Raw genomic sequence first — 138,184 nt, 5'->3', positions numbered from 1 at the left:
AGAATGTAATGAGAACATAGGATTATTTCTGTAACAATCCTGCCAAGATAAATAATGTAATCTATCTGAGGATACATCAGACAAACACCAACAGAGGAATCTTTTACAAAGGAAATGCCTTGTAATCTTCGAATATATCAAAGTCAAAGTGATGTGGGAAACAAAGGCAGAAGAAAAATTATTAAATTTCCTTACTACTTACAGCCCACTGACAAGTCCTTGAAACAGGCAGAGTGATATTCCTCTAGGGACTCAACTGCCTGGATGTTAATACTTTGCTAAGGGCAAAAGGCAATCTTAGCCTGACCCCCGGATCCTGTAAGTCTACTTTAACATATAAAAATTCCTTTGGAACTTCCTTTATCTCTACCCCCCAAGATACATGTTGGCAATCATCTCCCAAGCATATGACCCACCAATATACATCTGAAGGGTCTCATGACTAGGGTTTTATTAGACAGTAATAAATGACATTTTCTTAACAATAGCTAGCCCCCTAAAGGTCCTGGAAACCTTACTTCCAAATACCTTAGAGACTTACACTATCCCTAACTCCCTCCCACCTTGAGAGTATATAACTCCTCATGACCCCAGTGCAGCTCTTTCTGCCCACGGGTCCTGTCCCTGTGCTTTAATAAAACCACCTTTTTGCACCAAAGACGTCTCAAGAATTCTTCCTTGGCCATCGGCTCCGGACCTCACCAACATTCTAAAACTACATCATTTGGTGACCATGAAGGAAACCCTCTCACTCTAGAGTTTCTTTCTGTTCTCACCTTCACTTAATAAACTATCACTTCACCCTTTTGTCTCCGCGAGATTCATTCTTCAACTCTGCGAGACAAGAACCCCATCACCCTGCAACAAAAGGAGTCAAGGGAAGACTGAAGAATAAAGAGACCAAGAAAGATTAAAGAGATGTGACAACTAAAATCAATTTGTGATTCTGAACTGGACTTTTTACTATAAAAGGCATTATTGTGACATTTGGTGAAAACTGAATGGGATGATTTTTAGGTCGTGGTGATATATCAGTATTAATTTCCTGCTTCTGATGGATGTAATATGGTTATTTATGAGAATGTCCTTGTTTACAAGAAAATATTCCAGGCTGATAGGGCTTCAGCTCTGCAATTTATTCTCAAATGGTTAAGAGGGAAGAAAACTCCTTTGTACTGCTTGTGCAACTTTTCTGTAAGTTTGAGATAATTTTTTAAAATCCTAGAATTTATAGGGGAAACCTACATTGATAAGGTCATTTTACCTTTTTAATCATTTAAATAACTTACTGATTTCAGATTTGGCTTTTTTTTATTTTTTATTTTATTTTTTATTTTTTTTAAAGATTTTATTTATTTATTTGACAGAAAGAGACACAGTGAGAGAGGGAACACAAGCAGGGGGAGTGAGAGAAGGAGAAGCAGGCTTCCCACTGGGCAGGGAGCCCGATGTGGGGCTCGATCCCAGGACCCTGGGATCATGACCTGAGCCGAAGGCAGACGCTTAATGACTGAGCCACCCAGGCGCCCCTAGATTTGGCTTTTTTTTAAAGGAATCAGAGTTTACATAGATGATCCTTTCCAGAGTCACAACTGGGTGAAATCAGTCAGTGTTTCAGTATCAGCTCTTTTTTAGGCATAAATAAAAGAATGGGTGTTTACTTGTTAATTGTACTCTCAATCCTATTACCAAGCATGAATATATATTTTTGGTCTTTTGCTTGATGTTCTAAAATTCATTACATTTATTAAATATATACATAAATCTGTATTGGTATAATATAACTTGATATGATGCAAGAGAAAAATATAAACAGTGTCTGAAAGACTATGCTGTCTATTCAGAAACTCTGTTTCTGAAGATGAATGCTAATTTAATGACTATTGATGTGGGAACCAAAAGCAAAAGAAAAAATTAAATTTCCTTACTACTTCCAGTCCATTGACAAGTCCTTGAAACAGGTAGAGTGACCTTCCTCTGGGAGTTCAGCTGCCTCAGTGTGGACACTTTGCTAAGGGCAAAAGGCAGTCTTGGCTTAACATTGTCGTGACACCCCAGGATCCCGTGAGTCTACTTTAAACATATGGAAATTCCTTTGGAAACTTCCTTTATCTCTACCCCCACCCCCACCCCCAGACACATGTTGGCAGTCATCCCCCAATCATTTGGCTCACTGATACACATTTGAAGGGTCTCACGACTGAGGTTTTACTAAACCGTAATACATGACCTTTTCCTAACAATAGCTAGCTCCTTCAAGGTCCTGGAAACCCTGTTTCCTAAATACCTTGGAGGCTTGTGCTGTCCCTAACCCCCTCCCAACTTGAAAATATATGATCAGTCACCCGTCACAACCCCAGTGTAGCTTTTTCTGCCCACAGTTCCTGTCCTGTCCCCATGCTTTAATAAAAGCACCTTTTGCACCAAAGAGGTCTCAAGAATTCTTTCTTGACCATTTGCTCTGAACCCCAACGTTTCCACATCAACTATGTTTGCGGGTTTTTTTAAAAAAGATTTCATTTGTGTATTTGAGATAGAGAAGGACAGCACAAGCAGGGGAGCTCAGAGGGATAGTGAGAAGCCGACTCCCCACTGAGCAGGGAGCCCAGTGTGGGGGGCTCAATCCCAGGACCCTGAGATCAGTTAACTGACTGAGCCACCCAGGCACCCCTGTTTATGGGTTTTAAAGAGCTACCTTTGATATGATTTATGGTTTGAAGGGTGGATTTTATTTTACATTTTTTATTGCTAAAATTGAGTAGAAAATTGAGTGAACTACACTGTATATTATTAAAATATTTTGGTTTTTTTCCGATAAGAAAGGTATTTATACATATCAGACTTACAGACAGACCATTAATTTTCACAAACCAATCTACTGTGAAATTTCCCCAAATTATTTTCTAGCTATATATTTATTTTATTATAAAGAGTTTTGCCTGATCAATAAAATTGTACATATACTACATATGCTATGTGAAATGGAAGCTAGGTTTTCACTGGAGTAATAATGATATTAAGATTAAGAAACTTAGCTGAACTTTGAATGATCAATAGGATCAGTATTGTCACAGTTGTAATTACTTCCACAAAATATCATTTCTCCTTTTAATATGCACTTTGTGTGAATGACATGACTTATGATTATCTTGAAATTATTTTGGTAATCTTAGCAATCATTGCAAAAATTTCCCGTTTAAATGAGAAATCATTTCCATTAACTCATTAAGGGTGTCTTTATCAAATGCTTATTATTTTCCACACATGATACATGGAGGGTATTTAGGTTGAAATAAAGATGCAGTTAAGATATGAGTATGCTCTTTTTTAAAAAATTTTGTTGGTTAACATACAGGGCAATATTGGTTTCTGGAGTAGAATTCAGTAAGGTATGAGTATGTTCTTATGATCCTAAAAAATTCTTTCTCCCTTCAAAAGACCTGAAACAAAGTAATTTTAATTTTGTAACTTAAAATAGTTAAATATCTATTGTCTATCTACAGTTTTTCACTGCATGGGATAGTGTCGCATCAGATTCACAGAGTATAATAAAGTAGGGGAAACGACTTAAAATTAATGCAGTTTACCTGTGATAATTCTCATAAGGGTGAAGCAAAGATAATTGGCTATCATCAGATAAGGGATAGATCATAAAGGAGATATAGGGCCTTGAATAAATTTGTGGGCCAGGGAACTAGGGTAACTTACTTGGGTTTTGTTTCTAAATCTATGGGAGGATTGTTGATGCTAATTTCTTCTCATCCTTTTCCATGACTTTCCTATAGTGTTTTATGTCCAAGTAGTATTTTTAAAAATATTTTAAAAATACCTATTTATGGAAAGTGAATTTTCTCTTGTTTAATAACTGGTTTTTTGGGTTATTGAAATTTAATTTAAAAGGCATATTTTAAGTAACATAATAAAGGTGTTCAACAGATATAACAAAACAAGTAGTACATGGTCATGTCAAATATTAAGATGATGGCTCCAAAATTAATGAAATTTGAGTATGAGGGATTAAGATGATCAAGACTAAGATTTGGTGGAAGAGTACCTGGGCAAAGAAGGAAGAACATTTCATTCTATGTGAGGGTCCATTAAGGGCAAGTACCTCATGTCAGGCACAGACAAGAAAGCAAGCCATTATGGCTGAAATGAAGGTACATAGCAGGGTGAAATATAAGATTAGACACAGAGTAGGGATTGGATTCTGTGCGACTATGTAGACCATGTGAAGAATTTTTGTATTTATAAGAGCAATGGGAAAACCATTAAGCATTTTCAATGGAGAAGTGACAGGTGTAGTTTTGTAATATGACATGATTGCATGCTTTAAAGCAAGCAATTACTAAAAAGATACCAGAAAGAATGTAGTAAAAGGGATAATAATTTAAATGACACAATACTACCACTTCTTTGTATTTTAGAAACGTAAAACAGTTTCTTCTGATTAAATGCTCACTCTGCTTTTCTTTTTTCCTTCCTCTGCTTCTCTCCAGAGGGTTTCTGGGTTCAAGCATTCATATTGCTCTTTGAGTCCCCACTGGTCTCTGTGGCAGAATGGTTTTCCTCATAGGTTCCTGACCTAGTATCTACTGAAGTATAAATGGTTCTATTCTGCTGTAAACTTCTCACCCAAATCTGGCTATACTGCCCCAAACATTGTGGCTCTATTTTAATTCCAACATTCTTTAGATACACAAATATTCTCTGCATTTCTGTTCCATCCCTCAACAATCCCCCCACCATTGCTATCCAGGAAATGAGAATGCATCCAGATGCTCTGTGGAACGTGTGTACCCCATGCGGGATCATTTGTGTCACCTACATTCTTCTCTGTACCCACTGCCATCACTCTTATCTACAATTGTAGAATATAGCACAAGGCCAAATGGACACTTTCATGGATTTCATCCAGGGAATTGAGTCACTAGTTCCAGTGTTCTCATGTTTCCTCTTACCCTTCTGGAAGTTTCTACTGTATCTCCAGAAATACCATCAAATCCATCCACCAGAACCACAAAAATGTACAAATATCCTTGAGTTTCCTCACATAAAGAACATAGTAAGGAAATTGGTATTGGATCCTTTGCCCTTCATCCTCTACTAAGGACAGGATTCTGCCCACACCACCCCGTTTCCATGATATTCTGACTTCTCTTTATCTCTTGCTTATAGTGAAACAAATATTCAAGGGCATTAGTCCTGGCTCAGAATTTGTTAATATGAGGTTAATGAATTTAGAGAAACCTTCCAATTTGACATTATTATATTACTAGGGAATTTTTTAAAGTTTTTTCATTGGTCATAAAAGCTAAGCACTGACTTTTTTTCTTTTTTTTTTTTTTTTGCTCTTTGCATTTCTACAAGTTTTAATTCTCTCTACTTATTCTGTTTCTACCCCATACATACCATGTATATGATATTACTTAACCAAACAGAAGATGAATGTAGGGACACTGAAAAATAAAACAACTTACTATATTTCAAAAGAGAGTTCATCATTACATAAGGAAGACAGGTACCTATTGTAGTGATCTAGAAGGGAGAGGACTGGACTAGGTTGGTGGTGATAGAAATGGTAAAAAGTAAATGGATTTAAGAGACAAATCTGTCCCGTCACCTATTTATGTAAATAAAATTTTATTGTAACACACTTAATGCATTTATGTAGACTGCATGGCTGCTTTGCATTACAACAGCAAAGTTTAGTTATCATGACAGAGACCACATAATCAACAAAACCTAAAATATTTACTGAAAGGTTCTATTCCTTGTCATATAGTTGAAGTGCCCATTGTTTACCTATAACCTTCACGTCTTTTTCAACAGCGGAGCATCAGGTGACTGAAGTTCAATTCTTTAATGGTGATTTGGTAGCTCCAAAATTTTCTAACAGATAAAGTAAGATAAAGACAAGTTCTTTAACTTGTGACTCACCATGGATTTTCGGTCAGAACTAATTTAATGCAGTAATAATAAGTATAATGTCAAATTATGGTTAATTATATCTAATAACAATAAAAAGTAAGAAGAGGAGGAGGGAGAAAGGAGGAGAAGTAAATGTAGTTGTTCCTCTCTCAAACACTTTAGCAGAGTATACAGGAAAAAGAGAATGCATTTATTGTTATTCAGGATTCTGTTAGTCTGTGAAAGGTCAGTGGATCTCCCTTTAGTTTGTAAGTGTTATCAGGACCAAGCTAGTCTGGGCCACTCTTTCTGGGGGAATCAAATAGAAGTTCAATCCACAGTGCTCAGTCTGCGGCCAACAAAGGAAAAAAGATTGCCTTTTTTTTTTTTTTACAAAATTCTTGGTCTTGTTTGTACAACATGAAATTCAGACTAATTGGGTTTTGTAGGAGAAATAAATTTGGAATTTTCAGGAGAAATACACTTGACATTCAAATATAGCAGAATTCTATTTTAAAATGGAATTGCCTATATTGTCATCTATAATTTCAAAAATTCTCTTATGGTTTAAGTTTTACTTATGTTTACTTGGGGTTTTTTCCATTTCTTCTGTTTGTTTAAAAACTACTTTATGTGCTTTGTTTAGGCAATAGTTTGAAATAGCAATTAGGAAACCATGATTTATATGCTTTGAAGTAAGTTTTTAAGGAAAGTTCATAGAACTATAAAAATATTTGTCCTAAGAAGTCTCATTTTACTAAGAATTTAGAAACTAAATAGCCTGAGGAATGTAGGAAAACATGGACATTTCAAAAAGATAATTTAGTTCTTATGAACGACATGAAATAAGGCTAAACCATTTTGTAATCTCAATCCCAGAGTCAATTCCCTTTGAAAATCTCTGTAAGAGTCTTTGATATTTGATAGGAATCTCTAGATTTGGCCAAAGAAAATGCATTTTAGATTATGCAATTTTAAAAAAATATGATTGATTGCTTTGCTTTTTTAATCAAAATAATAAAATTTTAGCTAGTATAGAGGGAAAATGATTTCAAAGGAAATAAACCATTTATGGGTGAATTTTAAGTATGTTTTAAATTAACTGCTCAATGTTGAACATATTTCTCTCATTTTATTCTGTTTAAGAATGTTTGCAATAATTTAAACATCTGTTCTTTGTTCTGAATAAATATACACTAATTTACTCCCAAAATTATTTTTAGATATTCTTACTCTCATATAATCATGATCAACTTAATTGATCATGAATCAATTTAAATTAAATTGATTAATTTAAATGTAATATATTTTGAAGACATGAAATGATTTTAGGATTTTTTCACATGAAGGGACAATGTATACAAGTTTGCATAGTCTTATTTAAATATAAATATAAATTTATGTTGACTAACATAATAAAATAAAATTTAAAAAATAAAATGAAGGAAAAGATAAAAATAAATACATATAAATATAAATTTAGAATAAAGTTAAATTTAGCAGGTTTCAACCAATTTTACAGCACAAAATATGTTCCCTTTTGAAATTATTAATAAACCAAACAATTAGAACTTTGATAAAATTTTGTGAAGTCCCTCTTTTCTTCTCAAGTGGCAATTCAAAGGTACAAACTTTCAGATTGACTTCTTAGATATATCCTAAATTAATTCACCAAAGGAGTTATTTTAGAAATCATCAATACAACTGTCTCTTCCAGTTTTAAGTTTTGTGATCCAAAATTCCAAATTAACATAGTTTTCCAATCAGAAATCTATACATTTTGGTTTCTGATATTAATATAGATGCCTTAGCATAACAAAGGTGATTAATTCTAGGCCCCTTTAAGAAGTTATGTGTTACACAGTAGTGGATTTAAAAGAGCAAAATTTTTTGTTTAGTTTTTTTTTTTTTCTAATTAGGTTTATAAGATACATGATCTTATTCTCCACAGAATGAACCTAGTAAAGTTGTTCCAGTAAAAGTTAAGATCTCAAGGTTAGATGAATCCATAGGTTTAAAAAAGGCAACATAAAGGGATCCCAATGGGTAGGAATTTGGCATGAAAAAAGCACTGTAAGAGATGACAGATGTATGCTTCATGTAGATAGAGCAAAACAGCAAAAGGAAACCATCATCAGACAGTGGAAAGCAGATATGCATAGAATGTCTCAAAACCAGGAAGCCTGTTACATACTCAGCAAGTGCTGGTTCTGTAAGCTAATCCAGCCTCAAGAACAGAGCCTTCCAGGGATCTCGTTATAACCAAACTCAAATTATCAGCCTCACTGTAATCAATAAACAATGCTAACTAGCTAGTACAAACACCCACAGATCTCCTCAGACCCATGGTCACAAAGCAACACCATTAATCAATATGTTTCATATCATGGCCAGAGAGCAGTGTCATAAATGTGTATTTCTTATTTCAGCCGGAGAGCTAAGGGTAATCCCAGACTTCCTTAAATTCTCCCAACACGGTCAACCTGCCAACTGATAGCCAAAGCCTCCTTAGGACAAAAGGTTCAAAATTCTTAATTTGTCAATAGTACTTGCCTTATAACATTATATAGTAAGAAATTATATAGATAATTAAAGCTATATACAGATTCCAAACATTTGTAATACCCAAATGGTTGGGTCTGGTATGGAACTAAATAGACAGCTACACTGTCTAATACCAGCATAAACTTTTTCCTATTTTTGTACTAACTATAATTTTCACCTCCCTACTTATAGAGCTTTCTCTATTTATGTATACATCTACTGAATGGTTAAGGAAACAATCAATCTACCATTAATTAAGTCTAAGACTTCTTCAGGCCAATTGTCCCCCATAAGGATAATATCCTGAGGGGGCTTTAATTCAATCTCCTAGTATATATTGCAAATTCAGATATTAGAAAAGACTCACTGTATTCCACACAGAACACTTATGTTGGCTTTTATTTAAAGACAAATGAAAGAGATGGGGCACCTGACTGGCTCAATTGGTAAGCACGAGACTCTTGATCTCAAAGTCATGAGTTCAAATCCCACACTGAGCATAGGGCTTACTTAAAAAAAAATGACAAATGAAAGAGAGAATACAGGCAAGCATGGGGTTCCAAGAAACATCCCATGAGCAAGCTTCGCAGGACTCTTTATTCACACACCATGACTTTGCTCTGTCTCCAGCTTAAATCACCAAGATCTGTGCAATCTTAGCTTGGGAGACCTCAAATAAAAAGTCCCAAGCATGGCTTTCATGCCTCTCTGGCTACATAATCTGCCAGGCTGAATTAACTTGTTAGGTTGGTTGCAAACCTTCAGTAAAGAAACTAAGCTTAGAGGATTTCTAGGAGAAGTTTAGAAATTTAAATAAATCATCATAAATCCCACTACCCTTACTTTAGCAAAGAATCAAAGACCAAACATTCAGGAATCCCCCAAATTAGTGTTTCCATTTCATCTGTAACTGAAATCTATCTCACATATTTATGATAATCAACACCAGTATTATGTTTACAATACATGTATTATAATAGTACAAATAGGTAGATAATAGGACATCAGAAATAGAGAACTCTTTTTTTTTTTAAATGTTTTTTGTTTTTTAAGTAGGCTCTATTCTCAACATGGGGCTGGAACTCATGACCTTGAGATCAAGAGTTGTACACTCTACCAACTGAGCCAGTCAGGCGCCCCTAGAGAACTTTTATGATAGGTGACAAAAACCCGGCTTACAGAGACAAAGATGCTAAACATTGGGGGAAAAAATATTGCAAGGACTAAGTATAGGGGGAAAAACATTACAAAACCCCCAGGGTATTGGGTATGTGCTCTGGAGCAGGGAATAAGGGCAAACTACTCAATTAGGGGCTAGGGAAGAGAAGAACCAAGTGCAAAATTGACTTGCAATCTTGACATTAAGTTCCTCACCCAAACTTCCTTAAATTATTCCCCATTCAGAGTCCGTTTTCCCAAGAGCCAGGAGTACGAACAGTTTTATAGGTGGGTGTTAACACAAGAGATTTCCTGATACCACAATAAGGTATAAAACATTCAAGTATTTTTGTTGTAGTCAATGATAATTAAGCAGTTTGGAACCATCTGAAATATGGAAGTAGGAGGTCAGATAATCAGAGATAAAAATGCAGAGAGCTGATTGGTGACAGAAGTGTTATTCCCAGGCCAAATGGGCTTGCAAATACTCTTCTTCTCAAATAAACCCTGAAATTGTGTCCCCCACCCTGCAGGAATAGAGTTTGTTCAGGATCATTTTTCACATATATGAGCACAGAACAAGTGCATCTGAAAATAGGGATTTCCTAAAGAAAAAAACCCAGAAGGGTTAATTTCTCAATGCCCAATTTTAAGCCAGGATCACTACTCAAATTAAGACACGACTTATGAAGAGTTAAGTGTGAGGATGTGGAGAAATAGGATGAAGATAGTCATCATACTCTCCAACATTTTCCACTTTGTAGCAGCAAGTTCCCTTTCCCATATGAAAAATGAGGTTTGGGGGATAAGACTCAATTCATCAGAACATAATGACAGTATTGCTAAATATGTCTTTGCAGAGAAAAAAACTTTTTTGAGAAATCTCCTTCAACATTAGATTTTTAAATTATATTTCTTACAATTTATTATTGAATTATCTCCAAGATCATTAAATGTATTTTCTCATCTAGAAAGTACGGCTTATATAATTTTTGCATCAGAGCAAATATTCCATATTTAATGTGTTGTATATATATATATATGAAAAATGAAAATTATAATATAAATTAAAATCAAGAAGAAAGAGGCATATTTTAAATAACTGGATAGACTTGTTTCAATAACCTAACAGATTAGCAGTAAGCAATAGTCAGAATTATACTTTACTTTGTTGTTCTTCACGTTCTGCTTCTTTAGTAAAGATCTATCCTAAAATTCTTCCCAGTTGCATTGGTTTCATCTGATCAAGTGATAGCATGTACACTATACATAATGAGCTAGCTTTCCTTCTCCCATCTTTCAACTCAGATTACTAAAAACAGAATATATCTTAGATATGACTTATCAAGCCTAAGCTATGTAATTTTATATATTTTGGCCCCCCAAATAGAGTGGTTAAATGAATTGCTTAGGGGTGCCTGGGTGGCTCAGTCGGTTGGGCATCTGTCTTCGGGTCAGGTCATGATCCCAGGGTCCTGGGATGGAGTCACATGTCCAGCTCCTTGCTTGGTGGGGAGTCTGCTTCTCCCTCTATCCCTCCCCCTTGCTTGTGCGCTTTCTCTCTCTCAAATAAATAGTCTTTTAAGAAAAAAAAAATGAATTGCTTAGGTTTTTTGTTGTTGTTTTTCTTCCTCTTTTTTTTTGTTTTACCTAGTGAATTAGTCATAAAATCAGCAATAAGACCTTGCATCATGCCTTGCAACATAAATGGTGAATTTCATTAATGAAATATTCTATATAGGATGGAAAAAAAAGTTGTGACATCATAAAAATGGCCAAACACAAATTTTGCTCTATGAATTTTTTAGCTCTAGTATCTACTCTGCTTACCTACAAATCAAAGTTAAACACCATTTAAAATTAAAACATACTTCCATAAATAAGTATACTATTGATTTGTTCTATTTTAGCTCTATATATGTTTTCCATATTGTTTCATGTTACATTATACATTGCTACTTTATATAATCAATTTTTTGCAAAGACAGAAGGCAATTTTTTTTCAAAATCTGGATAATCACATTTTTTAAAAAAAATTTGCATCTTTTATGGTATATTTAGCTCATTTTATCCCTTTAAGTCATCTAACATTTGCCTCAGTGAAGCCATCTATGTTTTGTTTATATCTTATATTTATTAAAGATAAAATTTTTGTTGCTAAAACTCTCTGAAAGATCTCTATGAATTTCTGTATTAAAATATAACTAAACTTTATTCTTGAATATTAATTTTTCTCAGGGTTAGAATTCCTTCTGCGTTCCATCAGGAAGAGATACAAATTACAAGAACATGATTTATATTTAAAATGTATTAATTAGTTTTTTATCATGTGAATTGTTCAAATGATAATACCAGTGACACCTTACAAGACAAACTACTACGTTGTAGGTCTGTAGAATTCCAGTAAGGAATATGTCTTTATGTGTGACCCCTAAGTTAACAATAATGTTTTATCCTAATGCATTTATTTGATACATTTTCATTTACTCTCATCTAAACAAGTTGCTAAAATTTGTTATTTCTGCTTTCAACAAAGCCTCTTTTTGGAAAATATGGATTAAATATATTATACTTGTAATATAAATTTATGTTATAAACATAATAGATATGATTAATTTATGCCAAATTTTGTCTATGAATCATGCCACATGATTCATATATAGCATTTATGTATGAAATAGGGAGATCAAAATGGGCCCAATCAAGAAGCAATTTGCATCTTAATCATGAATAAACTTAATTTTAATAAAATCATTAATAAAATTAATTATGAATCATGATAAACTGAATTCCGACATTAGATGTGAAATTGAGAACAATGACTGGCAAGCATCTTAATCCAGAATGACATGGTTATTAAGATTCTGAAGGACAACTGTATAATTTACAATGTATTAGTAAAGAACTACCTTCAGCAAAGGTAGAAATGAGAAACAAAGCCAGATTATGATGCAGTTAATGCGAGTAATTACATCATTGTTTTTCTCTAATATAAGAAGCATTTACCAAAATTATTTAAGGTATTTTATTAGTTTAAGAATAGATTACTAGTTTAAAATAGGATGTTTGGAAATAATATGCACTGACAAGAAGGGAAAAATTTAAAAATCTTTAAAATGTTATCTCTAAATATTCAAAAGTTCTGTTATCAGGCAAGTAAACAACTGAATCGCTATTTGACACTCTCATTGTTAATTCCGGATAGATTGCTGGAATATTGAATTGATTTAGTTGTGTTCTTTTTTTCCTTTCCTTTTATTTTTTTTCTAAAGTAGGCTCCATGCCCAGTATGGAGCCCAACACAGGGTTCCAGCTCACAACCCTGAAATCATAACCTGACCTGAGGTCAAGAGTCAGATGCTTAACCGACTAAGCCACCCAGATGCCCCTGAATTAATTTAGTTTTTGTTATTAATAGAATAAGAAAGAGGCCAAAACATGTACGTTGAGGAGAGGCAAGGCCAAGTTATATACCTTTTGCCCATACTACTAAAGTTTAGAGACAAAAAATAGATCAAGTTTTCCTTCTAGGAATACAACAGCTCCAGCTTTTCCCTCGAAGCTACTCTTGCTGGATCACTGGAAAAAAAGAGCAGAACCTAAAGCTTAAGACCTAAAATGATTCCCAAGTGTTCAAGTAAATGGTTTATAGTGCCCAGCACAGCTCTACCCACATCTGATAGAATTCTCCTTATCCAAGAATGAGTAAGAAAAAAATATTGAACTAATGGTGAAGTCAAGGAATATGCCAATAGGATATGAGCAAAGGATAAAACAAAAAACAGCATCAAATACAAAAAGCAAATAAGTATCTATGAATTTTGGAAAAATATTACTGCATAAATCAAAGTAAATCTCAATAGAAATTTGTAATTGAAATACAATAGAACCTTTAAAATTGATGGGGGAAATGACCACTAGTGGTGTTTAAAAAGATAGTGTGTATAAAATATTCATTTAGTGTATATATAAACATATCTATTGAAAGATAAAACAAGATGATAATAGGTATTTTCCCAGGATAAAGCATTTGTGGGTTATTTTTTGCATACTTTTCACAGACTTTCTGTATTTTTTTAAAAGATTTAATTTATTTATTTGAGAGAGCACAAGCATGAGCAGGAGGGGCAGAGGCAGAGGAGAGGGAGAATCTTAAGCAGAGCCCATGCTAAGTGCAGAGCCCGATGCAGGGCTCAATCTCAGGACCCGGAGATCATGACCTGAGCTAAAATCAAGAGTTGGAAGCTTAACCGACTGTGCCACCCAAGCGCCCCTGACTTTCTGTATTTTTAAACTTCCTTTACAGTAAATAAATTTTGCAATCAAAAATAAATATTTTTAAAAAATATTTTAATGGAAATAGTGGAGCAAAAAAGCATAAAAAAGTAGCCCATTGTGGGAATAATAATTTACTATTAAAGGATAACAATAGAGAAAGCTCCTTAACTCATTTCTACAAATAGGAAAGAAGAATATGAATATTACATTACTCAGCAAATTGAGAGAACAAGAGTCCTAGGGCACAATCATAAAACAATATAAAACAATCTTTGTTTTTTTTTCTTAAGACTGCTCCTGAAAACTCACTACATGAGACCTTTCATTTCTGTACAGAATTAAATCTGGGCAGCCCCACTGCTATTCACTGTTTGTAACAAAGCCACCCTGATCGTTTTACTGCTGAAACAGTCTCAGTCTATAATTAATGTACACAAACAGGTGTAATAAAACTCTCAATTTCAAAGTTAGAAGTCTTCCATATCCTAGCCAGACCAGTTTCTCCTACCTCATCTGACAACTCCAGGGTTGGAGAGATATGGGGGAGAAGATGTAAATGATAATGGGGTCTTTCTTAAATGAAGTTCTCTAATCTAGTAGTTCCAATGTAAAGGAAATATAAGATCTACTTGGACACTTATGACTTCCCCCATCAGCTTTTGGTCCAAATAAGCTCTCTTAATTGGACCCTTCTCTTTCTCATTTTCTCTCCTTCTCTAATAGTCCATGATAAACCCAGCCCTTTGACCAGTCATTAGTGGGATTCCTTTTCCAAACCACCCCAGACCACTACTTTGCTGTTACAAACTCTTATTTTTCCTAGGAAGGAAATAGGACTTCATTTGTCCCCTAAACTTCTAAACTTCAGCATCTATCAAATTCTCCAAGTAGTCTAATTTAAGTCTTTATCCTTATGTCTGAGGTAAGGGGGAAGCATGATCTCCTTATAGCAAATTTATAACTTTCCCTTGAAAATCCTTTCAACTTTGCTTTTATATCTTCAAGTGGCCAAGAAACCAAGGGCTGCAAACACAATTCTTTTAAAACTCTTGCAAATCGTGATGCGTGAACAAGTACTTCATTTTACTATTTCTGCCTGAACAAGGGAATGGAATGACTGGTCCTTTGACTTTGGTAGAAATTCCCTCCCCCGTCCCTCCCCAAAACACATCTTGTATATAGACCTGGTTTATGCCTACTACAGACTAGCTTGGCACCACCTGCATTTAGGGCTTCTTCTCATTGACTTATTTCCCAGCCAGTAGCCTCACACAGCAGTTCTCATGATTTACACAATCATAAAGCTACAGTCTTATAACACATAACATTGTTTCAGCCTGTGCTGGGGTGAGGAACAGTCTCCCATGGCCTCCATTAAAAGCATCACTGAGGGAGTCTAGAAATTCCAGCATCAAGGAAACAAAACCAATGGAAACTTGTCTTCCTCCAGATGCTGTCAAGAGGAGATAGCACGACTCAAAAGTGTGGAGCACATAACACTACAGGATGGACTTTATCTCATGAGAGACAGGAAATAGTGCTATTCAGTGAACAGTGGTTTTAAAGTGCCTCTCTGGAGGTATTCTTCATGACGGAGCCAACATCTGAGTTTTCTTGGGAGTTGGAAATGCCTGTGCTGTCTTTTCCTCCTTCTCTGTCTCATTTCCTTTTCTCCTAAATTTTCCTAATTTGAATGACATTCACCAATAAAACATTAGCATGAAAGTTTGCCTCAGGCCATGTTTTCTAGGTAGCTTAGGCTAATGCACCCTGAGAGAAAAGTAATTTACTGAAAAGAATTTAAGAGATTTTTGTGAAAGGAACATGATTTGCAGATGGTCAAGAAATTACAAATGCCTATGACATCATGTAACAGCTATTTACATCCTATAGAAGTACTGTTTGAAAAACACTTCACTTAACTTTGGATCAATTTATTTCAAATCTAAAGTCTTATGATTCCTCACTTTTTAAGTAGATCTATTACATTCAGAGATACTGTAAATCCACTCATTCGACCTATGAAAATTCCAAGAGGTCATGATTCTGACTTTGAAAAGGAAGATATTAAGTGGCAATAAAATGAACAGCTTTTTGCATGAAGATATGTGTGCAGCAAGAATCATCCACAATGACTTCCATTTATTATGACCTCATACCATGAGAGCACTGAGCCAGTAACAGCTCAATGTCAGGAAGATGAGCTGACCCAGAAGCAAAGCACCAACACTGGCATCCAAATTGTTTTGTACTGAAACATCATCTCAGCTTGCACCTGGCACATTGCTACTTGCTGACACTGAAACTGGAAACTGCTACTTGGCATGATCTATCAAAGTCTAGAAGGATAAAGGTTCAATATGCAATGCAATACAATCCCAGGGTCAGCCTGTAGTTATGAAGACAATCTTCAGAATTCTCATTGGTGCTCAAATGACAGTCCCTATATTCATGCAATAACCACTCTGAGAACTTTATAGTAAATGCTAAAATAATTTCTCTGCATTAACATCAATTTAGTGAACTTAAAATTTGGGAGTAACATCTAACTGCTAATTATACTTCAATTGGTGTAAAAAGAAAGTCATAATTATAAATATGTCATAAACACAATAATAATACCCTGAATGTAGGGATGCCTGGGTGGCTCAGTTGGTTAAGCCCCTGACTCTTGATTTTGGCTCAGGTCATGATCTCAGGGTCCTGGGATTGAGCCAATCAGGCTCCTGGCTCAGTGGGGAGTCTGCTTGAGATTCTCTCCCCCTCCCTCTGCCCCTCTCCCATACTTGTATGCACGCTGTCTCTCAAATGTATAAATAAATCTTAAAAAAAATAATACCCTAAATGTGATGTGATATTTTGTCACTAAATAATCAAAATAATTGGTACAGTCACATGGGAAAAGGTAATGTTTGTTTGGTGCTTCTGCTGTGTGAGGCCCTATTCTGAGTGCTTTATGTATTAAATTTCCTTTATTCCCCTGTGGTGGCCAGCGTTCAAGATGGTCGTCAATGATGCCCACATCCCTGGTATTCATACCTTTGTTCAGTGCCCTCCCACATTGTACTAGGTTTGTTCTATTTGGCCAGTAGCATGCAGGGTAAATGATGGCATGCCATTTACGTGGCTAGATTATTAAAAGGCAAAGCTTCCATTCTGGGTGCTCTCTCTTTCTCTCTCTTATCACTCACTATGAGGTAAGTAAGCTTCAGTGTTGTGAGTGTCCCTATGGAAAGGCTATATGGAAAAGAACTAAGACCTCCAGTCAACAGCCAGAGAGGCAGGGACTTGCCAACAATCATGTGAGTTCTATTGGAAGTGGTCCTCCTGCCCTGCTTGAGCCATGAGATGATTGTAACCCTGACTGTAACTTATGGAATGACCCTGAGCTAGGGGACCCAGCTAAGCCACTCCTGAATCCCTAACCCTTAGCAGCTGTGCAAGATAATATATTTTTGTATTAAAGTTGCCAGATTTTAGAGTAATTTGTTATGCAATAATAGATAATAACATCCACAACAATTCTGAAAGGTAGGTGCTATTATATCTTCACCTCACTTGTTGAAAGGAGTTTTCTTTTTCCATTAAACTTTCTTAGCACCTTCATTACTTATCCACTGATAATATACATATATGTCTGTTTCTAGAGTCTCTATTCTCTTCCATTCATTTATCGTTGCCAGTACCTCGCAGTCTTGATTACTGTAAGTTTTAGTAAGTCTTAAATGTGTGGTAGAGCAAGTTCTCCAGCTCTGTTATTTTTCAAAGCTGTTTTGGCTATTCTAGGTTCTTAGCTCTTCCATAAAATCTTATAATTAGCCTATAAATTTGTATACACAAGCCTGATGGAATTTTTAGTGGAATTGCATTGAATCTATACATCAATTTGGAAAGAATTAAGATATTAATAATATTGAGACTTCTAATCCATGAGCTCCAAGTATCTCTCCATTTACTTAAGTCTTTTAAATTTCTCTCAGCATTGCTTTCTTGTTTCCCATTGCACATCTTCTATTAGGTTTATTCTTTGTAATTTTTGTTTTTAGAACATATTCCTCACTAAGATATTCAGTCTTCATTACTGCTCTTACATTCTATGTCTTCCACTGCCTCCCTATATATCATATTGTTCACCATTATTTAAAAGTAACACTTTTAAAAAGATTTATTTATTTATTTGAGAGAGAGAGAGAGAAAGAGTGTGTGTGCAAGTGAGCGGGGGAGGGGCAGAGGGAGAGGGAGACAAACTGAGCCGGGAGCCAAGCATGGGGCTGCATCCCAGAATCCCGAGATCATGGCCTGAGCCAATATCCAGAGTCATACGGTCAACAGACTGAGCCACCCAGGAGCGCCTTGAAAGTAACAGTTTTAAGAGAAATCTGTAATGTTCATAGTCACCAAGTATCACTAATGAAATATATAGCTCCTCATATTTTAATAAGTAGAACTAGAGAGCCATAAAACTAAACCACACCACATAATCTCTTAAAAACCGACATCTTGATTTTCTCTAACATTTGTTTAGGCTGTTTCTAAGAATACTTTTGATTATAATACATTTAAAAATATAATATATTCCATAATTCTATTTCTTTAAAAATATTGTGATGTGTTATTTAAGAATCATTTACTTACTCATCATGCATAAATTTAAAAATTGGAATGCTTTGCAGATCCAGATATTCCTGTTGGTCATTAATTAGGAGTTGTATAACTCATTTTTGTGGAAAGATATTTTAAAATACATTCTTCTACTAGATGATGCTAAAGGACAGTCAAGACTAAAATTAGGAAATGGCAAAATGGCCAATAGTTACAAACCAATAACCATCACACTGATAGGCGGTGGCTGATTCAGAGGAGTGCACAGTGATGCCACAGTCAGGATTGCTGAGCCAGCAAGAGCCTACAAGGAAATGAAACAGCTTCAAATATAAAGGTTCAATGATCAAAATCAATGTTTCTCTTTGATATGTGAAAGTCCTAATAACTACCTTCTGGAGGACATGTGAAAAGAGTTTACCTTGTGACCCTCTCTCCTAAATGCTTTTTTCTTTATACTTAGACTCAAAGTCTCCCAGGTTCTTCTTTCCAAGTCCATATGAACAGTCAACCCACAATACAAATAGGTCTTATGGAACCCAGGCATTTGTGTATTTTAACAAAGGTCCCCAAATTCCAGACACTAGCAAAAGGATATTACATTTGTTACTCCATTTTGTTTAACCCACACAGAACCGTGTATTAGGGACCCCACGTTCCAAAAGAGGGAAAATGAGAGTCAGAAAAGTAATTAATAAGGAAACCCATCTAGCTAGTGTGCTTATAACCACCATGCTTGACTGTGTTCTTTAGTCACTAGTGGTTCATGTAAAATCAACTAATGATCTCCATCACTGTCATTTCACAATCAGAAAAACAGAGTGCCATTGGGAAGCCTTGCAACGTGAATGACAGAATTTCCACAGGAAGCAGACTATCAGGGCTGAATGGCAGAAGTCTCACAGGAAGTGGGCCACTATACCTATTCCAACACGTTCATGCTATGCTCATATTTCTTGCTCTTCCAACCCTGCCCTCTTGGCACCATGGGTTTTTAACTCCAATATACCTAAGCGCAGAAGGGCAGGTGCCCACTCTTACCCCTCCCTGCCTTTGAGATTCTGTGGCAACTTTGTGAGAGTCTATTTTGCTTTAAAATGGGGGAACCTATAATTTGCTTTGTATTGTAAAACCTCTGCTCTGGATATTTGCTCCAGGAACAGATGCAAAAATATCACAGTTGTACCATCAGGTTTTAAGGAGAGAGTCTCAAACACATCACCAGCAGTATGCAAAAGTGTGTATTGTTAGCAAAGAGATGGCCTTAATTAGTTTTACTCTGATTTAAAAAGAAGTCCATTTCTGCCCATTTTAGCTCCTCAGCTTAACTTTTAATTTCACACTTTATTGCTTTTATTTTTGCTGTTCTTATCACTTGGACCGTTCTGTTATCTTTGTTATGCTTGGTTAACAGCTATTTACTTTGGCAAGGCAGTCTTTGCTTCAAGCAGCTATCCTTTCTGATTTAGTCAACATAGTCTACTTCATTTAATATTCCAATAAAGAGTAATATGGGGAACTAGAAAGAAAAGAATCCATACATCAAAAATTAGCCCTTATAATTAACGACTATGATCTTGAACACATGAAAAACAGTTTAGGCCTCCTCAAACACTTTTAATGGCAAAGTGTTTTCTTCATTAAATAACAGAATGTATCAATATATGACAGAATATTAGTCATTGATTATACAATAATCAATAAATACCTAAACTTAAAAAAGAAAAACTGTGTAGCCGATTACTTCTTCAACTTGTTAAAAGTTTTGCTTTTATTAAATTTCCATGTGTTGTATTCCCCTGACCACATCATAAATTTTTTAGCACGGGTTCCCAAATCACAAATATTACAATATAGAAATTTTAATTTTGTCTCAGCAAATGTTGTACAATGTGGCATTCCCAGAGGTTGTCACCATAGAAATATATTACTCGATATTATGTGTTTTCAGCTGAACTTCAAAGACAATAATTTCACTGTTCAGACAAAAAGAGACTTGCTCCCTCAAACAATACATTTTTCCTTTTCTTCTGGTGCATACACTTAGAGCTGTGAGGCCATATTTCCAAGTATCCTGAGAACCTGCCCCTGGGTTACAAATTAAGGCTGGCTTTGGTCATTTTGGAGATTCTCTGCTGAGAATAACAACTCACATTCCTCGAGTTTGCCCAGCAGTTCAAGGAAAAAGTAAATTAAATGGGAAACATAAAAATAACTTGTCTTCTTCTCTGGTGTTTCTAAGAGCATTTAAAAGTTCCAGAGGTTGAAGAGGGATAAAATATTACTATAAAAAAGTAACTTGAAATTCTGGAAATTGTTTCTATTTATGGAGAATAATGACAGAAAAACAAACTCAGCGCTCACTGTGTGCCGTAGTGTGTGCTGGGTGACTACATGAAGTGCTGAGGAATCAGTTAGGAGAGAAAACAGCCTCTCAACTCAGTGGCATCACATCCTTGCAAATCCCTGAAGTAGTCTCACCACATGAACTCAGATATAAAAATTCACAGAGCAACCAAATAGTTTGTCAACTTACCTACATAGTTTTAAAGTTCACTTTTTCCCCAAAGTAAAATGTGTTGTTGGCTGTTTCCAAAAAACCTGCTAAAACTGAAAATCAAGAGTTTTTCCATTTTAATTTAAGGGTAATTCCCAAATACACATAGAAGTAATTTTCTAAATTACACTTTTATGTGTTTGGAAAGGAAGAAAAAATGTCCTAAATTAGGAATACCCGACAAAGGAGCAGAAAAATGGAAGTAATAATCATTTGGTATTAACATAAGAGCTACTCTTGACTCTTTCATTCTTAAATATTTCATGGGCTGGTCTTATTACTCTCTTAACAGTCATTATTCTTACTGATATGATACTGCATTTGTTTTTACTACAATTCAAAACCCAGAGATAATTCACCTAATCTGGGAATTTGCATCAAGCAGCTACAGAGTTCTTACTGATAAAAGAGTTCTTACTCTCAGATTAAGTATTGCGGATATTGTATGCAAATAAATACTGCGATATTGTGTGTGGATAAATACTGCTGAAACCTTTCAGCTTCTGACTGCTGTCCCTGCTAACATTCAGATCAGCTCTTACTTTGGTATAACAATTACTCATAAAATACACCTAATCTTTTTTTTTAATCCTATTTTTTGAAATATCGATACCTTGCTAGCTAGCAAGATATAAATATACCAGGTTTCTTTCAGACAATTAAACACTAAAGAATTAAATTGGTTGTCTGCCTGTGTAAATAGCCTTTGCTTTATTTAATCTCTTTTGTAACCCTGGAGTTGTCTATACTATTAAAGAATTAAACCCTGAGTCATATAACTTGCAGGGACTATTTGGCCAGAATTTACTGACTAGATAAAAAAGAAATCTCTAACACAATTTTATGGTTTAGTCCTCTCACCTTCTACCTGTGATTTCCAGAAAACAACTTAATCTCCTCTTTTATAATGTTCCATTCAGGCTATATTTATCCTCTCAGAGGAGTTACAAGATTTTCTTTATTTTTCTTTTCAGACCATTTATGTACTGAGAAGGCTTAACTCTGACACAATATCCATAGAAGGAAGAGTTCTTCAAGGATCTGTGACAAACAGAGGTATAGAGCTCATCCACAAATCTGGGTGCTGTCCTATATGCAGGACACCAGAGCAGGTTGGGATACCAGGAACATAATATAGACAAGAAGATGTGTCTTAATGTCGTACTTATTATGGCTCGCAGATCCTTATCTAAGAAATTACTAAAAACAAAATACTGTTTTCAAATTGCAAACACTGATTTTTTTGTTGTAATATTTTTAGAGAAATATTAATACAATATTGATAGTAATATAGATATTGATATTAATACATCTATTGGTAGAGAAATACATAGTGTTTCTTAAGGGAATTCATATTTCCATATCAGTTATGATCATGTCATGCTCAAAAATATACTAACACGGATAATCTGCAAATTGGATCCATTAATTTATTATACAAATCAAAATTAATTATATGCCTCTTAGGTATATGACTCATATACTCATATATTATAGAGAAAAGGCACAAATAAGGTGAACAAATATACATATAACGAATTACAGCTTATTTTAGACAAATTTTAAAATAAAATTTTTAATGCTCTGTGATTTTGCACTTAATTTCCATCCTGTCTATTGTGTCTCATACCCCAATAACTTCTAAAATGCCATTTACCAGAGAGTAAACTCTAGAGTCCCAGGAAATGTTTAAGGCTACACATGAGATAGATTTTATTCTTCCCCTTAAGAGCCATTGTTAAGAGATTACCACTTGCCCGTTAGATCTATTCCATCAGGAATATTGGCCATTGGTGTGACTACGAAAAGCAGTTTGCTTAGCAGTCACTTCTGAGCATTTCTCAGGTCATTAAAAGCCAGTAGAACATGGTGTAGTGGAGCAATCTGGTGTCGAACATGAACAAAAAAAATAAATTTGCTCTGCTTCACAGACTCTGCAGATAATTATTGCATAAGTTCATATTGTGGAAGGTAAAAAAAAAAAAAAAAGGGTGAAAAGTGCTATCTTTCCAGAAGTCAATACTGTATGCTACCAAATAAAATACCCTTTATTAAAAGAAATTTTGTCTACATTTTATACACAATGTGCTGTAAGCTAACTCATGAGTGGTCATAGATTGCCACCCGGCTGAATGCTCCTTGCAGATCTGCTGGAGCATGCCTTCTTTAATCAAGAACATTTGGATCTCCCTTGAGAAGCCTTGCTGTGATTTAAAGAATTTGCCCACAGCAATTACCAACCTCACACATCACACAGTTTCGTTAAAGATCCTTCCACTGCTCATTAACTTCTCTATGATTGCTCAGAGGAATTTTAATTTTTATCCCAAATGTTTCCAATGGATTATGCAATCTGGCAGAGGATTATATAGTTTGGGGATTGTGTACTATATTAACAATGTGGGGACTTAAAGGAACTTAGGTTTGTAATGAGCTATGTGGCATCATAGAAGACAGCCTTCACTTCAGTATGAGATGGCTTTTCCTTTCTGGTTGGAAATTATTCTAGAGTCTTATTTTTATAATTTTTTTTTTTACTGTAGGGGAAAGCCATGGCAATTTTCATTCATCTAAGACAGATTATACTTTTTTTTGATTATTAACTTTTTTAAGCAATAATATTTTAACAGAAATAGTTGTCATATGAGTCTCACTTTGTACTACCTTTACCACCAAGGATAATTTATGTTTACAGAGTGTCTTTTATAATCATTATTATTCACCCACATTGAAAGCTGTTATATAGAATTGCTTTGTGATTGTCAAATATCCAATCAGTCCTGGGTTTGAAAATATGGCAAAGCTGCCCACTAGACACTAAAGGCCAGGGTTTAGACTCAATCGGATAGTCCTTCCCATGAGAAAGTTCCTTCTGCCTTACTAGGTTCTAACGTGGATCCCAGAGGAGGACAAAACACGATGATTGACATTCCACTAAGACCATCCAAAGTGAGAATGAAGTAACACCTGAAAAGGAAATTAGGGTCGCCAAGGAAGGGGAAATGACTGCTGAACAGCCAAATTGGCAAAAAAATGGATATTTCATAATTAAAGTAAATCAGTGCTTCTGTTTGACATGGTTATACTTTTAGGTTCTCCATAAATATGAAGCGCCATTATACATTAGTATTTTAATAATATAGGCTCTAGAGTCAGACGATGGTGCCTCACATCCTAGCTCTACCATTTCAAGTGGTAAAACTTTGGCACATTTCGTAATTTATTTGTGCCTTATTGCACTCTGTCATTAATTTCATAGAAGTCATCATGAAGATTAAAAAACTACATAATTCCAAATGTAGTCAGCTAATTAGTTAGGTAGTAATTACTATTACTGGTATTATCTACCATTGTTATAGGTTACACTTACAGAGTACTTGGCACCAAGCAAGCACACAGTAAGTGCTAGCTAAATTTAATGACAGTAAAAAGAACCATTATTTGTTTAATTAACAAACAAAATATATACAAATGGATATTTTTGCAAATGAGAAATAACTGGACTAGGAACTTCCTTTAGTTAAATAACAATTTAAATATTATAAATCACACATGCAAAAATTGTACATTCAGGATGAATGAGATCACTTTGCCTTTTTAGAATAACAATAATAATACTGCTAATATTATTATTAAAACTATGTTTACATAAACACCTATTTTGATCCAGACACAATCTGTAATGTCTTCTAATCCTGAAAGATAATGGTAATTGTGAAAAATAATAATATCAAAACTTTCCAAGGAAGTGGGCAGAAGAGGATCCAGATTTTCTGAGGCCTGAAGATTTTAATATGAGAGGTTAAGAGATAATATAAAATTATGAATATATAATTAGTTATAGGATCTTGGAAGGATTCTTTATTAGCCATTTGGTTAGTCTGCCTCTGGAAGGAGGTACTATCATCATCATAATTTTACAGATAAGAAACATGAGCCACAGAGTGTTGAGATAGCATGACTAAAGTCACACAGCTGGTGAATGTTAGAGATAGACATCAAAGCTGGTATTGTGCTTTCATTTTACAGATGAGAAATCTCAATCTCAATGAGTTTATGTAACTTGCCAGAGGTCCCAGAATTACTGAGTGGCAGAGGCAAGATTAAAACCCAGATATGTCAAATTCTAAAGTGCATACTCTCCACACTAAGCTTTTGATGCCAACTCATGAAGAATTCTAGCACAGGATATTGAATATTTTTTTTCAGATTTTCATTGCTTTTGATCAAAGAATCAAAAGAATAAGAGTTAGCCTAGACCCTGAAGGAAAAAAGGCTAATTTCAAAGATGAATGGCTATCTTCTAAGGGCACATAAGCAGTTTACTTTGATATGTTTTACATTAGGTATCAGTATATTTCTTATTTGCAACAGTTTCACAGATCCCAGGCATCTATTGTGTCATAGAGTATTTGAAATTTCTAAACCAAAAAAATTCCATACTTTTATCCTAAAGCTTTCCAAGTTTTAAATTAAAAATCCACCATAATATAAATATTCTATTTTTTGGAGATATAGACAAGCTTTGTTCCAACTTTAGAATCCAAGGAATTGCTTCATTACTATAACTCTCCATACAACCACCTTTCCCGTGGCATAGTATTGCTTATGTAAATTAAGTAAATTGATGGTTCTCCCCTTAAGAACATAAATGAAAAAGTGAATTCATGCCCGATGTATCTTGATATAATGTTGAGACCAGAATAAAGTTAGTGGGAAATATGAATATTTCCACTAAACTTATTTCTCATAGTGTGTACAGACATTTAAAATTTTATGTAACTTGACAGGCTAGAGGAAGGCATGATAGTAGTCTGGTGTTCCTTTATATTCTTATACCACTAGGGTGTACATCAGATAAACAGGAGATTTTAGAATTTATCAATTATCTAACGATTAGATTGATACAAAACAGTAGCCATAACACTTGAGGTTCTTTAACAGGTCTTAGTAACCCTTTAAATAATTCTTTTTCTCTCACATCCCTCAATACAAATATACACTATACTTACAGGTATAATGTTAATTAGTAACATCCTTGAACTGTTAGTTCCCAAGAAGGCACTTTTATGATAGAGAAGTGTAGCAATGCACTCATGCCCATGGAATTCTCTGGTTTTACCTTATGCCATGCTGGAGTTGCAGTGGGATATTAGGACAATATCATGATCTTAAATAACGTTACAGACCAGTGCTTCTAATATTTCAGTCAGGTATTGGTCTGTGATTTTCAAAAATATTCACAGAAAAATAAGAAAACTAATGACACTATTGAAAGTTTTTCCTTATTTCTTTCAAATAATCACCTTTTATTCTGATATTATGTTTTTTCTTCTTTTTAGATGTTAAAATATTTTTTCTTTCATGTGGTTAAGGTAAATGAAAGTGTTATTTTTCAGTTGCCTGAGAAAAATTAAAAATTAGTATTCTCTGTAAAGCACCTATTTTCTGAATAATATGGTACTTGACTATACAAATCTAAAAATACAAGAACCAGTATTACATAGAAATTAGTATGACATATATTTTTTGTTAAAGGGATATATATATCTTAAAACCCTTCTCAATTAAAATAACTAATGCCAGATATCTTCTGTTTTCTCTTTTTGTATCTTCCTGTGGATTGACACCTACGTGGATATGGATTTGCCTTCTTGACCTGCAGTGCTTCTGCAAGCACCACCCATTGGTAGATTTATAGAATCCTTTGTTACAATTATATTATGCTACACAAAATCATCACAGGCTAGGGGCATATTTTTTGACAAAGGAGGTGTAGCAATGAGCTCATGCCCATAAAATTTACTGGGCTTGCCATATGTCACATATCCTAGGAGGAACATGCTTGATAGGGAGTGGTAAGCTGAAGACTCAATTAAAATGATTCCTGAGTGATTAAACCCTGTGCTGCCAGGATCTATCCTACAGATTGCTAAATATGCCATAAACAAGTGGCCAACATATTGTGCCAAATTCTCCATTGGCAGTATGCACAGATCTGTGATTCCAAGGCAATGACCTTCTATTTGATACACTACTAAAATTTATATATCTTCCATCAACAGGACCCCTGGTTCCATAGATTTAAAGGTACCATTTCCCAAAGAAAGACTATTTCCCTGGACTTGGTCATGTTTCCGAAGAACTAGGAATTGAGACCATCCCCGGCCATTTTGATCCTCTATGCCACTGAACCAATAAGAAGAGAAAAGGTCACTATACCGTGCAGGGTGCTTGATGCTGATGACGAGGGGGAAACTGGGTTGCTCCTACTCAGTGAGGCCAATGAGAACTCTGTTTATGAGATGCCCTTGGCTTGGGTGTCTTTTAGTGTTTCCCTGCCCAGTAGTGTTCCTTCTTAGAAAACTCTAAGAACCCAGTAGATACAAGATCAGTTAGGACTCAGTTTCAGCAGAAATGAAGGTTTGGCTTATCCACTGGTAAAGAGTCTCATTGGTTGAGGCAAGGGGTAGGAGAAACATTGAATAGTGGCAGAAAGCAGCTATAATTGTCAACTTTGGCCTCATTGAAGATGACAGAGAAAAGGACTAGATAGTAGCTATATTTTTATATTACTTAATAAGTAATTTTCTACAACATCCTTTTTTTTTTTTTTCTCTACCATCTTATATGGAGAACACAAGAGTACTTAAAGTTTTAGATTTTAGGTAGGAATAAGAACGCATTAATGGCACTCTTTTATGATAAGGTAGCTGATCAAACTTCATGCTTTCTAATGTAGAGACAAACTTTAGAAAGAAAACAAGAGTGAACACTGGAAAGCAAAAAGAGTAGACTGTCCTAGGTATCTTTGCTCCTTCAGATTCAATTCACCTCCTTTCTCCATTCTGCCCTATTTCTTCAGGAGGCTGATGCCTATGGACTACATCAATAAGATCACCATTCACCCTGGTTTGGGGTTAAATTCAGTCTTAAGGGAGTCCTGGCAGGAAGAGAGAAAGAGACAGAAATGGAGAGACAGAGACAGAAATACATAGAGAGACAGGGAGAGAGAGGAGAGGAGAGAAATATCAAAGTATATATCCCCATGGCTCTTTCCATGTGAAATTCCCTTGAATGGTCAATGTCCTTCACATAAAAGTCACATCATCAAGGTGACTCCTCTCAAGGTGGTCTGCTCTATTATGACTTTTTTTTTTTCTTCTGGATTCTAGTTTCCTCCCTCCCTTTGCCACTTTAGGCATAGGGGTACTGATAGTAAGCTGCTGTTAGGTCTAGATCCCACATTATTCTTGTGTTTCCCCCCAAATTTGTAATTAGTACTTTTGGGAATAAACTCTTTTTGAGTTATCTAAATGTATGTGAGCCATCTGTTTCCTGTAGGAACTCTGGTCATCTATTTTCATTTCACCCTAAGAGTAGAACATGCTGAAGACAGAGGAGATTCGGGTCACAAAAAAATCAGCAAGCAGAATGTATATGAAGGAACAGGGAAACCAGGGCAGAGAGACAAACCCACAAAGTGCAGTACTTCACCAGCAGAAACACAACTTGTTGTATATGTATATATATATTATATATATGTTGTATAGCATATGATTTGTAGCAGACACTTTATACAATATATTGAAACAATAGATAAACAAACATTCTTTTAAAAAAAATAGATACCACATAAACTTATGGTAGGAACTTTCTGCTGAAAACAATTCATGTAAAAGAGACATTGCAACCCAAATCAGCATGTGTGAAGAATAAGACATGACAAAAAGGAATCAGCAACACTTGATTAATATCATAAGCAAAGGACATCCCCTCAGGACAGTACAAGACTACTCATGTTTATATCCTTCTAAGTCTCTTAATGTGTACAAAACTGTAAATGAATAAATATTACATTCTTTTGTATGACATGAATTTTCAATTAAACATTACTGACTGTATTGTGATTGACACCTGATTTACAGTATAAATTACACTGTGATTTACAGTGTACACAATACACTGCATTTTGATTTACAAACCTTTTTAAGTTTGTATTCATAAGGTTCTAAATTAAAAAAAAAACAACTTAGAAAAAACTCAGATATTGTGCCAGGTAGAGTAAGTAGATGCAAATAGTGTAAATAGTGTACAGGTTAATAGGTTTATCATCTGAACTGTGTGTTCCTGACCATATTGTGTTTTACTCTTAAGATATTGTGTTCTAGAATTAAGTTGGAGAGGGAAATGATAGCACCATTTTTATATTTTCTTAAGAATTTTTACAAATATCTAGGTATGCTGGAAGTTACTCATAAATTAAAAATATTATTTATGGAAAAACCAAACAATCTACCTTTACTCCATTAAATGATAAGAATTTGCCTCTAATATTGAAAACTTCCATTTCTCTAAGAGTTCCTGATCATATTCATTTCCCATTGCACTTCAATTTTTATCTCTCTGTATATATGAAACAAGATTAAACAAGTTATATAATAATTTTACTTATTAGTGTGGTGCTTTGTAGTTTTTAGACAAATCGTATCTACTTTCCTTTTAATATACCCCCATGAAATAGTGATTGTGAATTTCTTATCTTGAACTGAATGTTTTCTATCACATCTCTGAAATAGTTACAGACTTACTTCTCTTAAAGTAAGAAGTTTTGAATCAGTTATATTATGTGACAGATTTATTTTTAAAAAACTGAACAAACTCTCTAAAAAACGGTTAAGCTGTACAATAGCTTCATCTATTATGCTATATGCTGGGTAGACCTCATAATTCATAATAATAATTATGGCATTAAAAGTGCAAAGTATGGTGTGAACTGAAGTTATTAATGAAACTGGTGATAGAAAAAATATATATGAATATGGAAATAGATATGGATATGATGGAGATAGAGATACAGAAAGAGAATTTAAATTTCAGTCACTCCTTGATGTAAAATAAAAGTCAACTTTATGCTATGTTTATATTCTAAACTTCTAAAAATAAATAATGCTGACTTCTTCAAAAGTCAAACTAAAATAGACTATCAATTTTATCAACAAGTTAAGAAGAAATATCTCACTTTTTAGTCAATAATTTTTTTAAAGATTTATTTATTTATTTTAGAGAGAAAGAGAGAGACAGAGATGGGGTGGAGGAAGGGCACAGGGAGGAGAGAGAAACACTAAGCATACTCCACGCTGAGCGCAGAGCCCCACCCAGGGCTTGATACCATGACCCTGAGATCACGACCTGAGGGAAAACCAAGAGTCCGAGGCTTAACCAGCTGTGCCACCCAGATGCCCCTTAGTCAATAATTTTTACAGATGCATTGATAAATTATTGTTATTAAGTAAAATACACAATTCAAGTTTCCAAGTCAAAATTATATTATAGTTTGATATTTGAATTAAAATTACTTTGAGGGGCGCCTGGGTGGCTCAGTCATTAAGCGTCTGCCTTCGGCTCAGGTCATGATCCCAGGGTCCTGGGATCGAGCCCCGCATCAGGCTCCCTGCTCAGCGGGAAAGCCTGCTTCTCCCTCCCTCACTCCCCCTGCTTGTGTTCTCTCTCTCGCTGTGTCTCTCTCTGTCAAATAAATAAATAAAATCTTAAAAAAAAAAAAAATAAGACAAACCATGAGAGACGATGGACTCTGAAAAACAAACTGAGGGTTCTAGAGGGGAGGTGGGTGGGGGGATGGGTTAGCCTGGTGATGGGTATTAAAGAGGGAACGTTCTGCATGGAGCACTGGGTGTTATGCACATCATGGAACACTACATCTAAAACTAATGATGTAATGTATGGGGATTAACATAACAATAAAAAATTAAAAAAATAATAAATAAATAAAAATAAAAAATAAAATTACTTTGAGAGACTACTAGAGGGAGAAACAACTGAGTTAGAGGCCCAAACTTCAGAGGGCTCTCTCAGGAAGAGTCCGAGAGGGAGGTAAGGCAGTTATCTTGGGGGGTTTTGACTAATAGGAAGCAGTGAGGTGGCCAATACCTAAAATTATTTTCTAAAATCTCATCATCAATATTTTTAAATCTAAGTAACATATACATAACTGCTGTGATTTATTGCAGCATTTTAAGAACCTGGGACGTTACAGATGTTGCCTAGTTTAGACAGTAGGAGGTTATATTATCAGCTTCATATTAGTTAATCATCTACATATGAAGAACAGAATTGTTTGTAATTTTTGTTGTCTTATAATTTCTCCCTTCTTCTTAGAAAACTGGTGGTTTGTGTTGAAGTTTTCTCCCATTGAAAATAATTCTTTGTGACAATTACTATAATTAGAACCTATGTTTAAATTGCAAAGCATTAATTAAATGTGTAGCCTTGACAACTGACTTAACTAGTCCATGTCTGATTTCTGTATCAGGTTACTCAGCATACAGTCCAATTTGTTTAATGTCCTGTCTATCTAGGCAGGAAACTAAAAAGTTACATTTCCCAGATTCCTTGCAACTATGGCTCTGGTTGTGATTTAGATTTTTCTAAAGAGATGCATTCATTTGAGACTTAGACTCAAGAAGAAAATCACTAGAGAAGAGAGGTTAAGCCTAAGGTTTCTCTTTTCCTTAAATGGATCAAGGAGAAGCCAACCATTGGACAGCAGTTTTCGGATTCCTCATCTCTAGCCAAGGCAGTGGGTTCCTAGAGTCATTAATTCTGCTGGTTGTTACCTTGCTCCAAGACTGACAAGAGTAGTGTGATTCTAGAATCAGTGACCGGATTCCTCAGATTGTGTTTGTCATAGATGGAACCTTCAGTGGGCTGGTTCTGTGGTGTTCTGCTGGAAGTGATTCTTAGGAGTCCAGCTTATTGACTGATCCTCCAGCTTTTTCCATGATTGTGTAAGTACCGTTCCCTGTATTTAATCTCTCTTTGCTTAAATTAGATAGGAGGATCACCATTAACCTCACTTGAACCCATACTAAACATTAATGCATGGGGCTATTAAGCAGATAAAATGTGGGTGATGAATATAAAGCAATTCAGAATTCAGTTCTTGGCTACCAGTAAATGTTAGAAAAATTAGTAGACACATCTCTTAGTGAATATATTTTATTTGTATAACCATATCTCTTCTATTACGGAAGCAAAATCGAAGATTCTCTGTATGTTTTGCCAGAATTTTGAGTTACTTTTCCAATGTCAATAAGTTATATTTACTTTTGGCTTGTGTGATTTTGCTTCTCTTTATTATGTATTTTGTTTCCACAAAAGCCTAATGCAAACATGGTCAAGCCGATTGAAATTTGAAGAATCAGTCTAGATGGGTCATTGCTGGTGGGGTCAGTAATTGATTTAGATTGTCAAAAGATAAATTGTTTCCAGGACACATGTGGATCCAAAATGGACTTTAGCAATCTCTGAGCGATTGATGACGATTCTAAATATTCATCAAGTGGGCCTAGTTATGTCTGCACAGCTTTGAAGGTGACACTGAGGACAGCTGCTCAGAGCGGAGTTCCCTCTGTCAGTCTCCCGAGTACCCAGGAGCCCACCTGCGGCCTCACTCCTTAAAAGCGTGCCACGAAATAAACCCGTAAGTACTGGGCAGAAACTTTTGTTTCCAGGACACATGTTGTCAAAAGATAAATTGAAAAGTGGTTTATTCTTGTAACTGATCAATGTTGTTACACTGTAATTCATTGATTTCACTGTATTATGTATATACTAATATTTATCTTTAAAATCTGGAGTTGTTTCAAACACATATTTAAAGTAATTTTGTTTGGCTCTTCCTTGTATCCAATGAAGAATTATAGACTATGAAACTACTTCCAATAATTGAAGGAAAATAAATAAATAGATGGCTGTTTATGTAGTCTTATTTCTCAGACATAAAGGCTCAAGAAAACAAAAAATAAAAGCCATTTGCTAAGTTACACAGGAAGTAAATAAATGCATAACAAATTATTTTATATAGTGTAACATTGACAGTATAAACATACACATACACATATATGAATGCCACCTGCATATACATATATGCACTACGTGTACATGAGTTATGATCATGTAAGGGGCAGAATTGAGTTAATTGTATCCTCATCCAATGCAACAAAATTATCAGCTACATAAAGACTCTTCCTCAATTTTTAAAAAAGATTTTATTTATTTATTTATTTATTTATTTATTTATTTATTTATTTAGAGAGCAGGGGGAGTGGTAGAAGGAGAGGGGAGAAAATCCCAAGCAGACTCTGCCTAACGCCAGGCTCGATCTCACGACCCCAAGATCAATACCTGAGCCAAAATCAAGGGTCAGACTCTTACCTGACTGAGCCACCCAGGTGCTCCTCTTCTGCAATTTACATTTCATGCTTTTTCCTTCACCATTGATTTTTGCCCCCATTGCCTCTTCCCATTGCTGTCCACTCTAATGTCCTTGCCATAAGTCTTTCATATGTATGTACCCTTATTTTTTTAATGATGTTATTTGATGTATGTGTTTTTAATTTGGACTAATGATATTTACCTACAATATAATTTCTCCAATTTTTTTTCTTTCAACATTATAGTTGAAGATCTTTGCTTTATGTTCATCTAGTTCCAAGTCCTCAATTCCACACAGTATTCCATTTCAAAGCATTTTTAATTTTTCTGTTCATGGACACATAAGAGTCCCCAATTTCCTGCTACCACAGTCACGCAATAATGGATAATGCCAGCAACATTTGGGCAAACCCTTAGTAGTGGGATTGCAGCGTCAGAGGAAACACACAGTCACAATTCCAATAAGGCTTGGCAGTTAGCCTTCCATAGCGGGTCTTCCAGTTTACACGCTCATCAGCAAGATAAACCTGCTCTCAATTTTCTGTATTCATTTCAACACTTGGTATTCTCTGACTTGTTATTTACTTCATTCCCAATGCTTATAACCTGATAGCTAGTAAGAAAATATATAATTGCATCTATCCAAACCAGAGCATTTTTAATAGTTAACTGCAAAGATAAAAATTATGTTACTATTATAGTTACTATGTAACTATTATAAGAAATAGTTAAGATAACTGCAAAGTTAACTGCAGAGATATAAATCATAAACAGGTTATGCTAGGCAAGCCAGGACACTCACCCCGTCACACTGATGTTTTAAATATTTGTATTTAGTTATTTGTAAAGTTGACCATATTCTCATAAACACATTAGCCAGCAGATTAATTCTTCTAATAAATACTTGTCTCCTCTGTTTTTCTCCTAGTTTCCTGTCTCTTTTTCTTATTAGTGGGCAGAGTTTACTCTGTATTTGAGGTTCTGATCCCTGGGTATTAGTTATCTTCTCCCACTCTGTAATTTACCTGCTTACATTCTCTATTGTTTCCTTCACTAAAGAGAAATGTGAGTAGATATATTTCTGTTCTTTGGGGACTTAAACAGTACTTTATCACATCATAGTAATAAAAAGTCTCTCTTAATTTTAGTATGAGCACTATATTTTACTTTTCACATTGAGGTTTTTGATCCACCTAATACACACTTTTACAATGATTTGATTTCCAGATAAGCTTTATTTTTCTACAGATATAATAAACCAGTTTCTCAGTCCCATCTCCTATACAATCTGTCCTTGCCCTGCAAATTCATTAAGCCACAACAACCATACACCAAGTTCCCTTGTATTCATGGAACATTGGTTTCTGGACTGTTTTGTTACATTGTTCTAGTGTTTTATTTGTTTGTTTTTTGTCACATGCACATATATGAGGTTTTGGTTGTTATATCTTTACATGGTGTCTTAATATCTGTTAAAGGAGATGTCCTTTGTTTAGAACTCTCTTCGCTATCTGTGGGCAGTAACTCTTACATGAAAAATTTTAAATCAAGTAATCAAATTTGACAAACGTTCCTCTGGAATGTTCATTTTAATTGTATTGAATTTATACATTAGTTTGAATGCCAGAAGCTTTACAGGGTGTGTAACCCCACCACCATGGTGTTCAGAAGATAAGGTAATATCCTCACACATTTTTTTCCTTCTAAATCTGATGGTGGAACAACTGCAAGGTAGAACCCAGGTCATATCTAGCTTAGGAGAGTCCGAGAAATTCTGTTTATGTTTTATAGAAGATAAGCTAGGGAAGCTGGTATCTATGTAAGAGTCCCAGTTCAGAGCGTCTGTCCCAACGAGAGTAAGAATTAAAAAAATTTACTCCTACCTATGTCTCATGTTTCCCCACCCCAAAGACACTCCAATTTCCTCCTTATGAAGCAAATTTTAGGAAAAAATTCTCCCTCCCATGTTGATTGCTTATAGAGAAAAAATATATGTATATTTTTGGCTGGCACAAGCATTCTGGATTTCTTGGCAGTCAAAGCCCATTACAAATTAATAAATTGGTATTCTTTGTTAGTTTGTTATATGACTTATTTCCAGAAAAACAAACGTTTATCATTAGACATTATAAAAACATCAAGTTTCTAGATCTTAAAATAATGAGATATAGTCTTTGTAAAGCTAGCTGCTATAATTACTTCTGTTAATGTATGCATGTAACTTTAATATGGTTTTACATTCTCCCATCGCCAACTGATGTTTATTTCCCATTCCTTTGAATCAGGGCTGGCCTTCTAACTTGCAGTTTCCAGTATGATCTTAGAAATCTCAGGTACATATTTGAAGAAGGGGGGCCAGACTCCTGAAGAATAAGAGAGATGACAACATGGCCTACAATCAGCACCAAACTCAGATGTGTAAATTAGGCTGTCTTAGGCCATTCAGCTCCAGCTGAGCTCTTGGTTGACCAAAGCCATGATCCTGGTGAGACCAGAAAAAGACCACGTAGCAAAACCCACCCAATTTCTGATCCACAGAATTAGAGTAAATAAAATGGTTGTTGTTAAGCCAGGTTTGGAAAACCACAACCTGCAGGCCAAATCCAGCTTTCAAGTTATTTGTGTATGGGACTTCACCCTAAGAATAATTTTGATATTTTTAACAGACAGCAATAATAACATGCAAAAGCAACTGCATGTGGTCCACACAGTGTAAAATATTTACTATCTCTCCTTTTATACCTGTTTTAGGCCACTATGTTTAGGTTGTTTATATGCAGAAATATATAAAATCCATGTCAAAGCTTGAAACTTGCTTGTCAAATGAAGCAAAGTGGTTCTTTGATAGAACTAAATTTAAAAGAAAATCTGCGTACATTGAAGGGAATTTTATTCCTTCTCACTCAAACTGCATCCATAAATACTCATATATGTCATTTATAATGAAACTATCAAGATCATGTATGTCTATAAAAACATTTTATAAATTATAAGATACTATAAAATATAAGGTGTGATGATTGATTTTGAGAATAGGCAAATGATCACTAGCTTCTGGATCACAGTGGACTGTATAGCAAAGGTAGTTTCCAAAGTAACTTAGCATTAGCCTTATCAAAACATGAGAAAATTGGGGCACCTGGTGGCTCAGTCGTTAAGCATCTGCCTTCAGCTTGGGTCATGATCCCAGGGCCCTGGGATCGAGCCCCGTGTCGGGCTCCCTGCTCAGCGGGAAGCCTGCTTCTTCCTCTCCCTCTGCCTGCCGCTCCCCTACTTGTGTTCTCTCTCTCTCTCTCTCTCTCTCTCTCTGTCAAATAAATAAATAAATAAATAATCTAAAAAAATAAAATAAAACATTAGAAAATAAATCTGCCAAGAAAAACATAAACTTCATTTCAAGACATATTTTAATGCTTTACATTTTTTCCACTGATTTCCTACTTTTTAATGCATGGTCCAGAATTAATTAAAGCAATAATTGCTTATATCAGCTACACAGACATACATGTTAAATCATATTAATTTTGCTTAATTTAGTCTAGCTAATGTTGGGTGTGTATGCAACTTTTCTATTAATAGCATTTAGCCATACGTGTTTTTTTTTAAAGATAGATGATGATGGATAGATAGATAGATAAATTTAGTTGTTCTTTGGTTACCATCATTTTCAAAAAACTAATATACTCCTTAAGTTATTATTAACTGCTTGGATTCCCAGGCATAAGCTTTTTAATTATGTTGCTCCGAGTTGTGACCTAAAGACCTTAATCATCATTTATCTGAAGAAATTCATATTATATAAATATTTCCAATATTATGAAATGCACATTTTTACTATGCATTCTTTGCTATACAAATTCTGTTATGCACATTAATATGTTCTAGCGTCTTTGTTCCACAAAAATCAGGATAGTAGGTATGAGATCATGTCATGATATGAGGTTCCTTCCAACTCCCGCCATGCTTAGCTGATGCCCTTATTTACATGCTGTATGGTGATTCACCATCACTGGCATTCCCAAAAGTAGCTTCAAGGGATCTTAGAACAAATGACCTTTATTTTAGAGGCCATAAGTTTAGTTTAAAAAATGTTATTATTATAAGAGAAATAGAGAATAGATCTTCAGTAGACTGAACACGTATCCCAGTTTGCTGTGTAAGTTCAGGTAAAAATATACCCATTCTTCTGGAATCCCTTCAGATTTAAGCCCCTTCACTATCAGAACACTTCCATGTTGGAAAATAAATTATACGGTTACTCTAATAAAGTAACAATCTCCCCTACAGACAGTATTATATTTAAAAATGCTCTCTTTAGTACCAGTATCAATAAATCTTAGATTTATACCTACTTACCATGGTAAGTAGTTTCAATTGCCAATTGTCTTTCTTCATTACCTATATTTATATATCCCTTGTTTCTCAGATATAAAGTCAACTTCTTTTCTTTATCTACTATTCTAATTCAAATTTGATCCTGTTTGTTCCACATGACTATCAGATAATTTATACTGATGGAAATATTCTTTCCATTGATAATAAACTAATTATAGATAGTTGCAGGACAAAAACACTCATTACCATTTCCCTTATTAACATAACTGAAATGTATTCATTCCCATTTCACCATGGCAAATGAGGTTCTGGTATGCAACGCTTTAGAAATCAACAGAATATCATGGTGGATGGTTGCATGAGTCACTCTCTATCTATATTAAACACAACCTATCCTTTAAAAAAGCCATAGATTTTATTAGTGTGTAAAAAAGATTTTTATGTGTAGGTTTTATGACAAAAAGAAATTTCATAACTGTTTTTGAATATATATTACTTAAGTGACCAACACTGTAATTCACATGATTTTTATTTTCTTTTTTGTTCCTTCCAAAATATTTATTCTTTGAAGTGAACCCCAATTTTTCATACAACTCTATCACATAAAGTTGACCACATACTGTGAGTTTCAAGTATTTGCTAGCAAACAACTGTCTCACCAAAACATCATGGTCATAAGATTTCTGATTCATTGTGCATAAGTATACTACTTCATATATGTTTTCCTATCTGTGACTTAAGAGTATCATTTTTGGCAGTCTATATTTTTGAAGACTTTTGTTCAAAATCATCTTCCAAGGACAAACAATGAATGCTACTGATGGATATTGCTTTGTACAGATAGGACAATGTCTCTTCTATCTACCCTCTGTAGAACACTCAACAAATCAGGTTCATAGCTAGATAATTGATTGTTATATAAAGCATCTTTTAAATTAGAAGGGATCATACATAGGAAAGCATTTGTGGTATATTAAGAGAATGTACTGAATCTTGGTTGTTTTATTTTGTCTGTCTGCTTTATTTGATTCTGTGTTCATTATGTTAAATTAGGTGTTCAGAAACCCTATATCCTAATTCTGAGCTGGAAATCCCAGAGTATTTTTGTCTTGTTGCATTTCCATTCAATACAGAGTTCTAAAGTTGTGTTCCAATTCCAAAACGAAAATGTGAATACCTAGAACAATTTTGTTTCCTTTGGAAAGTTCCGTGCAATCCCAGAATTAATTGTATTCTGAGAGTCTTGTAGTCTCCCCTGCAAACTGTTTCTTCTTTTGAGCCTACAAAACCTATGAAGCTGAGAAAAACTAGCATGGAGAAAATGGGGGGTTCATTGTTATGTAAATATAATCAGGTGCCTAGCAAAATAACTTGCATAAACAATTAACAAGACTCAGAAATATTATGTTATGTGACTAATATAACACACTGGAAGTGCCATCCATTTCAGACTTAGGGATAGATATTTAACAGAGTAATTAGTTATGTCCTTCAGTCCAGGGAATAAGTAAGTAAATTGTTTATCAATTATAATTTATTTTAGATTTAAAGCTTTATCCCTGTCTCAAAATGAATTCTTAATAATATTCCTTATGATTATAATGACTTTTAATATTAAACATTTTACAGTGTTAGTCATTGCCTAACCAAAATTTCGTAATTAAACACATTTTTATGAATAATTTTATATGTGCTATTGGACATTAGCGATCAATAAAGGAGATACTGTGCTGCCTTCAGAAAGTTTATAGCCCCGTAGGGCAGATCTAAGATAATGTAAAATAAGAGGTTCTAACTGAGTATAGGAATCCTTGAGGAAAGGATGCTTGGTGTGGAATAGTTTAGCCTGACAATGGGGTGGTGGGTGGGACATGTTCAAAGCATGGAAGGACAGGTGTAGAAACTGTTTCAGCATAAGGCACTTTTTTTTTATTGTTATGTTAATCCCCATACATTACATCATTAGTTTTAGATATAGTGTTCCATGATTCATTGTTTGTGCATAACACCCAGTGCTCCATGCAGAACGTGCCCTCCTCAATACCCATCACCAGGCTAACCCATCCTCCCACCCCCCTCCCCTCAGCATAAGGCACTTTTGCAAGAGAAACTGATCTGTATAGGCAGTTTTAGCTGGTGGTTATGGTATCTGGTTATATGGAGGTTGTGATAAAGTGCTTTCCTTCAAACATTTTTTTCCTAAGGGAAAAAATTTTAAAAGTAAAAGTTTCAGTATATATATCAGATGGCAATGGAAAAGTGTCTATAGGATGAATTTATTCCATATTAAGCATATAGATTTTTAGTACTTAAGTGTATATGTATACATTTATATGCGTATATGATTTAAAATGTTTTGTAAGTAATAAAATACTTGCAAATTTTTAAATGTGCTACCTATTAGCCATGTACCATACATAGACTGAATCCTCTATCTTGAAAAAAAAATTATTGTTCAAAAAACTTTTTTAGTTCTGTATAGTCTTCTTAATGAATTATTTGTACTATTTGAAATATGTCTGTAAGTTTAGGAAGAAACTTACATCTTATAAATTAAACAAATGTTTTCCTAATTATTGATATCCTATATAGCTTGGACCTAAACCTAATTGACAGTTACTTAACATTGTGGATTTTCTTCTTTTAATAAAGTGCTTATTTAGAAAATGTTCTAAATTATTGTCTTTATGAACAAAACAGTCATATTTGGTAAAGCAACAGTGACATCCAGTGACAACTGAGATTTATTCAAGGAATATTGTTTTTTTTTTTTTTTTTATAGAATACTTTTTTTTTTTTTAAGATTTTATTTATTTATGTGAGAGAGAGAGAATGAGAGAGAGCACATGAGAGGGGGCAGGGTCAGAGGGAGAAGCAGACTCCCTGCCGAGCAGGGAGCCCGATGCGGCACTCGATCCAGGGACTCCAGGATCATGACCTGAGCCGAAGGCAGCTGCCCAACCAACTGAGCCACCCAGGCACCCCCAAGGAATATTATTTAGATTTGCCATACGAACAAAAGAAAAAGTGTCAGTAAATATTATACTGCACACTTTTTGTTTTAAATGTTTAAGAATGTATCCATATGCAGCATATGTTAATAAATAATCAATCAATCAATCATTGGGTGAAGATAAAAATCAGTTGACCATTTAGAGAATGAAAAAATAAACCATGTACTGGGAGAAAATATTTGCAAAGCATGGCTGATAAAGGACTTGCACCCAAAATGTACAAAGAACTCTTAAAATGCAACGTCCTATGTCACAAGGAAATTGCAAATTAAAACAACAATATATCACTACACACCTATTACAATGGCTAAAATGCAAAATAGATTATACCAGATGCTGGTAAGTGTATATAGCGCCACAGGAATTCTCATTCTTTGCTGGTGGGAATACAAAACGTTACAGCCACCTGCTGCCAAAGTTTGGCAGTTTCTTACAAAGCTAAAAACAGTCTTACCATTCGATCCAGCAATTGTTCTCCTTGGTATTTACTGATATACACTGAAAACTTATGTCCACACAAAAACCTACACACAAATATTTATAGCAGCTCTATTCATAACCACCCCAAACTGGAAGCAACCAAAATATCTTTCAGTAGGTGAGTGAATAAACAATTGTGGTACATCCACACAACAGAGTGTTATCTAGCCATAAAAGGAAGTGAGCTATCGAGCCACAAGAAGGCATGGAGCAAAGTTAAATGCGTATTTCCAAGAAAAGGAAGCTAGTCTAAGAAGACTATGTACTGTATGATTCTAATTATATGACATTTTGAAAAAGAAAGCTATAGAGAGATTAAGATGTTTAGTGGTCATTGGAAGAGAGGGATGAATAGATGAAGAACAGATGATTTTTAGGGCAGTGAAACTATTCTGTATGACACTATAAAGGTTGAATACATGACATTATGCAATTGTTAAAACCCATAGAGCTGTACAATACAATTGTCAGCCTCGACGTAAACTACAGACTTTAGTTAATAATAGGGTATCAATATTAATTCATCAATTGTAACAAATGTACCTCACTAATGCATGAAGTTAATAATGATGGAAACTGTTTGTGTGGGGTAATACGGAACTCTGTACTATCTTTTCATTTTTAATGTAAATCTAAGCTCTCCTCAAAAGTAGTCTATTGGGACGCCTGGGTGGCTCAGCTCAGGTCACGATCTCAGGGTCCTCAGTGGGGAGCCTGCTTTTCCCTCTTTCCCCCCCTGCTTGTGCTCACTAGCTCTCTCTCTCTGTCAAATAAATAAATAAAATATTTTTTAAAAATTAAAAAGAAAAAAGTAGTCTATTAATTAAAAAACAGTCAATCAAACAACAATCACAATATTAATCTCTTACACCGAATTAATGTCTTTCACTGAGTGGTCGATCATCACCAAGATGTTTCGTGGCATTATTCATAATTCTTTTTTTTTTAAAGATTTTATTTATTTATTTGACAGAGAAAAGACAGCGAGAGAGGGAACACAAGCAGGGGGAGTGGGAGAGGGAGAAGTAGGTTTTCCGCTGAGCAGGGAGCCCGATGCGGGGCTCGATCCCAGGGCCCTGGGATCATGACCTGAGCCGAAGGCAGATGCTTAACGCTGAGCCACCCAGGCATCCCACATTATTCATAATTCTGATTGAATATATGGAGCAGAGAATATTGAATGAAATGGTGAATGTGTAGGTATACTACAAAATTGCAAAAATTAAATCAGGTGTTGAATGTATTTGGGATGTGGAGGACTTCACAATCATGCTACTTTGTTCTGTACATGTCCTTGAGTAATTCAATATTTTTATTGTAATTTACAGTTCCTAAAAGCATTGTGGGAAAAGTTAATACAATGGATAAAAAAAAAAATCACAACTTAATGCAATCATGATGGGATGAAAAAAAATGGAATGCTCACCATGAAACTAGCAGGGATACATACAAAATGTTACATCAATTACAAAAATATAAAGGAGATATAATTTGATAATAGTTCACACTGAAAAGTAAATGTTAAGAGATTCTTAGCTGACCACAGGTTTAATATAGCCTATTCATAACAAGGGTTTTTATTTAATCTGCCTTAATTTTTTTAATTTCTATTTTTCTTCTGTTTTTATTATTTATTTATTTATTTATTTATTCAAAAACAAAGGGAGGAAATAAGTCAACTGTGAACTCCAGCTGGTTAGACTGCATCTGGAGTACCGTGTTCAGTTCTTGCTGCCTCATTTTAAGAGAGCCATTGACAAGTTAAAGCATCTTGAGAAGAGGTAAGGTGTGGATTACAAATAGTACACTTTAACTTTGAAAAAATTCTCTTGACAAACATATTAACCATTCCTCAGATCAGAAGCCTTATTCAACCTTTCTTCTGTTGATGGATGGTCTCATTGTTCCAGTTTTTTAGTTTTATATTGAAATCATGCTACCTGCAACAAACATCTTTGTATGTGTATTTAATTACTATTGCTTTAATTTTTACATGATATTCTGCAGAAACGTTTTTTTAAATGGAAATGCTGGGTTAAAGATTATTTTTTTGTTTGTTTAATAGATATTACAATTTACTTTTCAAAAAATTGCAGCAAATCATGCAAGAAAATGAGAATCTCATTTTCCCTATTGTGTCATAGCACTGGATATTATCAAGTTTGGTAAATCTGAAGACAAAAGTGTTATTTAATTATTGCTTTAACTTTCATTCTTATGAGGTCGAAAATATTCCTAGAGAATTTGTTATTGTTTTATTTCTTCTGTGACTTGCCTACTATATTAGGGTAATCTAGGCTATGCTCTGGTAATAATATTAACACAGAAACTTTGATGGCTTAATGCAAAAGAATTTTATTTCTCAATCATGTTACATGCCCAAAGTGGATTAGCAGTAAACTTAGACCCACAGTCACTAAGGGACTGAGACTGAAAAAGGCTCTACAGTGTTGTATCTGAACGACCTATAGTATTTGGTCTAAGAGAATTTCCAAAAACTCAAAGAATTATAGAAGAGATATATCAGCTCTTCCCAGCCGTAGCTTTCAAATAGTATCTATGACTTCTTATGCTAACTAGTTCTATGGTACCAATCTGTTAGGAAGTCTAGGAAATACAAATGAGCTATATTTGGTGAATATTTGATGCTATTAACCATGTCTGCAACTGCCATTTTTCTAGCTTGATATTTGTCTTTGCTTAAATCAATTTATCAGAAATATTTGTAGGAGATATTAATTTTGTATAATTTATGTTATAAAGATAAATTTGTTTAGCCTTTATTATTATTTGTCATCAGCTGTTTTGTGGTATCTTTTGCCATACAATAAAAATGTATACTTAAATATATCCCTTTTATACTTTTATCCCTTTTATATTTTCTGAATACCTCCTGTGCCCAGTAAGATCTATAGCACTTCATTTTTCTATTCTTTTTGTAGAATATTTATTCATTTGCTTTACACTTAAATATTTACTTCATTGACATTGATTTTTAAACGATTAAGTAAGAATCTGGCTTTTCTTCTGCCAGATGATTAATCAATGCACGGCAACATTTTTAAATAAGCAATTTCCCACTGAATTAAAATATTTCCTTTATAACACTATATTAGATTCCTTTATAGGCTTTTTATATATTCCACTATTTACTGGGCACCTTAATGAGACAATACACTTCCTTTTGCATATGATGTTTTCATACTCAATTTTAATATCTAGTAAGGCAAGAACAGAACCTGCTCTTTCAGTTCTTCTTCATAATTTTTCTAGATAAATTCTTCTGAATTACAAAATCTAAGGTAAAATCAAATTACTATGGAATTGCTTGAAATTATTTATTAATTTTGCAATCACTTCTATTTAGTTACATGGTTTCTCCATTTTGTGCAAGTCTTGTTTAATGTCCATCAATAATACACTGAAAACAAATTATACAGATTTTCCATTTTTGCCACTAAATTTCTTTATGGTAGTCCGTAGTTTACTATTTATGTGTTTATTATTTACTACCATAACAGTATTTTTATTTTCATTTCTTAATGGTAATTGTTAATAGAGATAAAATGGCTACACTGATTTTTTTGTGTGTATTAACCTAAACAATCAACAAATCTCCTTATTGATGTACTTGCAGTTTCTTCAGTTTTCTAGGTATGCACTCCAGTTACCTATACCTAAGAGTAAGTTTCTCTCTCTATTTTAATGCATATACAAATTGGGGTTTTGTTTTTTTAATTTAAATTAAATTCTCACATATGAAAAATGGCTACTGTGTTGGACAGTGCAGATCTAAAGTACCAAAAAGAATATTGAAAAAGATCATGAAAATGGACATCCCTGTCTTTTTATTATTTTTAATTATCTCAGCATTTTACTATTTTATGTGTTGTTTGCTGGTTTATCTGTGTATATGTGTGTGTATGAATATTCTTCATTGTTTTTAAACAGTTTCTGTACATTCCTCTTTCCTTACTAATGTCTAGAAATTTAATTCAGATTGGATGCAGAATTTAAGCAAATATTTTTTGGCATATGGTTTTTCTTTTTTAATGTGTATGTGTAATTGCTTAAGATTGGTACCTTAATTCTGAACAAAACTAACATTTCTGCCTAAATCCTTTCTGTTTCCGGTGTTATTCTTTTCACACTATGAGAAATTGTATTTCTAATCAATGTATTTAGAAAAATAATAGTGCTAAATGAATTATCCTAGAGCTTCCTAATGTGTTATAATAGTAAGGTTATGATAAATGATAAAATGACTTAAGAAACATCCCATTTTTCTATGCTCTGGAAGATTTCATATTACATAAAGCTTTAAGGATTTTTTTTAATAAAGCTTTAATGTTTTTTTTTTTTTGAAAAGTAATAAAGCTTTAATGTTTAAACAGAGCTCAGTTAGTAAACAATAAGAGGCCTGTTTTTGCATTTGTGGTTAAAAATTAAAACACTGAAATAGAGTATGAACTGGGAAAAATAATATTTTTAGTGAGTGAAAATTTTATTCCATGCATGAAAGTTTTTACTAAATTTAAATAATGGGGCACCTGGGTGGTGCAGTTAAACATCTGACTCTTGGTTTTGGCTCAGGTTGTGATCTCAGGGTCTCTCAGGGTTGTGGGATCCAGCCCGGTGTCAGGCTCTGCGCTGAGCACGGAGTCTGTTTGAGAGTCTCTCTCCCTCTCCCTCTGCCCCTCCTGCTCATGTTCTCTCTCTCTCTCTTTCTCTAAAATAAATAAATCTTAAAAAAAATAAATTTAAATAATATCTTTAAAACTAAAATATATTCCTCTTTTTGACTTCTAATTGATTACTGAGAAATTAAAGAACAGATCAAGAAAATAAAACATTACATCAGAGTTACAGTGTAGTAGTTACTTAAATTCTTTTGCAGAACTTCCAGTTGTATTAAAACTCACTTATTATTGGACACTTATTTACATAAAACTTATTTTATAAGATTTGTAACATTTGTACATTGTGCATTTGTAACAATGTAACAAAGGATGACAGATCAAACTTAAGTAAATATAAAAACTATTGTAAAAAATATTGGTTTGGGGCGCCTGGGTGGCTCAGTTGGTTAAGCGACTGCCTTCGGCTCAGGTCATGATCCTGGAGTCCCTGGATCGAGTCCCGCATCGGGCTCCCTGCTTGGCGGGGAGTCTGCTTCTCCCTCTGACCCTCCCCCCTCTCATGTGCTCTCTCTCATTCTCTCTCTCTCAAATAAATAAATAAAATCTTTAAAAAAAATTGGTTTTTTTCCTTCTATAGAAATCTGGAGAAACTTGTAATCATTTGCAATATTTTTGTATAACCAGCAACTGGTTCATAATTACTCTAAATTTCAGAAAGAAAATTGAATGTGACACTTGTACCAACATGGAACAATTAAAATCGGTTCTTACTTGAAATATTTCGTTTCTAACCATGGTCTTACCAGAGAGAAGCGGGAAAGCTCTTATTGTAGGTAAAATAAACATTAGAAAGTCAGTGAGCTGAAAGTTCCTTTTTTTTTTTGTTCTCCATAGATTAAGTCTTGAGAGTCTTAAGTCCTCCTTTTCCAGTCCTCTCATCCCTGGGAGAGGTTGGGTCCACTGTAGCCTCCTCAAAGTTAATTCTGTCACTCCCCATGGAACCTCTCTCCTCTCAGCAATCCAGTAGAGCTCAACAAGGAAACATTTAAAGCAAAACCAAAAAGCCCACACTGGAAAGCAATTGCGGCAATGTTTGAATCTGTTTTTGAACATCCAATATCCCCAATGTTATGTATAATTTAGCTTCATGGTCATTTAAAAAATAATTTTGTCATATTTTGCTGTGAACCTAAACTGCTTTAGAAAAATTAAGGTTATTAATGAAAAAAAAATTTTGTCATACAGAGAGGGAGATGTTAAATAATCTACTCCGGGTGTCACATACTAGGTAGACCACTGGAATGATTATTTTACATTATGAAATCTAAGATTATGAAATCTTGTACTGCACTTAGAACATAGTAAGTGTTTAATAGACATTTGTAAAGTTACTGCACCAAATATTTACATAGGGAATGACATGATCAGAGTTTTGTTTGTAAAGGATCACATTGATATCAATCTGGAAACTAAATTACTGGAAGCTAACCCTTAGTCAGAGAGACAACTATGGCAAGTTGAATAAGAAATGAAGAACCAAGGTGGTAGCTTTGGGGATGGAAGAGATGGAAAAGATCAAAATACTGTTTAGGAGCTACCATCCACAAGACATTAAGAGAAACGGGAGTTAAGAAACTTCCAGGGTATCAAGAAGGATAGATTTAGGAAATCAATGATACAGTCCAGCTTTATATATGTTCCTCTTTCTCTGATCATCCACTGATTGCTGATCCTTCCCTAGTTTTTACACATTTCTTTCTTCTAATCTAAAGACTGCACCTCAGTTATCACTCTCACATCCTTGCTACCAGATACAACATATATGTATGAATACCAGATATTTTTCTGTTTCTAATACTTCTCTTCTAAACATGAATGTTATATATATAATTACCTACTGGATATATCTGCTTGGATATTCCAGGGACGTTTCTCTAACAATTTGCCAGCAACAGTAGTAAATTATGTTGTCCTAATAAAGTCAATGCATTATGACAATTTTATGAAATAAAATGCCTTTATAAAATAAAAGGGTGACAGAAAGTTTGCAGGTAGGATAATAACTGTCATTTGGAATATGGGGCAAATGCAAATGTACACACTCTAAAAAGATACGTAATCCAAGACAGGATTACCACAAGTAATCTCACTGTGAAGCTGAAAACATTTTCAAAATTATTAGCATCATAAGCAACCCTTAGCATATGTAGCCAAGAGGATGATTAGAGTCCCCCAAACCTCAGAAAATAGAAAAAAATACCAAAGAAATAAAAAGGCCAGAAAATAGGTATGTGTAAAATCATTAAATAAAAAACAAGAAACTAAAAGCATAAAACAAAAAACACCAAATCAGTGTGCCTGGGTGGCTCAGTTGTTAAGCGTCTGCCTTTGACTTGGGTCATGATCCCAGTGTCCTGGGATCAAGACCCATATCGGGCTCCCTGTTTGGTGGGGAGTCTGCTTCTTCCTCTCCCACTTCCCCTGCTTGTGTTTTGCTCTCGCTATCTCTCTCTCTCTGTCAAATAAATAAAAATAAAATCTTAAAAAAAAACAAAACAAAAACAAATCACGAGAAAAGGCAGAGTTGAAAGAAAAATAGAACTTCTAAGATTAAAATACAAGCACTGCCGTTAAAAAATTATTGAATCAGCCAAACAGCAGATGAGGCACAGGAAGAATTAATGAATTGAATATGAGACCTTGAGATATAACCGAGAATGCAGCACAGGGAGATAAATAACCTTTACAACCTATTTCACTGAGAAAATAAAAGCCAATAGAAGAGAACTTCCAAATACACCCACCACCCTATCTGCCCATGTTTTGCCCCTGTACCCATATACTGTCCAGCACCAGCCACATAATTTGGGGGGCGTAGTGCAAAAGGAAAATGTGGACTACTTGATCAAAACTTAGGGTGTTGGTAACAGAGTATTAAACTAAGCACAGGACCCTTCTTAGTGCGGTGCCCTGCATGATTGTAACACTCCCGGGTCCATGAAGCCAACCTTTAACTCAGCCATTACTTCTATTTTTATGGATAAGCTCCTTGTCTCTGAGTTAAGGTCAGTACATCAACAGGTCACCAAATTTCAGCTCCTCTTTGTTATTCAAGCTTATTCTTCCCCAAATAATTTGTTAATCCAATGGACTACCAGTCAGTATTCATTGTTTTCAAGAAATTGGTACACCAATACTAAACTGCATACGGAAGATGTAAAGGGCAAAAATAGAGCCAAAAGTACTTTGAAATATTTGAAACAGAGGGTGGAAATGAAGATTTCGAAGCTAAAGATTTTAAAGTAAAATTTTAGAAGAAAATGTAGAACAATATATTTATCATGTTGTTGTAAGTAGAATTTTTTAAACAAGATTTTAAAAGCATAAATCATTAAGGAAAAAAATGATCTATTAATCCTTATATGGATATTAATCCTTATATGACAAAAAGAAAAAACAAAAACAAAAACAACCCACTCTAAACAAACTCAAAAGACAAGATACCTATTTGGAGAAAGGATGTCTAACTCATATAGCCAATAGAAAAATTTTCCCAAAATATATAAGAAACGTCTATTATTTAAATAGGAACAAGGCAGGACAGAAAACGAAGTATTTTAAAGGGTCAAAGGATATGAACAGGCATTTTTCAGACGAGTAAACCAATAAACACCAACACTTCCTTACAAGAAATCTAAGAAAAATAAAATCAACAATAAGACAACATTTCTTAAATATCAGTACATCAGAAATTTAAAATTCTGACAACACTTTTTGCTAATATGTGGAGAAATAAGTAGTCTTATATAGTGCTGAGACTATTTTGTAGATCAATTTAGCAAGAGGTTGCATAACTGAAAAACTGCTTATCCTACAATGTAGCAAGTCCATTCTTACATATCTATCCAGAACATACACTTAGATTTGTACAAGGTGTCATGTGTAAGAATGTTCATTGAAGCAAAACCAAATGTAAGCAAGCTAATCAAACTGCCCCTAAGTATAAGAATGAAAAGAGTTAATTGCATTTTTTAAATAAGTAGAATACGATACCATTGAAAAAGTGAAAGTGTAGAGCCACACATGTAAATATGTATACATTTCAGAAATGTCATGATGTGTGAAAAAGGAATGTTGCAAAAGAATAAGTAGAGTACAAACTGTATTTTTTCAAAAAACACTTGGCCGCGGGGTGGGCACTTGGCTGGTTCAGTCCGAAGAGCATGCAACTCTTGATCTTGGGGTTGAGTTGGAACCTCATGTTGGATGTAGAGATTACTTAAAAATAAAATCTTTTTAAAAATAAAATAAAATAAAAAGCAACTGGATAAATTATTTGTGTAAAAATCATATATAGCATTGTACAACATCGTAAATGGAGGGGCCCCTGCGTGGCTTAGTCGGTTAAGCATCTGCCTTCCACTCAGGTCATGATCCCAGGGTCCTGAGATGGAGTCCCGCATCAGGCTCCTTGCTTGGCGGGGAGTCTGCTTCTCCCTCTCCCTTTGCCCCTCCCCTGCTTGTACTCTCTCTCTCAAATAAATAAATAAATAAATAAAATCTTTTTAAAATAAATAAATAGGAGGAATTCATCCCAACTTCAGGCTATTGACTACTTCTAAAGAGGAAGAGAGACAGTGGAATGGACCGGAGTTAAGGTTGTTTCAGACAGTAAAATGAATTTGGGTCCTTATTGATTATGAGTGGTAAACGCTGTCCACAAAGCATTAATAAAACAAGTATCATGGGAAATGTTTCAAGATGGAAAACAGCCCCCTAACACAGGTGGCATAAAGGAATGTTAAAACTCACTGAAAATTATTTCCATGCTTAGTGACATGTAGGTAACGAAGCCTGAAATACCACGCAAAGTAAATGCGTATCAGTTGTCATCCATTTTTGTGAAAGGAAAGGTACACTCGCTGACTTTAAGATAAACATGAAAAATCTAGATTGCTCTTATCATTTATGCATTTCATTACTTACTTTTGCGAGAGAAAGAAAACCAAGTATTGTTATGCTTTCATTGTATAGTCTGACGTTGGTTTTAATGAATGTCACCTGGATTCTGAATGACTTCCACATCAAAAGAGACAAAAATGACTGTGGTCAAAAAAGTGGAAATACTCTTCTCAGTCTAGGTGAGTTTTTGGCAGGCACCCCACTTTCTAAGCTCTCTAATGAATCATTACTATAGGGATCTGACACAATCCTAATAGAACTCAGAAAAAAAAAAAATTCATGCCATGAAAATACCCTCTTCTGAATTGGCTTTGTTGTTAAGGGAATTGAACTTGCAAGTATAGTACTTTTATTAGCCTTGCTTTTCTGTGTGTGCAAAATGGACAACACCTGTTTATCACTATGTTTCCATAGGGATATAGAGGATGTGGTTTTGTGATTGCTTATTACATATTGAGATACCAATTAATCAACCTTATTCTGCTTACTTTCTAGAATGTCTGTCTAGCCTGAAACAAAACTCAGTTTGTATTTTCCTTGTTTCTTCTTTTAATTCTACTCATTAAATTTTGGGAATACTGTTGGTTGCATTGACATTTTCCTATTATTCTTCTGCTTCCTTTTGCTCCCTAAACATTTTCCCCAAGGCCAAACCTTTTCTTCAAGTCTTCTGATAAATCTCTCTGCAATTATGACTTCGTCCTACCAAAACCATATGTTAATTCAGCCAAAATTTGTCATGTCAATGAAGAAAATTGAGAGAGTTTGTGTGTGCTATCACATGGGCAAGAGCTATGTCATATGCCTGAATATGTGCCCTGAACCCTTTGGAGAAAAATGTTAAGTTCCAAGAAAGCAGGAATGTTTATCTGGTTTGTTTATTGGTATAGTCCCAGAGGTGGCACGTAGTAGGTGGTCAATAAATACTTGGTAAATGGATTATTCAGAAAACACCTCTGTATAATGGTGAAGTGGAAAGCAGCAAGGCATTAATGATGACCATATGTTGTTAATCAAGTTAGCGCATTATTGCATAAAATATTTTCTATCTGAGACAAATACACTTCATAAAGATGAAATTGTAAAATACGTTGTAAATCTATAATTTTTATATGGCTGAAAGTTGACAAAATACCAAAACATCTCAATTGAATTTTTATTCTGCATATTTGGGTATTTGGTTAATTGGCCAGTGATGTTTTGGATGAATAACAAACTAAATACATACATGATTCATAAGTATTTATATATCTATTCCATGCCATTGATCTTTCTTGCCTTCATTTCAACAAAGTTAATAATTATGTTATAATCAAGATATTGGTATAATTTTGTTCTACTTTAAGTGTATGCAATTTGAAATATTTTGTCAAATTAAAATTAAATTAAATCTGAACATTTAAAAATTTCATGTTTTCAAAAAGTTTTTTCTTCTAGAGCATTGAAAATTATTTATTAAAATATGTTGCAAAGTGAAAAATTTTAACGAATATCAAGATTTAAAAACATTTACATGACTGAAATTTTAATATGATTTTTGAAAATATGACAGTCTTACTAAATGTTTTAAGAAAAAACTGTCAGAAGTTCTGGGTCATCTAGTTGCCAATGAAAATATTATTATTATTTTATTATTTTATGCTTCACGTGTTACCTATAGTCTTACTTGTTAACAAATTTCAGACTTATCTAAATTATTTAATATACCAAACTATTCCTCACAGTCACGTGCAACTGTGCAAATACCCCACTAATCTGTGTGTCCCTCCAGAAATGGGAGGTGGAATCAAATGAGAGGCCAGGAAACCAATACTCAGTCCTACTGTGAAAATAATACTTACATCTGGAGATCTATTCCATTCCTTCTATGTGAGAGAAAGGATTTGACAAAGTAATCATTTTGATTTTATATCTTAGTTGAGCACTTCTGCCACTCAAATCCTCTCTGTGCACAGAGCAGAAATATGGGGTAGCTTACAATGGAGAGGTCTGCAGGCAGTACCTCGATTAAATGATCAAAGTGACTATCCATCATCAGTAATGAGACAAATCAAAATCACATGCCCCCTGCTGGAATGAAATCAGAACAGAACAGCCTCATTTACGTAACAGTCCAAGAGGAAACGCACAACCTTATCAGCAAACCTAATTAAGGACATTCTAAACTTGCCTGTAATTCTCAAAGTGTCAATAAAAGTCTGCAGTATTAAAAAAATACCTTATATCTTTATGTGATAATATGAAATTAGCTCTAAGATATAGGTTTTAAATTTTTTTAAAAAGTTGGAGAACAGTACTTCAATTTTGAAAAAAAAATTATATACACATATAAATAATTTCCAGAATGACAAACAGTTAATAGTGCCCACCTCTGGAAGTGGAATCAGGTGGAGAGTGAGAGAAAGATGTTTATTTTCTACTTCCCACTTTTCTGTACTGTATGATTTTTCACCCGAACAGATATTTTATTTTTTTAATTTTTTAGAAGATTTTATTTATTCATTTGAGACACAGAGATACAGAGAGAGAGAGAGCATGAGCAGGGGGAGAGGCAGAGGGAGAGGGAGAAGCAGGCTCCCTGCTGAGCCAGGAGCCCGATGTGGGGCTCCATCCCAGGACCCTAGAATCATGACCTGAGCCAAAGGCAGCCGCTTAACCATCTGACCCACCCAGGTGCGCCTGGACATTTTATTTTAAAAAAATTTTTAGTAACTGTAAAAATTTCTTTGGCTATTGTAAATTTTGTTTCTGAGTCTCAGAAAATGGAAAATATTGTCAGGGAAAAAATATTGTTTTAAATTTAGTCAACACAAGACTGATCATACTACTGATCATGATACATGAGGTGTCTTTCTGTCCTTAATCATTAGCTAGCTATGGCTGTTAGGCAAGGCTCTTCAATTCTTTTAGATTTAATTACTCATCTTCGTAGATGAGATTTATAGGTGAAATTTCTTGTAATTCTCACCTTAAATACTCTTAAACATAAATTAAGACATTTAACATTGTTGTCAACAGAGGGCAGTAATTACCCACAAATAGCCCCCATGTTCTCCATAAGCCAGAAATAAATCATTTTCATAGAATTTGAAGGAAGATGGTATACAGAGTATCACAGTTCTCTCACTATTTTTGAAAATTTTGATTCTATTCCAATTTCTCCCATTCAAATAAAGACTCCAAGCAAACTGCTTTTTCCCAAGCAACTTCGGTCTGCATTAGGAAGATGAGACATAAAAGAGGGCAGAATATAAAATGAGTTTTGTGATGACAAGACAAAGCCTTGTTGATGGGAATCAAAATGTCATTTGCTCTGCCTTCTAATCACTTGCATGGTGGAAGTCATTACAGTAGTGCCCACGGGAAAGATCACAAATGAGGGATTACTGGAGATTTGGTTTTTAAACTATACTTGGCTACTTATTGCCTGTAAGTGCTAAACTCTGGTCAGTTGAATTAAGCTTTCTGATGTTCATATTCCTTCAAATTTAAAATAGTAACAATGGCTACTCTAAAGGATTGTTTAAGGATTAAAATAATTATTTGTAAAAGGTATAGCAGAATACAAGGCATATATATATTAGGTGCTCAATAATTTTTATTAACACCATCATTATTATTACTGCTGTTATTATCATATTATCACACAGATTTCCTTGTTTTAGTACAATGCAATAGAGAAAATAATGCATTTTATCCTTAAACGTGTATATGTACATATATATAAGTGTGTGTGTGTGTATATATATATACACACACATAATATGTATATATTCCTTTAACAAATAACTAATATTTTGGTTTTTTGAGCCAAATTTTGGCTCATATTTTGTTTTTTTGAGCCAAATTTGGCACATGTTTTAATAATTAAAAATAAACATCCGTTTACCTTTTACCTCAATTGTAAGCTTTTTAAAAGGGAAAATCTGGGACACTAAGTTTGAACTCTTATAAATAAACAAAAAATATGCACACCAAATATGTAAAAAATTAACAAAGAGTATAAATAACACTTCACAAAAGAAAAATGAAAATGTTTAATAAGAAAATGAACAGTTTCATTGTTCCTCAGTGGACTGCAAATTAAAATTTTTGTATGTTTTGCCTGTAAAACTGAGAACAAAACCTTGAAAAGTATCGTTGAGGGAGTTGTTATATGAGTACTATCATAAGCGGTGAAGTTCAGTTGGTTAAACACTGATTTAAAAATTTTAACCATAAAATTCCATTCTAAAAGTTTTAAGAAATTAATCAAGATGTGAAATGAATAAAAATTTGTTTTTACATTTCAGATATTGAAATTAGTGAAAACCTCTACAAGAAAAACCAACACAATTTTGTATAAATTAAGGAAATAGAATTTTACATGAAGCTCTTGGAATAACTTTTTTCTAAGCAGCTTTAAAAGGAGATATTTTATAAGGTGAGACATTCTTTTGTTCTCTGTAATCATCATTACATCATTAGCTACATTCAGTTTATTGCTCTAAAATGAAGGTTTCAAGAAGACAAGGGTTTTACTTGTCTCGTTCTTTAGTGTTTCCTTAGATTCTAGAACAGAGTTTGTTATACGGTTAATACTCAGTAAATATGTCCATGTTGTATATTTACATGTTGTTTTATTTTACACTTTGAAATTTTTCCTAAGAAATTTGTAAGTGAAAATATTTTAATAAACATACATAAACTTATGAGAAATAACTTTTTAAATTTCTAAAACAAAGTTTATCTGTTAGCAATATTTTTATGATTCTTACAAAAAATGTCATCAAATTCTGCCTGCCAACCATTCTTGCTTTTGTAGCTGTGTCTTATATCATTAGACAAAGGGAGATAGATAATCATAAATCCACATTAGTGAGCCATTTTTCTTCAGAATTCCAAATGACACTGAGCAGTATGGTTTTTTTGGTTTCTTTTAGAAAAGATTAGTGAAAACAAAAATATTTACTTAACAAAGAGATAAAAATAAAAAATATTTTTATTTTAAATAAAATACCTATTTTGAATGAAAAATTATTACCCATATAGTTATTTCATATAAGATACTTAGAAATTTAAGTGATCAGGATAAAATAAAAATAACAAAGTATACTCAATTTCTTTTTAACCCATTACCTGGTACCACTTAAAACTTCTTTGAGATAATTGTCATAAACATAACTTTTAGACTCCAATACAATACAGATACACTCTAATGCACTTATGTACACATTACATATAGCAGTTAGACTAACTTTTACTCAGAAGAACTTGAACTCTGGTCTATGTCTTATTTTTAAATAGACTTACCAAACTTTTGTACATTTCCTCCTCTATCTAAAGCTCAACAACCCTATTCTGCCTTTATAACTTTTTCTGATACTGTAATAACGAGAAGAAATATTATCAGATAAGCATCTCCATAGTTTTAAATTCCATCCTGTCACATTCCAAGAGAAGAATCTTAGTTCCTGGGAGATAAACCTTCTACTAGTGTCATAGTACTACTGGAAGATGTAGCCATTTGCCTAATAAGATATGGAGGTCCATGGATCTACGGCAACAACCTGGCTGACTTCATGAAGAAAACAGGCCTAATTCCTTTGCATAAAATACATAATTAGTATGAATATGATGTCAGCGACTATAGGCTTTCTAGAATATATTTCCTGTGGAATTTAGATCTTTTACATTCATTTAAAATTTGAAGCTTTTTTTTTTATAAGCTTTTATTTATTTATTTGACAAAGAGAGACAGCAAGGGAGGGAACACAAGCAGGGGGAGTGGGAGAGGGAGAAGCAGGCTTCCCGCGGAGCAGGGAGCCCGATGCAGGATTGATCCCAGGACCCCGGGATCATGACCTGAGCCGAAGGCAGATGCTGAACGACTGAGCCACCCAGGTGCCCCTAAAAGTTGAAGCTTTCTAACAGGACATTGGTTTACTAAATAATGAAACATTTGTAGTTAAATAGCATGGAACTATTAAAATAATGTATTAGAGGGGCGCCTGGGTGGCTCAGTCGTTAAGCGTCTGCCTTCACTCAGGTCATGATCCCGGGGTCCTGGGATCGAGCCCCGCATTGGGCTCCCTGCTCTGTGGGAAGCCTGCTTCTCCTTCTCCCACTCCCCCTGCTTGTGTTCCCTCTCTTGCTATGTCTCTCTCTGTCAAATAAATAAATAAAATCTTTAAAAAAAAAATAATGTATTAGAAGACAATATACTGTGAAAAAAGATGTTAAATGATTAAAAACAGACTACATACGGATAGACACAATGTAATCTCATTTGGAAAACACAAACATATAATGTACATGCACCTATATAGAGCTATCTACGAGAATATATAGGATAATTTTTGTAATGCCTATAGTTGGACAATATATATGAGTAATGTTTTATTTGAGTTTGGTCTTTTCTATACTTTTCCTACTTTTTATAAATAACAGATACTTTTATTTAATCAGTTATTTTATTTTACCAATATTTCATTTTATTTGAAATGAAAATCATTTGGAAGAATGCCCATTCTCTATATCTAGATGAACTTTGCAGAGAAGCCATCTAACAGGCCTGAAACTCACAGAGTAGAATTTCAGAGGAAGAACGTGGGATATGCCATCAGTCAGTGTAGGACCAGGCAGCTGGATAGAACACCCGAATGAGATTAGGTTTGCCAGAATTGGGCTCATGGGAGAACAATGGTTCTAACTCGAAGTAGATTTTGCCCTCTAGGGGATATTAGATATGTCTGGAGGGGCACCTGGGTGGCTCAGTGGGTTAAGCATCCAATTCTTGATTTCAGCTCAGGTCATGAGATCAAGCCCTGCTTTGGGCTGTACACTGTGCATGGCCCCTGCTTAAGATTCCCTGTCTCCCTCTCCCCCGCCCTCCCCCCTCTCTCACTGTCTTAAAATGTCTGGAGACCTTTTTAGTTATCACCATTAAGGGGGAATTTGCTACTGGCATCTGATATATGAAAGCCAGTGATGTTGCTACAATGCACAGGAAAGCCCACTGCAACAAAGAATTATCTCTCCCAAAATGTCAATAGTGGAAAGGTTGAGGAATCTGGGATAAATACATAATTTAACTGCTGAGAAGGCCAATACATTTGAGAAAGTTGTAATAAGTTAAGTCAGCTATGCTATTACCTGCTTTGCAGAAACCCAACCCTTCTCAAAATGAAATTCTGTTCTTATCTGAAAGAATGAGTGAAGAGTCTAAGGACCTGGGTCTTCCTCAAGTTAGTTGATCTTTGTGTGGAGAGCTGCAGTTACAATCAAAGAAAGAATGAGGATGGTTGGCTGTTCTCTTGTGCTCTGAAGTGCAGGGCAAGATCATATTATCTAGTCAGCCAGGCTCTCTGAGGGCAGGGTCTATCAAGAGATTATGTGCTTCTTCCTGTGCTGCATTATATTTGTTCCAAGATTTATACTTGACGTTGCAAGACTTAAAGTGGTATCAAGATTACATACCGAGAATGCTATTTCAGCTTTCCATTTATTAGTCACACAGTTCACATTCAACTAAGCTGATGCTTCTGTCTATAAAGAGTAAAGTAGCCCTACCCCCAAAAGAACTTTATTTATTCATTTTCCTCACAATAAAAGCAAAATGGAGGAAAAAAGGAAACCCCCTCTGACAGTAAAATTCTAAAGGTATTTGTGCATGGGACAGACAGCCAAAGAGAGTGCTATGTTCAAATTCATACAGTCTGCCAAGGCTTGTCACCTCCTTTGTGAGAAAGGCTCTTAAAAAGAAAAATCAGTACATTTAGAAGAGGAGCGCTTTTATTAATTCTGTGTAGTTATTACATGAGCACTTATCAGTTATCAATTCTATGAAACTGGTAGTAAAGTTAGCCAGGAAACATTTTTGCCTTTCATGAAAATTGACTTTGAAAATTATAAAAGAGAACAGCCTCATACAAAAGTAAAAGACTCCCTATTCTTTTAGTCACATTGTAATAAAAATAGCCAAATAGAATAATGTTTCAAGAACTTATTCTTTTTTTAACGTTGCCTTGATGCCATACTTTTTGCTTTCATTTAGGCAGATTTTAGAATTTCAAAAATTAAACATTTTGGAGACAATGAACAGTGGAAATGTTCTCTTTCTAGTCTTTTGTTGTTATATGTTCTAATTGATTTTTAACTTAAATATTCATAATCAAGGAAAAGTATAAGAAATAAAATATCAAGAATCCAAGTAATGATCATCTACAATTAATAAATGCTAACATTATCATCATATTTTCTATATATTTTCTATAAAAGTATTTACATTTTGCTGCATAGTATTTTATATAAAATATAGTATTATGTAGTATTGTTATATAAAAGATATAAAATGTTACAAATACAGTTGAAGGCTCTACTATATTTTATAGCTTTTCCCAGTTGTATTTTTCTTCTTTCCTTTCCAGAACAACCAACTAACATAAATGCATGTCCTTTCACTACATATATATCTTTACTTAATATACAGTATCACTTTTGTGTGTTTCCAAAGTTAGGTAAATGATGTTCTTGATTTTTGCATTTTTTTTTAAGATTTCAAGGTAATCTTTACACCCACTGTGGAACTCGAACTTACAACACCAAGACCAAGAGTCAAAGGCTCTACTGACTGAGCCAGCTGGGCACCCCACGTTTTTTACTTACTGATTTATTTTTGAGTTCTGAACGTGTTCACAGATACTCATGAATACCTACTTTTCGAAATAATATTCTATCAAATGATTCCCACAATGAATTTATCTATTCCATGTTGATTGGTTTTTTAATTGTTTTTAATTTTACATTTTTATAAAAATATTGCACTTGATATCATTGTAAATATCTACTGATGCACAAAGCAGTGTGTAATTTTTTTGCATAAGAGATGTAGAATTTCTCTATTTCTAGATTATATATAATTTAGAAATTGCTAGATGTGGCTTTAAGAAAATTTTTTTCTATTTTACTAACAAGGGCAGTAAGTATTTATTATTATGGCTATGGAAACATATAAGAAAGGTAACGTAATGTCTAAAAGAGAGAGGTAGTGTGACCTAATAGTTAAATTGTATTCTCAGAATTCAAACTATCTGGATTCAAATCCCACTTTCATTTATTAGCTTTTTGAATTTGCACATGTGAATGAACCATTTATCTTTATCTCCAAATGGGAAAATAACATTACCCATTTCATGATGGTTTCTTAAATATAACACATGGAGAATAATGTCTGGCACCAAGTAAGCCTTAAGTAAACACTAATTATCGTTGTTATGTTTGTTATTTATATTATTGTTTTTATATGTGTAGCTATATTAACCTTACTGTTAATCAAGGAGTAAGAAGGACTCAAGGGTTTTGAATACTGGAGGTGATTCTCCAGGTCTTTTAGTTCAATTCTCTCATCCAATGTCAGGATGTCTTTGGAACAGCTTCCACATATCACTTTCCCTCCTTTATTACTTCAAGGAATGGACACACTCCTTATCATAGAATGGCTCATCCTATCTTTTTAAACTACAATTGGCAGGAAAGTTATCCTAATTTTAAGCTAAAAATATGTGTTCCCAATATCTTCATCCACCTAATTATTTTCTCTCTAGAGCAGTATAGATTAAATTTACTGTCGTTTCTACACAATCATCTCCTGAATACTTTAAGATAATATATACTATGACTCCCCACACTTTGAGTTTCTCTTCTAAAAATTAAATATCCTAGGTTGCATCAATATTTTTTTAGACATGTGTATTTTTAAGATATATCAATGTGTATGCCTTAAAAAACTAGGTTTTATCTCACTACTCTGAACACACTCTGCTTTGGCAATTGCTCTCTAAAATTTGGTCCAGATATGAGAGCAAAATACTGCAAAGTGAAGTGGGCATGTTACTTTCCTTATGCTAGATGATATAGATCAATTATTGTGACCTAAGATGGTATGATGCTTTTTTTAACAGACGTGTCACTTCCATGGGACTTATTTCACAGAAGTAGATGTATAACAAATCCTATACTCATGAGTGAGAAGCAAAAGAATTTACCTTTTTATTCATGCATTAGTGATACAGATATACATTCCAGATTCTCACGGAAGGAGTTAGACAAACTAAATGAGATTAGGAAAAAAACACATTAATGAAAGTGAAGGTTCTAAGTAATCTCACCATGCTATCTAATAGAATATCTGATTCTAGATATCTAGAAAGAAAAAACTAGGAATTCAAGTTGTTTTATTTTTCCTCTGAGACATTACATTTTAAAAATATCAATAAGTAGTAATAATTATGAAATGCAATGCCTAAGCACAGATGACACAAAAATGTAGCTTTCCCTATATTCTTAGTTAATATGTTTGTCTGATAAGGAAAATCATTTGCTCAAGATGTCTGCCTGTTAATAATGCAAGTTATGACTGAGAGTCCTGTGAAGATCTCCTGAGAACACTAAATAACCCTCAGCCATGATGAGACCTTCAAGGTCCCACTGTTACCACTACTTCCCAATAATCATTCTCATAAAAAAGAAAGAATTATACTATTAATAAAAATATGAACTAGATAAAACAAAAGTAACGTAATGACTCCAGTTCTCAAGTTTGTATGTAAGCACTTATTTTGATTTCCATGTGAAGATTCAACCTAATTAGAGAAGAACTTGTTTTTCTATAACTTTAGTCAATTTGTGACCATAAAATTCCTAAAAACCCTTTTGTTACTACTTTATTGCTAAACAAGAGTTTACTTCAAGCTGCAACATATTTCAAATTGATTGGTGTTTAATTTTGTTTATGCTGCTGCTTATCATCAGTAAATTTCCAGAAAACATTCCCCCCAAATTACTTCATATCCTGCAATGAAGTTCATAGAAAAAAAAGAATAGCGTTCAGAGAGACAGAAGGAATGCAGTTCAAGGGTCCAATTTACTTCAGTATCCACGGTTATATAATATAATAATATGGATGCAGTGAAGATAATATATCTTTGAGGGAAGAAGGTATATAAGTAGAGAGTGTATTATTCATTTCTGCTTAAGTTATGCTTGAGAGCAAACTACCCCCAAAATCTACAGGGTTTTTATCAAGAAAGGGTTTATTTTCAGTCACCTTTGTGGGTCATCTGTGTTGGTACTCCATTTCTTCTTTATTATGAATCCACAATAAAGGGTTCAAATGAATAACCCTCATGTGGGACATGAGAGTCACCTGTCAGAGAAAATGAAAAAAAAAAGAAGTATAGAACTAGAAAATTCATAAACTTCCCATAAAGCTTATAAAAATCTGTTTAGCTGTTGCTTATTTTTTTTTTTAAGATTTTATTTATTTATTTGACAGAGACACAGTGAGAGAGGGAACACAAGCAGGGGGAGTGGGAGAGAGAGAAGGAGGCTTCCCACCAAGCAGGGAGCCCGATGCAGGGCTCAATGCGGGGCTCGATCCTAGGACCTTGGGATCATGACCTGAGCCGAAGGCAGACGCTTAACCACTAAGCCACCCAGGCGCCCCATATTTGTTTTTTATCTGCTCATTCTCTTAGCCGAGGCTATCAATATAGCAAAACTTGATGTCAATGTGGAGGGAAAATAGACTCTTTTCCCTGGTTATAAAGGAAGGACCCCAAGGGAGGAGCAGCAAGAATGTTTGAACAAATAATATAATCTATCACAGAGAAAAATAGAAAAAGAAGTTAAATATTCCCTTTCTCCCTGACATATATCTAGTTCCCTGCTTCCCTATGAGAAGAATTGCTTTTGAAATTGCTTTTTTGGAAATCTTTTTGGAATTTAAGAAAATTGAGATACTTAATGGATAAAACAAAACAATTTTTTCACATTAGTAAAAATATGGGCTTCATAGCTAAATTTGTTTTGTTCATAATGAAATAGAGGCAATTTTGTACCCACGTCGGTACGTGTCATACCAATTACACAGTTTCTATGAATAGAATTTGATAAAATTTAGATATCATTCTTTTTTACATTTGAAATCTGAAAACATATAGGGTTTCCATTTGTTGATCAGTTTTCAGAAATCCACTTTCAGGAAAGTGAACTACAAGTAGTACGTGATTTAGATTCTGGAAAAAGGATGAAGGCTGAGATGAAGAAAGAAGCTCAAGCACTCATCCCTCACCTAATCCAATTAAAGATCTGTGTAGTCACACTGTGTGATAAGTAATTGGCTGAAATATAAAGCAATAGAATATCTAATCTTTCACATACTTCAGAGTAGACAGAAATGCATGAAATGAGTGTTCTATGTGATAAAATTTGATTTTAAGATGTTTATAAAAACTTCTGTATAATTTGGTTTCTAATATCCTGTCTAATTTTGTGGTTCTCTATGTTGCAACAATGTGTACTCTTGTGACAATTCCTTTAAGGAGCTAACTTCCTTCCAGATTTGTCTCACTCATATAGAGTTACCTGAACTTGTTGAAACATTCAATTTGTCTTAATGGACAAGATTCTTAATGAATAAAATTAGGAAATGTTTTCTGATACATAGGACAAATAAAGAAAAAAAAAAAAGACTGTTTGATAGCTTGGATAAGAAATAAACTCATAGTAAGAGCCTGGAATGTTATTTGAACTGTGTGAGAGTTGGAAGAAAAAAATTAACAGAGAATGGTAAAGAATGAAAGGAAAGTACCCAGTATTAGGTAGGTACTTGAAACTTCCAGATACTGATAGATACAAAGAGCTTTAAGACAAAATGGCAAATAGTTGAATTGCTGGTGAGAAAAAAAATTTTTATCCAACTAATTTCGACTTAGACTTGTATACAGTGGAATGCAAACTGGTGGTAAAACCATAAGAAGGCGCTCAGGCAAAGCTCAGGGAAGAGAAAAGCTGAGTCCACAGAGCTGTTAGTGACAGACTGTCTTAACAATAATTTTCCATCATGTCCCCAGGCTCTCTTCAGGACAAGAAAATGCCAGTTTGTGTAAGCTATATGGAAACAAAATGGTAAAAAGTTTTCATTGATGCTACGTGCAGCATAAATATGAAATTGATGATCTCTAGGAAATTTATTTCAGCTCAGAAGTCGCTCTTTCAGATAGAGTTCTCTACATAATAAAAAACAGATTTCTTAAATGACTTTAGGGTGTTAAACAACAAAAATTAACCAAGTAGATATGAAGATCTAATGGGCTTTATCAAGCAATTCATGAATTTGGCAGCATCCCATCTAGAAAATAGAGGAGAGCTCCAAGAAATTGTACAAAATGGAAGGTTTTTATAGGAAGGAGGGTGGAACAAGAAAGTTGTTAGCAAATGAAAAGAAAGGATTGTTTCCGGTAAGGTCACTTTTCCTTAGGTTTAAGGGCAGGAGGTCTTATTAGGTGAACTGTGCCACTGGGGAGTGTGGAGGGCCCAGGTGACAGATCACCTCACTGGTGCTTATCAAGAAGTTCCTGACTAACCAGTTAAGATTTACATTTCTGGGGGGAGGTTGAAATTGCAATTAGTTAGGTATTAAGCCCCAGTTTAGTGACTTGGCCTAAGTGATGCCATTTTGGGCCTGTGGTTTTCTTTTTAACAAGGGAAATAGGGATTGATACAAGGATATATGTTTCTGAGTACTTAGGAGAACTTGAACTAGACCTAGAAAGGACTTTGCTGTAGAGCTCAGGCATCCTCTCTCACCTCTCCTGCTCCCAGTCTTGCTCTTACTTTCATTCTTGCCCTGACTCCAGGAGGCCTCACGTTCTGTTCTCTTTCGTTTATTCTTTTCACCATTCTCTCTCACCTGGCTTTCTGCACATAATCATCTTGCACACAACACTACAGCTGCCAGACCATTCTCTCTCTCAGCTTTTTAGTTAAGAGTTTGGCACTTCCTGTATACTTTTTCTATAGCTCTTAGTTCAAGTTCCAAAAAAGAAATCTGACTGTAGATTAGCCAAAAAATTAATCAGTGTTCATTCCAATGCAAAAACAGGCAACTTTCCTCAACAATCAGAATAAGAAGGGAACACTGAATGTGCTTGAGTGGCAGGGTATGAGGTAATAAGGGATAACAATTACACAGCAACGTTTCATTGTTGAAACTGAAATTTCAACACACAGCAAAGCTTTATTTTGGTGTGAAATACAGAATATGTGTGAGATGTTAAGCATCTGCCTTCGGCTCAGGTCATGATCCCAGGGTCCTGGGATCGAGCCCCACATCGGGCTCCCTGCTCAGAGGGAAGCCTGCTTCTCCCTCTCCCACTCCCCCTGCTTGTGTTCCCTCCCTTGCTGTGTCTCTCTCTGTCAAATAAATAAATTTAAAAAAAACCAAAAAACAGAATATGTGTGAGAAAGGAGCACAAAAGAATATTTAAACGTCTGTACTTTGAAGTCAGACCACATGATTTGAATCAGAGCTCCACAAACCATACTCACCCTCCCAAACCTGTGAAATGGCCATTGAAAGGGAGTGGAATTTGTCATCCCCAAAATAAGCTTCTTTGGCATAAGTATTATTTAGGCTGTTTTTTTCAGTTTGTTGGTTTTGTTTTTGGGGTGTTTTGTTTTGTTTTGTTTTGTTTGCCAAGTTAGAAAGATAGAACATATTTTATTTAATATGTCATTGGCTTGATTTATAACTATTTATTTATTTATTTACATTTATTTAATTTTATTTAATTGACATATAGCTGATAATTCTACCTCAGTTTCAGGTACAACACAGTGATTGATCATTATGCTCACCACTGTGTGCTACCTACCATTTGTCACCATACAACACCATTATAACACCATTAACTATATTCCCTATGCTGCACCTTTTATCCCCCTGACTTATTCATTCCATAACTGAAAGTCTGAATCTCCTACTTAGGGTGATTATTTTTTTAAAAAATGACAGACACAGGAAAAGCTCTGAAAGTGAAGTTACCCTTTCTTAAGGGACATTTACTTTATGTCTATCCAGGTTTCTCCCTCTCTGTAGCAGAAAGAGGAGGATAACTAAATCTCTAGAATTTTTTTTTTTTTTTTTTTTATCAACGGAGAAGGCAAGGACTTAAATTTGCATAGCAACCTAATCCTTGTTTACTGTCTTTTCCCAGTAGCTTCCCATAACTGGCTCACCCACCCCCCAACATTATCTTTTGTCTTTAGAGATGTTTAAGGTGGTGGCTTGGGCCACTTCAGTTTATTCAGTTTTTCAGTTTTATTCAGTTTTCCTAGGTATCCCCCAGGTATACAGAAGGTATACATGTGATTAAACTTCTGTTTGTTTTTTTCCTGTTAATCTTTTTATTACAGAGTTGTCTCAGCCAAGAACCTAAAAGGGTAGAGGGAAATTTTTTTTTTTTTTCTCCTACACCATTGTCAGGAAGGAAGAATTTTATTGGTCCTTCAAGGTCCTTCTAGGCGGAATAAAAATTAAATTGACATGAGACAGATTAATGGGAGAAAATCAAATTAATTTTGTACATATGGGTGATCCACAGGCATGGAATTTCCAAAGACAGTCAGGCAAAATGAGGTATATGTGTCATTCCAAACGAGGAGAAGGGAGTGGGGGTCTGGGACTTCAAAAGAAAGGAATGCAATTTACTGGAAGATAAAAAAAGAGCAAATGTTTGGTAAACAAATGTTTGCAGGATTATCAGAAACAATGAGACCCAGTAGACTTTGATTCAACAGGTCTTGCTAGGTTCTTCTCTACCATGCCTATTCATGTTGTAATGTAGTTATTTCTAGCAATAGCTCTATTCCTGGAGCAGGTCTTCTATCTAAATTCTTTTAGGCGATTGTGTTGGAGGTAAATAGCCTTTTCTGAATCTGCTGGGTTTTGATTGCTTTTAACTAAAAAGTAATCTTCATGCCAAAGTAGGCCATCTTGGGTGGCCTGCCCTGGGCACATACATCATAGAGGACCTTCTTCATAAGCTAATTGTGAGAATTAGATGAGGTAATTTATGTACTAGACATCTAATAGCTATTCAATAAATATTAAAAACACAGAAGAAAAGTTACCCCTTACCCACAGATCAAAGAAATGAAGCAAAAAAAGTTGAAGGCACAAAGACAATCATTTTGAAATGGAAAAAACAAGAAACTGATGGATTTTCTGATCAAATGACTTAGGCCTTCATGGCATAGTAGATTATGACATGCTGGGAAAGCTCTAGTGATCTTAGTCTGATATGACCATAATTCCATTATGAAAATACTAAAGGTTAATCTCAATGACAGCAGCCTACAGCAGAGCAAACGGACATATTTAAGTATTTACAAATCAGGTGAAATGTTAATATCATCATCATCAAACAATAAATAGTAACAAATACAATAGTTAACATTTTTTGAAGGTTTGCTATGTGTGGGAGCCTGTCTCAAGCACTTTACATACGTTATATGTATACATATATTTATACGTATTAATCCATTTACTACTTAACTTATATCAAACTTAGGAACTTTGATTATCATTATTTTAGGGAAAAAGAAACAGAGGCACAGAGAGTTTAAATAATTGACCAAAGTTGCAAAACTAGCAACTAGCTGAGATGCAGGGTTCACAGCCCGAAATGCTGCAACAGAAAATGCAGTACATGGCCTCTCTAATCATAGGAAACTTCAGTAGCCCCCAGATTTTTTCATAAGTATACCGATAATGTGGATAAAATAATTTGAAGAAAAAAACTGGAAAAAAAAGTTTATTTTATTAAGTAACATGTAAAAATACTATATATATTGCTTTAGAAATACATAACTATGGGGGAAAACGTGTTTCGTTTTTTTAACTGATTACAAAAGGAATCCTAGAAAGTAAAAGAAAGAGTTCTTCAAGGAGAGTAATTGTGAATTCTTAGTGTAAGCTGTTTCCTTTGTTTAGTCCATAAAAGAAAAGCCTTTCAAAGAGTTTGGCAAAATTAGCCTAAATACTGTTGGAGTGACCTAAACAGGAAGCCAGTGATCTCTGAAAGCAGCTCTGAGGCTCCCCCTTTGCTCCAATAGACAGGAGCGACTTTGGGCTGTATAATCATCAAATTCTTACCTCGCCCTTTCACTGCTGGCAGGATCAGATTACATTTCTTTCACTATTCTCCACTCCCCAGTTCCTTGATCTGTTTAAAAGAAGTAGAAAAGATAAATCCTCTCTTCAACGCCTGGAAGGGAAAACAAAATAACCTCATCTCGGCTTTGAAAAAAATCTTTCCAAGAACTTTCTTCAGAGATTTTACTCGTGAGTATTTGGCAATATACTTTCTAGCCCATGAGAAATAACCTTTATTTCTGTTTTCTTGGGAGAAAAGCAGGGTCCTGAGAGGCAAAGCCTGGTACGGGAGGACCATCGTCGTTTAACCTACAATGAAAATTGACCCTTCTCTGTAAACAAAGTAAACTCATATTGCAATGCAAAATTAAGTTCTCAGCACTTTGTCTTCTTAAGCAAATATATATGCAGTATATCTTTATGCTTTTAAATCCTTGAACATTTTTGTCAGAAGTTGGTGAGATGTAGCCTTTCTTAAAATGTTCAGCTTGTAGTGGCAATTCTTTACTTATTGTATCTCTTTAATTGGAATTTTCTGAAGATTTGGATTACTTTTAAATATTATTTATTAACACGCAAAGAAATATGATCAGGAGACTCTCTAGCATGTTTAAAGAAATTTTTTTTCATTGCTTTTAATTGTTGATAGTTAGAATGAAGTATAAACATTAGAATTCTTGTACTCTAAATTAAATATTTTATGCCTACAGTAACTAATCTAAGGAAATGCTTTACAAGTCTTTGAAGACCAGAGCTCATATCCCAAGATACTTAAATAAGAATATAGAAGAAGAAGAATTGCACTACAGATAGTGCCATTATGTTAGTTAAAGCAATAGATCACGTACCTCCATGATGTACTGTCATGTTCATGTTGGTTAGGAAACGACATTAAAATTTGCTTCTGGTAGTAAATAAAAGCACATAATATAGAAGTACACAACCACAGAACTATAATGAGACAAAGTTATTTTAATTATGGAGAAAGCTCATTTGTGTATTACCAAAAAATGAAGGCCAAGAGCAGTGCCATGTAGGAAAAAAAGAAAAGATAAGCAACAGCCACACTGAGTCACAGTGCTCTGGAAATTAGTCACAAAATGACTTTGTAAATTGTGTGATAAACACAAAGGGCAGAACCCAAGCAGGAAACATACAGCCCAGAGAGTCATATTTTATGTGTAAAAGCATAATATTTACGTCAGAAGGGAAACGTGTCAATTTTGAGATATTGCAAAGTTTTTAGACCTAACAAAATCCTTTCCTAAACATTTTTAGATTTTTTCTAATTCATCATTCTACTGATAATTATTTCAAGACATATTATCTGTATCTCATCTTATCTTTAAACTAAAAAGTGAATAATGTCTTTGAAAATGTGTGGGAGTATGCAGTTTAATTTGGAGACTATGGGTTAATAAAAATGATATAAAATATTCATAGGAATCAACAGAGATTAAAAATATTAATGTACATACAGATAATTAACATTATAGACATAAAACCAAAACTTTAAAATACTTTTAACAATTTGAATAGTTATACTGGGAAACCAAATTTGTCTTTAGGTGACTGACCATAGAATCTTGTTGGAGAATTTTGATGCCATACCCATTACTATTTGGTTCCTCTTTCTATAGGTGTGCTGAATGGCACAAATTTTGTTTTGTTTAGTTTTTTTTAAAGGTATAGTCTGATATATTTAAGAATTTGTTTTACCTCCAATGACTAGATCAACATCCCTCTGGGAAATGTGGCTCCTGTCCAAATGAATTATGCCCTCAGTTAGTGCTTGCTGGTCTGATTGACTGTAACTCTAGGGCTTCACTTGCATGTTGGTCATACAACTATTTTGACTAGAAGCTTCTTTTATAAACATTTTTGCTAAATTAAAAGATAAAATTATGTAGTGGAAAATTGTTTTTGTATTAAATTATAGTTTTCATAACATTAATTTACTCTTTTCTTCAGAATTAATTTCCTGATCTTTGTTATCTGTATTATTCAAATTCAAAAGATAATTGGACAAGATGACTAACTACTGGAAGAAAAGACCAAGTTCCAAAGGCTTTACTTATTCCCAGAATACATAGCAACTAACCAAATAGTAAATGTGCTATATTTATATATTCTTCAGAAATGGTTGGTTTAAGTTCAGTGTCACAAACTTTTAAGACAGATTTCACCTCATATCACTACCTAATTAGCAGAAAAAAAAAATGCAAAGTAAAAAAGTAAAGGGCAGGAAAGACAATATGAAAAAGGAAGGGAAGTACTTAGAACAGAGTTTTCAAAAATATTTATTAGTATACATTGGATAAGTTGAATGATAATATTGGTTAAAATAAATTAATTGTATTACCAATTTATTTTTGCTATGTAGACATGATCGAGGACCTGTACTATGATCTAATTCACCTATTTCAATAAAGGCTGTCTCCAGCTCCCTCCCTTTTCTGTTTTCCATCTAAAATATTTAACTTGGGAAATTAGTTTACAAAAATATTTTTAAATGCATTTTACTTTTCATAGAAATATACCAATACTATAATTCCTTCTGATTGTTTTGTGCTTTGGAGAAATCTGAATTCAAGAAATCGAGTAACTAATGAAGTCCTTGATTCTGAATATTAAATCTCAACAAAATGAAGAAAAGGTACAAGTTATTCCATAAAGTTCGTTCATGCTAGACCATCTCTATTGGGTCTCTGAGATCCTCAATGACCGGTTTCTTGGTGTGATATATCATTTCCAGGAGCCCAGTCTTCCCATTACTCTTCTTTCCTTGTTTTTACTTCCTTCTCCAAGTGGCAAGTATCATGTAGAACCAGAGCTTAAGATTCAACTACCAAGGGGCACCTGGGTGGCTCAGTCTGTTAAGTGGCTGCCTTCAGCTCAGGTCATGATCTCAGGATCCTGGGATTGAGCCCTGCATTGGGCTCTCCGCTCAGTCAACAGTCTGCTTCTCCCTCTCCCTCTGTTATCTCTCTTGCTTTTTCTCTCTCAAATAAATAGATAAAATCTTTGGGGAGAAAAAAAAAAGATTCAACTACCAAAAGGTTGAGGGTGACCTAGTCTTTTCCACAATTTTTCTTTCCAGAACTAATAACAAAAACCACTGGACCCATGTCAAATCTGCTCTATTCATCTCTTTTCAGGCCTTCCTTTGGGATTCGATGTTCTCTCTCAGTTGGAACAAACCCATTTTAAATTTATTTTAAAAACAAAAGAGTAAAAGGACACCATGGTCCATAGTAGAAGTCTCAGTGATGCAATATTTCTATCCCAATTGTTCTGTCTGGTGGGCCAGTTTCCTGAGGTGACATGGACTTATTGCAAGGAATTCCCAAATCAAAATGTAATGGTAGCATTCTCTCTAGACTGAATAAATATTATATGTTGTTGATTAGGCTATTTCAACATCAGAAATGTGAAAGTATCAATCAATATGGCACTAATAAAATGTAGTGTTTTTATTACCAAGCATAATGTGCCACGGATACACTTCAACTGTATCACACCCTCAGCACCACCACCACTCTGCTGTCAGTCTGTTTCTCTCTCTTGTTCATGATTCTTATCAATGTCTAAGCTATCCTTGAACCCCATAATAACCCATCTCTAAGCTTCACCTCATTCCTCATTCCACAAGGCTTAGAAATGGAGTAAATCTTGGTAACAGGTTGAGTCTTCAGAATAATAGTGTTTGTTGCAAAATTTTGATATTTTTAAAGTTCATTTAGGAAAACTGAAAGTATCTTAGAAAATGAATCAAAATGATTATATCAAAATATCATATGCCTACTCTTGCTCTTTTTGTGCCAACTATTTTCAAGTATACATGAAAACAAAATGAATAAATTTCTGATTCATGCTATATGAATGAACCCTGAAAACATTATGCTAAGTGAAATAAGCCAGACAGAGAAGAACATACGGTGTATAATTCCATGTGTGTATCCAGAATAGACGAGTTCACAGAGCCAGAGAGTATATTAGAGGTTACCAGCATCTAGAAGAAGGGATGAATGGTGAGTTATTGCTTAATGCATACCGAATTTCTCTTTGGGGTGATGAGAAATTTCAGAAATAGGTAGTGGTGATGATTGTACAGCATTGTGAATGGAATTAATGCCACAGAGTTGTACACTTAAAAATGGTTAAAATAGCATATTTCATGGTGTATCTACTACAGTAGAAAATAGTAAAAGAAAACTATTAGTAAGAATTCAGTTTGAAGAATTCTAGATTCCTAATAATACTCCCTTTACATTTTCTCAATTAATAGAATAAGAGTACAAATATTATAATGTTGGATACCTGAATTTTTAAAAATCAAAATAGATTCTTCCTGTTTTATTTCCTGATGAAAATAGGAACATATTTTTACCTAATATGGCTGTACTGAAGGCTAATTTTTTTAGTCATATTGTCTTTTTTAGTTTTAGTACCAGGGTAATTTGGGCCTCACAGATTGAGTTGGCAAGTATTCCCTCCCTTCTGTTAAATTTTCTGGAGTAGTTAATGTAAAATTCATATTATTTCTTCTTTAAATGTTTGGTGGAATTCACCAGTGAAACCATCTGGGACTGAAGTTTTCTTTGTAGAAAGGTTTGTAATTATAAAATTCAATTTTTAAAAAATAATTATAGGGCTATTCAGATTATCTATTTCTTCTTGAGTGAGCTTTGGTAGTTTATGTCTTTCAAGAAATTGGTCCTTTTATCTAAGTTTTCAAATTTATAGGCATAAAGTTATTTATAATATTAACTTATACTAGAATCTACAACGATGTGAAACCTCCATTTCTTCACATGAGTAATTTGTACCTTATCTATTCTTTTATCAGTCTATATCAAGGTCTTTGAACTTTTAACTTGTGTGTTTGTATATAAAATGAGCTTTTAGGCAACAGATAGCTTGATCTTGATGTTTTATTCAATCAGGCAATATTTGCCTTTATTATTATTATTTTTTAAGATTTTCTTTATATGAGAGAGTGTGCATGTGCTCCAGCAGGGGAAGGGGCAGAGGGAGAGAGAAAGAGAGAGAGGCAGACTTCCTAAGTGTAGAGCCCAAGACAGAGCTTGATTCCATGACCCTGAGATCACGATCCCAGCCGAAATCAAGAGTGGGATGCTTAACTGACTGAGCCATCCAGGCACCCCAGACAATATTTGCCTTTAAATTAAAACATTTACATTTGATATGATAATTGATATGTTTGAATTTAAGTCTCGCATTAAGCTGTTGTTCTATGGGTCCTATCTATTTTTGTTCTCTTTTTTACTTATTTGGGGTCTTCTTTTGAATTTAGTACTATGTATGATAATATTTTATCCCTGTTGGTTTATTTGCTATCACTCTTTTTACTTTAGTGGTTGTTTGGGGGCTTAGAATATACAGCTTTGATATATCCCAGTCTACTTTTGAGAGATATTAAGCCATTTCTCTTATAGTACAAGGAATTTCAAACAGTATACTTCTACTTTTCCTTCCCTGGCCTTTGTGCTATTGTTGTCATACATTTTGTTTCCATATATGTTATTAGTAACACACTACAATGTCATTATTCTGGTTTCAGTGAGTTATCTTTTTTAAAATAAACTTTTTAATTAAATACATTTAGATTTACAGAAAATTTATGAAGCTAGAAAGACTAGCCATATTTTCCAAACTCCTTTTACTAACGTATTAGTATGATATATTTGTCAAAATTGGTGAGGTAATTATCTTTTAAACAGATTTAAATGTTAAAAAAATCTTTTATATTTGCCCATGTAGTTACATGCTCTGGCATCTTCATTCCTTTGTATAGATCCACATTTCCATCTGATGCACATTTCCTTCTTAGGCACACTCCTCTCTTTCCATGACTCCAATTACATGTATATTAATTAGGATGTTTAAAGTTACCTCACAGCTCAATTATTTATACCAGTTGAAGCAAACATAATCCCAAATGATAAATATTGTAGACTATATTTATTTAGCATTAGAATTTGATTTTATAATCACGTACAAGAGCGCGTACATTATTCGAGTTTCTACACATCTTGTTTGAGTTCTGTGGTTTTAATCTCATTTAGCAAGGTTGTTCAGTCTATGAGAAAAGGAAACTGGTACACAATGAGAAATCATTATATATCCACATCCTGATGTTAACGTGGTTTAACAAGGGGCGCCTGGGTGGCTCAGTCGTTAAGCGTCTGCCTTCGGCTCAGGTCATGATCCCAGGGTCCTGGGATCGAGCCCTGCATCGGGCTTCCTGCTCCGTGGGAAGCCTGCTTCTCCCTCTTCCACTCCCCCCGCTTGTGTTCCCTCTTTTGCTGTGTGTCTCTCTGTCAAATAAATAAATACAATCTTTAAAAAAAAAATAAAAAATGTGGTTTAACAAAAAATTGTGAGAGAGGCAGTTTTTCCTAGAAATGGCTAGGCCCTTCTTTTGGTGCCAATAATTTTATTCTATCTGGTTCCAGACGTCCCAGGATTAACCTCTTTTTGTATGTTTTGTATGTTTTCTCTTAAGGAAATCCTGATGAATGTATCAACTGAGGAAAGATGTTTAATCAAGGAGAATTTAGATTAGCCTCAAATCACATGGCAAGAGTTTTTTTTTTTTTCTTCTATTTGTGGTCAGCTTCTTTAAAGCCATTTTAGGTTTGCATTAATTAATTAAAGCCCTTTAAAAAGTTAAAGGTCCCTGAAATGATCGTTTGCCATTTCATTGTTTTATCAACATAACTCTTCCCATTACCACTTACTGCATTCCATATTATCATCTCCATATTCAGGAAGGAGATACAAGTGACCATCTATCCTTGTAATAGTTACTGGATGCCTCACTTAAAAAGACATGAATGAGTGAACATCCATGGATGGTCTTCATAAATGTGTGTGAAAAAAATATCTGTGCACATGTGTATTTGTATTTTAGAAAGAAGTCTGTAGTTTCCCTCAGGAGCCTACATATCACCATGAAGGATATATCTGAGATGTGATTAAATATCTAAAGAAAACAGTATATAGAGTTAGGATCAAAAGGAGTATCAAGTAGTAATATGTCCTGGAGAAGGCAAAATAAAGAAGTTATCTTTATAAAGTTTTTTTTTTTAAAGATTTTTATTTTTAAGCAACCTCTATATCCAACAGGGCTCAAACTCAGAACCCTGATATCAAGACTGGCATGGACTATCACCTGAGACAGCCAGGTGCCCCTCTTTATAAAGTTTTTGTGTGAGATAAGCCATATAAAGTTATCCCATGAAAAACAAATCTTTGAGAAAAGATCTTTTTGAGGAGCTAAAGAAGAAATTAAATCATTTTAAGATCACTTTCAGTTCTATCATTACACTTGAATAAGCACATTCAATTTTTAATATCTTCAAAGCTGAGCATTAACTATATGCTTTTTATTTATTTATTTATTTATTTATTAGATTTTATTTATTTATTTGTCCGAGAGAGAGAGAGAGCTAGAGTGCACAAGCAGGGGGAGCAGACTGCAGAGAGAGAAGCAGGCTCCCAGCTGAGCAGGGAGCCTGATGCAGGACTCATCCCAGGACCCTGGGATCATGACCTGAGCTGAAGGCAGACGCTTAACCGACTAAACCACCCAGGTGTCCCACTATATGCTTTTTATATATTAGATCCTTTGCATGATACAAAAAGTATGCAATGTCATACATTTTAATAATGTATAAATGAATTTAATTATTAAGATTTAAAGTAGCTTACCAAAAAATCAAAACTCTGTTCTCCATTCTTAGAAAATTACAATCAAAGGAATTAAGTAGGGCATTTACAAGAAGATATTATCTGATTTCTGATTACATGAGTATGTATTAGATTGAATTTGGATAGGAAAAAAGAAATGACAATTTGGACAAACTAACTCGTCTTTATAAAAATGTAAAATAATGAGCATTCATTGTAAGAAGCCAAGAAAAAAAGAACTATTTGTTGGATGCTCTGAGTAAAAAAGGAAGTGGCACCATTGCCTTTCATTCTCTGGCCCATAGTTCTCATTCTTTTATGGGTCTGACATTTTATAGTCTTGAATGGAAGTAGCTGAAGATCAACATGCTAATGATTCCTGGAAGTCCATGACTCAGCTCCCTGGGGGCTCCCTGTTCCTTTACAGCAATGATTCAGGGAAGTTGAACTCAGGATGTCATCTAAACATATGGGTACAGTCACCAACAACTGCAGTTCCAATCTTTTTTTATTTTTTAATTTTTAAAAAATATTTAGTTTATTTATTTGAGAGAGAGAGAAAGAGCATGAATGGTGGGGAGGGGCAGAGGGAGAGGGAGAAGCAGACTCCCCACTGAGCAGGGAGCCCTATGTGGGACTCCATCTCAGGATCCTGGGATCATGACCTGAGCAGAAAGCAGACACTTAACAAACTGAACCACCCACGTGCCCCTGCAGTTCCAATCTTGAACTAAGCTCACACTCCTCCAGATACTTTTCATTAGAGCACAATCATAAATTATAGGATTTTTTCACATTAGGACTTATTTCACCAGCAATTTAACCCACTGAAGAATGAGAAAATTTATCATTATTGGTTCATCGTGTTTATTATACCTAAGGATAAAAACTTTAGATAATTTTTGGAACTATAACACTTTTCCAGTCAGAACAAGAGATACTTGCTTTCTGTCCTCTTCAAAGGCCCTTCTAGCTGGACTTAGAATCAAATTGACATGAGACAGATTAACAGGAGAAATCAAATTTAATATCATACATATGGGGAATCCACACAGACATGGAAATTCCAAAGATGGTCAGGGTAAAATGAGGTTTATATGTCATTCTGAACTAAGAAGAAGGGGGTAGAGGTCTCAGACTTCAGAGGAAAGGAATGCAATTCACAGAACAATAAGAAGAAGAACAGATGTTTGGTAATTAGATATTTGTCCTGCCATACAGATAGATCGCTCAAGATAAAATTTATCTCTGCTAATAACTTTTATTCTGGGAAAGACCCCCAATTTAGATTCTTCTATGTAGTTAAGGGATGGACAAAAGTTTTTCTTGAGCTCTTAGGGTGTTGACTGCCTTCAGCTCAGAATCATGCCAAAGTGGCCCATCTTGGGGCAGTCTGCTCTGGGCCCCTACATCGTAAGTGGGCTAACATTTTGCTCTCCTTTTTTCATATAAATTGAGATCATCAGAAGCAGAAAATTGAGAAGACTCTAATATATTTGTCTAAACAGAGACAAAATCTGCAACAAACTTTGAGGGGAAATAAGAAAATTGACCTGACTTTGATTCTTGAAATAAGAAAAGGTCATATCAACCTGATTTCCATTAGCTATGAATTACAGTTCTAATTTGAATGGTCGCAACTGTCTTTCTATGTCTTTCCAAAGTTCATAAACCCCCTGCCCATAGATGTCATCTTCAATATGAGTTAATAGAATCATTAGATTTAATAAATAATTGGGGCGCCAGGTTGGCTCAGTTGGTTAAGTGTCTGATTCTTGATTTTGGTTCAGGTCGTGATCTCAGTGTTGTGAGGTGAAGCCCCATGTCAGGCTCTGTGCTCAGTGTGGAGTCTGCTTGAGATTCTCTCTCGCTTTCCCTCTGCACCTCCCCACTCACGCTCTCTCTGTCTCTCTAAATAAATAAATAAAATCTTAAAAAAAAAGAATTAATAAATGATTTGTATAACCAAAAGATGATAGATTCATTAGAATTAATAAATTAGTTATATAACCAAAAGATAATAAACAGACATAGAGAAGCAAGGTCTGCAATGCCATTTTCCTATCTTACTCTAAAATGGGTACCTAGAAAAACAAATACAAACAGTAGGAAAAATAGAAGCAACCATAGATTTTTCTATATCGTTCTCTTCTTTAATATGGATACTACGAATAATAGAGAAAGCCACAGTTAATATATTTAGTTCTTTTCTGTCTCCTCACACCTAAGTTTACGGTATTCGTTTGTGTTTTTTCCATTTACTTCTTTTTTTTAAAATTTTTTATTGTTATGTTAATCACCATACATTACATCATTAGTTTTTGATGTAGTGTTCCACGATTCATTGTTTGTGCATAACACCCAGTGCTCCATGCAGAACGTGCCCTCTTTAATACCCATCACCAGGCTAACCCATCCTCCCACCCCCCTCCCCTCTAGAACCCTCAGTTTGTTTGGGAGACGAACCATGAGAGACGATGGACTTTTCCATTTACTTCTATTTGGAGCTATTAGCATTAGTAGTTGAACAGAATTGAATTCTCAGAAACCTCGATTTTGGTTTAGATATAGAACATTAACTTTATTTGTTTTTTTCCCCTTAAAGAAAAGAAATGAAAGCAGTATGCCATGACAAGCTTTGCTTTTAACTAAATTGAGTTAGTATGGGAATCAGAGTCACTGTGATGAGGAAAGATGAACTCAAAGAAATGAATGCCACCTTCTTTTGAAAAAAAATGTCTCACAAATTTAACTGTAAAACCTAGAGAAATTATTCCATGAATATTTTTCTAAAAGACTTTCGGTGATTATGGGTAAATATATCATGAAGAATCTTTGGTAGTTGTCATTATTTCCTTTATTATGTGTTTCTACCTGGTTTCCCTTTGACGGCTGTAGTTTTAGTATAAAGAGATCTCTATCACATTCTCTTCAGACTTTAAGGATTTTTAGAAATATTTTTACGTATTTACATTTTCCATATTCATAACTTTTAATTATCTCTTTATTCTCCTCCTTCCCTCCCATCGCTTCTCAATTTTCCTTCTCTACTTCCGGGTCTCTATTCTCTCTTAACTAGCAATAAGAAGTAATATTTCTTATTATTGTTTAGAGGGATATTGTTTTTCCTTTTTAAAAATATACACACAAAATTAAAAATATTTTTTAAGATTTTATTTATTTGCTGGGGGGGCAGAGAGAGCACAAGCAGGGGGAGCGGCAGGCAGGAGAGGGAGAAGCAGTCTCCCTGCTGAGCAGGGACCCACCCCCCCGATGTGGGGCTTGATCCCAGGACCCTGGGATTAAGACTTGAGCTGAAGGCAGACGCTTAACCGACTGAGCGACCCAGGCGCCCCTAAAATTTTTTTTAATTATTTTAACTGATGAGTTTCTTCTTGACTTATTTTACTTATAGGACTTAGGCCCAAAACAGAGAATAAAAATCCCCTAGTTAAAATTTGATGAATGTTATTTTCTAGAGATTGTAAATAATCTGAAAAACACTTTAGGGGAAAAAAAGAGGAAGCTATTTGCAAGAACAGTGGGTCTTTCTTGTGAGAATAGAAAGTGAAGTTGCCTTTTCCTTGAATGGTCACAATTCCTATGTTTGAATTGAAGTTCTGCCAATTTGCAAATGTAAGACTTTGGGGGAAAAATCTGTTTCTGGGATTCAGTGCTATTAAAAAATGCTTATCCTTATGGTTTCTTTTATCTCTAACTGTATATAGTTGTATCTCCATGTTCTCCACTTCAGTTTTTGTTTATTTTTTTTTAAATAAATTGTTTACACATGTGTGCTATTTGTTTGTAACATGAAGATATTCACTCTTTCTCCCTGGTGTCACCATTTCCTTTCTATGGGATTTTCCTTACTTTTATTTCTTACATTATAAATGACAAGAAGTTAGGCCTACATGGTGAACAGCTTTTAATGTATTATTCTTAGAAGAAACTTTATAAAATCATATCTGACAACTGCTCCTGAATGTAAAAGAAAGAGAGTAGCAAAGCTTTTTATCAATGAGACTGTCACAATCTAAAATACAGATAAATGTTATGATTTGACCTGTTAACTAACATTAGGGAATTTCACATTACACAATTCTCCGGAAATATGACTTCCTGTAATAAGAGCCAGACTTAAGAGATGTTTTCCTAGAGGATTGGCCAATCTTTAGGTAAACATAAGTGGAGTCAATAGCCTGCAATTATTTCAGGAGGTTTTTTGTTGTTTTGATTTTGTTTTATTTTTGAACCACTCTGTTTCTAATATGAATTTACTTACCAAATCAGAATGTTTTGCTTCATTGTTTCCCATATTTTATCTTTACTCTGCATATACTTCTAAAACATGATCTAAAAATTTGACTCTTTTAGGAGTTCCTGGCTGGCTTAGTCAGTAGACTGAGAAGACCACGCAACTCTTGATCTCAGGGTGGTGAGTTTGAGTCCCGCGTTGGGTGGAGAGCTTATTTTAAAACATAAAAAAATAAAAGACACTAAAGCTTTTTTAAAAAACCTTAAAAATTTGACTCTTTTATAGCAAAACATCAGGCATTATTTTAATGTCAAAACAGTTTTAATGATAAGAAAAGGGGATTCTGACCTGGGCTTTGTAGTACTGATATTATTTTCTCATCTCCTAAGCATCCTTCAATCAAAAGCAATTGAAACAAATTGATTAATAACCAGTTTGTGAAACTGGTGAAACAGTAAAAACAGAAAAATAACTGCCAGTTAGGTTACATTTGGCTGGTGGTAGGACAAAACTACAGCACCACTAGCTTAAATAATAAGGCTACTTATCTCATTATATTGTCTTATTACTACAAAGCACAGAGGTAATATGCTTCAAGACTTGTTAGCAAATCTAGGTTCTTCTGTCATTTTATTTCCATCATTTATAGCAGGTAGTTTTTTTTTTTTTTAAAGATTTTATTCATTCATTTGAGAGAGAGAGAATGAGAGAGAGCACATGAGAGGGGGGAGGGTCAGAGGGAGAAACAGACTCCCCGCCGAGCAGGGAGCCCGATGCGGGACTCAATCCAGGGACTCCAGGATCATGACCTGAGCCGAAGGCAGTCGCTCAACCAACTGAGCCACCCAGGCGCCCCTACGGCAGGTAGTTTTTTCTTAAGATTTTATTTTTTTATTTGAGAGAGAAAGAGAGCACAAGCCGGGGGCGGGGCAGAGGGAGAGGGAGTGGGAGAAGCAGACTCCCCGCTGAGCAGGAAGCTTGAGGTGGGGCTCAATCACAGGACTCTGGGATCATGACCTGAGCCGAAGGCAGACGCCTAACCAACAGCCACCCAGGCGACCCTAGCAGGTAGTTTTTATTTCAGGGAATTCTCAATATTACAAGATGGTTGCTTCAGCCATAGGCATCATATAAAGACAAGTGAACAGGGACATCATGTGGCCTTTCCCATGTGGCTCCATTTAGAGCAAGGATCTTTTGCAAAAGTACCCCATCCCGAGCCCTGGAAAATAGCATACTTTCTTTCTCATATCATTGGCCAGAGATTTATCATACTGAAATAATTAAACCAATCACTGTAAGGGAAATGGAATCACCGATTAATGTGGATTAATGAAGAGTTCATTATTTATACATTTATTCCTGGGGCAGACATAGGCTATCTTTCCCTGAGAACTGGATTTATGAACATATTGAGGTCAGTAGTATCAACCAAAAGTGGTAAGGAATGGTTGTTCAGTATGCAAACAAACAAGATAACTGAAACAACAGTTTAAAAAGTTCAAAAATATGGGGCGCCTGGGTGGCTCAGTCAGTTGAGCATCCCACTCTTGGTTTCAACTCAGGTCATGATCTCGGGGTCGTGAGATCAAGCCCCACGTTGAGTCAGGCACCTTGCTCAGCTGGGAGTCTGCTTCTCTCCCTCTCCCACAGACCCTTCCCCTGCTCATGCACATGACTCTTTCTATCTCTCTAAAATAAATAAATAAATCTTTAAAAAAAAGTTCAAAAATAGATCCATAATCTCACTGGCCTAATATATCCTCCCTTATTAAAACATATTTTTCTGCATGAACAATTTTTACTTAGTTTACCTTAAAATAGACATATATTTTTGTATTCAGCTTTTAAAACTCACATTACCATGATTATTCCCCACTTTATCTTCTACTCATTATCATTACTAATTTAACTTTGTGTAATACTATATCTGGTAGATGGATGTGCTGCCATATCTAATAATTGTCATGATGTTGCATATCTACATTAAAAATGTAACATCTTTATGCTAAAATAAGCATGAGTTTGCATTTAGCCATTTTCATATATTTAAATTTCCAAGTGTGTGATATTGCTCACTTAACATATCATCTACATTTTTGAACAAAGAATGTACACATGCAGGAAAAATTATTTGATGATTAAATAATAAACCACTTATATATTTCCTCTTGCCAACACTCCTCAAAGTCTTGCCCTTTTTGTCTTTTATGTCTGTCCAATTGATAAAATCCAACTCTGAATCCTTCAAAAGCTTAATTTTTATATCTGGAGAGAAGGAGCACTGATTTTCGAAGGCACAGATTATTATGAATTTATAATTTTGGATTCCAGAAGCCCATAAATCTTTTAATAAGAAATTTTCAATATCTCCTTTTATTTCATCTAGAGAAAATATCAAACCCTCACATTTTTAAAAGTCCACTGCTTCTTGACATTTTGAACAATCTCAGCCTCTTATTCGCCTAGAATATTGAATCACAGCAAGAAGATCTACTTTCTACTTGCTCTCAACAATTCTCTCACAAAACACACACATGTACATGCACATACCCGAAAATGTATCATATCCCTCTATCCACACCCCTCTGAAAAAAGAAAACCTCTTGTTTTAATGGAATATACTCTTTTCTTCAGGCCAAAGTTAGACCCTCTTCACCTGTTGGCCAGGATCCTCTATTCATTTTATTTTTATTTTTTTTCAAAAAATTATTTATTTATTTTAGAAAGAGAGAGAGCATGTGTGGGAGTGGGGGGAGGGGAGGAGGGAGAGGGAGAGGGAGAGAGAGAATCCCTAGCAGACTCCCCACTGAGCGTGGAGCCTGATGTGGGGCTCAATCCCAGGACTCCGAGATCATGACCCGAGCTGAAATCAAGAGTTGGGCGCATAACCAACTGAGCCACCCAGGTGCCCCTCTATTCATTTTATTTTTGTTTTAGCTTTTGTCTCCCTCTCTCTAATGGCAGAAACATAAAACTATACCCTCCACAAAAGTTTCCCTTCAAATGCTCTCTCTTATTTTTCAGGATACACTTATAAAATGATATCCTAACTTGCTGTTTTCACAGCCTCTGTTCCAGTTCCTTCAATAGTTTAGCTGCTGCTGCCCACACCACTGTACTAAATCTTGTAATTTTGCAAGGGTGGTGACAATGTCATTGTCATTAAACCCCATGCATGTTTTTTTAGCTCTTGCCTTCCTTTGAACCTTTTGTGCTTTAGACGTTGTCAACTTGCAACAATTTCTTGAAGTGTCCACTTCCCTTAACGTTCGTGCCACTATAGCTTGCCAGGTTTCCTCCTGCTTCCCTGGCTATTTCTTAGTCATCTTCTCAGATCTTTTTTCCTCATCCTCATTCTTTGGACTTTAGTTCTAGGTATTCCTTTCCAATCTTCACACTCACCTCACAGAGTCACAGATTACATAAACTAAAGTTTATAAAAACACTTAGAAGAAGAAGAATGCCTGCTCCATAGCAAATGCTATACAAGTACTTGTTAAATCAATTTCATCCACTCCACAGAAGTAATTATCATTTATACTTTGATTCTCACATTTCTATCTCTAGCAGAGATATCTGCCCTGAGCTCCACATCTACATATTGGGTTTCTTATTTCATGGCTCCAATGAATGTCTTACAATTCAAACTCAAACTGCCTCACATGGAATTCATCACCTTCCTAAAGCAACATGCTCCTTTTCTTAGGCTTCTCAACTCATTGCCTGGAACTATCCATTGACCCCTTTGCTAAAGCAGGAACTGTAGCTGTCCTTGATTCTTCTCTCTTCCTCACCTTCCATGTAATTTTAATCATCAAATTATCTTGAATTTACTTTTTATTTTCCTCACAAATCAGGCCACTTCTCCCCACCTCCACTTCCAATAATATTATATATCATACACACCTCTCTCTCTCTCTCTTTTTAAAGATTTTATTTATTTATTTGAGAGAGAGAGAGAGAGGGGAGGGGCAGAGGGATAGAGAAAGAAGGACAAGTGGATTCCTTGCTGAGTGGTAGATCCTGACATGAGGCTTGATCCCAGGACCCTGAGTTCATGACCTGAGCCAAAACCAAGAGTCAGAAGCTCAACTGACTTAACCACCCACGTGCTCCTTCAAATTTGGTCTTTGGTCAAGATTTTTTTTTTTTATGTTTATAGATGTGGCTTCTATTTCCTCTAAAGTTTGGGGAAAAAAGAAAATTTGATACTTTATAGATTTTCAGGCACCTTTTTTAGATGTTCCTTTGTGTAGACTTGTTCTATTCATTCAGTCTTTGACTGCTGGGTGAACTTCTGTGTCCTCTTCTCAAGTGTAAGGGATAGATCTCTCCCCGCCCCAGGTTTTTTAAGGCTTTGACCTATGTCCTTCAAGAATGTGCCTGGGTCAAAAGCTAAGGCTTGGGTCAAAAACCAACTTCCCATATGCCCTTCAAGAATGAGCTTGGGTCAAAAGCTAAGGCTTGGGTCAAAAACAAACTTCCCATATATATGGATAGAATGATGTAGAAATATTTATATAGTAATAAATATAATCACTAATGAAGTATAGAGTTTAAACCAGGAATAGAAAACATTTACGCAACTCACTAAATCAAAAATTATAATAATGACCACAGCAAAAACTTATTTTGGTTAATGAATTGTACTTATAGGATTAGCAAATCAGAGAAACTGATTTTTATCCTGCAGTTCCTTTGGTGATATTGCCTACTCATAGTCTCTGATTCACAATAAAGATAATATTTCAAAGACAAATACAGACAGATATAAGTAATCAATATATTGAATTATATTTTCCTGAATTGGATTTAGTGTCTATCCCATAAGTCTTGCTTATTTTAAGGAAGCTTTGGGAAAGTCCAGGATCAAGCCCTGCCTCTGTCACTTACTAGCCATCTAGGCATATGATGTTGGAAAATAAATCACGTATCTCTAACATAAATCCAGTACATCTGTCCCATTGGCTGTACAGCATTATTGTCAAGATACAGAAACCTAATAGATAAGAAACCACTTCAAAAAATGATAAAACATTACAAAAAATAATGTTTTATAATGATATATCTTTGTACTTCTAATATCATTTCTTAAAATAAATGTGGTATATATTCCATATAGTTAGAACCTCATGACATTTTATCTTTATTTTAATCTTATTTCATAGGTAAATAATCCTAATGCCAACATAATGCTTATAATGATGACTCAGTGTCCCAAGAATGTGGGACCTGGAGGGAAATTAATAAAGAGTTAAAGAAGGCTCTGACTGACTTGTTAGAATTTGGTATGTGACAAATGTGCAGTTACACAGCCTTAGACCTCTCTTGGGAAACTGCCCAAACATTTGAATTCCCACAATGTATTTATTCAAAAAATACTCTTTTCCTGAGAAAAGTCTGGCTCTCAAACTTCTCACTGAGATGATACAAGTTCAGAAACTCTGCATTCAGGAATAAGAGTTGGAAGCCTATTAACAATAATTTTTAACAAAAATCCATTTCCGGACCCTAGTCATTATGAATATTTGGAAATTTTCCGTTGGAAATACTACTTATAAAAAATGAACTTCAAAACATAAAGAGAAAAGAGAAAATTATTAGAATCCCTATAGGGTTTTTATCTTTCCTCTTTCCCACCGTAAGTTTTATCCTAATTTTTTTCTTTCTTCATTCATTATCCTTAGTGTTAGTGTGCAACAAACTCACCTAAAATGAGAAACAGCCAAGGAAGCACATAGGTTAAAGATAAAAACAGGCTTCAAGATTTTAGTGGGCAGAAGGGTAGCTCCCCCAGGGATCAGCCAAATTGAGTGGATGGCAGTAATAAACACTAGGAGGATAACAACATTAGGCACTGCTGAGCAGAAAATTGGAATTATTCTTCAAGCTATTTTTTTCTCTTTTCTGGTTGTCACGTTTTGTCTCTCCTGTCTTTCACTGGTACACCACAAAGAAGCAGCCAAAATGAAATTTCTTTCTTTTAGACATAGCAAAGTATGCATTGATCTCAGAAATTAATAGTAAAACTTCAAAAAAGAAGTTCAACAATATGTGAAAAAGAAAATTTGAACTAGGAAGTTTAATTTCCTAAGCACCATGCTGATGATATATAAGTAAACATAATACGTAATTTTTCCAGATTAATTTAAAGATGATAAAATAAGGGGCATCTGGGTGGCTCAGTCAGTTAAGCATCTGCCTTTGGCTTGGGTCATGATCCTGGGGTCCTGGGATCGAGCCCCGCATCGGGCTGCCCACTTGGGGGAGTCCGCTTCTCCCTCTGCCTCTCCCTTTGTGGGCTCTCTCTCTCTCTCTCAAATAAATAAATCTTTAAAAAAATGACAAAATAACAGGAGTTATTAATGATAGATCAGTGACTGTCCACATGTTGTTTTAGGCCTTTCCCAAAATGAGGTATTAGAAATCTAATGCTGTAATTCCAGCCTACTATTGGTCTCTTCCATTCTTTGTGAGTTTTTTGCTCTTTAAATCTTGCTATAAGTTCCCATCCTTGTCAGTATCCATTGCCATTGCCTTTGAGTTCTCTTTCAGTCACCAAGCCAGATTGCCAACATATTTCTAGCTCCAACTGACTGTGATCCTTAGAAGAATATTCACTTTACCTTAAGATCTATACTGCTTACTTTATAACTTGTAGCCCAGCAATTCTTGGCTTCCATACCTAACCAAATTAGAACAAAAATGTCTCTCAGTTTGTCCCTAAACTCTTCCCAAATCAGTGCTATATTTTCAGTTATTTTTTAGCCCTTCAAAGAGTCTGAGATAATATTCTCAAGAAAGGATAAACTCCATGCATATTGAGCTGCCATTTTTACAGTGTACCCAACACGTTGTCAAGAATTACAGATATAAATTGTAATAGCTACAATTTACTGAACTAGTCACCATTCTAATTCCTTTACAATGTAATCTAATCTAATTCCCTTTAATCCTCACACCCGGGGCGCCTGGGTGGCTCAGTTGGTTAGGCGACTGCCTTCGGCTCAGGTCATGATCCCAGGGTCCTGGGATCGAGCCCCACATCGGGCTCCCTGCTCAGTGGGAAGCCTGCTTCTCCCTCTCCCACTCCCCCTGCTTGTGTTCCCTCTCTCGCTGTCTCTCTCTCTCTCTCTGTGTCAATTAAATGAATAAATAAAATCTTTAAAAAAAAAAAAATCCTCACACCCAATGAGATAGGTTCTGGTAAAATACCCATTTTATAGATGAGTAAACAGAGGCAAAGAGGGGATAAATGTACTATCAAATTCAGATAATTGGTCAGTTACTGAAGTGGTATTTGAAGTTTTACAGTCTGTACCAGATTGCCAGGGCTACCATAACAATGTGCTACTGACTGGGTAGCTTAAACAATAAAAATTTATTTCCTCACAGCTATGAAACCTAGAAGTTGGAGATCAAGGTGTCAACAAAGACTGATTTCCTTCGAGGTTTCTCTTCTGGGCTTATAGGTAGTAAGTCTTTGTATGTATCCGTATCATAATTTCTCCTCTTTTTTTTATGAGGACACCAGTCATATTGGATTAGGGCCCATCTCAACCTAGTTTGTCCTCAACTACCTCTTTAAAGACCTTTTCTGCAAATATGGCACAGTCTGAAGTACTGGGGGTTAAGACTTCAACATATGAATTTGTAGGGGGACACAACTGAGCCTGTAACACAGTTTCACTCCAGACTCCTTCTGTTAACCACTAAACAAACCTAAAAAACAGAAAAGAAGGAAGGGGGTGGCAGCGGAGGGTAGAAGGAACAAGGAAGGAAGGAAGGAAAAACAGAAGAGAAAGAGAAAAAAAGGAGGAAGGGAAGAAGGAAAGATATTACTTGGGATTACAGCATGGGACATTACTTAGATTGATTGGATGGATCTTGGTTTCCATAAGGAATATAGCCATCTCTACTACAGTGATATACTTGCCAAGCAAACCAGAGTAACCTTGTAGGCAGGGTGCTTTGTAGACATCGCTGAAGACTGATTGACCAGTTTTTGGAAAGGCAGCTTGGTATGGTGATATGACCATGAGCTCTGGAGTTACAGAGATATGGGTGCAAACTTAGCTCTGTCTCATTCTATTTGGAAAAGTTATACCCTTTTTCTGAGCCTCAGTTTTCTAAAGATGGGTATAATATTTCATATAGGATAAGATTTTTCAGAGGATTATAGTTGATATGAAGTTCATAGATAAGCTTATATCGTCAATAAGTGAAAATCTCAAGGTTCTTCCCCTTTCCTTTCCATTTCTGGCTCCTCACTTCCTAGATTCATACAGACCACTTCCCTTTCTTTCACATACTCTCTAAAGAATATTAATATAAATAAATAGTGAAATAACAAATAATACATTTCTTTCACCTAATTACCTCTTTTCTAAATATACCTTTTGGCATCTCTCCTACATACTACCATCTATACCATTGATTGGATTTTAGCAATCGCTCTTGTTCCTCTTTTGATTTGGAAAATACCTACCACTTAAGCAAAATTTTATAAACACAAAATCCACTCTATTTACCTTTTCTTTTACAAATTTTTCAATTGGAATATTTCATACTTCCAGAAAACAATATAAAAAATACCATTAGAAAAAGAAATATGGGGGCGCCTGGGTGGCTCAGTGGTTAAGTGTCTGCCTTTGGCTCAGGTCATGATCCCAGGGTCCTGGGATCGAGCCCCGCATCGGGCTCCCTGCTTGGTGGGAAGCCTGCTTCTCTCTCTCCCACTCCCCCTGCTTGTGTTCCTGCTCTTGCTATCTCTCTCTCTGTCAAATAGATAAATTAAAAACAAAAATATGGATGGATGACCACTCCATCACATTTGCTTCTAATCTCTTTATTTTTTGGTGGGATTGGCAGAAATAAATAAAACTACATGGATATATCCAAAGATCCATACTGTAACCTAATTTTAGCTCACAAAATATATCTTAATTAATTCATTTATTCACCAAGTATTACTTAGTCATTATTTCGGGTACTAAACATAGAACTGTGAATGTAATATAAAGTGTCTATGCTAAGAATGGAAAATGCTTTAGTGATGGAGACAGTGAACATGTACAAAAATAAATATGTAAACGGTGCTAAGTGCTATTCAGAAAACAAAGCAAAACATTACTAGTAGGAATGTGAAATGGTACAGCTGCTTTGAAAAACAATCTGGCAGTTCCTTAAAAGATTAAGCAGAATTACTATATGATACAATAATTTCACTCTTAGTTATATACCCAAGAGAAATGAAAACATATGTCTGCACAAAAACTTGTGCACACATGTTCATAACATTATTCATAATACCCAAAAAGTGGGAAAAACACAAATGCTCATTAACTAATAAATGGATAAATTATGGCATCTCTATACAATAGGATATTTTCAGCAATAAAAAGAAATGATGTACTGATACATGCTATAGCATGGATGAACCTTGAAAACACTATGCTAAATGAAAGAAACTAGACACAAAAGGACATATAGTGGATTATTTCATTTATATGAACTGTCTAGAATTAGGTGATATATGGAGACAGAAATTAGATTAATGGTTACCTTGGGATGTGGAATGGGGAGATTGGGAAGCAAGGAGGTGATGGCTAAAGGGTGGGGAGTTTCCTTATAGGATAATGAAAATATTCTAAAAGTGATGGGGGCAATGTTTGTACAACTTGTAGATATACTGATAGCTACTGAACTATTGAATTGCTTTTAAGAATCAAATTTACTAGAAATAAAAACTTGTGCTTATCAAGACACTTATATGAAAAAAAAGAGATAAACAATAAAACAAGATAAAGTATTTATTATGTATATATTTGGCAAGGAATTTATACCCATAATAGATAAAGAACTTCTACAATTCAGTAATGAAAAGGCAAAGAACCTTAAAAAAGAAAAGCCAGGTTATTGGTATAGAAAATGATGAGGAACTGGTGGTGGTTACTTTTTAAATATGGTGCTCCAAGAAAATCTTTCGGAGGAGAGGCTTTCTGGACAGGGTCCTAACTAAAAGAAGGAGTCTGTTATTCCATTATCTTGTAGAAGAGTATTCCCATGACAAGAAATAGTAGTTTCAAAGTACCACACCTAGAATGAGTATGGTTTGTTCAAGAATTAGCAGTTTCATTGAAGCCAGGGGATTAGTAGGCAGTGTCCATAAAGCCAAATGATTACAGGAAAGATGATAGGAAATAAAGTTGAAGGGGGAGATGGAAATGATTTATTGGCATCCTTTCCCTTGGTGAAATGACCCTGCCTCACAATGATGATGATGATATAGCAAAACATTTCCCAGCTCTTGTCTTACATCTTTAACTGCCTTTATACAGGTCCACTTAGAAAACATAACCTCAAATACAATCTGTCCAGACTGAATTCCTCCCTAATATGCACACCAATCAATACTTATATTAATTTACCTAACTATAAATTACCTATTGTGTGACTAACACAGTAATTCACTCAGGCTATACTTGAATTCTCTGTTCTTTATATCCTGTATTTACTCAATTACTCAATTTTATCAATACTTAACTCAAAAAGTCTCTCAAACCTGCCCTTTTCTCTGTAGTTCCACTGATTGTTCCCTGCTCCTAATTTCAGTCTGATCCTCTGCAACATTCTAGCTGCCAATTCCACTTAAATTTTTGCCCTCTTGACATCTTGCCATACATGCTGGATTTTATTAAAGCACAGATCACATTTTTAATATTTTTCTAGTTCAGAATATCTACTGACTTCTCCTTAAATGTAACATTATTTGTCAAGGTATTTTCCAAAAAATATTTTATGGGAAAATAGCCCCTTGTCATATACGTTTGGAAATGCATTTACTCTATTCTCCCATAGAAGGTACAATTGCACATTACCATAATAAGGATCCTATAAACGTCCTACAGTTGAGAAACCTATATAAGGTTTTTTTTTATATATAAGGTTTTTAATTCAGACATAAATATATATTAGCCTATGAACTCTTTTTTTTTAATGTAGCAGCTAATAACATCTTGCTGAACTTATATTCTGAGAACACATCTTGACCTAAAGGATAAAATTAACACTGCAGCTTAGCATTAAAGTGAATGGAAAATGTAAGTTAAACAACATAACTGTAAATTATTCTGTGGAGTATATAAAATGTGTTAAATAAAATGCATAAATTTTTAGAACTAGAATGGAACTTAATGACAATGTAGTCAAAGTCATGTGTTTTATAAATTGGTTTAAAAATATAGGGATGCCTGGGAGGCTCAGTTGGTTAAGTGTCTGCGTTTGGCTCAGGTCATGATCTCAGGGTCCTGGGATCAAGCAGGGAGCCTGCTTCTCCTTCCCCTCTGCTGCTCCCCCTGCTTGTGCTCTCTCACTCTCTGTGAAATAAATAAATAAAATCTTAAAAAAAATAAAAATATAAATTTCCAAAGGTTACTTAACAGGTTGCTGGCAGAGCTAAGTTTAGGATTTTTAGTTTGTTGTCCCAAAATATAAATTCTATTTTTATCCAAGTTAAATAATTTAACATATGTTTATTTTCCACTACTATGTGCCTGGTGTATGCAAATATACCCTGACAATTTATCTAGGCATTTAACATTGCATTTTTATTTAACTCAGTTGGTTACATGTAAATTCCTAAGGGTCAAGGCTTCCTCTAGATTTCTTAATCTCTCTTACTGTCTAACATATTATTACACACAACTAGTCACTGACACAACACATTTATATAATATATTCTTGCTTAAATAAATTCTGATATTGATTAGAAATTAAAAGGGATTAGCAAGAGTGAGGGCCTTCTTCCTGGTTCATAGCTCGTACCTTCTCGCTGAGTCCTCACACAGTGGAATGGATGAGGGATCTTTGTGGGGTCTCTTTTATAAGAACATGAATCTTATACCCTAAGACCTAATCATCTCTGAAAGACCCTACCTCCTAATACCATCACATTTGGGAGTTAGGATTCTATATAAGAATTTGGGGAACACAAATAATTCAGATAGCATAATCCCAACAATGGTGAAGGTTCAAGTCATCAACACTTTATATTGTCAGTTTTTATTAAATTTTGTCATACTATCTCACAATGGTGTTAATTTTAATTTTTATGATGACTAATTATGTTGACTATCTTTTAAATATGCTTATTTGCCATTTGCCTATAATCTTCCGAGAAGTGCCCAGTCAATCTTTAACCCATTTTAGTTGGATATTTATTTGTAATTCCTCATACATTTTTAATGTATAATCTTCAGATACATGAGTTTCAAACACTTTCTCACAACTTGCCTTTTCAGTGTCTTAATGGTGCTTATCTTGATGAGCAGGAGTTGATTTTAATGAAATCAAATTAACAGTATTTTACTTTATAATTGGTGCTGTCTGTATCCTGATTCAGAAACCTTTGCCAACCTCATCATGAACATATTCTCCTATGTTTCTTTTACAAGATTTAATGTTTTATCTTTCACATTCAGATCTTTGAATTTCTTTGAATCAATTTTTCTATATGATACTAGGTAGGGTAGTAGATATTTTTAATGGGGTCAGCTATTCAAGAAATAGAGTGCAGAAAGGCAGAATGAGTTAACCAATGCGTAGCTTCAGTTTGGATTTGCTGTCTTGTTTGCCATTTTGCAATGTAACTCAGTGATGCAGTTGGAAATTTTAAAAAGGAAACTAATTACAATGATCTGTAATTAAGTCAGTTCACTCTAATTTGATCTCTACAGATTACAGTTTTATTAGTATCATAAGAAGTTGTACTGTTTTTTCAGTGATGTGCCGGAATCAATCTTTCACTCTGGGAGGTTATTCTAACTTGAATTCAAGTTCTGGATCAGCCATTAGTTAGCTCTGGGTTGCTCAGTGCATGACTCTTCGTTTTATCTGCCCGACACCCTTCCTTTTTCTGGGAGCAACAATCCACTCCTCCTGGGAGCCACACTTGTCCACTCCATCCTAAAACCGTATACTTACGTAGAGATTTGCAATGTTACCACATTATCCCATTCCCCAACCCTAAGAAAGTCCATTTCAGCTACTCCAAATCTATGCTAGTCTCCTAACAGCTTTTCACCTCAAATGTATTCGTCCAAAAGTGAAGGGGGCATTTCCTACAAATTGAAACCATCAGTGCTATTCTCAAGCTATTTGACACTAGTCATAAAGAGAAGCAGTCATACTGTTTTGATGGAAGGATCTTTTAAGCTTTAAAACCCTGGAAATATCAGTGCTACGCATCCTCCTACGTAGAGAAAGCTGGGCTGCACTGAAGGAGAGTAACACTTGTTAAGCAGTGCAATAGCTATGAGAGACTTCTAACGGCATTCAGCTCCCCGACTCTCAGATCCAACCACAAACCTCCCTTTCTGATCCTAGCTTGTTCCACCTTCTCTAGAATGAATAAGCAAACTGTCTGAGCTGGCTTCTGATCCTTGCAACCAAGGAAAGTCTAAAACTACTAAAATTAGGCAACACTGTAGGCCAATAGTTTTAAAGAAAGTAACTTGGTGGGTTTACAGCCCAAATTCTCATCAAGGTCTTTAGGCACCCAACTTCAGCCTGTTCCCTAAACGATGGGATAGAAAAATAAGCAATATTTTTCACTCAAAATATCACAGGGCCATATATCTCAAAGAAACTAATGGAAATAGAAGAGTCCTTGAAAAATACATTTTTTTTTTAAAGATTTTATTTATTTATTTGACAGACAGAGACACAGTGAGAGAGGGAACACAAGTGGGGGGGAGTGGGAGAGGAAGCAGGCTTCCCGCGGAGCAGGGGACCTGATGTGGGGCTGGATTCCAGGACCCTGGGATCATGACCTGAGCCGAAGGCAGACTCTTAATGACTGAGCCACCCAGGAGCCCCGAAAAATACATTTTCTTTTTTTTTTTTTTTAAAGATTTCATTTATTTATTTGAAAGAGAGAAAGAGCAGGAGCAGAGAGAGGGGCAGAGGGAGAGGGAGAAGCAGACTCCCCGCTGAGCAGGGAGCCCAACGCTCGGCTCGATCCCAGGACCCTGGGATCAGGGCCCTAGCCAAAGGCAGACACTTAACTGACTGAACCACCCAGGCACCCCAAAAACTACATTTTCAAAAATAAGATAAAGACTAGAAGTTTAGGTGATCAACTCTTCCAAATTATATACATATATATATACATGTATATGCATTCATATATATACAAATATACTTGTGGATTCAAATAGTTAATGATATGACACAGAGGTATATAACACGGCTCCTGACAGAAAAATCAAATACATGTTAACATTTACAAAGTGTTGTGAAAAAATAGGTTGTACATTTCACTAGTGATTTTAATGAAGCTTAAAGCAAAATGGCATTACTTTATTATTTATTATAAAACTACATATACCTTAATGGTGTATACGGCAGTTATGATTCATTATAGGAGTAAACAGAGAATTCTCTAAATTATTTTAGATGGAATATCTGTTCTTGCATTTGTGAATCCTTACTGATAAGATTTCTCTTTCCTTCCTGACTTATAACATCAGTGGCTGAACATGTGCATATGTTCCTTCTTTTTCTCTTCCTATGCTATATAAACACCCACCCTTGAATCCAAAGTAGAAAGAGCCTTAAAAAAATTTCAGTGTGGTTTTTCCATTATTTTTTACTGTGGAACTCTAAATCATTTTGAAAGAGGAAGTCTCACTCTCCTTCTGAAATCTGTTTCCCTTAGAGTGTAAATATGTTGGTTTATCACTTAAAGTCACTTTTCTATGAAACTCTTTTGAATCAGATACCTGCGTAAATAGAGGGTGGAAGATTGGGGTAAAGGACTTGCTAGAATGCTAAAGATTTCTTTTTTCAGCAGTTCTGTCTGCTATCTCATAGAAAATCTGGTTAAGAAATTGGTTATACAAACAAATATATTTTATAGGAAACAAAGACAAAAATTTGGAAAATGTCTTTCTTTTTGAAGAGAAGGACTGAAGCCATGGGAAAGAGAAATCAGGAATTGAAAGTTGCATTAATGAAATAATAGAAAAATGCCAGAAATATTAAAATATTAATTCTGACTGAGAAAGAAGAAGAGCTGTGAGAAAGATGTGGCAAATAGAACTGCATATGAAAATGGATCTTAATACATACTTAGGCATGATGATCAATTGTTGCCATTTTAATTTGTATTTTCAAGGTTGAAACATGAGCTGCATACTTGAATATTATTAGACATATGCACTGAACATATGTGTGTCTACAATATTAAATGCTACATGCACATATTTTAAATAGGACTCATAGAATTTGCAGACAGTACAGATTAAGTGTCATAGAAATTTACATTTGGAGGCGTGCATAAGATTCCTGCTAGTCTACAGATAATTTGACATTAACTCTTAATTAAATATATCTGGGTTCTGTATTTCAGAGATATTTATACAATGAAGAAAGAACAGATTTTTTGGGTGTCTGTGTATGTGCTGCTTACTTGTGCCTCTGCCCTTCTTAGTGCTGTCCTTGAAGCTGAAGAATATACAGATATTACAGGTAAAATATTAGAAGCATTCATACTTTTTGGCTAAAGATCTCAATTTTAATCCCAAAATGTAATATATTTTTCTCCATTGCGTGGGAAAATTAGCTTTTACATTAGTGACTTACATGTCTTACATGTAATTTGTCCCCCCCCCAAAAAAAATTTAGACCAAAAAAAAGTCACTTTAGAAAGGAAGACTTCTTTTTTTTTCCAGGCGATAAGATTAAACATTGAAGTATCTCTGGACAATTGCAAGGAACAAAGTGTTGTAGAAACAGCTGTGAACCTTGATGCCATCCTTTGGCTGGGAAAAGTGTGAGAAGGGAAGGGAAACTATAGATATTCTCTGCTTTTTTGCCTTATTCTCAAGAACTTCCCAGATGAGTCCAGTGTGAGAATCTAGTAAAACAGGACATTAGGAGATCTGGCCTAATACAAGTTAGTTCTAATCTCATAAAGCTCCGTATCTAAAAATAAAATATTAACAATCAGCAATAGAACAAGGAGAAGATTGTACAGTGATTGTTACTATATATTTCTTTCTTAAAAGTACTATTTTGTGGAAAATTAGTAAATTATTGATAGAAATCTCAAGTCATTGGTAATAGTGAGACAATATGAACAAAGTGATAGCTTCTATTGGTATGTATGTTGATGGTGTACCAAAGACTTCCCCTAAATATATTCTTATTTCATATATCTAAGCACCCTTGAAAGGGATTTTGTTCAATGTACTTCCCTTTGATAAAGATTGAATAAATATATCTAATGTGCTTGAAATTGGTAGGTACCAGGGAAACAGTGATGACTCAGACCAAGTTCTGAAGAATCTCACAGTTTCACAGGGGAGACTATTAAATTGTCACTGGAAAAAATATTGTTATAAAAACTTCCTAAAGATGAAACACTAACAAAGTAAACACTATAACGTGCCTTATAAAATGAGAATTTGGGCATTATGAAATAAGCTCTAATTCATTTGTCTCATTTATCAAAAGAGATGGTTTCTAATATTCTGGAAGCTGAGAAGAGAAGAAATGTAGAGAATAAAGTCCCCACAGAGAAAAAGCAGGCAACCCATCTTGGAAAGTGGGAGGAGAAAGGATCCCCAATATTCACCTAATCTGATGCCCCTCAGTTAGGCTGAGAAAATGCATGCCAGGTAATCAGAAGTTTCCTGACATTGTTGCTGCTGATACAGTCAGCCAAGAAACCAGAGTTAACCCATTAATAATTAAGCTGGAGTTTAAAATCTCTTGATAAATTCAGAACAAACAAAGCTGGCTACGAAAATATTTTTATCTGAAAGCTAGACTTGAAGATCACCTAACTGACTGGCTGCACAGTCTTAACCAGTTTTGGGGTTTTTTGATTTTGTTTTCAATCTTGAAATAGCATGATCCCACATCAGAATCAATTCAATTTTGAAGATACCATTTATCACACTGTGCCAAGGTCATGTTATCTTTTTATAGAAGTATACCATTTCATCAAATAGTGTACTATCATCTTAGAGAAAAACATACACGATTTTATCATTTTTCTCACAAGGCAATAGTAGGCTTTTTCTTAATCAGTCTAACCAGCAGGGAGGATGAAATATAATAAAATTTTTTATAATAAAAAACAGTAGAGATAAGCTCTTTTTTAAAATTCCTTTAGAGTGAGAGAGAGAAGATTAGCAGGGAGCATTTAGAGAAAGGCAAGTGTCTTTCATAAGATTTAGAATCAGGCAGATCTACGTTTGCATGTGGGGTTTGCCACACAGTAGCTTTGCAAAATTAGATGAGTTAGGTAAACTCTCTGACTCCCAGTGTCTTAATCGATATGTAAGTGATGCAGATAACTACATTCATATGGTTGTTATATAAACTGCATAAAAGCACCTGGCACATTTTTCGGCACGGAGAAGGCAAAGAGTGTATGGCTATGTTCTTCCCTGCCAGAGAAATCAAATCTTTTCATGATAGAATCAAACAGCATGTAGACTCTTAAATAGTAAGTTACCTTAAAGCTCTTGGTTCCCAAACAAGTTCCAGGAGAATGAAGACTCTAACAGTCGGGGACATGACATGTCCCCAAATATTATCATGAGCCTACTATCCGACGACCCAGGACAGGGGGAGGGGAGAGTGAGATTGTAATCCTCAGATTGTGAGACATAAAATGCAAGAAATCAATTACAAAAATGATACAATAAAAACCATAATTCTGTTCATCTGGCTGCATCAGATTAAATTCCCTATTACACTGTCCTGCATATGTTTTCTAGTTACATGGGGTTAGGCAGATCCTTATCACTAACACTTTCCTTCAGTCTCCGTTTCAAGTCTCAGGAAAGCTATCCCTGACTCTACAGACAAGGTTAGCTATCTTATTATGCACAAACACAGCACCTTGAACTTCTTGAATGTTTACAAATCTTCAGTGTCTGCATGCTACATGAAAGGGAAGGGGCGGGGCTACTGCCACCTAATTTACTATCATATCTGCCATGACCCCACAGTGCCTGACCCATGATCAACACACAATTGTTAACTTTCAAAAAGATTTATCCAGGGTAAAAAATGAAAACCAAAACAGACTTCCATCCCTTTTGGGTGGAGTGGCATGGTACTACATCTGAGAGACCACACCTCATCATTCCCCCACTTCAGGGACGCTCTGCCAAGGGTGGGTCATAAGCTGACTGCACGAAAGAATATTCTAATATATGATTCAGCTAAGAAAGACACTAAAATGTGAACGGTAAAGATGAATAATTTGATAATAAATTAATAAAATATAGTTTAAAATTAGTTCTTAGTGTTTCACTTGGGAAATTGCTATAAAATCACCTACTTTCATAGCTGAAACATTTTTAGTTTGTATAAGGTGAATTTGAGAAAAAAATGTATTGAGTGTAAATTTTAGAATTAAATCTATGTGCTTTACCTAAACGCCAATCTAGGAATCTCAGTCATACAGACTGTGACAATATCACTCAATTATTAAGAATGTGTGAGATATCTGGTATAAAACTATGTGGCATATAAAACTTAGGGTGTGAACAGAGCAATTAATTTCTACAGTGCTGTTTTATAAGTTGTAAATGGAGAGAATACCTCATTCAGAAGATTGTTGTGATTACTAAATAATGTGATTACAAAATGTCTGGAGCACAGTAATTAGTAAACAACATTAGCTAGTATTAACTACTACAAGGACAAATATGGGGAACCAGCTTTCAAATCTGTGGCTGATGGCCACCACCTTGTGGCACAATTCCTAAATAGCAAGTTGAACTCGGTGTGGTATATGCTTAATGGAGAAGATGTAAAATAAAAGTTTGGCATGATGAAAAGGACTATCAAATATATCAAAAGTCGAAATCAGAAGCATCATCAATGAAAAAGAACCTTATGTAAATTACTATTTATAAGAACTAGTTCTCCTAAATATCTATAGCAACTCAGGTATTAGGTGAAGCCCCCTGGGTTCTACAGGTAGAGTATTAGACTATAGGCTCCTGTCTGAGGTACTGTGTCTATAAAGATCTGAAGTCACATTAATATGGGAATCAGGGACCATCATATTATCTAAGGAGTGCTATAGGAATTTCTGAAGTAATGGTATATAGCCATAAGATTCAGAATATCAGAATATTATTATTCCTAGCTCCTTTCTCAAAATTATTTATGTGACCTCTGAGATTCTGAGATCTGATTCTAAGATCAGATACTTATAGAACTGACAGGTCAAATTTTTATCGGTCGCATAAAAATGTGTCTAGAGTGTACAAACGTATTGTGCTAATGCAATGATGCTTGTCGTGGGTCTGTTCTCAGTAAAATGCACTGCTTAGGGTCTTAGATGCAAAGTCTTCTAGCTTCTCACAACTCTTAACAAGTCAGAATGTCAGTGACAGTATTCTAAATCTTTAAGAGAATATAAGCAGCATTTATAATTATTCACGAGTATACTACTACTCAGAAAAGGTTTTTAGTTATTTTTATTTCAAACTGACAATTGTAATTTCAGTGATGAATGGAAAACACATGTTTTTTCATAAATCACTTTTTTGTTTATATTCACCTATTTGTCTATGGAAGATATTTTTGCCAACTTTCTAAAATGCTATTTTATATATAATGTATATATAAGTGCTATAATATATATTAAATATATAATGAATTTATATAGAGAAAAGTACTTGTGTATGTAATTTAAGAAAATTAAGAATTCCAGGGAAGTCCAGGAACATTTAAGGAAAATTATGATTCTGAAGTATCCATATCATTAGGTGCCAGAAACTTTTGATATGCCTTGAGAGACATTTTAAAGCCAATCATATTCAAATAAGTTCATCAGCATAAAATATTAGGTACATAATTAAAAAGCAAAGACATGAGAATAATTTACATATGTCAATGAATAGTTATTTACTCATTTTGGTAAACTACATATATATTATAGAGATTGATTGGCTTTAGGGACACTATATAATTGGTGTAAAAATTATTTTAAAAAATCACATAAACATCCAAATTATATATTTTTGATTGTACATAACCCCACAGGAAGCTGAAAACGGACAAGTACACAGGTGCATAAAATTCAACATTACTTAAAGGTTTGACCAGTAATAATTAGCTAACTCGATAACTAGCCAATTCATGAAAATTGTGTTTGGTGCTAAAAATATCCATGTCCTTTGTAGATGAAGGTCTGTGTGTCATAATAAATAAATCTGTTTTATGTTATTCTATCTTATCAAATTTGGGTCTGAAATTTTACTGTTATATCATTTCTGTAAGCTCAACTTATTTCAATTGAAAAAAATTGTCAATTCAGTTATCAAAGAAATCAAAATGGTGATATGGCATTTTATAAATTAAACTTTGATTTTAAGTTTAAAAGTGGAAGAGTGGTTGAGATAAAATTCACATGTTCATAAATAATTACTGTCAAATGAATGAAACAGCATAATAATAATTTATGTACAGAAAGCTATATTTTTAACCCTTCTAAGATTTCAGGGTTTACTTATCATTTTAGACCCATATAGAAAATAAAAAATAACATTCCAATTATTTTATCATAAAGAGTTTTAACACTACTGAAATGTGGCTACTACTTGACATTAATTCAATATAGATCATTAAGGTAACAAAAGGTGGAGGGTAGAAGAGATGTGATAAAATTATCTAATCCAACTTTTATGATATGTATATCTTCTCTTTCAAAAAATTCACAGAAGTTTTGAAACCACAGGACATTCAAAATTGATTTCCTTCTAGATGGTTATATATTCACACTTGTTCTTTTATTTAATGCTTTTAAAAGGTTTTATATATTTTTAAATGATGACATCCTTTCATCTTTTTTCAAAGTAAATGATTTTATAGTGCATTAAAACCCTTTCTTGGAAGATACCTAAACTTAATCAGTTTTAATTTAGCAGCATACTGCTGCCCTCTAAAGGGCAAATTGGCTTAGGTCCCTCAGAAGTGATCATAGTGAATACTGAAAGTCTTGGAAAATACATTATAGACAATACTCAAGGAGTATTAATGACATTATTTGTTCTTTATGATTTTGATAGTACCAACCACAATTTTCAGTGTCTATCTTACTGATAGATTCTATAAGCAAATGCAACTTACTTAAAATTAAGCCTCGATTAATATTAGACTTCATAAAATTTAAAATTTTTGAGTTTTCTGTATATACAAGTCCCTTCCCAAGATATGAAATTCCTCTGTGACTAAAATAAGTGATTGAATATTGAGGGAAAAAAATTCTCACTCAAGATCAAAAGAATTGCCTCATTCTACTTTAAAATACAGACAGCATTAAGTTTTCTCAACATTGTTAAAAACAAACCATGGTAAGTAAAAGAATGGACCATGATATATATGTATTTGTAATACCAAACACCAACATTTCCATTATTTGGGAATGGCTTAATACAGTGTGATGTATGTGTGTGTGTGTGTGTGTGTGTGTATACATATGAATATGTATGTACTGCTGCTTTTAAAAAGTTGTTTATGTGCAAAAAATGACACAACTGTGGATTAGGGAGAGCAAATCAAAGAGCTGTCCATTAATGTCTGCCCTTAAAAACTGCTGAATTTAAAAAGACATCTTTACTTACTCGTAACGTCAACACATTGGTTACCGTACAACGACTATGCATTTCCATACTGGTCAACTGGTGTATGTTTAAGCCAAATCCCTAATGCGAGTCTAGAAAATTATTCTACTCCTAAAGTTTAATCGTTGATAAAATCTGTTTCATTTGGTGTGTTTATAAACTTTATTTACCTTTTTGATAATTTTTAATAACTTGTCATGTTTTCTTCAGCCTGTGTTATTTCTGTTGTGCTTTTTAAGAAAAATTACAACGTACTGAAAAGGAAATAAAGAACACTATTACTATGCGGATGAAAGGTTCTATATCTTTTATTTTTACCTTGTAGATGTTGAGTTGCCACCACTGAAACTTTTACATTCATTTTGTGCTTTGAAAGCGGATAATGGCCCATGCAGAGCAATGATTACACAATTTTTTTTCAACATTCACACTCAACAGTGTGAAGAATTTATGTATGGGGGATGTGAAGGAAATCAGAATCGATTTGGAAGTCTGGAAGAGTGCGAAGAAAAATGTATGAGAGGTAGGTTTCTAGAGACACTTATCACCCAGGAGCCTTTAGGCTCCTTTAACTTTTTAAAAAAGTTTAGGGTTATTAGATCTGATTATAGATTTGATAATTTTAGGAAAAGAAGTTAGAACTATTTGAACATTCCAAGGAATATTTTTTTCACATTTTCGGCATTCATGTTCAACTACTATTTTTCATTTTTCATATCAGTTATTACAAATTATATTAAGCCCCATTTGTTATCCTATATTTTTCTTCGTAATAAAGAAAGAAGAAAAACCTTTAAGTTCACTGATTTTGTATCTGCAGTGAAGTGGGTATAATTCAGCCTCCTGGGCAGCTATGAGTTGGCAGGAAAGAAACAGTCATATTGACTTAGTCTTCCCTTTATCAGTATAGTGATCTTATAGCTATTTCCTGTCAAAATAATGAATCTGAGAATCCACTTTGAGGCTTTCAGTAGCTACTAATTAGAAAATTCTAAACTGCATCAGAGAGCAGAAATATATATATGAAAATTAAGTCATTCTCTTTAGGGCCTTAGAATATTGTAGAAAAGAAAATATGAACCTTACTGAGCCATGTAGACTTTACCAAGCCCAACTTTTCATATTTTTACTAATTTATAATGTTTAAAAGTATATCATATTATATTGTTGGTAAGTTTTATGGGACACTTTTATTTTGCTTTAATCCTACTAAAACAACATTTCCCCCTGAATTTTACAAACTATAATGTGGTTTTATCTCGTCTCACTGAGATAAATTCCAGATAATTGCTGGTCAAAATTTTGAATGCTTTTATGTCTGTTTAATTCTTCTGAATTGTAAACTACTTAAGGGATAGAAGAATCTGAATTGTCTTTATCTTCCCAGGGTCTAGTCCCAAATTTCCCCATGGCATGTTATTAGAGCTAGTTGAATTAAATGGTAGTCTATAGAGACGGTATCTTTAGTTAGTAACACTAGGTGTCTTGCTTTTTGCAAAACAGACAGCTCTGCATTCTCACTTTGATAATGCTTTCCCAAACAGCTTTTACAAAATAGCCTTGGCATCATGATGCTCTTGGCCTGTCGGAAAATCTCACTGTGGTGAAAAGAGAGAACTTCTCCCCTGTGTGACTCTGTGAGGTCTTTTTTTTTTTTTGTATATTCCAGAGCTGACAGAAAAGGATTGATGTGAATATATTTCTTTGAACTTGAGCACTTATTTCCTTCTTTCTTCTCCATACAAGTGCTGGAAATGTTACTAACAGAGATTATGCAGTTCAGTGGTCCTCTGGTGGGCCCCTGGTTTTGGTGATTGCCTGGTCATTTTCCATTCATTATACCTCCTTCTCATCCATACTGGGCCGAGTATCCTTTTGTGTTGAGTTGAATAGCACTCAGGTTCAGCACCTTGGCTAGAGGCCTGGTTGCCTCATTCTTTGTAATTCTCACTTTCTCCTTTAGCAGCCTAACATTTTCATCAGCTGGCCTCTTTCCCACGATACATACCTGTTTCTTTTATTTCACCATCATATAAAATTTACCCTTTTCTTTAGAAATTAATCAAATATAATTATTTGTTTCTTCAGTGACCTCCTTGCTTACAGTATCTTCTAAACATCATTACTACCTAGCATATAAATATGAGTCTCTGGCTTCCATCTCCTTATTACATCTGCAAGAGCCACTTATTGTTTGAATATATGAGTGTTGTGTATAGTAAATTACTGTTAAGGATATAACTAGCATATATAAAAAGGATTGCTAGGCTTTTAAAAAATCACCTAAAGAGACAATTCTATCTTCAGCTATGATGGAAGAGCTGAAACGGAACTTTCTCTCATAATATAAATGATTAGAAAATTAGACAAAATATATGAAACAACTGTTGGCAGACATGGATCAAAAGGCAGTGCAGGATTGTGATCCCTTAGAGAAGGGAAACATGTGAGGTGAGTCCAGTCTCCCCAGCTTTCTGCATGAAGGCACTTCTGAACCATAGCTAAAGGAGGGGAGCCCAAGTACAGGATGGTGGTCTCCCTGGTAGAGAATATGGAGATTGGAGATTAGGAGACTGAGGTCAATGGGTTTTGGGGCATAATATGTGGGAGAGTATGGACATATGTAGAGAAAAAGCTAAAAAGTCAGAACAAGAGTCCCTTTGAGTTTGTCACTGAACAACAAAACTGCATGCATTTGGTGAAATTCCATAAGTTAGAGAAAATAATTATAAGGATTTGTAAATGGAACATCTCCCAGAGCATCCACATGACTGAGAGAAAACCCAATTATATATATGAAAAATTTTAGGAACTTGCAGATGACTTTAGAAATCTCACTGGATAAAAGGACAATGTAAATATTTACACACATGCTGGCAATGAACAAATAGAAAATTAGACAAAATTCTTAAAAAGACAATTTCATTTAAAATAATGGAACATGAAATTCTTAGTGATGGATTTAAATAAAAAAGTACACAACATTTACAATGAAATCTATAAAACACTGTTAAAAATTCATTGGCAAATAAAGAAGACTTTAATGAACAGAGATATAAAACAATAGATTGAAAGGTGCACTTTAGTTGAGATGTAAATTCTCCCCAAATGGATCTGGAAATTTTATCCTATACCAAATTCCAGCACATTTTTGTTTATATATTAATTAGTCAACTCTAAAAATGATATGCAATACAATAATATGCATTTCTATGTTCCCATCCAATGGCTACTGTCAGTAGGCAAAACAGTAAAAATGATTATTTAGCACTCTAGTCTGATGTAATATTTATCTGTATATATTTTAGGATGGCTAAAACAATTCTGAATAAAAGAGCAAATTTGGAGGACTTTATTTGATTTCCTTTTTTTAAAAAAAGATTTTTTTTATTTTAGAAAGAGAGAGAGAGAGCACATGCACACATGTGAGCGAGCAGGGAGAGGGACGGGGTTGGGGGGAGGTGGGGTGGAGAGAAAGAACCTCAAGTAGACTCTGAGCTGAGCTCAGGGCCAATGTGGGCCTCAGTCGTACACCCCTGAGATCATGACCTGAGCCGAAACCAAGAGTCAGATGCTAACAGCCTGAACCACACAGGTGCCCCAGACTTTACCTGATTTCAAGAGTTATATAGCACAGCTGCCGAAATTGAGCAGAATGATGTGAGAATAAGGATAGACAGAAATCAGTGGAATAGAATAGTCAAAAATAGACTACACCATCAGAGTTAACTGATTTTCCATGAAGATGGACACATTATGCTATGAATAGAATAACAGTTTAATAATAATAAATGGGATAAAAGCTTGTTTTGTTTCAATCCTGAATGTTGTTACTCTCTGAAGCTCAGTTTCTTCCTGTGCACATTGAGGATGTGATAATCACATAGACCAAAATCATTAATGTTATGCATACTAATATTTATATTACTTGTTCAGGGGAAAGATCCTTTCAAGTAAATAATGTGACTGTAGGCTTGAAAGCACTTAGAAACTTCAGAAAATAATGACATCAAATGTCATTTTATCCTGCAGTGCCTGTTAATATCTCTATCTGCTAAATTACATTTTTTTTCATTATGTTCATAGTTTAAATTTTTACACATGTGTAAAACATGCTGCTTAGTTACCATGATAAGGTATGAATATTATGGAAGCAGCCAGTGAAATCAGTGGCCCTCTTTATGCTGAGAACCTAATTATTTTACAGTTAGCCAAGATCAATGTAATTATTTTGAAAAATTTTTGGTTGTTTTTTGTTTAATATGTGTTAATTACTTAACATTAATCCAACTTGGAATGGAATCAGAAAACAAGTTATCTCTTTTAATATTACATGAACATTGAAATCAAGCATTTCTATGTTCCCTTCCAATGGCTACCGTCAGTAGGCAAAACAGTAAAAATGATTATTTAGCACTCTAGTCTGATGTAATATTTATCTGTATATATTCTTTCTTTGCCCTTATAAATTAAAACTGTAACAAATTAATTGTACATTAAAATATTTCAATATAAGCTTATTATGACAATCCACTATCTAATTGAACACATTGACAGTTGGTTATTTACAATGAGAAAGACTCCTGAGGTTTCCTTAATATTTAAAATACAATTATATATATATATATATATATATCTTTTTAAAAAGACTATTTAATAAAATATAGGAAAATCTTTTAAAAAAGGCCTCATTACCTTCTCTTTCAAAGATATTTTATATTCCAAAGAATAACCTAGCTGCTGATTTTTGACTGAAAGGGGCATATAAGCCAACTCATTCCCCCAACCCCCTGTCTCTCCGGCCACACAACTAATTATAAACTGCCTTGACTCAAAGCTTTTCTCTGCAGAACATGATTATACAACAAACATCACTCAGCCTTCCTAATGTTTACATGAGCAAATTAAAACTTCACTTATTATATTGATTTGAATTTCATTACCTATCATTTAAATTAGAACTTAGCATCCGTACTTGAATATAGTGAGTCAAAGACAAGCAGCATTCTAGTTTTTGAGTGGAGAAATTCCATTAATTCTTTGAGGCTAAACCAAAAAATATGTCACAGATACCTTTTGCTTCATTTCTCTTCTGTACTTGGAAATAATAATAAAACTTGTGATTGGGTTGAAACAATGCAGCAGGGGAAGGAATCAGGAAAGGAGATAATTCTGGTTTCTTCCACCCCTACTACCAAGTCTCTATAGAAATTAGATATGCAAAGTATGCTGCTTGAATTACTTTCATATTTCACATTATCTTAATGTTTTTCAATCATAGGTGTTTTGAATAGCAAATGTAGTTCACCATGAATTCTTATTTTTGTCAATGTGTTAGAAACTTTCAACACCAGTTTTGACATTATTATGTTAAAATGCAGATGGCCTCATATCTATAAAAATTAAAATTATTTAATCTTTAGAGAAAATAAGAAATTTAAGCTATTTATTGATATTATGTATAAGAACAATTTTAATGGTAATAAATACATCATCCTAGTTTGTTAAATTGAAATTTATATATAATTTATTTATATAAATTTTGATAATTGACACACATACTGTTTTTTCTTGCAGTTTATCCACAGGCCAAGACAGGGACAACATTAGAAAAAGGTAAACATTCATTTATATGCTAATTAGAATTTATGCAAGACACTTAGAAATTCAATTCTTAGTTTTCTTTGATATGGACTCCATCATAAATCCATACAATCTTTGAAATGGTGTTTTATTTCAGGGGATATAATGAAAAATTTAAAATAACATATATGATATTTGGTATGGAAGTCTTCAAACACTATATTTACTCTCATTCTAATGCAGAATGATATTTAGTATTAGATCAGTCAAATTCCACAGCCATGCACATGCTATTTTAACATCTGTTGAACAGTAATTTAGATGCTGTTAGTTCTCAGATCTCTACTCCCTTGATAATCTCAGCATTTTGTATCTTTGGCAAGTTATATCCAGTATTTCCCTGAATTGATACATGTCTTTGAGTTGTCAAAGTCTATATGCAGAAGTAAATGGAGATATTTAACAATAAGTGATTGCTCTTGTCAACATTAGTGTGTGTACATAGCTTTTATGATTTAAATTATTTATTGGTTTTAGCTAAAAATAATTTTCTGATTAACATGTTACATTAGCACATGAAAAAATATATCAGTAGATCAAGAAAGACACTCTTTTTAGTAAAGGTCTAGAAGCTGACTTGGTCCAATTACCATTTATGTCATCTACATTTGAATGAGAAAATACTGAACAAAGGGATCAAATTATTTAACTTGGGAAATGAAAGAGTTACAAAATTCAAAGTGTATTTTAATTTTTCTGACTTTGATTTAATTGTGTGAGAAAGAGTTGAATGCTTTTGTGACTGATAAACTTAAGACTTACTAGACTGAATCAAAATTTATAAAATAAATTCAGTGGCAAAGATTGTACAAACACTATCAGTGGACGTATTTATTTACAAATTTTAAAATAGCTTTCTATAAAATTGAATTAATCTTTACTGAAATGTTCAATGTTTCAATTAAATGAAATTCATTATCTGTAGTATCAAAGAATCCAGGATATTTACCAATAGAGGGTTTTATCCACCAAGTAAAAGATGGTATCTTTGTGAAAGGAAATACCAACATTTAAATGTTAGGGTATTTTTTCAAAATGTGAAATTAGGAAAAAAAATGTATGCAGATAAAATTTACTATAAAATTATGATATTTAATGTATATTTAATGATTTGGAATTCATTCTTTTTCTTCTAATTCATATTAATTGATATTTTTCCAAAAATGCAATATTTTATTTTTACCAAAGTTAATTGGCTCCAGTCAAAAACTGACAGTGTATGAAAAACAATCTTATAAATTATAAAGCACAGTATAAATTACTAGGTGTGAGGAAAACAAATATGGCATGCAGAGGGGCATACCTCTGCTACGAACTAGAGGAATCACTTCTGCTATTTGAACTCCTTGACTGTAAAATGAGCACATTCAGGGAAATAGAGCTCTTTTACCTTTAACAAGTTCTAAATCTACATTTTTTATGAGTTTTGTCAGATTGGCACTAACTTGATTAAGAAAAAAATATAACATTTCCTTAGATACAAAGTAAAAATGTTCTCCATTCTGTGTAGGTTTATGGATTTCTTAATCCTAGAATAGTGGTAGTATTCAAGAGCAAAATAAGGTCTCCTAAATTTTGATTATAACCTACTGAGTTCATTACCTTGCTTTGCTCAGCGAGATCACCAAGCCTCCAGAATCCCCAGTCTGTAGAGTTCAACTTCAGCATTTATAGGAGATATGACAGTAAGCAGGAGACCCAAGGATGAGGGATTTGCTTTGTCAAAGGAAGATCAAAGATCAAGAGGCAACTTGAATGAATTACATTTGTCAAGAGTCAGGGAGGTAGGTTGGAAAGTCACCTGGCTTAGCAGGTAGTGAGAGAGCAGTAAGGTAGATAATGTAATTAGTGTCCTAGTTAGGAGTTCCTCTTCTCTTCATTCTTAACTGATATTACATATGGAAATTAGAGAATAAAGCTAATCAATACAATTCACATGTGTTAAACAATGTTCAGATGCCAAAACCCATTCATAATAAAGACCTCTAGACATATCCACTTCGAGTTAACTTTGTGATTTGCTTTTGGAACAGTTACAAAGACAACCTCTTTGAAATAGTTTGGGTTAAGACAATTGTCAATTATGCAGCCTCAAATAAAAGTTAATAGTAAAACTTAATGTGGTTTGTGGAAGTTTGTCTGTAGCTTAAAATCTGTATTCTGTGTTTTAACCAAGCATCAGTCTAGAGCAAGGATTGTGTATGTAGATTTAGTACGAATGTTACTTTATCTGAGGAATATAGGGCATGAATTTCTTGATTTGTAACCTTATTTTAAACTGTAGGCCCAAGCGGAATTATTTTACAAGTGTGCAATTTCAACTTTGTCCTAAAATAAATTTATGTCCTAGGATGGAGCCTCATAAATAATAGCAACTTCTAGTTGCACAATTTCTTAATTATACTTCTCAGCATAATTTCTTATTATTTTCTATTCTTTATATGCAGTATATTTTACCTACTCCTTTTTGTTAAACATAGAATTCTTATATTCTCTGTTAAGATGATTTAAAATTTCATAAGAAGTACATACTAAGGCCAAAACAAATCGAAATAATAGCAATTGAATGTATTTTTTCCTCATTCTCTTATAAAAAAGTTTTACAAAAATTTAAAGAATTATTTTTTTTCCTTGTCCCATAAATTACACTTAACCACAAATTGTTGCTATGGGGATAATAGTAACATTCACCTTGAGAAACAAGAGGCAATAAACAATAAACAAAACTCTCAAATTGGTACTTTGAGAAGTTATAGAAGATAGATATTTTACACTGCATTAAAATGGGATGTTTTATTAATAAAACAATGCTCTCATAGGAGATCAGCCTTTCCAAAGATTTGCAACTGTTGCAGAAATCATTAATATTAAATATATGCTTTTTTTATAGTAACCTCCCGAGTGTTGCTTCCCTGAGATAGAACAGGTTGCTTTAAAATGGAAAAGGATACTACAGTTCATTTTTGCCACTCTGATAATACAGTTGCAGGGAAAAAGTGGGGAAATTGGAGCTTTCCCCAATTTAAGCCCCATATATCTTGCAATCATAATTTTGAAAATAAGTTTAATTCTCTTCTTTACAGAGTATGCCTGTAGACAAGGCCTGTAATGTAGATCACAGTAGCACAATTTCTGTGACAGCTGTGTTTAATCTGGTTTGGAGCACTATCAAAGAATGGGCATTAGATTTTTTTCAAAAGCCTCTCCAATCCCTGAACATGTATTTCCTTTCTGCCTTTGCACTGCTGGAGTCACTCCAATGCCAGGAAGAAGAAAAACAAGAGACACACTGGTGGAGGATGTCATGCTAACCTAATACAGATTCCAAAATAAGAATTCAGGAACTTCTAAGAATAGCCATGAAAGCTTCCACACACCTCAAAGCTTCTCCTCCAATATTTTTTAAATTGAAACCATTGTAATGAAGCAACACATTACACTTCTTTCCCTAATGGGAGCCTATACCTGAAAAATATGAAATATTCCTACTTCTTTCCTAAATGTCAATGCCTGTACGCCTAAAAAAAATAACTGAACCAAAATTTTGCCATAACATTTTGTAACATTATGAATTTTTGAATATTTCTTCCAAACCAAGGGTAAAATAACATATTTTACTCTTTCAATTCCTGAAATGGTTGATTAATTCATGATGAGAAATTTAGAACTTGAAACTCCAGTAGCAACAATGTGTGACAATAGATACATCTTCCTTATTCTAAATGTCACAATAGACATAGTGGACAATTTTAATATTGTGCGGTTGTGGATAAAGTTCCGTTTTTACCTTGTATCTTTAACTTTTCATGTTTACTCCTTAAATAACTTCAACTTGGTTATTTTGTACATTTAATCAGCGTAATTCAATTATTCACAAAAAAGTATATTGCTTTCTGACATTTTTATAATTTCCAGAAAAGCCAGATTACTGCTTTTTGGGGGAAGACAGTGGAGTCTGTCGAGGTTATATAACTAGGTATTTTTATAACAATGAGTCAAAGAAATGTGAAGATTTCAAGTACGGTGGGTGCCTTGGCAATCAAAACAACTTTGAATCACTGGATCAATGCAAGCAAACCTGTGAGAGTTTAGGTAAGTTTATTTCCCATCTCATTTTACTTCATTTACAGGCATTCTTTAAAAAATAAGGCAACTTAAAGGATGTTCAAGTTTACCTAGATTTTTGTTTCAGCCATACAGATGAAGATACAGTAGCATCCACTAAATTTGATAAAAATCAGTCACTGTGTTAACTTAAAAAAAAAAAGAAACAGAAAATTAAGAAATGTATAGGGGAACTTATTTCCATAGATTTATTTTAGGTTACATTATTTAATTTTCTTTCCTGAGAATTTTAGTACAATGTAAGCATAAGAATAGGGCTGCTGAAATCCCTTAGGTTTATAACAATTTGAGGACAAATAGTTCTTTGGAACCTACCACCTAAAATCAATCAGTTTTACCTGACCGTGAAATTTATTAAAGGATGCCCTGAACTTTAACTGTTACCTTTTTTTGACCAAGAACTACAAAGTTACTCACAGAAATATGATCTTACTAACAATATGTATAAATATAAAGATTTACTGTTCATTAATTTAACATAGCAATGTGAATAAAATTTCTAGAAGTCTCCTTTTTAAAGATTTATTTATTTGAGAGAGATTGTGTGTGTGCGCGTACATGTGCGCATGAGCTGGGGGAGGGGCAGAGGGAGAGAATCTTGAAACCGACTCCCCGCTGAGTGCAGAGCCCAGTGGGGGGCTCCATCTCAAGACCCATGAGATCATGACCTGAACCAAAATCAAAAGTCTCAATGGACTGAGCCACCCTGGTGTCCATAGATGTCTACTCTTCTTCTTCTTTTTTAAAGCTTTTATTTATTTATTTGATGGAAAAACAGTGAGAGAGGGAACACAAGCAGGGGGAGCAGGAGAGGGAGAAGCAGGCTTCCCCACTGAGCAGGGAGCCTGATGAGGGGCTCGATCCCAGGACCTGAGCCGAAGGCAGACGCTTAACAACTGAGCCACCCAGGCACCCCGATGTCTACTCTTCTTAACACAACCGCTGTGCTTTGCTTTGTGTGTATAATTATGAACTTATGACAATGTTGTATTTTAATTGGCTGTATTTTTTTTTCCAGTGAATGATCTTAAGTTGGAACAAGCTGTGAATAATACAGTACTGCCTGAGTCTTCGGGTAGTACAATACCGTTTAGTCCTGTGAATAGTCTGACAACGCTTGATGTTACGAATACTGTGTCCCCGCCTGATTCTGTGAATAATGATTCCATCACTCCCCAGCCTACCAAGGCTCCCAGCTTTTTTGGTAAGAATCTATTTTTTTTTAAATTGCTCCCAGAAAAATATTTTGGTAATAATAGAAGTGGAATGTATATTAGAACCTTGCTTTTTTTAAAAAAAAAATAGCTCTTGTTCTCTAATAATAGGTGTGTTGAAATACTGAGATTCAAAATGTTTGTCTTTCAATCCCATTAGGGTGATAATTTTCCTCTATTTTAAAGTATGCTTTGAAGGAGACTTCTGATTGTATATCATATGAAAACTTTCCTATGATATTTAACTCTATGCCAAATTTATCTTATAAAATAATGCTCAGAATTATCAGCATCAATGTCTGATGGTAAATTATTATAATGGCAGCATTGAGTCAAAGGCAGTAAAGTGCTCTTTAACTGAGCACGGCATTGGGCAAGGTCTCAGGTGTTTAGTCACAGGACAAATTAGGAATTTGTTGAATAACCACCACCAAAGGTTATGTCACTCTGAAGAGAACTGTCTTTTGGATTTCTGCAAAATTCTTTTCTGGGCTATTCCCTGTCAATGTATTTACCAAATTTAAACAAACATATAGGAAATATGCCCACAAAAATGCAGAGCTGGAAAATAGTAAAAATATTGTAAAACATAACCGGAAACTACAAATATCTGGGCAGCTAAAAACAACTGAGAGAGCTGAAAGTTAACAGGATAAATATAAGGTCCAACCTAAATTTTAAAAATCACATGTGCTCATTCACGAATTGGAGATCTCACTTCGAAGCAGTCCAAGTGAAAGTTTCAAATGTAAAGTTGACATGAGTTGAAAGAGTTCTGTAGCTATTAAAATTGTAGCCCCAGGGTAAAAAGAGACAGTGTGTGGAGCAGGGGTTCTCCACAGCAGCCGTGTGTCAGAATCCAGTGGGAATCAGAATCAGAAAGTCTTTGAGCATCTCTCTTTACACAAACAAATAAGCAAGCAAGCAAACAGCAGACAGAAGTTCTGCCCAAATGGATTTAAAGCTGCACATGTTGACTATTCCCTATCTGGAATGAAGGATGTAAATATCAAGTTCAGTGCCACACTGACCTGATCATGTCTGAGGGCTTTGCTTCAGCTCTGAATGCCATACCTTAGAGGCCACAAAGAGAACTGGAAACATGTTTACAGAAGGCCTGGACAAGTGCAAGGAGATGTGAGATCCAAAGAGGGAACATTATATATGCTCTCAGTACTTGTAGCACTATCATGTGAAAGAAAAATTAAGTTCTATACATCCCTCACCCCCCTCCTCCCCACATCCCTACCCTTCCTTATTTCCCTCAACTCCACCGAAGAATCAGGATTGATTCGTGAAATCTAAAAGTATAAGTTTCTTTCTGTAAAGTGTTTATTTTTTAATGTGAGGTCTTAAAAAATCAGTGGGTACCATAGGAATGAGAGTCCCTAAACTGCAGGTCTTCGAGCAGTGTTCTAATAGCACTTGAGATGTCATGAACGGCATGCAGAATTTCAGAGGGAGTTTGAAAACGGTATATTCAAATGCCTTCAGGTCCTTAGATTGGATTCTATAATTAGAGCAATGAATTCAATGCCAGATGAATTTGAGTCGAGTTTTTAAACACTACTTTGTTTGTAATAATGATAATAAATAGCTTTGTAGTTCTGATTTATCTGTGAAATTAAGTAATTTCATTGCATTGTTTCTTTGTGTCCTTTCAGCCCTGTGTCTTTCAGTGACATTTTGTTTTATCCAGTTAAGTATCACATGTTGAAAAGCATGCTAAATCTTATTGTGTGAAAGATGTGAAAGTTTAGAATGACAAACTTAATGGGTTTAAAGAGACATGTGATACAATATATCTACTAATAAAATAAATGCATGAAATCAATTTTCAATATGTTTCAATATTTTTTGTTTGGATTGCTTTACTAATTCAGATAGAGATCTATATTCATTTGTCATTATAATGAATGGAGTAAGAAGAAAGTTTTGCCTTAAAGTTTTATCAAGTATAAAAGTCATGATTTTTGGCACACACACTGCCAAAATAGAAAGGAGACAAAATATGTGTGAGAAAGTAAATGAGTTTTAAATACTGTCTGATAAATGTCCTAAGTTTTTATATAGTTGCACAATGAAGAGTATAAAAAACAAACAAATGGTTATAACAGTAAATTATTAACTAAGGAAACAGTAAAAATTCACAACATGAATCTAAAAGAAAATAAGATTAAACGGATTTTTATTGAAAACAATAGACATTTAATTCTTTCATAGTAAGTGCATTTAAAATTAGGGAAAATCTTCCTCCTTTCTTTGTCTAGAGAATTATTTTATTTTTTTATTGTATATATTTCCCTCAAAACCTAAATTTCTCTAGCCAATTTGACCCCTTTTCTTCTTTTTCTAGGAGTATTCATTTCTCATTCTTTTGTTTTGTAACATTCCTAAGTTAAAGCATGAAATAATGTTGCAATAGCTACTATAGGAAGTTTGATATGAAGAGTGGCTAACATGAAAAGGGGGACGATGAAGCTGTGCCCTCACTCTTTTTAAGATCTACTTGATCCCTCGTCCACCCCATCCAAGAGGCAGAAGGTGGAAATTCAGCCATCCCTCTTCACTAAGACCTAGATGAGCCCTCCTCGACCTCATCCAAGTAGCATAATGTCAGAAGGCAATTGTGCCCCTACTTTTCCTATACCCAGACTATCCCTTTCCTACTCCACCAAAGGCTTTTGCTGAGGTCTATGAAGACACTGTTGATATTCCAGCTCAAAAATAATTACATCTGTCAGTGCTTGCAATTATATTAATATATTTTACTATAATTTAAGAAAATATGATTCTATGCTTATGTAAAACCTTGGGGTTCAAGGTTTTAGCAAATGTATAAGCTTCTCTGCATTAGGTTCTTTTGAAAAGATGTAAATCGTTTTAATTTTGATTCAGTGCATAGGAATAATAACATACCCCACAATAAAAATAGGATAGCATTCATTTAAAATTCTTTCCGTTAAATAACAATCCTTAGAGTATTGGAATATTCCAAAAATATAGCTAGATTATGCTATTGTTATGAAGGAGAATATTTGTAAATATAATTTTAATGTTTCTCTTCATGATAATAGGAAAGAAATCTTTTAGAAGTTTTGTTCGCTGTTTATTCTTAACTACCATGATATTGCATATAAGCTTGAGAATTTTTTTTCCAGTGAGCCCTCTTGACTGAAAATATTTGAATGCTTACCAAGTGCAATCTAGGTTTAATTTTCTCTGTTTATTTCCAGATTTCCTTATTAGTAGGCTATATAGGTATCTCAAAGATTGAGGCTTGCTCTTCCTTAAAGAGATTTTTATAAAATCTTTTGTAAGCACATCCATATGTACAAGTGAGAGCAAAGTATTTGAGTTTGGATTGGCTGAATTGATGAGTATATCCATATAGGTAAAATAAATGTTTGTTTTCACTACATGTGTGAGAGAAATCATCCTAAAACAATCCCTCTAAACATATGTAGTTCTGTACACAATCTTCAGAATGAAAAACTACCACAATTAGTTTTTCTTGACTTTTCCCTTGTGACTAGCACTACAGTATAGTAGATAAAAGACTCTGAGCCTGAAGAGTTGGGCTCAAATTCCAGTACTTCCACTTATTAGCTGTGCAACCTTGAGTTACTTCTTAACCTCTCTGAACCTTATTTCCCACTGTAAAATGAGGATGGTAATAATATAGTACTCACCTTATAGGTTTTGTTGTGAGGTAAAATCAGTCAATATACATGGCTCACTTAGCATGGTGCCTGATACCTATTCCATGCTATGGAAATATTACTCATTATCATTACCTGTGGGATTCAGAGCAATACCCCTAACTTCCCAGGCCTTAGTTTCTAACCTGCAAAACAACTCTTTGTAAGTTCTTCTTTGCAGAAGTTGATGTTTCAGACACTCATAAGATCTCTACTTATTCAACTAAGTCCATCAGTACACATACAGTCACAAAACTATAATTAACCTTTCAAAGGGAAATGACAATAGACCTAAATTGATACATATATGGAAACTTACACAATTCAAATGTGTTTAGTAGAAACAAGTTGAGAATATTGTCATGTAGAAGTATCATGGGGCTTTGAAGCCATAATAATCATTATATCAATAATCATTAATAAATAGTTATATATCAGACATGTTAAAGAAAACATTTGCTATATGTATGTATATAGACACATGCATATATATGTATGTATATGTGCTTATGTGTGTATATGGAGAGACAGAAAAAGACAGAGACTAAGAGAGTCATATATGACATGTATTAGATATAACATTTTTGACATTGCTGTCCTAATTTCATACATCCATTATATTAGGGTTAGAGTATCTTTAATCAAGCAAGTTTATGTATTTCTCTTGCTTTACAGAAAAATAAATTAAAAACTTAACAGATACATTCTTTCTGTGTTAATTTAGCCTCATTCACTTGTCTTAGATTTGTCTGCATTATCTGTTGGCCCTCTAACTAGTCCAGATTTTTGTCTCACTAAATACAAGATTTTTCTGTCCCTTCCGAATAGACATTGTCATTAAGTAGAATTTATCTACTCTGTTATTAGTAAACACAAATTATCCATTCTTATGGCTCCTGATGTTTTGTTTGGTTTCTCCTTCCTAAAATTCACTGGCCCTCCTCATGTAAGCTGCCTTTTCACCCCCACAAGGAAGTCTTCTTCCTCTTCCTTTCTCCTGGCTTCCTATTTTGATTCCCTTAATGCTTATATTAGTTGATGGTGTTTTAGCTCTGCCTCACTGACTAGATTACAAGTTTTTTGAGGAAAGAGACCAATGTTTTATGTTTTGTAGATCTTCCCTTGTTTGTATTCAGATCAGTGTTACGCATGGGACAGGTGGCTCACATTTTTTATTTATTAATTCTGTGATCCACAGTTATAAAAGAACAAATGATAGTTGGAAGAATGTTGATCATACTTATCAAGTCCTTCTGACCACCTTCTGCCTTCATTCATCCATGTCCATTTTAGGATAAGGTAGCATTTTATGCACATGTTAATATTTCTGCTTTATATCGTATATGTGATACCTCTGATAGCATACCATTAATAAAGTTTTAATATTTATGTGCACATAGTTAACATAGTCCTCTCAATGGAGCTCATTGGTAAAAGTCTATCAAAGAAAAATTAATGTTCTCAAGGGTTCATACTGATCCTGGGCTTTTTTTTTTAAGGAATTATTTATTTATCTGTAATTGTTTATTTAAATGCAATTTAGTTAACATATAGTATATTATTAATTTCAGGGGTTAATTTTATGATTCGTCAGTTTCATATGATTCTGGGCTTTTTGAATGGACCTGACCCATTGATTAACAAAGTGATTTGGAGCACCTGGGGGGCTCAGACGGTTAAGCATCCAACTCCTGATTTCGGCTCAGGTCATGATCTCAGGGTTGTGAGACTGAGCCCTGCATCAGCCTCTGCGCTCAGCAGGGAGTCTGCTTGAGATTCTCTCTCTCCCTTTCCATCTGCCCCTCCCCTCATGCTTGCTTGCTCTCTCTCTCAAATAAATAAATCTTTTTTAAAAAAGTGATTTCTTTTCTTGGTTCTCATAGCGCCTTTACTTCTCTATGTCAACTCTTAATAGCTGCCTTGGGACTACATCAGCTATATGATATTTTGGAAAAACAAAATTTTCTGATAGACTTCAAAAGCCTATTGGCAACTCAGTCTTGTACTTGGTCTCTGACAGAGAAAAGGAACACCTATATATTTGACGTAGTCCTTACTGCTTCCTGGAAGCCACTAAGTCAAGGGAAAATGATTAAGTATCATTCTGCAAACCATTTGGGTACTTGAGGCTCTCTCTCTCTCTCCTGACTGTATTCAATGTATAACCTACTGGTTGGATTCCATATACATGTGAAAAAAATGGAGAGAAAAGAAAAACATAAACATAAAACATAAACACACACATACATACACATATATCTTATAAAAATTTTTTGGTGATCGTTGGCCTTTTGGAAGAGATGTTATATAAACTGCCTGAAAGTCAGACACCATCACTGATACAATTAATTTATAGATTTGCAAGAAAACATTGTCGCCTATTTGGCCTCTTGTTGAAGATTTGCTTACACATTACAACCACGGAAAGTTTCTGCAAAGAAAATATCCCCCATAATCTAAGGAGTTCCACGGTTAATCACTAGCACTGTCAACAATTCTGAAAAACCCCACTTCATCAAAAACCCACTTAAATAGTCCCACAAAAGCATCCTGTTTTTCATAATGTGTTCTCAGACCCAGAAACATAGATATTCCCTCCTAATTTAAATATGAATCTGGTGCCTCATACACTGATTTTCTGACAAGCTGGCTTTCTAAAAATAGGTAACTTGTGGAGAGGATCCCTAAGACCTTCTACTTCCTGACACCAGAGCTGGTGAGAAACAAAAATGTAGCACTTCCCCTCTGCCAAGACTGCTGCCAGCCAGATACAGTCACCTGCAGTGACCACTGACTACTTTTGCTAATCCTTTTCTTCCTGGACCATCTCTGCTTTTAACAAGGATACATTTTTTTTGCCCCAGTATGAGATTCCTCCAGAGAAGTGTTTCTGAAATTTGAATATACAGATACTTTTAAAAGAAAAAAAACCCACAGACTTCTAATTTGTATATCAAATTATTTTGTATGACACTGATTGTATATGAACAAGTAAAATACTGTATCTCATTATATATCTGATCATTATACAACTATCAATCAAAACTTATTCACAAATGAATACAAGCTACAAACAAATGCCTTAACAATACTAATTTGATGGCACTTTTTAATTGAAGTACAGTTAACCTACAATATTGTATTAGTTTCAGGGGTCTAATTAAAGTGATTTGACATTTATATGTAATATAGAATGATCACCATAAATCTAGTTACCATCTGTCACCCTACAAAGTCATTACAATATTGATTATACTCCCTATGTTGTACTTTACACCCTCATGACTTATTTTATAAGTGGAACTTTATACCTCTTGATCATCTTTACATATTTTGAGTATTCCTCCATCCCCTTGCCCTCTTGCAACCACAATTTTGTTCTCTGTATTTATAAGTTTTCTTGTTTTGTTTTTTAGATTCCAATATAAGTGAAATCATATGGAATTTGTCTTTTTCTGACTTATTTCATTTGGTATAACACCCTCTAGATTCAACCATGGTCTCACAAATGGCAAGATCTCATTTTTTTTTATGGCTGAATTGTATTCCATTGGGTGTATATATGTGCGTGTGTGTGTGTGTATATGTGTGTATACACACACCACATCTTTATCTATCCATCTATTGATGGACATTTGGGCTGCTTCCATATCTCGGCTATTGTAAATAACACTGCAGTGAACATAGGGGTGCCTATGTCTTTTCAAATTAGTGTGTTTGCTTTCTTTGGATACTCAGCAGTGGAATTATTGGATCATATGGTATTTCTATTTTTAATTTTTTGAGGAACCTCCATATTGTTTTCCAAAGTGGCTGCATCAATATACACTCCCATCAACAGCACACGAAGGTTCCTTTTCCTCCACATTCTTACCAACACCTGTTATTTCTTGTCTTTTTGATACTAGCTATCCTGACAGGTATAAGGTGATAGATAGCTCATTGTGGTTTTGATTTGCATTTCCTTGAGGATTAGTAATGTTAAGCCTCTTTTCATATATTTGTTAGCCATCTGTAGGTCTTCTTTGGAAAAATGTCTATTCAGGTCGTCTGTTCATTTTTAATCGAATTGTTATTTTGGTGTTGAATTGTACAAGTTCTTTATATATTTTGGATATTAACCACTTTTCAGATACATCATTTGCAAATAGCATCTCCCATTCAGTCGGTTGCCTTTCAGTTTTGTTGTTTCCTTCTCTGTGCAGAAGCTTCTTAGTTTGATGTAGTCCCACTTGTTTATTTTTGCTTTTTGTTGCTTTTGCCTGAGGAGACAAACTCCTACAATATTGGTAAGACCAATGTCCAAAAGTTTACAGCCTATGTTTTCTTTTAGGAGTTTATGGTTTCAGGTCTTACATTTAGGTCTTTAATCCATTTTGAGTTTATTTTTATATATGATAAAGAAAGTGGTGCACTTTTATTCTTTTGCATGTAGCTGACCAGTTTTCCCAAAACCATTTATTGAAAAGACTGTCTTTTCCCCATTGTATATTCTTTCCTACTTTGTCATAGATAAATTGACCATATTAAGTTTGGGTTTATTTCTGAGCTTTTTTATTCCATTGATCTGTGTGTCTGATTTTAGATGGCACATCCCTATTATTATATGAATTTGGTATTTACTGCTATAAAGCAGGTTAGGAATGAGGAAGAGGTTAGAAAAGCCTGTGCTACTCTATGTTTTAATTCTCTACCTTACTTCTATTTGAATAATGACCAATCTTTGCAGGAATAGGTTTGAAAAGCATTATTATAAAATGTATTAATTAGGAAAGTCCCACCTCTATCTTTTCTAGGGACACGGTGGAATGTGGTTTCTAGTCTTCTGTCACATCTTATTGCTATTAAATGGATAGCTGACTGGCCCATGCAAATATGATCACAGAGTATACAAACACCTGGAACTTTGGTCTATTATTTCTAGAATCAGCCCAGATTGAATATACAAACACAATAATTCTTGCCTTTAAATATTTGGGCTCTTCAAATACTGTTTGGCTCAGCACTCTTACTCCCAAGACTTGTTTCCAGTTTCTTCATTTGATGGCCTATTTGGATTAGATACCTTTTTCCTGTTCAAACTTGATAAACTCCAACTTCATGCATGTAACTTAGGGTAAGAAGTATAGAAGACATTCTGAACCTAAGAAGAGAGAATTTGAAAACTGGATATAAAAGGAAAGTTGTGACAGCTTTCTCTTTACCTGATAATTATTAAATTGTCTTTGCTCAGTTATTTTTATTTTCTAGTAGTTTTCAGAGGATGCATCATAATGGTGAAGAGCACTGGCTTATGGGAGGAAAGATGTAGGTTTAAATTCCAGTCCTGCTATTTGCCAACTTTTTGTGGCCTTGAAAGAATTACACAACTCTTGGCCTCATGTTCCTCATTTGTTATATGTGGAAAGTAATAGCTCATAAAATTTTTGATGATTATGATGACATATATAAAATTCTTATCCCTATGTTTAGCACACAATAAGGGCTGAAAAGTATTAATATTTGAAGGTTTTAATGATTACCCAGTGTCAATGGAAATTTATAGCAGGAAAAAATAATCAGGGATATTATTTGTATACATTTTGTTAGTGATCATTTTTAAATATAACTAAAGCCTGTAACCTTGATCTGAAGTATCTTCATTCAATACACTTAATACTATGATTATTTGAAATAAAATAAAGCCCTTCTAAAATTCAAACGTAATTATAAAACACCAATACATATTTTGTGTCTTTGGATGGTATTCTCTAATCAGAGGACTTGTAAACCTGTGTTTCTAATTTTATCTTATGACCTGAGGCGCAAATCCATTATACTTCTTAATGCCAGTTCAGTTCAACAAATACTGAGCGGCTCCTATATGATGGGAATTGTCACAGGGACTGGGAGTCTGTGAATAATAAATAAGAAAGATGGTGTTGTTCTTTACAGGCATGCCTGTGAAATGGGGTGAGGGGATAGATACAAGGATGACGTCAATGCCTACACTATATGCTAAGACAGCTGCACAAGTGTTGTGGGGGGACAGAGTCATGATATTGTATTTCCATTGAAGGGTGTCAAAATTAAAATTTTGTCTTTTTCTAAACCTGTGTTCTATCTTTTATCGAACATCTTGGATTTATTTGTTTAGATGCTGGCTAATGCATGGGCATAGTTCACAATTCTATCTTTATTCAGGGATTTTTCTAAGTAAAGCTACAATGAAAGAAAGCCATGATAAAATTATAAATTATGAAACTGTTATGACTATATTTCATACTATAATTCTATTTCATAATATATTAAAAATATTCCATCTTCTAAGTCAATCAGTCTAAAAATACCAGAATTATCTTCTCTCTACCTCTCTCCCTGCTCACAGTCAATGTGGTACTTAATTTTATTCATTTCCACTATACCTGCTTCAGTTAGGGTCATCTTATATTCTCCTTTATTGCAAGTCTCCTGCAGGATTCAGCCTACACATGCCTGGCTGAGCTTGCTTCATGCATCACGAAAGAGCAGAACTTTTTCATCCTTCAATACTTTCAGTTGTTCATTAATGTGTATATCATAAAATCCAGGTATATTAGTAATCAGAAACCTTCTTAATTTGGTCTAAATCTACTCTCCCAATCCTGCATCCCACTATACTCTCCATGCACTCTGTTTTTCAGATAGCCTGGAGTTTGCAAAGTGTCCCACACTAGGAATATTCTGACTTTTGTGCTTTCCTTCACCCATTTCCCCCTCTATCTCTTCCACTTGTTAAAATTTCATTCTTCCTTAAAAGCTGATCAAGGGAATAAATAAGTGTTAATTTTCACCTTTTACTAAAATCTTACAGGGTTTTCAATTTTGCAGATGGCTTAAGGAAAAAATTTTCTAATTATAAGACAATTATCTTAGGATAAATTATACTTATAACAGCTTCCTAGTTTATAGTTTTACCATGTATTGCTTGCTTTATGGCTTTATTTAGAAAAATCCCTGGATAAAGATAACTTTGTGAACTCTGCCCATGGAGTCAGTATCCAGACAAAGAAATCCAACCCAATAGATATCTACACCACTTCTCTTCTGTTTTAATCTGTGGAGGCTTCCCTGTTGGGGCAAGGGGTCTTACAGTCTATTCCCCCATGACCTTTCAGTTTCAGATGTCCTAGAAGCCTGCTTTTTACATTTCAACCTCAGCTAAGTTACTGTACACATAGACAAAAGAAAAAAGAAAAAAGTTCCACCGTACTAATATTCCCATTCCCTGCTGTTTTTCCTTCAATATAGAATGTCAGTTTCTGCCCATTTCATGCCAACTCTCCCATGTTAGTGAATGGAGATGCTGCTTTTTCTATAGTACAGATTTACTATCTGTAAATAGTATACTTACAGGTGACAGGTTTACTCTCCATTTCTAACCACAAACAAATTCCAATCTCTAGCCTTTTCCTTATGACCCCAGGACTCTGGGGTGAATCAAAAAATATTTTGATTATATAATCCTATTTCTAACATTATATATTTTATTTTATAATTTGAATATTATAATAGCAGATAAATTGAAAAAAATAGAAAAGAAAAAGACAATTGGCCATATTTGCATTTCACAGAGACAATCACTGTCAACATTCTAGCATATTTCCTTTTCATATTTCTTTGCTATCTTTGTTCTCTACCACATCATGAAGTAAATAAAATACAGACTGAAAGTAGCTACTAGAGAATCCCTAACAGTATAGAAGAAGCTCAGCATAAAAGTATCTGTTTTGGGGCGTTGCAACCTTGAGAACTGCTAAGCTCCCTACCTAATAAAAACATCTCTATAGTAATCATCTACTTTTGTGGGTATGAGGAGAGAACAGTGAATACAAATAAATGCATTGCAGTAAGGTGCACATTTTATTAAGTAATTGATTAGGTACTTTTAAACATCATTGTGAAGTATAAATTTATATAAGCTTTTGGTAGAAAATTCAGCAGCATCCACCAAATTACAAATTGAGTATAGCTTTTACACAATTCTAATTTTAGAAAGATCTTTAGAAATATCTGAACTAGTGTACAAGGATGCTCATGAGCCATTAATCTGGAATTGAAAAAAATAATCTACATCCACATGAGTAATGGGTTGACTAAATGTACTGTAGTCAATTGAAGAAATGAACACTGTACATATTAAAAATGAAATATATACGAATACGGAAACATTCACAAAATGTTATCAAGTATAAAAAGAAACAATAGTATGCTAATATATGTTTGCCTAGGCAAAAAATTTGGAGGAAAATATACAATAAAGCATTGATAATGGTTAAGGGACAGGGGTCAAATTATTGAGAACATTTGTTTTATATTTGTTATACTTTTGTATTAATTCAGTGTCTTACAATGATAAGTTATAATTAGAAAGTTAAAATATTTATAGTTTTCTTTACTAGAAAATTATGGGAAAAAAGAATGTGTTATTCAAAGGAAAGATTTATTATTCAATTCCCTAAAACAATCTCAGAAGACAAAAAATTTCTCAGCAAGTGATGGGGTAATTCATAAATCCTAAATTGTTTGGTAAAATAAAAGCCTAAATATTATATAAAATGGGAACAGAAAGACACCATGGTAAGGATTCAAAGGGACTATAAAATTTAAAGTTTACAGTATAAGTTTCAGAAAATTTACATAAACCACTTTAAATATAAAACTGATTTTGGAGTGCCACCTTCAGTTTAGCAGTCATACTAGATCATGGCAGTTCCTGGCAGAATATAAATGGATCCTGAATTCTGAAACCTATCATGTACCCTCTAAATGGAAGCTATCCAACTTGTTATTAATGGCGAGATCAAGACAGAATGCATTTGGTTTTTAAATTCCCTTTGGAAAATGAACAGAAGTCAGGTTAGTGTCTTTTTATTCTATCTTAAATACCTGTGAATAATTAAATCTAGACCAAAAAAATTTCATTGTGTAACTACTTCAAAACCTTTATATTTTCTTTCATTGTAGATATCATTGTCTGGATTTTGAATAGGTGAGTGCCTATGTTTATCTAGAATACATATGTTCATTGAAAACCGTCAAGCTTATCTCCTCATGAGGTGCAAGAACTTCAATTTCCTCACCGTTAGAGATAGAACTGGATGATAATCAAGGACTCAAAAAAATGTTAGAGCTAAAAATGTCCTTGAGAAACCATCTGCTTCATTATTTTAATCATATTGTCGTTGTCTATGTTAAAGCAATCTAATGATAGTCTTTTTTAGAGAGGGAGAGAGAGAAGGGAATGGGGAGGGGCAGAGGGAGAGGGAGAAAAAAATCCCAAGCAGGCTCCATGCCCAGTGTAGAGCTCAATCTCACAACCCCGAGATCATGGGGCTCGATCTCACAACCCCGAGATCATGACCTGAGCAGAAATCCAGAGTTGAATGCTATAACCAACTGAGCCACCCGGGTGCCCTGATCCAATGATAGTCTTAGCTACTTAGAGTTCAAATGATTTTAGGAGAAATGAATTAGTTTACATACAAGTATAATTCATGTTCTGAAGAATAATGGCCTTATAAAAACTCCACAACTGATAATTATAGTATTAAAGACTTTTTTACAAGTTAACTATAATACATTCTTAGTAATTAATTTCAAATTTTAACCCACTATCAAAATACTTGTATTTTTAGTGTTAGAAACCACAATAATTATCTGGGTCAAAAGTGAGTTGTATTTGATAATCTGTGCAGGTAGTGATTAAAATCAGGGCAAACAAAGTGAAATAGATGAACAGCTATGAACCTCTCTAATGGCATCTGTGCTGGTCAACTATCTGTTTGCCTTCAAACTAATCCCCCTGCCTTCTTCTTGCACTGTCCCATACATATATTGTACTCTTTCCCTTGGCTGTTGAGTAGATTTGGTGAGTGGCAGACATTGTTGGAAGACTCAGTGACCAAAGGAAGACAGAAGCTAGGGTACCTCTCCCCATCAAACTGGTAGTATATCCTCCATGGTTTCAGAGCCTTCTCCATTGTTATCTTCAGTCTAAGTATTGTAGCCCCAGATGTACCAGTCTAGCTTGTTCTCATTTTGAAATAGCCTTGATTTGGTTATGGGGCCAGGTTTACTACAGGTTAAGGGAAAATAAGGATGAATTTATTTCATGTCATCAGAAAATTCTCTCTGTCCTGGAATAAGGAACTTTAGGTAGAGCATTACTATTAAGACATAATAATCAACATGTGTAAAGAAGTATACAACTTACAGGTACATCTATATATATTATCTTCAACTTACTGTGGGCTAATAAATCTTATATACAAAATGCAAAAGTGAAATCGAGGTATAAGTCATATCATCATACTCCTATATCAGCTATGAAGTATCTGTGGGTGCTTGCTGAGAATTTAAAAAAATAGCAATTTTCTCTGTTTCTCAAATTAGGCTAATTGCTTGAGGAGTACTTCTTTTGTTTCTGAATACAGGTGATGACTTTGGAAGCTCATGGAGATAGAAGTGGTAGCAACTGATAACCATCTCATATTCTAGGTTCTGGGTTAATGAGAATCCAGAGCATAGACACTGGAAAAGTTTGCACAATAGTAGGGCTCAATTACAGTATATCTCTACTATACTGTTAGAAAATTCCTCTTACATAAACCATTACTGGAGACAGGAGACTTGAACAGTTTCTAGAAAGTTAAGCATACATTCTCACCAAATAACATTTTAATTTTGATTTATGATGGCAATAATCATGCACTATAACTCCCAAATAGGATGACATAGAAGATAAATTAGACTACATGATTTTGAATGTTTTAGTTTTATAGATCCAAAGGTCTTCTTTTAAAAAAATTAGTGTTTATAGACCTAATCAAAGACCTAAATTATACAATATTCTTTAGGTGATTACAGTTCTTGAATTTTGACACAGAATTTTCATCTTTCTAAAATGTCTTGTATATTCTTTCTATAGTATTCCCACTCCTATTTTCCGGAATTTCTCTTATTATAGGAGCCATTATATCAAGACACTCTAATCACTTAAATTATCAAGAAGGCAGGAGGTAAATGCAGATTCTTATTTTTTCACGTCTAATTAGGATTATTGTTCATTAATTCAGATTAGATCAAATAATTTCTGCATTTTCCCCTCAAATTGTTTCATTTTATTTCTTTTATAGTCTTTCATCTAGGGTTCACTTGTCATCAGACCACTTATAGCTTTCTGCCCAACCTATTTGCCTTCATTGGCTGGATTCCTCAAAGTTCTATTTTCTGCCGATTTTGTATATTAGTATACCATCTTTGTCTGCATTTGCTGTGCCACAGCTCACAATTTGGCAAAGCCATTAAAGTTTTCTTATATTGATTTCTCACCGTCTACCAACTTGCCTGCAGTATTGGTTTACTAATATTAAGCGGTTTAAGTCTGCTGCTGGAGTACCAGCTTCCCCTCACAGGAATTCCCCAAAGAGCTAAAAACTACCATTGTACTGAAACTATTTCTCTACTTTACCTTAAGAAAATGAGCGATCCTTTTATTATCCTGGTTGTATTTTCTTTCTTCGGTTTCTAAAGTAGTTGGTCCCATCGACAGACCAGCTTGTCTGCCTGGTTTAAACCTGTAAATGTTCTATCTTACTGGCTTTAGCAATATTCCTTCCTTTGCAAAAACATCTAACTCATCGAGAACTGATGCTTCGATTCACAAGAAAACTTTATTACTAAATCAAACCATCTCTTCAGGGATCCTTCTCTGAAGCTTAAAGTTGAAATTTGCTACACCTGAGTTCCTATGCTTTAAATTGTGATTATGTTACATCATTTAGAACGTTAGTCAAAAAACAAAACAACAACTACTCTTCCTCAGCTTCAGTGATGTCATTCAATGAATAAGGATTGCTCATCAGGACTTTTTTCCTCCCGAAGTTGAACATTCATGAACAAAAATGATGTGTAAACTGATAATTTGTTAAAGTGAATATGGTTAACAAATTTTTATAAGTTCAATTTTTGAATAGTGGTTTGTCTATTATGTACAGCTAGTTTTTTACATTATGAAGAGTCAGCAAAGTACTTCTCTTTAACAAATATATCTACTTTTTTATTTATTAGAGATAGGTCTTACTGTAGTGGACAGTTGGTGATTAGTAAAGCATTTTCCTGGAGTTGAAATACATGAATTTCACTGAGTACTACTTTTATTATTCAGATTACTGTTTTACATAAATATACTATAAGAGAATAAATAATCAATAAATATGAAAGTTTCAGATTAACTATCATATATAATTTACCATGTTTTCTTGATGTTCTTAGAATATCATGGTCCTTCCTGGTGTCTGACTCCAGCAGACAGAGGATTGTGTCAAGCCAATGAGAGCCGATTCTACTACAATTCAGTCATTGGGAAATGCCGCCCATTTAAGTACAGTGGATGTGGAGGGAATGAAAATAATTTTATTTCTAAAAAAGCATGTCTTAGGACTTGTAAGAAAGGTATAAAGGACATTCTTCCCATTAATTCACTAGTGTTTAAGATAACAATTGCATTGAAATTATGAACAAATTTTAATAGGAGAAAAATATTATGAAATTAGTTCTATTTATAATAAGACACAATATTATAATTTAGGTAATATATGTCCCCCTTTCAACTACATTTAGATGATATTGCTGAAGATGTTAACTACAATTCCTCATAATGTGTCTTTCACAGAAAAATAATCTACTTGAAACAAAACATTTTATTCTTTTAATATTTACATACTAAGCTTTCATTTTAAATTATACCAAAATATTTTTAAGCATTTTATAATGCACATTTAAATGTAGTTACTAATTTTCTTCTGAATATAAAAATGATGCATGTTTATAGAGTATTAATACATAAATGAAAATCACATATGATTCCACCAACCATATTCAGCCATGTTTGCTTTAATAAAGTGAGCATGAATTTCTAAGTGAAGAAGAGTAATAAAAATTCAGAAACATGCTTATCCATTTTTGCTAATTCTTATATATGTGAAATGACTTCCTTAGAAATAGGTTGTTCTGCATAAAGACAAATTAAAGGCTTTTAAGCCAATTTTTAGTTCTATATATTAAAAGATAATTTGAGAAAATTTAGGTAAAATGTTTTATTGTATTACTTTATTATGCATAATAAATTTGTTTCTCTTCCTTCTGTAGGTTTCATCCAAAGAATATCAAAAGGAGGATTAATTAAAACCAAAAGAAAAAGAAAGAAGCAGACAGTGAAAATAGTATATGAAAAAATTTTTGTTAAAAAAATATAAATTTGTTACATTATTACATCAGTTCTAAATATTTTGGATGAAACTTTTCACTATAATTCTTATTTTTCCTTTCCTGAAATCCTTTTAGTGAATATTTCCATGAATTTTCTATGTACATATTAACCACTATTAATAATTTGTATCAGAATTTATCTAATCAAAGTACGTATTCAAGGGCTGACTACTATGAATTTACTTATTCTCTCAATCCCTTTCTATTTCCCATTGACTACAAATTATCATATTACTGGCCACATCAAATCAGTCCATTTTTTCATTTGGTGATCATCTGTTTGAGAATATGTTGTCATTTATTTGTTTTGATCATGTAGATGATGATCTCCTTTATAGCCTATGCACAGATTAAAAAATACAGCTATTAAAGATCAAGCACTTTTTGGATTTCACATCTAAAATGGTGACAAGCACTTCCTTCTGTAAGGATCACTCAATTATACATTTAACTAGAGCTGGTAATAATACAATTCCATCATGTGCTTCCCTCCCTGGACATACTTTTTCTCCTTTTTTATAAACCAGTACCTCAGATCAGTCCTGAGCCAAACCATTATCTGAACAAAGAGAGTCAACTCTATCATGTGCCTGATTCTGATTGATTTAACTATTTTTTATTTGCTTATGACCTATTATATTAGTAAAAATGGTTGAAAAGTTGTGTGTTACGTACAGATCATGGTAAGAAGAAGCTTGGTGGAAAAGGAAGTTTTTGTTTTTACGATTTATTTATCTGAGAGAGAGAGAGAGAGATCGTGAGCAGGGGGGAGGGGCAGAGGGAGAAGCAGACTCCCCACTGAGCAGGGATCCTGGCATGGGACTTGATCCCAGGACCCCTAGATCATGACCCAAGCTGAAGGCAGATGCCTAATGACTGAGCCACCCAGGCACCTGGAAAAGGAAGTTTTTAATGGCAATCAAAAGGAAATTGTTGAGCCACATAGAGAGGTGAGGTTCACTTTGTTCTGTTGACCACCTGAGCTCCCAGAAAACCTCACCTGCCAGCCTTGTGGAGGAGCCTGGTGGAGCCTTCAGATGCACAGATGTTGATGTCATCTGCCCATAGGAGCATGGGAAACTCTAAGCAAGAACCACTGAGCTGAGCCCAGGCAACTCATAGAACTATGAGAGATGATAATGTTGTTTGTAACCATGAGTTTGAGGATTCCTTGTTTATTATTACATAGCAATAATAACCCCTTCTGACTATAATTATCTCTTGAATGCAAAATCTAATCTTAGAAGGGACTGTAACTCCTGTGAAACAACAAAATTCATTCGAGTAAATTTTAAAGATGTCAGCTTTAAAAAAAAAAAAAAAGGAAATTGTTTAAGTACTTCCCAATTTTGTTGTTTAACAAAATTTTCTCTTACCCAAAATAGTAAGACTATTTAAACCTACTGAAATCTACTCATTTATCATTAGGCTTTGCACATAGTACAATCCAGTAAGTCATGTTTAAGGCGGGGGGAAAAAGTCATGTTATTGCTGTAGAAGAGGAAGATTCTACTAGAAAAATCTATGTGTTATTGACTCTCAGTGACTTAACCTTTCCTTGGAGTTAATTCACTTTCTCCAGATCTATACATTTCCTTCTCTGCTCAGCTATTGCAGTCTCTCAACAGCCTCCTGGACATTCTAGTTTCTATAGTGTTCATCTCTAACTTTGCATTTAAATTTGAACTTATCATCTAGAAACAACTAATCACTTCATCTGCTTAGTTTAGCTTTATGACTTTTCTCTAGCAATAGTATTATAATTTTGCCTGTTCCTCAGCCTTGAAAGTTTGAACCCAATTTGACTTATTTTTCTTCATATACATATCTAATCATTATCTAAACACTATTGCTTCCTTTTTAATAAACTTCAACTCCAGGCTTTTTGCCCCTATTGCATTCTTCACATCAGTATTGATTTAATTCCTAAGAATTAATTCAATATATTTCTCTACCACTCAAAATCCATCAAGGACTCACTAGTTGGTACTTAACCCCACCCTATTCCCCACAATTTTATTTTGATATATATATTTTTTGGACTTAACTACTGCTCTCTTTCTTGACTATTTCAATTTAGTTAAAAGGGTCTACACTGTTCACTGAATACATCTTTAATTACTCAGCTTATTCATGCTGATTTCCTACCTAAAAATATGATCTCTTCCCAACTATCCACATGAATTCAGGGTCCAGCTGATGTGAGCTATAAAATCACTATGTTTTGAGGCTGAATATGAAGTCTTAAGATAGAATTATAAGTCATTTTCATCCTATGGCATAAAACTTACATCATTATAAAATAGTGTCAATTTGTTGACTTAAAAATTTTATATCTTGATTTCAAATGTAATAATATACACAATATATACATAAGTAATTGCCTTAAACTGGATCTTTGCTGTGGAATTTGAGACTTTTGGAAATCAAAATCCCCGTGAAATATGCATTGTTATCATTTATACATGGATAGCAACACCTTTAAATAAAGGGTAATGTCGCCTTAGGGTAAGTGATTAGTTGCCACCAGCAACATATAAATAACACATTAGTGAGTTGAATGTTTCCTCCAAAAACCATTCATGGGTTCATTATTTAATCAAGAAAGACTCACTAAGATAGTTTGCAATGTTTAATTCATGAGAATATTATTTTTACTCTGTTTTTAGATAAGAAGCTCTCTGGTGGTATGGTCTTGCTTTGTTTTACATAATCAAATACATCTAACTGTGAATTTTATGTAGAATTACATTATACAGAATTTATATATATTTACCTTTGTTTATTCTATGTTCAATATCAACAGATCATACTGAAAACTGCTCAAATGATTTTAGTTTTTACATTATAATAAAATATTATCCTGAATAATAAAATGTGACTGTTATGAAGTTTTTTATACTTCAAAAAATTTTAGTGTTCTTCAGTTATTACAAAGATTGAGTCCTAAGACAAAGAAAAAAATTGTTCCATAAGCTCCAGTTGACTTTTACCTTCTTTACTGGAATTTGTTAATAATCTCCTTTCAATTACAAATGTGCATTCATATACTAGGACATCTTATTTGTCAAACAAATTAATATACTATGTTTTACCGTCCATGCTCCATTCCATATGTATTTCTATCAATCATCTCATACAATTATATAATTATGACATGTATATTTAAATATGTGTCATGTAACTATACATTTTATAAGGGACTAACAATCTTGACTATTGAAGGTGTCCTGGCCCATTTCCATACCAGAATAAGGAAGAAAATGACATTAAAGTAATCAACTATTTAGGAAAAACCTTGAGTTCCTTTATCAGCTGCTCATATTTTTGTTTACTTTTTATGAAGTTAGTATTTGAATTTTGTTTCCAACTTTTGACTTTCAGTTCTTTCTCAAGAACTTTAGCATGAACACACCTAAATTGCTTTTCCTGTATTCTGTTCTATGGAACAGAGCAGATCCTGTTAGTCCCTTAGGACCAGTCTCTGAACTACAATCACATAGCTGGTGTCTTGGCTAGAATTATTCACATCACTTTTTAAGGGAGTAGTAATACATGGTAATTCATTTCACCAAAGAGAGAGAGAGAGTGAGCGAGCAAGAGAGAGAGGTGTGTAGGCATTTAGTCATCTAATATAATAAAATAGAGCATTAGGACAATGAATAGGATTTCCTCATCCAAAAATTCTGGCCAAAATTCCTCATCCAAAAAAATTCTGGTCCCTAAAGTCTGAAACAAAATGGGGATATATTTGATCACAAAATTAGAAAGGCCAAAGGCATTTTACCTCAGTATAGATGGACTCAGGGCCTCATACTGTCTAGAAAACTCAGTCTATCTTTATTCCTGATTCTGCTACCCAACATTTTTTGCCTTTATTTTTTAATCTCACAGGTTTCAAGATGACTTCTAGAATTTAAGGCCCACATCCTCTCAGATAAAGTTTTCTAGAAAAGTTTAGATTCTCTTACCTCAAAAGAATTGAAGTCCTGGCCTCAGGCACGATCCATGAAAGAAATAACTGATAAGCTGGACTTCATTAAAATTAAAAACTTCTGCTCTACAAAAGATAATGTCAAGAGATTAGAAGACAAGCCATGAACTGGGAGAAAATATTCCAAAAGACACATCTGATAAGGGACTGTAATCCAAAATATATAAAGAACATTTGAAAGTGAAAAATAACAGCCCTGTTAAAAAAATGGGTTGAAGACCTTAACAGACTCTTCACCAAAGAAGATCTACAGATGACATAAGCGTATGAAAAGATGCTCCACAACACAGAACATCAGTAAAATACGAATGACAACCATGAGCTACTACTACACATCTATTAGAATGACTAAAATCAGGTACACGGACATGACCAAATGCTGGCAAGGAGGTGGATAGAGCAAGAGCAACTCTTATTTATTACCAGTAGGAATGCAAAATGGTATAGCCACTTTCGAAACCAATTTGGCAGTTTCTTACAAAAGTAAACATACTCTTACTATACCATTTAGCAATCATGCTCCTTGCTATTTACCCAAATAAGATGAAAATATTTGTCCACACAAAAGCCTGTACACAGATATTTGTAGCAACTTGATTCATAATGGCTGTAACTTGGAAGAAACCAAGATGTTCTTCAGCAGATGAATGGATAAACTGTGCTAAATCCAGACAATAGAATATTATTCAATGTCAAAAAGAAATGAGCTACAAAACCATGAAAAGGCATGGAAGAATTTTGAATATTACTAAGTGAAAGAAGCCAATCTGAAAAGTCTACATGCTGTAGGATCCCTAATATATGGTGCTCTGGAAAAGGCAAAACTATGGAAATGGTAAAAAGATCAGTGGTTACCAGAGGTAAGTAGGAAAGGAAGGATGAGTAGTCAGAGCACAGGATTTTCAAAACAGTAAAAATACTCTGTAGGTTACCTTAATGATGAAAATATGTCATTATATATTTTTCCAAATCCATAGATTGTACCCCAGGAGTGAACCAAGATAAACTATGGGCTTTGGATGATCATTATGTGTCAATGGAGGTTCATCAACTGTAACAAATGTACCACTCTGCTGGGGGATTGATGACAAAGGGGGAGGCCATGCATGTGTCATGGTAGAAGATATATGGAAAAACTGTACCTTTTCTTCAATTTTGCTGTGAACATAAAACTCTTAAAAAAAATTTCTTATATAAAAAAAAAATCCTGGCCGCACTCTTTTTGACCCAAATATCTTATGGCCAGCCTTGACCCAAATATTATGCTTAGAGAAATGTTACTTTCTGGTTAAGTTCACAAGTCCACTCCAGGTATCCAACTGGCACAAGCACTATCTGCAATTTGTGATCTGACAGCCAGGGTTGGGCCTAGAGTGAGGCCTCAGGCACAAAATTTGAGAAGACATAAAAAAAAGTCAGTAACCAAGAAAAATAATATTGTAATGCAGCATTTTTTAAAAATAAAGCAATTCATGATGAAAGTATCAAAATTATTAAAAAGACAAGATCAGTAACAGCCATATTGGAATCTGAGGCAAAAGGGAAAAAAAAAATCAGTAATACCAATGATTGTTAAGAATATAAAGATGGTTCACATTTGGTAATTATTTAGTGTAATAAAAAGTATTAACAGAAAAAATAACCCAAATTATCATTTAATAGATAAAGTTCATTTGACCAAATTCAACACCTGTTTCAGGATTTAAAATTTGAGCAAAATAGAGCTCTTCCTTATCTAATGAAGCATATCTACCAAAAACATACAACATGATATGTAGTGGCAAAATTTCAGAAACATTCCCATTAAACTCAGTAACAGGATCAAGATGTTCTCCATATCTATCACTCTTCAACATATACAGATAGTCTTAATTTTACACCAAAACAAAAAGAAACAAATTAGGCATAAGTATATTATATCACAGTTATTTTCATATAATATGCTTATCATAAGTGAAAATCCAGGAAAATAAAAAACAGAAATAATACAAGTATAGCAAGATTGCTACATGCAAGTTCAATACATGAAATCAATAGCATTTTTGTACACTAAATTGAAAAATAGAAAATATATACTGGCTACAACAGAACAAAAACCCTAATGTATGTAGCAGTAAATCTCATGAAAGATGTATACAAAAAAATTTTTTTTTAAATCCTTTAGAGAAAATTCAAATATGTTGAGGGACATAAAAAGAGCTAAATATTCTTCTATTTATTGTAGCCCTTAGTATTTGCAGAGAAGGGACACAAGAACATGAGATTATGAAGGAAGAAAATGTTAAAATACATAAGCATTTTTTTTTTTGAGAGAGGGAGGGAGGGAGAGAGAGAGAGAGAGAGAACCTGAGCAGAGGGTGGTGGTGGGATGGGTTATGGGGAGAGGTAGAGGTAGACGGAGAGAATCCCAAGCCGACTCTGCACTGAGCGTGGAGCCCCATGCGGGGCCTGATCTCACAACCCTGAGATCATGACCTGAGCTGAAATCAAGAATCAGTCACCTAACCAACTGAGCCACCCAGGCACCCCAATACATAAGCATTTTTCAAATTAAGAAACAGAGGAGTGAAGAAAATCTCTAAGCTATAAAGAGAAAGAGACATACAAATGAAAACTGGATAATAAAAGGGGCACCTAGATGGCTCACTCAGTTAAGCATCTGCCTTCGGCTCGGGTCATGATCCCAGGGTCCTGGGTTCAAGCCCTGCATTTGGCTCCCTGCTCAGCAGGGAGCCTGCTTCTCCCTCTCCCTCTGCCACTCCACCTGCCTCTGCTCTCTCTCTCTGCCAAATAAATAAAACCTTTTTAAAAAATTGGATAATAAAAAATAAGAAAATTAGGAAATCAATTCAGGAGCCCAACCTTGAAGTAATAGAAAGTCCAGAAAAATAGGCTATAAGAGAGGGGAGAGAGATTTTAAAGATGTAAACAACATAGGTTTCCTTTATTGAAACGGTGTGCTATAACCAACAACGGAAAACTACCCAGCACACCCCCTACACACAGAGGAAATTTCAGATACTAGTGATAAAGAGAAAATTCCGAAAGGACAGAGAAGAATGTAGGGGAATAATCACAGAGAAGTTTAAATAAAGTGAAATTGTACCTCTCAATGGCAAGAATGAAGGAAGCCAGAATAAAGTTGGATGTGAAAGTCTGAGGGAGGATACTAGTTGTTTACTCGTTAAAAGGCTAATTGATCTTTCAATGATGTGCCTGTAGTGCTTTCCCAGAAAAATAAAAGTTAATTAAAATAGAGTTGTTTAATGCTTTCACCTTCCGTCAGAGCCTGTGGGGAAAAGTTTTATAGTGTGACCTAAGATACTGGTTTTTGTACCAATACTGACCCTACTTGGCGGTGAAGTTGTCATCTCATTTCTTTAGTCTCACATTTGCTCATATTTGAAATGAACGACTGAGCTAGACTGCCTATAAGAATTCTCCCAATTTTGGCATTTTAGGTTTTTATGGGAATGTTCTCTATTTAAAAGCATTCAACTCCAATACACAGTATGCCAAAAAGTGTAAAGATGGTCTGTGATCAAAAAGACAAACAAAAAAAAATCAACATTGGCTAGGCTCTTCTCTTGGTAATAACATCTCTTCTAGCATACGGTGGTCATTTTCAGTGGTCGGCTATTTTCCTTCAAAACTGGCCTATGTTGATGCAGCTTGCCATATCCAAATTGACCACATCCATAACAGATTTTGTTTTTCAGTGCCTGATTGATTTCCAGACATCAGAAGATTTTATGAGAAGCTTCCAATTTATTACTTACAGGGGTTCCACTCACTTTGGGAGATTCTGAATGCCTTAACATTTTGGTTTTGCTTATGATTTAAAAAAATTCTGAAACATTAACTTTTTTTCCTCTCAAGATTATATGCATTCTGGAGAAAGTAATTCATGTGCTTCTGATTTACACTAAATCATCAAAGCATTTTAAGCTCATGAAAGTTTTGAAATAATTATAAAAGTGTTTAATCTTTCTTAAATCATTCTTTTTAGAATTTATTTATTTTAGAGAGAGAGGGAGCGCATGCATGAGTTGGGGGAGGGCAGAGGGAGAGAATCTTCAGGCAGACTGCCAGCTGAGCATGGAGCGCTGGGGCTCCACGGGGGGGAGGGGCTCCATGCAGTGGGGGGCTCCACGCGGCGGGGGGGGGAGGGGGGCGCACTCCACCTTAGGACCTATGAGATCATGACCTGAACCAAAACCAAGTCAGCTGCTTAACTGACTGAGCCACACGGGCACCCCATCTTTTAAAAATCATTCATAAAGGAACTAGCAAAATTTAGTGAAAATAAATCTCTAGTACCAAAATCTTTTATTTCAATATAAAATTTATTTTAACAAGTTTTAATTAAATTGAACTGTAGCCAAAATTAAATCATTCCTGTCAGCATTACTGATGATTTGCTGTTCTTCATTTGCTGTTCTTCTCATTATGAGATAACATCAGCTAAATCAATTATGAACCTATTTGGGGGGTTTTAATGTATATTTAATATGTATTTTCAGAGGTTATAATTCTAATATGCTGACCCCTTAAGCTGCAGGTGCTCTCAAGTTAGAAGCCGGACGAAACTGCTACTTCCTTCTTCCTTCATCAATTTTTGGAATTAGAAAGCAAGAATTTTTACTTGCCAATAGTCTATTTTTTAAACATATTCCCTACTCTCAACCAACGTTCCACAAAATTTGCAAATCACTCTAGGGAAATTTCCAGAGTTTCTAAATGTGAACAGCTGTGAGCTACCTAAATGATCCATCTGGCCAAGAAATTGCTACTCCAGAGAAGAAATAAACAACTACCATTTTTTACTCAAAATATCTGACATTATTCAATGAGAAAGTCTTTGGAACTGTAAAGTTAAGTATGAT

At 34.3% G+C, this 138,184-nt stretch overlaps 1 protein-coding gene and 1 long non-coding RNA gene across 7 annotated transcripts; one reads left to right on the top strand and one right to left on the bottom strand.

Moving 5' to 3' along the window:
- Positions 1–18,639: 18,639 nt before the first annotated feature.
- Positions 18,640–68,854, bottom strand: LOC118523972 (uncharacterized). Of its 2 annotated transcripts, none has more exons than XR_013447256.1 (4): positions 68,544–68,854; positions 67,696–67,765; positions 61,804–61,902; positions 18,640–18,796 (listed from the first exon to the last, which is right to left on the bottom strand). It is a non-coding gene; the product is annotated as an uncharacterized LOC118523972 (long non-coding RNA). The 2 variants fall into 2 exon arrangements; XR_004911363.2 differs by lacking the exon at positions 18,640–18,796 and adding an exon at positions 60,752–60,807.
- TFPI (tissue factor pathway inhibitor) lies at positions 67,747–130,673 on the top strand. Of its 5 annotated transcripts, XR_013447255.1 has the most exons (10): positions 67,760–67,884; positions 79,789–79,849; positions 95,085–95,203; positions 101,657–101,854; positions 106,909–106,947; positions 110,890–111,066; positions 112,118–112,303; positions 113,978–114,011; positions 128,309–128,488; positions 129,185–130,673. XR_013447255.1 is itself a non-coding variant. In XM_036073838.2 (9 exons), the coding sequence occupies exons 3-9, from the start codon at positions 95,098–95,100 to the stop codon at positions 129,289–129,291; spliced, it is 993 nt and encodes a 330-aa protein (XP_035929731.2). In that variant the 5' UTR covers positions 67,760–67,884; positions 79,789–79,849; positions 95,085–95,097; the 3' UTR covers positions 129,292–130,673. The 5 variants fall into 5 exon arrangements, 4 of the variants coding, with proteins under 4 accessions (XP_035929729.2, XP_035929731.2, XP_077927210.1 ...); XM_036073838.2 differs by lacking the exon at positions 113,978–114,011; XM_036073836.2 differs by lacking the exons at positions 79,789–79,849; positions 113,978–114,011 and having other exon boundaries at positions 67,747–67,884.
- The last annotated feature ends 7,511 nt before the right edge of the window (positions 130,674–138,184 follow it).

This window comes from Halichoerus grypus, chromosome 4 (genome assembly GCF_964656455.1).
Source record: "Halichoerus grypus chromosome 4, mHalGry1.hap1.1, whole genome shotgun sequence".
NCBI lineage: Eukaryota > Metazoa > Chordata > Mammalia > Carnivora > Phocidae > Halichoerus > Halichoerus grypus.
This window is presented reverse-complemented; position numbering and strand designations above follow the sequence as displayed.

What these genes read in the sequence shown, in the direction of transcription:
- TFPI (XM_036073836.2), top strand. Translation starts at nt 95,098, where the DNA reads ATGAAGAAAGAACAGATTTTTTGGGTGTCTGTGTATGTGCTGCTTACT. An exon ending in CGAAGAAAAATGTATGAGAG is followed by an intron (nt 101,855 to 106,908) that starts GTAGGTTTCTAG and finishes TTTTTCTTGCAG; the next exon opens with TTTATCCACAGGCCAAGACA. An exon ending in TCTTAGGACTTGTAAGAAAG is followed by an intron (nt 128,489 to 129,184) that starts GTATAAAGGACA and finishes TTCCTTCTGTAG; the next exon opens with GTTTCATCCAAAGAATATCA.